General features: G+C 60.4%; 4 protein-coding genes across 8 annotated transcripts; 1 reads left to right on the top strand and 3 right to left on the bottom strand.

The window, feature by feature from the left end:
• The first annotated feature begins 21530 nt into the window (after positions 1-21530).
• On the top strand, positions 21531-60543 carry RARA (retinoic acid receptor alpha). Of its 2 annotated transcripts, none has more exons than XM_030540940.1 (8): positions 21531-21985; positions 52813-52961; positions 54737-54878; positions 57034-57194; positions 57747-57923; positions 58455-58659; positions 58978-59136; positions 59527-60543. In XM_030540940.1, exons 1-8 carry the CDS (start codon positions 21808-21810, stop codon positions 59736-59738), a joined length of 1383 nt encoding a protein of 460 aa, XP_030396800.1. In that variant the 5' UTR covers positions 21531-21807; the 3' UTR covers positions 59739-60543. The 2 variants fall into 2 exon arrangements, with proteins under 2 accessions (XP_030396800.1, XP_030396799.1); XM_030540939.1 differs by lacking the exon at positions 21531-21985 and adding an exon at positions 38281-38741.
• A 3870-nt stretch (positions 60544-64413) lies between these two features.
• On the bottom strand, positions 64414-68497 carry GJD3 (gap junction protein delta 3). 2 transcript variants are annotated; one of them, XM_030540943.1, is made up of 2 exons: positions 68468-68497; positions 64414-65703 (listed from the first exon to the last, which is right to left on the bottom strand). In XM_030540943.1, exon 2 carries the CDS (start codon positions 65676-65678, stop codon positions 64809-64811), a length of 870 nt encoding a protein of 289 aa, XP_030396803.1. In that variant the 5' UTR covers positions 65679-65703; positions 68468-68497; the 3' UTR covers positions 64414-64808. The 2 variants fall into 2 exon arrangements, with proteins under 2 accessions (XP_030396803.1, XP_030396801.1); XM_030540941.1 differs by lacking the exon at positions 68468-68497 and adding an exon at positions 66919-66961.
• An 8874-nt stretch (positions 68498-77371) lies between these two features.
• On the bottom strand, positions 77372-101862 carry TOP2A (DNA topoisomerase II alpha). The gene is made up of 35 exons (XM_030540935.1): positions 101762-101862; positions 101497-101652; positions 100990-101080; positions 100251-100314; positions 98993-99138; positions 97064-97161; positions 96455-96667; positions 96085-96258; positions 95757-95858; positions 94942-95079; positions 94631-94769; positions 94133-94290; positions 93529-93654; positions 92837-92947; positions 92635-92740; positions 91817-91926; positions 91110-91202; positions 90510-90624; positions 90049-90170; positions 89160-89308; positions 88306-88537; positions 88062-88196; positions 87734-87934; positions 86176-86371; positions 84995-85086; positions 84537-84683; positions 84359-84442; positions 83505-83702; positions 82497-82602; positions 82064-82204; positions 81427-81571; positions 81223-81287; positions 80085-80222; positions 79383-79606; positions 77372-78988 (listed from the first exon to the last, which is right to left on the bottom strand). Exons 1-35 carry the CDS (start codon positions 101792-101794, stop codon positions 78842-78844), a joined length of 4695 nt encoding a protein of 1564 aa, XP_030396795.1. The 5' UTR covers positions 101795-101862; the 3' UTR covers positions 77372-78841.
• Positions 101863-107077: 5215 nt separating this feature from the next.
• On the bottom strand, positions 107078-123260 carry LOC115638889 (collagen alpha-1(XVIII) chain-like). Of its 3 annotated transcripts, XM_030540936.1 has the most exons (21): positions 122990-123260; positions 121776-121918; positions 119274-119336; positions 118823-118891; positions 118071-118250; positions 117325-117681; positions 116867-116986; positions 116509-116562; positions 115726-115752; positions 115268-115372; positions 114875-114919; positions 114425-114505; positions 114295-114336; positions 113765-113792; positions 112722-112771; positions 112004-112138; positions 111442-111504; positions 110245-110313; positions 109524-109718; positions 108938-109059; positions 107080-108252 (listed from the first exon to the last, which is right to left on the bottom strand). In XM_030540936.1, the coding sequence occupies exons 1-21, from the start codon at positions 123168-123170 to the stop codon at positions 108060-108062; spliced, it is 2322 nt and encodes a 773-aa protein (XP_030396796.1). In that variant the 5' UTR covers positions 123171-123260; the 3' UTR covers positions 107080-108059. The 3 variants fall into 3 exon arrangements, with proteins under 3 accessions (XP_030396797.1, XP_030396796.1, XP_030396798.1); XM_030540937.1 differs by lacking the exon at positions 108938-109059 and having other exon boundaries at positions 107078-108252; XM_030540938.1 differs by lacking the exon at positions 117325-117681 and having other exon boundaries at positions 107081-108252.
• Positions 123261-136416: the final 13156 nt, after the last annotated feature.

Here is a 136416-nt window from a genome sequence, read left to right as displayed (position 1 = left end):
TGCCCCTCACTCCCGACCCGCAGCCCCCTGCTGTTCCAGCCCTGGGCTCTCCACACACGCGAGGAAATGCCCCAGCGGTTGGGCAGGGACTGGGAGAGCTGTGCCTGGTTGAGAGGGGGTAACAGCTCTTTTTCCAGTGCTGCCCAGTCCTGGAGTGTTGCCAGAAGCTGGGAATGGGCGGCAGGGGATGGATCACTTGCCAATTCCCTGTTCTGTTCATTCCCTCTGTGGCACCTGGCACTGGCCACAGTCAGAAGACAGGACCCTGGGCTGGATGGACCTTTGGTCTGACCCCATCTGACCTTTCTTGTGTCCTAAGGATTTGAGCTGCTCTCATCACCCCCATTTTACTGGTGGGGAAACTGAGGAATACAAGAGCAAATTGGGCCTTGACATTACAGGGTGAGTTGGTGGCAGAGCTGAGGGGACTGAACCCAGGTGTCCTGGCTCTCCGGCCTTTGCCCCCCATGTCTCTCCTGTCCCTGCTTTACCAGTGAGGCCCCCCGTGTGCTGGCTGGATGCAGGAGTTAAGCAGATAATGCGCCAGGGCTATTTATAGCTGTGCATTCCCTGGCATGTGTGGACGTGCAGAGCGCCGGGGGGGGAGACACGGGGTGGCTCTGGGGCGGGTTCAACCGAGGCTGCTGGTCTCTGTCTGCAACAGCCGGGCCTGGCTGCGAGGGGCTGAGCTGGGGGGCCGATGGGTGGCCCCAGGCTGTGCCCCTCCCCTACCCAGGGGACCCTTTGGGCTCAGCCCCCCAGATCCTGCCCACAGAGGCTGGGATGGGGCTTGGGAGCCCACAGGGCTGCTGGCGTCCTTTTGGGGGCCCTGGGAGCTCCCCCCCCCCCGCACCAGGGCATACCCAGGTGCTGTGCACAGCCGAGCCCGGGCTAAGCTATCCCCAGGGTGACAGGAGCCGGGGTGCCCTGCACCCCCCCCACCCCAGGGTCCCTGCCGTGACTCATCCCAGCATCGTCCTGGCTCTGGTGCAGAACGCTCGTCCTGTGACGCCAGCAGGAAGGAAAAGGCCGTCAGGTTTCTGCCAACCGCATTGACGCAGTGTGACGGGGGAGGGGGAGCCGGCCTGGGTCCTGCCCCCCACCCCCGCTCCCAGGAAAGGAAAACCCCTCAAAGCCAGAGCGGGGAGCTGCTCAGACTGGGGGATCCCCCCATCTGCACAGGGCCCCCTGTCCCACTCCCACCCTTTGCAGGGGTGACCGGGACATGCCCTGCAGGCTCCAATCTCTGCACCCTGCCCGGGCTGGAGGGTTTGTTTATTGTAGGGTTGCTGGCAGTGGGGGGGCCGTTGCCCAGACTCCTGGGTTCACGCTGCGCTGGCAGGTGCTACAGGAGGTGTTTGGGAGGCTGCCCCCCCCCCCCGTTCCCTCACAATCTGGAGGAGGCCCTGGCACTGTCCTGTCAGCCAGGGGCAGCAGTGCGCTCCCCTCCCGCCCCCCTGGTGCTGCCCCCCATGGCGCTGCTGTGCCCAGCAGGAGCCCCCCAGGCATTGTGGGTAAAGGCTGGCGGTGCTAAAAATAGACTTGGGAAACCTGTTGTGCCTGTTCCTCCCGGGTTAATTTCCGGGGGGGGGGGAGCTGGGACAAGCCCCCGCCCCCGGCTCTGCGAGACTGGCTGGGAATGGGGTCCTGCTGCCTGGCTCTGCGGGATGTCGGGGGAAGGGGGTTGGCTCAGGTGTCCGGTGCCCCCCGGGAAAACACTGCGTGGGCACTGGTGGGCAGTCAGGGGCCTCAGCAGCGTCTCCCCCAATGCAGCTCCCCCCAGAGTCCCCATCCTCCACCAGCTGTTCCCAGGTGCCCGCTCCGCGGCCTGCCCTTTGCCTGAGCCTGATTGGGGCCGACATGGGCAGGGGGCTCCCTGCTGCCTGCCCTCCCCAGCCGCCCGGTAAAGGTCACAGGTGGGGGGGGGCGCGAGCTCTACTGCGTTCAGATGAGCCAGCCCCCGCCCTCCACCACACCGTGATGCCCACCTCAAATGGCACCCAGCTCCTAAGGGGTGAGACAGGCAGTTGGAGCCCAGCCTAGGAGGGCGGGGTGAATGTGGGGGGGACAGAGAGACTGCGGGGTCCAGGGTTTGGTGGGAGGGAGCCCGGACGCCTGGGTTCTATCCCTGACTCTGGGAGGGGAGTGGGGTTTGGTGGTTAGAGCGGGGAGGCTGGGAGCCTGGACGCCTGGGTTCTGTCCCTGACTCTGGGAGGGGAGTGGGGTCTGGTGGTTAGAGCGGGAGGCTGGGAGCCTGGACGCCTGGGTTCTGTCCCTGACTCTGGGAGGGGAGTGGGGTCTGGTGGTTAGAGCGGGAGGCTGGGAGCCCGGATACCTGGGTTCTGTCCCTGACTCTGGGAGGGGAGTGGGGTCTGGTGGTTAGAGCAGAGAGGCTGGGAGCCCGGATACCTGGGTTCTGTCCCTGACTCTGGGAGGGGAGTGGGGTCTGGTGGTTAGAGCAGAGAGGCTGGGAGCCCGGATACCTGGGTTCTGTCCCTGACTCTGGGAGGGGAGTGGGGTCTGGTGGTTAGAGCGGGGAGGCTGGGAGCCCGGATCCCTGGAGGTCTGCACCACGGGGACTTGTGCTGTCACCTTGTGGATGATGGGCTCTGATCTGCTCCCCAGGCTCAGCTCAAACAGGGGCCTCTGTCCCAGCACTGACATGCAGCCACCTCTGGGGGAGCCCAGCAGCTGGCCCCAAGGGGTCCCTGTGCCCAGCGTCAGCACAGGGCTGCCAGCTCAGGGGAAGGAGCCTCCTTGCCCAACACGCGCTGTGGGCTCCCTGCAGCACTGGGCAGCCCAGGGGGCATCTGCCTGCCGAACGGGGCACTGGGAGCCCACGTTTACCCAGCTTTGGTATCGAGGGGAGGTTGGAAATGGGAGAACCCCCCCCATGTCCTTCCCCATCTCGTCTCGCAGGGGCCGTGGTGCTGGCAGCCTGGGACCCTGCCATGGGCGCAGGGGGCGCAGAACCTCGATGAGAACCCCCTGCTACCGGCAGGGCTAGGGCCGATCCCTCAGGGTGGCATGGGGTTGCCACGGTATAGACAGGACAGCAGTGGCATGGCTGGGTGTGGCTGGTGTGCGTGTGGCCAATGGAGCCTGTGAGACTCCTCGGAGAGGGTTGGGGGGGGCTGTGGCTCACCCTGAGGGTCCCCCAGAGCCGAGTGTCAGGGTCCCAGGTCAATCCCTCGCTCTCCAGGCCCCGAGGGCCTTGTCCCAGATGTACGGGGGGAGCCTGGTGCACGAGGGAGGAGGCTGGCATAGCGGGGGGCTGACAGCAGGGTGTGTGGGCACCGGGGGGGGGAGGGCGTGCTGGGCCGTGGGAGGCGGATTTGTTATCTCCATGGCCCTTCAGACCCCACTTTCTGCCGCAGTGGATGAAAAATCGATGGCGCAAATTGATTCACTCCTGGCGGCGCCGGAGCCTCCTGCCGGAGCCGTTTATCACCAGCTGCGGGAGGGCCGGGCTGCCCGCGCTGACAGATCCCATGGGGGTGACTGAACACAGCAGGAGGCCCTGTTTCCCTGGCCCCAGGGGGCTGCCCCCTGTGCTGGAGAGAGGGGAACCCCCAGCCCAGCCCCCGCAGGAATCCCAGCACAGTCATGGCAGAACAGACAGAGCCCGTGGGGGGCTGGGCTAGCAGGGGCTGCAGGTCGGGAGTGGGGGGCATCCAGCCCAGAGCAGGGCATTTCCTGCCAAGGGAACGTGGTGGCAGTTTGGCTCCAGCCAGGAGTCGGGGAAGCTTTGGGGCAGGACAGGCCGTGTCTGGCCCCCCTGCACTGGAGGGAATGATGTAGGAGCAGGATGGGGGGGTGCAGAGCAAGATGTGTGTGCAACTGGACATGTGTGTTAGCGTGACTGAACACGTGTGCATGGACAGGTGCTGGTGTGTGTTCACTAGTGTGTATGTTGCTGCATGTGGGGTGTGCATGGCTCCGTGTGGCCACTACCACACGCGTGTGCACATGCCAGCAGCTGCTCCCACATGCCTGTGCGCATGCATGCAGCTGGGCATTGCGGGACCTTCCCTCCCTTGTGAGTTTCTCCAGGCTGCTGCCCAGGTTGCAGGGAGCAAGGTCCAGGGACCTCCTTTCCCCACAGGTCCCTGCAGCTCCTTCCCCGTCTGTGGCTGCGCTGGGGGCTCCAGCACCCCATCCCCCGCCCCGGCACAGCCTGTCCTCCCTTGCACTCTCCTTACATAAGCCCACACGTGGCCAGCCACGGCCGCCTCCCCGCGCGGGGCCATCACCGGCTGCACCCAGATTCCATCTGACAGGGAGCGTTTTCCACACGGCTGGGCTTCTGCTGGGCACCGGAGCCAAGGGGGGGGACCCCGCCTGACCCTGTCGAGTGTGGCCCTGGCCAGCCCTGCTCCGAGGGGGGAGGTTGCGTGTGATGTGTGTGTGTGATGGCAGTGCTCAGGTGGGGGGTGACATGGGTCGGGGGAGGAGGAAGAGATGGGATGGAGCAGTGGGGGGCACCAGCAGAGCTGGAGTGGGGAGCCCAGAGCTGCAGGTCGGGAGTGAGGGGCACTGGTGAGGGCCCTGCTTTGACAAGCCGCAGGGCCCCACCAGCTGGGTCTGAAATGGGCCAGTCTGGCCTGGCCCCCTGAGCTCCAAGTGCCCGCAGGACCGTAAGCTGCACGGAGCAGGGCCTGTCACCTGCTGGGTGTGCAGCGCCCGGCACAAGGGGGATCTGGGTCGGGGCCTTGGCAGCGCCTGGCACAAGGAGGATCCGGGTTGGGGCCGTGGCAGTGCCCGGCACAAGGGGGATCCGGGTCGGGGCCTTGGCAGTGCCCGGCACTGTGGAGGTTCCTCCCCTGACCCCAGCTTTGCCAGTTCCCCTCACTCCTGACCCACAGCCCTCTCCTCTCCCAGCCTGGGCTCCCCCAGCTTTGCCGGTTCCCCTCACTCCTGACCCGCAGCCCCCTGCTAGCCCAGCCCTGGGCTCCCCCCCCAGCTCTGGGGGTGCCCCTCACTCCCAACCCGCAGCCCTCCTGTGACTGCACTGGGGGAGCTTGTGGTGCAGTGGGGTGGCTGTGTGCGTGGGGCCCTGGGGTGTGTCCCCCCCCAGCGTGGCCGGCTCCCTGGCCTGCGTGTTCACACCTGGTTGCGCTGCAGCTGGTGTCTGCGGCCTGAGCTGCTGGGGGGAGTGGGGGGCTCTTGCCCAGGACTCGTTCAGGAACTGCCCCACGGCCGTGCCCGGGGTCCGCGTGGCACGTGCTGGGATCGCTGAGGCCAGGTGGGCTCGGTAGGGTGGGCGGGTGGCCGGGGGAGGGGGCGGCTGGCGCGGGAGCTGCCTCACATCTGGGAGTGATCTGGGACATTCCTGCAGGCTGAGCGCATGCAGCCGGGCAGCTCCCAGCACAGTGCAGGGGGGTCACCTAGACAATAGGGACCCCCCCACTGTGTGTCCCCACCCTCCATCATGGAGCCAGCACCTTCCAGGTCTCTCTGAGGGCGGGGGCGCTGGCAGCGGGGGGGGGCATGCGACCTTGTGCCTTGGCTCCTGGGGGCTGCGCTGCAGCTCTGCAGTTCCCCACCCTGAACGGACTCAGGCCATGTCTACATCTAAAATTTTGCAGCGCTGGTTGTTACAGCTGTATTAGTACAGCTGTATAGGGCCAGCGCTGCAGAGTGGCCACACTTACAGCAACCAGCGCTGCAAGTGGTGTTAGATGTGGCCACGCTGCAGCGCTGTTGGGCGGCTTCAAGGGGGGTTCCGGGAACGCGAGAGCAAACCGGGAAAGGAGACCAGCTTCGCCGCGGTTTGCTCTCGCGTTCCCCGAACCACCCTGCAAACCGCAGGGAAGGAGACCTGCTTGCTCGGGGTTCCGGGAACGAGAGAGCAAACCGGGAAAGGAGACCCGCTTCGCCGTGGTTTGCTCTCGCGTTCCTGGAGCCACCCTGCAAACCGCAGGGAAGGAGACCTGCTTGCTCGGGGAACGGGAGAGCAAACCGCGGCGAAGCTGGTCTCCTTTCCCGGTTTGCTCTCGCGTTCCCGGAGCCACCCAGCAAACCGCAGGGAAGGAGACCTGCTTGCTCGGGGCTCCGGGAACTAGAGAGCAAACCGGGAAAGGAGACCCGCTTCGCCGCGGTTTGCTCTCGCGTTCCCGGAGCCACCCTGCAAACCGCAGGGAAGGAGACCTGCTTGCTCGGGGTTCCGGGAACGAGAGAGCAAACCGGGAAAGGAGACCAGCTTCGCCGCGGTTTGCTCTCGCGTTCCCGGAGCCACCCTGCAAACCGCAGGGAAGGAGACCTGCTTGCTCGGGGAACGGGAGAGCAAACCGTGGCGAAGCTGGTCTCCTTTCCCGGTTTGCTCTCGCGTTCCCGAACCCCCCTGCAAACCGCAGGGAAGGAGACCTGCTTGCTCGGGGTTCCGGGAACGCGAGAGCAAGCTGGGGAAGGAGACCAGCTTGATTACCAGAGGCTTCCTCCTTCCACGGAGGTCAAGAAAAGCGCTGGTAAGTGTTTACATTGGATTACCAGCGCTGGATCACCAGCGCTGGATCCTCTACACCCGAGACAAAACGGGAGTACGGCCAGCGCTGCAAACAGGGAGTTGCAGCGCTGGTGATGCCCTGCAGATGTGTACACCTTCAAAGTTGCAGCGCTGTAACTCCCTCACCAGCGCTGCAACTTTCTGATGTAGACAAGCCCTCAGGCTCCATCGCCCTCCCCCCATGGGGAAACTGAGGCACAGAGAGCCTGGTCTGGGGAGCCCAGCAACACACAGCAGGGGCCCTAATGCACACGCATGTGCACAGGCATAAGCATGTGTTTGCATGCAGACGTGTGAGCAGGTTCATGCAAACACATCATATGTGCACACACACAAACATGCACATGTGCACACACACATGCACACGCACAAACACATGCAGTTTTGTTACAGGGTCTGCTGGTGCCTTTTTCATCTCAGTTGAATGAAGTCATCTGCCCCAGATCCCGCTGCCCCAGGCAGTGCTCGGCAGGGCCATGGGGTCGAGCAGTTAGAGCAGGGGAGTGCTGGACAGGCCCCCAGGTTTCGTTCCAGCCCCGTTCTCAACTTGGCACATGACTGCCCTGCTCCATGCCTCAGTTTCCCCACTCTGTGAAAAGGCTCCTGTGACTGTGGGATGTGGGGCATTGCTGGTGTCTCTGAGGCATGCTGGGGTTTGGGGGTCCCTGGGGGGCAGTGTGGGATGTGGGGCGTTGCTGGTGTCTCCGAGGCGTGCTGGGGTTTGGGGGTCCCTGGGGGGCAGTGTGGGATGTGGGGTTGTTGCTGGTTGCATGCAATGAAGCTGTCTCGTGACAGAATAGTCGGGTTCGAGTTCCGATTGCAAACAATCCCTGTGGGGTGACTTAGATGTGAGCAGGAAGCCTGGGGGGACTGGGTGAATTGCTGGGGGGGTGGAGAGAGGCTGGGGGAGCCCAACTCCAGGCTCCTGGATGCCCGGGCCCCTCGTCGGACAGGTTAAAAGGCTCCAGGAGGTTTCATTTGTAGGAATTGATAAATGTCACCTGGGAGTGAGGGCGGCAGGCTCAGGCCCTGGGATCGTGACTCCAAGCACCCCCCGGCCTCTTTGGTGGGGTGGGTCCGGTGCAGTGGGTAGGAGCTGGGTCCCAGCCTTGGTGAGAGTGCTGGCGTCTGCCCTGCCCCGCAAGTGGCACCATAATGCCCAGAACTGCCACGTCCCCGCCCTCCCCTGGCTGTGGGGGCCTGGTAGGAAGGTTGTGCCACACACATTCGGGCATGTCCCGACGATGCAGAGCCCGCCTGCAGCCTAAACAAGGGTCTTTTCATGTCGTCTGTGTGTCGCGACGGGGGGGGTCACTCACCAACCAGTGAAATGCAGCCAGCTCTGGGGTGGAACGTGGCTGCTGCGTAACAGCTGTGCGGTGCTGGCTTAGGGCCGAGCGGGAGAGGCAGCAGAACCGGCTGGGGGAGTCCAGGGAGAGGGGAGGCTTAGCTGAACCAGGGCCAACGCCCTGACTCGTGCGAACACGCCATGGTGTCGCGGCTGGGACCTCGCTCTCATCCGACCTCTCACGCTCCAGGGCAGCCTGATTCCCCTCCCTCAGCATGCAGCCGGCCAGGGTCCGAACTGCAGGGGCTGCAGACCCCAGGGATGCCCAGACTTGGGCCAGGGCTCCTTTGCCTCTGTCCCCCAAGTGGGATGAGCTAGAGGTGGGCAGCCATGAGCCAGAAGCTGAGCCTCTCCCCCATGGTAGCTGGGCACGGTTACAATTGTCCCGGCCCCCTGGCCTGCGGGGAGCGCCCAGCAGAGAGCCAGCCCATAAATCAGGGCCTGCTCCTCGCAGGCCTCCCCCTCCCCCCTCTCGGATGTGTTTCCGATCCCTGGCCAGCCATTAATATCCGAGAACAACAGTGCGCCTTGCGCTCCGCCCCGGGCAGCACAGCCGGCCCCAGGACAGGGTGGGGGGCGGCCGGCTCTGGGGCCAGGTTGGGCCCACCCCTCTGGGGTCCCTGTGCAGTGGGGCTGGGCCTGGCTGCCTGGCAGGGAGGGAACCCATTGCATTCTTTTCTTCTTTCTCCTTTCCTAGTGAAACAAAATTCTCAGGCTGTCCGGTGCTGGATTAAGTCATGAATTCAGCCCCGGCCAGGCCCGGAGCTGTGCAGGGTCCGACGGGTGGCAGGAGCGTGCTGCAGGCCGAGAGAGACCGCTCCGTGGTTTGCGTCTCGCTCGGCTCCACGCTCGCTGTGGGCCTTTGCTCGCTGCGGTGAGCAAGGCCCAGTGACTTCCTTAGGCCGATTGGGGCCAGGGTCGGTAACCAGACTCCGCGCTTTGCAATCGCTCGCCTGACTCCTCCGCCAGCTCGATGCCGGGCGCTCGGGCCCCCAGCTCGGAAAATCCCAGAGCCACGCGTTGTGCAAAGCTACCCTTTGGCTGTGCAGTAGCTGCCTGTCCATCTCTCTGCCTGTCCGTCCGTCTATCTGCCTGTCTGTCTATCCATTTCCGCACACCCCACTCTCTCTGTGACTCCAGCGATGGGATTTTCACCGGGATTTCCTGCTGTCTTGGCTACCCAGGCTAGTGCCCACCAGCTCCTCCCCCACACCCCACCCGCTGGCATGGCTGGAGAGGGGAAACTGAGGCAAGGGCAGGGACTTGCCCGCGGGCGCCCTGCGAGGTCAGGGGCGGAGCTGTGGGTAGAACCCAGGAGTTCTGGCTTTCTGCCCCGCCCCCTGCTGCCCCTCCCCACCCCACTCCCCCATCAAGGCGGGCCCCTGTCCCTTTAAGAGTCCCCCCCCCCCGCGTCCGCGGACACTTCAAAGGGCTGCTGCCCCGCCCCCCGCGCGCCATTGGCCGGCTGGCTCAGGGGGCGTGGCCAGGCCTTCCCCTCCCCCCGCCCCGTGTAAAGTTTCCCCGAGCACATGACCGGCCATGGCCGCCGCCGCCGAGCGCTGAGCGCGCCGGGCCCCGCGCAACCCCCGCGGCCGGGCCAGGTACCGCGCGCAGCTGCGCTGGGGGCAGGTGTGTGCCTGGGGGTGGGGGTGTTGGGGGACGGGGGGCAGGTGTATGTGTGGGGGTATTGGGGGCGCTGGGGGTGTTGCGGGGTTGGGGGCAGGTATGTGAGTGGGGGTGTTGGGGGGTTATGGGACAGGGGGCTGGGGGGCAGGTGTGTGTTTGGGGGTGGGGGTGTTGGGGGACGGGGGGCAGGTGTGTGTGTGAGGTATTGGGGGGCGCTGGGGGTGTTGCGGGCAGGTATGTGTTGGGGGGTTGTGGGACAGGGGGCTGGAGGGCAGGTGTGTGTTTGGGGGTGTTGGAGGGCGCTGGGGGTGTTGCGGGGTTGGGGGCAGGTATGTGTTTGGGGGTGTTGGGGGTTATGGGACAGGAGGCTGGGGGGCAGGTGTGTGTTTGGGGGTATTGGGGGTGCTGGGGGTGTTGCGGGGTTGGGGGCAGGTATGTGTTTGGGGGTGTTGGGGGGTTGTGGGACAGGGGGCTTGGGGGCAGGTGTGTATGGGGGGTGTTGGAGGGCGCTGGGGGTGTTGTGGGGTTGGGGGTGTTGCGGGGTTGGGGGCAGGTATGTGTTTGGGGGTGTTGGGAGGTTGTGGGACAGGGGGCTGGGGGGCAGGTGTGTGTTTGGGGGTGTTGTGGGGTGGTGGGGGTGTTGCAGGGTTGGGGTTGTTGTGGGGCTGCGGGGTAGGTGTGTTTGAAGGTGTGGGGGCGCTGGGGGTGCTTGTGGAGAGGCGTACGGGGGGACTCTTTCCCCCAGCCATTGTAAGCTCTTGTCTCTCGCTGATTTCCCCCCGCCCCTGGTAAGCGTGTGTCATCGGGGGTCCCCCCTTTGCCCGGTCACTCAGTGTTTTCGGGGGCTGTGGGCACTTTGATTTGATGCCTCTGGGCTGGAACAGCTGTGGGGGGCAGGGGGAGCAGAGCCTTTTCTTGTCCCCCCCCCCCTTGGAAATGTCTGAATCCAACTGTTGCCAAAGTTGCTCCAGGCCGGAGCATTCCCAGCTGTCACCGGATCCGCCCCCAGCTCCCGCCCGGCCAAGGGGTAACGGCCCGGGGCAGCTTCCAGGCCAGGCTGGGGGAGCCTCCCTTGCCCAGGGACCCCCTGGTTTCCTTCCTCACCTGCTCCCTGTCAGGCTGCATCACCAGTTGGGCCTTTTGTGGGGAATCCCCGTTGCTCCGGGACACTGCGGGGGCGCCGGGCGAGGGTGGGTGTGCGCCTGGCCAGCTGGCTCGCCCCACTGCGCTGAGCGCTTTGACACACTTTTCACTCCTGCAGATTTGTTTGCCAGGGCCCATCCGAAGAGCACTGGGCCGCTTCCCCTCTAGTGGCTATTATCTACCTCGAAGTGGTGGGTAGTTCCTGTGCTCTGGCCTTTCCCGGCGCCCGGGCCGGTGCCGTGCCAAGGGGCCGCCTGCTTTGGAAACCTTTGAAAAGTCGCTTTTGTTTGTGTCACTTTCCCCGGCCCAGTGCGATCTTTAAAGGGCTCGACGCGGCTTGCGAAAGGCGTCTGCGGGGTGATGAATGTGGGGCTCTGGCCCACTGCCTTCCCCGCGTGCTGCACTCGCTGGACAGGTGTCCCGGGGCCTGGACTCGGGATCAGGCGTGGGTGGGTGTGAGAGAACTGGGGCGGCGAATCCAGCCTGGAGTCGCCTGGCGCTGAGGCAGCGGTGGGTGGAAAGTGAGTGTAGGGGGCTCAGGCTGTGGTTTTGCAGCGTCTGGGGGTGCAGGTCTGAACTCGGAGCTGCATGTGTTGAGGGGATTGGGGCCGTGCGGAGGTCTTGGCTGGGGGGCCGGTGTCGGGCACGCCCTGCTGGGGGGCCGCGTTTGGCTTGGCCGTTACCGTAAGCCCGTTGCGCTCCATCACTGGGGTTTGCGGTGTGCACAATGTGCTTGGAGATGCGTGTGTTGCAGGGAATGGTGCATGGATCTGGGCTGGGGCTGCGGGGCCGCGTTTGGCTTGGCCGTTACCGTAAGCCCGTTGCGCTCCATTGCTGGGGTTTGCGGTGTGCACAATGCACTGGGAGCTGCGTGTGTTGCGAGAACTGGGGCCATGTGGAGGTCTCGGCTGGGGGGCCAGTGTCGGGTACTCCCTGCTGGGGGGCCACATTTGGCTTGGCCATTACCGTAAGCCCGTCATTGGGCTCTGCAGCGTCGGGTGCAGGCGACGTGCTCGGAGCTGCACAGTTAGGTTGGTTCCTGCCCCAGGAGCATGATGTCCGAATGCCCCTGGTGGTGGCAGGGGCTGGGCCGGGCGCTCCCCGCTGTTACCCACCATGTCTCCGCTTTCCAGCGCGGCCCCGGGGGGCTGATGGCGGCTATCTTCTCACCACTGGGGGGTTGCACTGCGCTGCGCCAGCTGTCGCTGTCCTGCTGCAGTCCAGGGCCTGTGGCCGGGGCGGTGGCTTGGGGCTGACCCAGCCTGTGCTGGAGGAGGTGATCCTCCAAGGAGGAAGTCCTCTCTTTGCCGGCAGACACCCCACTGGCACAGCTTCAGCCCCGGCACCCTCCCTTAGTTCCCTCCCACGGGGCAGGGTGGGGGGGTGTTTGCGTCACTCATGTGCCGCTGCAGCAGGTCAGTTCCTGTGTGGCAGAAGCAGGGAACCCAGCTATGCCGGGGCTACGGGGGAGCCCGTGCGTGTTACCTGGGCCCTGGCCTCCGCCTGGCGCGCTGCTGAGAACAGCAGATTTGCCGCGGGGGGGGTGCATTCGAGGTGTGAGCGCTGCGCTCTCCCTCCGGTGAGCAGTTCCCGGGCAATGCCAGTGCAGTGGGTGTCCTCTGCCTGCCTTGCGGAGCCCACACACCCCTGTACGGACAGTGCTGGGACTCCGGTTAGCTGTGAACTGACCCGCTGCATTTCCATGGCCCCGACAACTCTTTGCAGAAAACCCAGGCTGTTGTGGCCTTATCCTGCCCGGTAGGTGCTGACTCCCTGGGCCGCAGGGAGGGTGCATCTGAGTGGGCATCCCCCACGGTGAGACCCCTGTGCCCCTTCCTCGGGCGAGGGTCTCCACATGCTTTCCAACAAGTCCCAGTACGATCTCCACTGAACTTATGGGGAAACGGTGGCATGGGGGGAGAGAATTCTCTGAAGTGCTGTAGTGCTGGGAACAGAACCCAGGTGTCCTGGGTATTAGACCGTGGACCTTTTCACAGATTTCTGCATTTGCGGGGGTGTTCCCCTCACCCCCCCCTTGGGAGCATGGAAGGTGTTTACTGAGCTCTCGATGTGAGGCAACAGAGGGCCCCTCTGCTTTCTCTTCATTTACTTTCCGTGACCCACGAATGCCCAGGTGCTAGTGAGCTGCAGATCTTGCCTCGTGGCACAACAGGGTCGGTGATCTCTGCAGCCCAGACAATAAATCACTGTCGGTGTCTTTGTGTGGATGCTCCTGACCAAAGAGGAAGGGGGCAGAACACACTGGGGTTGGCTGAATATGTCTTGCCAAAGTGATCAGCAGTGATGTAGTTAATATAAACATCACGGTCATCATTAGGTTTCAGAGTTAACCACCAGTTGGGACGAAGAGGGGCAATTGGCTCAGGCTGTCTGCAGACTCAAGTGCAGCATTAGTCCCCCTGGCACTGGCTAGTCCATGTTGTGTTCGTCATCTGTCCCTGGCTCCCACCGAGCTGCTGCCTGACGGGACCCTCCCCTGCAGGGCGAGCCCAGTTCCTGACTCTGGGCTCTCATGGGGGTTCCTCCTGCCAGGAAGAGGTCTGTCACTCCTAGCAACTGCCCTTCCTGGCCCGGTACTAGCCCTCCCGGGAGGGGCAGCTGGACTGGACCAATGGCTGTCTGGCCTGCTTCCTCTGGACACGGGGTATGTCCGTGTGCTGCTGGCTCTGTTCTCTGCCCCAGAAGTGGCTGCATTCTGGGTGGGGGTGGGTAGAGACGTGCCCCCGGTAGGATATAAATGCAGTTTGTTTTGAGTGGGATGGGGGCTGGAGAAAAGACCCTGCTTTTCCCAGCCGCCCCCCAGGCTTTCTGCCAGCCTTGCCCCAGACTCAGTTGCCTGGGGCAGCCCCGTGGGCTGGGGCAGTGGTGGCTAGGGTGGACATGGTACCTGCCTCAGGGGGAAGGTGCTGACCTGCCAGGGGAACCGGCTGGGACCCTCCCCACCTTGTCCCTCCCCTGACACACACCCACCCCAGCACTCCACAGGCAGCTGTGGGAGTGAGGGGCATCAGCAGAGCTGTGGGGGGAGCCCTGAGCTGGATCAGCAGGGGGCTGCAGGTTGGGAGTGAGGGGCACCGGTGGGGCTGGGAGGGGGATCCCAGTGCTGCCTTGGCCTCCTCTCTAGCCTATCTGTGGGCAGGTGGGGGCCCCAGCCCCAGGTGGCCAGGACAGAGTCCAACCCCCTCTTGCCGAGCTGAGGATGCAATGAGGGGACCCCCACGTGCCCCTCTGGCAGGCAGGTAGCACTGGCCAGGGGTTGGGGTCGGTGCCTCTGAAGATTGCTATGGGGTGGGGGTCTAGGCAGGCAATTTCCTCCCCATTCCCTCTTCCTGGGGCAGGGGGCATTGGGGACTCTGTTCTGGCAGGACACTGAGGAGAGGGGCTTTTGAGGGCCCCCCTCCCAACTCTGTGGCCGGGTATCCCAGCAAACCTGCTGTGGGACGAGCACCTGGGGGAGGGGTCGCGCCTCCCCCCGCAGCGTCGGGACCCTCCAAGGCCTTCACTCGGGGCACCATCCCCATCCAAGGGCCCTGGTCTGGCACTGACGGGAGTGGGGGGCTGGTTGTGTCTGTCCCAGCCCAGCTCATGTTCCTCTTCAGATGGGAACGAAATCCAGCAGCAATTGCGGCTTGTGCCCTGTGGCCGCCGGCACAAACCTTCGCTGTCTCTTTTGGGTGCGGTCGGCCCCGGCTCCGCTCCACCCCAGAGCTGGCTGCATCAGCCCTCGTGGTGGGAAGTGCTGGGCAGGTCGTCGGGATGGGGTGACGCTGCCCGTGGGGCGCTCGGGGCACGGCCCCCACAGCTGGGGCTGCACAGCATGAATGGGGCACAGCTGGCAGGGCTGTGGGGCTGGGCCGGGCTGGGCCTGTGTGTCTGCGGGGCTGTGGGGGCCCGTGTGTGTGTCTGGCTGTCTGCGTGGCGTGTGCGATCCACCATCGAGTGGTGCGTAGCCAGAGGCTTGAGGGCCACAGGTGTCGTCCCCTCCATCCCCCCCCGGTGATTGGACCCCCTTATGCCAGGGGTCGCCCCCAAGGCAACAGGGTTTTGGCCTCGTTGTCAGAACACGCTGGCCTTGGCCCGGGTGGCGCCAGCGGGCGCAGGGCTGGGTCGGGAAGGGGGCGGGGGGGCTCTGTCTCTGCTGGCTGAGCTGGGGAAGGGGTGGGGGGGCCTCTCTTTCAGGGTGCCTGGCCCCCACCCGGCACTGGCCACAGCTTGGTTCAAACCCGTTAATCCCTCATCTGCTCTGAGAGGATTTCCAAGATAAGGCTGTTAAGCCGCCCCCCCCCACCCCCTGCCTCTCTTTCTCCCCGCCCCAGGAGACTGGCTTGGAGCCTGGGGTTTGCGCCCCGTTGGGGCAAGTGCCTGGCCCTTGAGCCCTGCCCCGTGCCACGGAGCGGGGTCTGCGGGGCAGCAGGGAGCCCCAGCACCTCGGTGGCGGAGGTGAGACTGGCTGTTGCCACCAGAGGCCCCTCTAGCCCGGTGTCCTGTCCGTGGCAGCCGCTGGCTTCACAGGGATGGGGTGCCCTGCCTGCAGGACGTGCCGCCCCCCGTCCTGCCCGCCTAGGCCTGACCCCAGCGCTCATGGGGCAGGGTTGGTTCCTGGGACCTGCTGCCACCTTCTGCAGGCCAGGCCTCTCCAATCCCGTTGGGCTCCTGTAGCAGGGAGTTCCACGGGGTAACGGAGGGTCGTGCTGCTGAGTGTCCTGTTGCTCTAGGGCCCAGCAGCAGCACGTGTCTCTCCCCCGAGGGTCTGGACCCTCTGTCTGCTCCTCCACGGCCTCTCCCTGCCCCGCTCTCTGGTTGGGCTGGGGGTGCTTTCCGTGGGCGTAGCGCCCTAGCTCAGTGCCCCGTCGCACCGGCCAGGGCTGGGCTTAGCCCTGCCCGGAGTCGTCAGCTGGCGGGGGGGCCGGCGTCCGGATCGGGACTGGCCAGGAGCCCCTGCACTGGAAGGGGCCTGGCTGGAGCTGTGTGGCACTGCCTTCCCCGGGCTGCAGCACTGGCGTCTCCACGCTGCGGCTCGGTTGCTATGTCACTATTCTCGTCCGTCCCCCCCACACACCTCGCCCTGGCCTCCAACCCCTCCCCAGCCTGACAGCCAGCCCTGGGCAAGGGCAGGTGGGGAGCCAGGACTCCTGGGTTCTCTCCTGGCTCAGGGGTGTGGGGGTGGGGACTAGTGGGTAGAGCAGGGTCTTTCCAAGTCCCTGCCCCATCACGTGCCTCAGTTTCTCTCTACAATGGCGCTGGCAGTGGCCCTGCGCTGTGGGGTTTCCTGAGGGGATTGGGTGGAGGTGCTGGGCTTTTTGACGCCAGGCTGTACCCAGGGACGCTCCCTGCCCGCATGGCGCAGGGGCGGCCACGTCCCCAGGGCTGTCTGTGATCCCCTCTGCAGCAGAGCCCAGGCCAAGTTTGCCAAAGGGCTCTGCCCAGGCCTGTCCCTCCGTCTGGGCTGGGGCCTGGCTAGCAGCAGCCCTGGGCGCGGTGCCCCCCCCCTCGGAGCAGGCGAGTGGGGCTGGGGCCTGGCTAGCAGCAGCCCTGGGCATGGTGCCCTCCCATGGAGCAGGTGGGGGCCTGATTAGCAGGAGCTCCGGGCATGGTGCCCCCAACGGAGCAGGTAGGGGCCTGGCTAGCAGCAGCCCTGGGCATGGTGCCCTCCCACGGAGCAGGTGGGGGCTTGGCTAGCAGCAGCTCCAGGCATGGTGCCCCCCACGGAGCAGGCGGCCTGGCTAGCAGCAACCCTGGGCATGGTGCCCCCCACAGAGCAGGCGGGCAGGGCTGGGGGCTGGCTAGCAGCAGCTCCAGGCATGGTGCCCCCCACGGAGCAGGTGGGGGCCTGGCTAGCAGCAGCTCCGGGCATGGTGCCCCCACACACAGCAGGTGGGGGCCTGGCTAGCAGCAGCTCCGGGCATGGTGCCCCCCCCACAGAGCAGGTGGGGGCCTGGCTAGCAGCAGCTCTGGGCATGGTTCCCCCCCACGGAGCAGGTGGGGGCCTGGCTAGCAGGAGCTCCGGGCATGGTGCCCCCCACCGAGCAGGTGGGGGCCTGGCTAGTAGCAGCTCCGGGCATGGTGCCCCCCACAGAGCAGGCGGACGGGGCTGGGGCCTGGCTAGCAGCAGCCCTGGGCATGGTGACCCCATGGAGCAGGCGGGCATGGCTGGCTGGCATTGCCCTGGCAGTAGGCTTGGCCATCCCAGGAGAGGGGTGAAGCAATGACACTGCGCCTGACGAAGGTGCTGATGAAAGAAAATGGGTTAATCTCTCCCGGGGCAGGAGGCTTAGTGTGGGGGAGGGGGATAAATAAATGCGGTTTAACCCCTTGCTTGGAGCTGGGCTGGGCTGGGGCAGCCCCAGGCTCTGCTGTAGGCTTGATGGGTCCCTTGGACGAGTCACTGAATCGCTCCGTGCCTCAGTTTCCCCCCCATTTCCAATGGGGCTCATGGCCCTTCCTGGCTGGTGGGCTCGTGCACCCTGTGATGAGCCCCACGTTGAGCGCTCCCGGGCCCCTGCGGGCAGTGCCCGGTCAGGCTCCGCCAGCCCCAGGAGCCGTAGGCGGCTGGGTTTGTTTGCTCTGTTTCTCCTTTTCCGCCCCAGGTTGTCAATGTGCAGCCGCGGCCCCTGGCCGGAGCCTCCCAGACAGCTGGCTTGTGTTAGCCGCTGCTGTGGGGCTGGGGAGCACATCCAGATCGCTGGCTCCGCGAATCCTTCTGCTGCTTGGCTGGAGACCTCAGGGCTCTGCCCTGCAGAGACCCTCGCCTCCCCCTCCCCGGAGCATTGGGGCACCCGTGCCATAGGCTCAGGGCCACCCCCACCCCCGCCTAGCTCGCTGACTGAGCAGGGCTGGCATGGGACTGGGCAGCGTGTCTGGTGTGGAGATTGGCTTGCTGCCCCCCATGCTGCGGCTGATGGCTGGGCGCTAGCTTGCAGGGCTGTTGCCCCCTGCCAGCCTGGGGTCTCTGCCCACATGTGGGTACCAGGGAAGAATTTCAGGGGGCTCTCTGAGCTGGAAGTTGGGCACGGGGAGAGCCGGGGCACGCGAGGGGAAGGCTGGGCAGGGACTCGGGAGATGGGGGCTCAGTTCCTGGCTCTGCCTCGCCCTCCCCATGTGACCACCTGCGGGTGGGGGGCATCTGGCTGTAAGGGGCTGCGGCAATGCTCGGCCACAGGGGGAAATGGCTGGAGAGCTGGGAAGGGAACCCAGGAGTCGCTGATAAGGGCCTGGTGTGCCGGGAGGCCGCAGGCTGGGGGACGGGGCAAAGCAGGGTCTGCATTGTGCCTGGGGCACAGAGCTGCTGTTCGCTCCTCGCTAGAGCAGGGTGCAAATGTTGAGTCCCCTCCCCCTTTGTGCCAGGCTGCAGAGAACCCAGCAGTGCCCCTCGCCGAGGAGCTGGGACGTGGGGCAGGGGCCAGCCCCCAGCGCTGCACGAGCCTTTGGTGTTCATCGTATTGCGGCATGGCCTGGAGGGCCCTGGCCCCAGGCGTTGGGATCCTGCGTCCCCCAGGGCCCAGCCATGCAGGGAATGGTCCCCACGCCCCAGCCCCAAATCCAGCAAACCTGGCCGGGGCGACTCTGCACCGGGAAAGGGCCTCGGCTGGGGCTTACTGAGAGGATCGGGGGTGTCAGTAACTCCCCGAATGGGAGCCCTACCAGTGATTCCAAGGGCCAGGTGAGAAGGAGCAGCTGCAGGGCTGCCCCCCCCCACTGGGCCCCCCAGCTCTGCCAGTGCCCCTCACTCCCAACCCGCATCCCCCTGCTAGCCCAGCCTTGCCCCCCTTAGCTCTTCCAGTGCCCCTCACTCCCGACCCGCAGCCCCCTGCTAGCCCAGCCCTGGGGCCCCCCCCAGCTCTCTGGTGCCCCTCACTCCCGACCCGCAGCCCCTGCTAGCCCAGCCCTGGGCCCCCCCAGCTCTCTGGTGCCCCTCACTCCCGACCCGCAGCCCCCTGCTAGCCCAGCCCTGGGCCAGGAGCTCTGGCTGGGCCCCAGGCGGTTCCTCTTCCCGGAGCAGAGGCGGGGGCAGCACCTGTTGCTGGAGAAGAATGGGGCGCTGGGTGGGGGAGGGCGCGTTCCTGGTGGTAACTGGAGCCGGGGACAGGTGGAATTTCATTTTGCGGGGGCAGGGTCTGTGCTGGGGGGTGGGGCGCTGGGGCCGGGGAGCCGTGGCACCTTGCCAGTCTGGCTCTGGGCCGTCTGGGGAGCAGCCCCCACGTCCCCGTCGCTGCTGGCATGTCCCCCCCTGCCCCTCCAGCAGGCGATGCCCCGAGGTGCCAGCGGCTGGGGTCCGGCCTGAGGCAGGATTTTCACCCTCTCGTTGGACGGGGGTTGGCGGGTGTCTCTGTGCCAGCTGCCGGTTGATTGCTGGGCTGGGGGCCTCAGCTGGCCCCCCAGCCACGTTTCCTGAGGGCAGGAGCCTGGGTGGGTTTAAGGGGTGCGGGCGGGGGCAGTGCCGTGGGGTGAGTCTCCTGGGAGCCGGGCTTTGCTGAAGCTTTAGCTGCCTGTCCTGCCGGGCGCTGGGGGCCGTTGGGGTGATTCATCCCTGTCGGATGTGACAAATGTGCGGGTGACTCAGAGTCTGGAGGCTGCTCGGGGTGCTGCCCCCCCCCCCACTGCCCCAGCCCAGCGTGAGGCTCTGGGTGCAGCAGCCCCCGAGACTGGAGGGGTCTCAGCTGCTGTGGTTTGCCCAAGTCAGCTGGTGCCCCTCAGTCCCGACCCGCAGCCCCCTGCTCTGCCCGCCCTGGGCTCTCCTTTCCTGCCGATGCCCCTGGCTGGGCGGCACCTCCCCGTGCGTGTGAGGCTGGCACAGCCGAGAGCAGGGAGGAAGCCGCAGGCTGTGACCGCACCTCAGATTGTCGGGGCGCTTCCTGCCTTGCTGCCACCCCATCCCGGGGGGGGGGCTGCCATGGCAACAGAGCCATAAACAGCTGGTTGTGTGGGGGGGTCTCAGACTCAGTGCCTCCTTTCCCAGAGTGCACCAGGGCGTCCAGCCCCACTGCCCGGCCCCTGCCGCGGGCCGCCCTGGCTCTGCCCCACCGGGAATCGAGAGCGGCAAAGGAGAAGCTGCGGTCGCAGGCGTGACGGGAAGTGTGTGGTCAGAAGAGCCTCCAGGATTCACAGCTGCCGTCCCAGGCGCCCCCCCGGCTCAGCCCCTTGCCAGGCCCGCCCCGTCACATGGGGCTGCCTTCCTGTCGTGTGGGGCGTGCCCGCAGGGTGTGTGTCACAGCCGGGGCTGACGGTCCCATCTGCCAGCCTGCGTCTGCGCTGGGGCGCCCTGGGAAGGTGGGCAAAGCAGCGACGGGCGTGGCAGGGCGCTGCCCCATTGGGCTGGTGCGGCCCTGGCCCCCAGGTGCCAGCAGATGTCCTGGGGCTAACAGGTCTCGGACTCGCTGGGGAGGGCCTGGGGCTGGGAGCCAGGAGTCCTGGGTTCTGCTCCTGGCTCTGCGCTGTTTCCCCCCCTCCCCAGGCCTTGAACTTGGGGCAGTGCCATGGGGTCCCCTGTCAGCAGCTCCTGTGCCAGGCAGGTTGCGGTGGGGCTGTCCTGAATCCCCACTGGGTCCTGCCCTCCGCCCCATAGAACATCCCCCTGCTGGCTGGGCCAGTGGCGCATGGGCTGGGCGTGTCCCGTCATGCCAAGGTTCCCCTGGATTGGCATGTTCTGTGCCCCTCCAAGGGGGCAGAGGAAGGGGCTGCAGGGGGCAGGCTGGGGGTGTATTTCTGACCCATTGTGTCTCGGGACATGAGGGGGCGTCGGGTGCTTGCTATGCTCATCCAGACACGTGGGGGTGTCATTGGGATGGGTGGGGTGGGCACGGGGCGCTGCTCTGGTGGGGTCCCTGGATTCTGCCCCCTCCAGTCTCCGGGCCCTGCCCCAGACAACGTGTGGTGTCCCTGACCTGGGCCCATCGGAGGAACCAGGCTGCCTCAGCCCCATGCCCAGTACCGGCTGCTGCAGAGGAAGGTGGGAGACCTGGGCAGAGCAGGGGTGGGGTGATCTGCCCTGGGCAGCCTGCAGCGAAGGGTTAAAATGCATGGCCCCACTTGGTTCCTGTGGGCACAGATGTCTCTGGCTGCCCCAGGGCCCTCGCCTCCCAGGACCAGAGTGGCAGGAGGCTGGGGGCAGGGCTCAAGGGGGCACAGGGGTGCCCTCCTGCCATCCCCTGCGTCTGGCTCCCCAGCGCCTCGGGTGCAGAGCCGGCGGACCCTGGGCTGGGGAGATCCGGGACCGGCTGGGGGGTTTCTCAGGCTGGGACTTGGCCGTGGCTCCTGGCACCCGGCTCTGGATTCCAGGAAGTGGCGGGTCCCAGCCAGGCCCTGCCATGGGATTGGAGGAAAAGTCTCTGGCTCCAGCTGCGGACTCCCCTCCCCCAGCCCATGACTCTGCCCCTCGCCTGGCTCTTGAGGGAGCATGGCCCAGTGGTCACAGCGGTGAGCCAGGGCTGGCCCAGGAATCGGCTCTTGCTGGGGGGAAATGGGGGCAGCCTGGGAGCCAGGACTCCTGGGTTCTGTCACTGGTGTGCTGGACGACTCACTCTGGTACCCCGCGGGGGGGGGCTGCTGGGGGGCAGAGGAGGAATCCTTGGTGGAGGTGTGGGCGGGGAATGGCAGGCCCTGTGCAGGGGGCCCGGTGCCCCCGTTCTGTTGCCCCAGATCCCTTCCCCAGGTATCCCTGGTCCATCGCCTGATCTCCGTCCTGGGATACTGATAGTTTTCATTCACATGGTGCTTTGTGTCCGTATCTGCAGCGGGGAAACCGAGGCAACGGGGGGGCTGGTTGCCTGGGAGCCGGGGCTGGAACCCAGGTGTCCTGCGGCCGTGTGTCAGGGTCCTGCAACACCTCCGCCTTGTGCGTCAGGTGCCCCCTAGCTAACCAGCTTGCCTTTGTCTCTGTTTCCCTTGCAGCTACAGCGCTGACGCGGGCCAGGAGCTGCCGAGTGGACGCCGCTCGCCTGCCGTGGACCCCGCCCGCTGGTGCCAGGACCTGCCTGCAGCCGGAGGTCCCGTGGAAGGGGTGGGGAGGCTGCCCTGGCACCTGGGCCCCGGTGGGCACTGGCCTAACCCCGCAGGGCGCCGCGTCCCGGGGAGGCAGCAAGGCCCTGTTCCCCGGGGTGGCCCCATGGAGCTACCCGTGGTGCTGTGAGCTGCCCACATGTGATTCTCCCAGGACTGTGTCCTCGCCATGGCCAGCAACAGCAGCTCCTGCCCCACGCCGGGGGGCGGGCACCTCAATGGGTACCCGGTGCCCCACTACGCCTTCTTCTTCCCGCACATGATTGGGGGCCTCTCGCCGCCGGGCGCGCTGGCGGGCATGCAGCACCAGCTGCCCGTGAGTGGATACAGCACCCCCTCGCCAGCCAGTGAGTACCGCGCCCGGGTCATCCCCTCTGTCCCGCCGGCCCCTCTGTCGCCCCGGTGATGTGCTCGGAGCTGCCGGCGTGTGGATGCTGGTTTGCAAAACCCAGCAGTGCCCCTGCCATCTCCATAGCCCCCCCCCGGGCACCTTCGGGCAGGGATGGCAGTGCTGTGTGGCACTGGCTGGCCGGTGGGCAGAGCGACGGCCTCTGACTGTGAGCAGAGGGGCTGGGAGCCAGGACTCCTGGGTCCGACTGGTTCTGCTGGCCACGGGCCATGTGTTTAGGGCGCGTTCCTGCCCCTCTCCGTGCCTCAGTTTCCCCTTTTACTGATGAGTGGGGGCTGGTTTGTGAGGGCTGTGATCCGCGGGAGGCTGGGCTGAAGGCTGGGGGAATCGGGGGGGTCTCTGGGTCGCTCTGCCCCTTGTCCTGGATCTTAAGGGAGGGGAAATCGTTGTGTTCAGCACCAGGAAGCGCTGCCTGGCCTGGCTCCAGGCCCAGGCTCCAGCTGCGAGCTGGGGACCCCCCCACTTCCCGGCCGGGCAGGTGCCCCCTGCGCACGGCTGGGAGACCCCTCCCATGCCCTTCCAGTGCTCAAAGGGTTAAAGGGACCCGTTCAGCTGCCCCGGCTGTGATGTCAGGTCCCTGCTGGCCTATGGGGGCTCAGAGCAGCCAGGCCAGGGCTTGGGGCCCAGCTGCTGATTGGCTGGGTGGTGCTTGGCACCGGTGCTCAGGCGCGGGTGCCGGGGCAGTGCCAGCGGGGGATGGACTCTTGGATCAGGCTGTCGGGGGTCCGGTTAACCCCAGGCCCCTGTGGGGTTTCATGCACCTTCCTTCGAGCAACTGATCCTGGCCTGTGTTACAGACAAGGCGGTGGGGGCCCTGGGTCAGCTCCAGGGGGTGAGGGGCACCATCCGGTCTGGGGTCCTGGGTCGGCTCCATGGGGCACTGGGCAAGGAGGAGGGCTGGGGCGGCTCTGTGGGGTGGGGACACTGCTGGGGGGAGGGGCTTGGGTTGGCTTCATGGGGCGGGGATGCTGGGGGGGTGGCTGTGAGTCGGCTCTGTGGGGCGTGGGCACTGCGGGGGTGGGGGGGAAGGGGCTGGGTCAGCTCTGTGGAGTGAGGGTGCCAAGGAGGAGATCCTGGGTCGGCTCCATGGGGCGTGGGAACTGTGGGGGGAGGCAGGGTCGGCTCCATGGGGTGTGGGAACTGTGGGGCAGCTCTGGATAGGCTCCGTCGGCGGGGGCCAGGGTTGGCTCCGTGGGCGGGGGCACTGCGGGGGGAGGGGACCCTGGGTCGGCTCCCGTGGGGTGGGGGCACTGGGTGGTCTCTGTCGGTCCCCTCCCGGGCGCTGGTGCGATGCCAGGCGTTGGCAGCCTGGGGGCAGGAGGTGGTGGCACTGGGGCCCCCTGGCACGTCGGTGCGTTGTGATCCAGCTCTGGGCAGCGCCCACCGGCAGCTGGGTTATAAATAGACTCGCAGCAGAGACCGACGGGTAAACAGAGCTCGGCCTGCGAGCGGTGCCCCCACGATGCCCCTGCGCTGGGCACTCCGAGCTCCCCCTCCGCACCATGGTCTGTCCATGGTGGCGGGAGCTGGGGGGCTGCCTTGGGGGGACCTGCCCTCACCCCTGCTATTGACCCCCTCTCTTGGCCAAAGTATTTTCCCTGCCAGACCTCCAGGCCCCCTCCCCTGGGCTGTGGGATGCCCCCTGGGCTGTCTGGAGGGGGTTGGGCACTGCCAGCCCCTGGCCAGCCTGGGGGTGTCCCTGCCTGCGGCCGTGGGCGGGGGGGTTAATTGGAGCCACTGGCGGAGAGTCGATAACTGTCCCCAGCAGCTGCCCAGCTGGGAATTAGCATCTCCCCCCAGTAAGCCTGTCACTCCCGGGGAGGAGCTGTGTCTGACAGGTCCCCTTCCTGCCTGCAGCACCCACCCCCCGCCAGGTCCCCCTTCCTGGGTCCTAGTCCCCACTCTGCCATGGAATGGGAGACCCCTGCCTCAGTTTCCCCATCCATCGTGTGAGCACTTACAAAGGAGTCGCGCTAGTCTCTGTCCCCCATGCCCCTCTTCTCTGGGGGGCCAGACCCTGGGGGCTCAGGCACCAGCTCCCTGGCTTAGTCACTGCAGAGCCTCCTGGGGAAATGGGGTCCGAGGAGGCCTGCTGGGACCCGCTCTCTGGGGGGGCTGCCTGTGTGGCCGCAGTTTAATTTCCTGATCAGTGTGTGGCACTGCGATGGGGGCGTCGCAGGGTCCCCACTCCTCTCTTTGTAGTTCCATCCTCAGGCTGCAAACTGTCCCCCACTCCCAAGGGGGGTGTTGGGAACAGGCCAGGCAGCGCCCCCAGGATGGACCCTGCTCCGGTGGGATTCAGACGTCAGCTGACCTATTTGCCCCCTCCCCCGCTCTGCCGGTGCCCCTCACTCCCAACCTGCAGCCCCTGCTACACCAGCACTGGCTGTCCCGTTCCCCCCCCAGCTCTGCCGGTGCCCCTCACTCCCGACCTGCAGCCCCTGCTACGCCAGCACTGGCTGTCCCGTTCCCCCCCCAGCTCTGCCGGTGCCCCTCACTCCCGACCTGCAGCCCCTGCTACGCCAGCACTGGCTATCCCGTCCCCCCCCAGCTCTGCCGGTGCCCCTCACTTCCGACCTGCTACGCCAGCACTGGGCTCCCCACCCCCCAGCTCTGCCGTGCCCCTCCCCCGTGCTGGGTCCCCTCACCCCCATTCTGCTCTTGGGCCTGGCTTTGACCCCAGCTCTCTCCACTGCCCCTGGTGAGATTTCCCGAGTGATGCCCCTCCCCCATTGTCGGGCGGGGGGGTTCGACCGAGCAGCTCGCCGGGGCGAGGGATGGGGTGAAATTCCGGCGCCCTGGGCCTGGCCGGGTTATTAAAAGGCCCTTTGTCCGGCCCCAGCCCCCGAGCTGCGGCTCAGGGAAAGTAACAAGTGGAATCCGCCTCTCGTCTGCGGCTGCGATTGACCCTGACAGGCTCGTTCATCACCCGGCCCAGAGAATCAAAGCCCCACGGGTGTGGGGGGGTGTCCGAATTGGAGTGCGGCTGCCTCTCCGCGCTCCCGGCCAGCGCCAAGCCTGCTCGTGGGTCGGGGTGGGGGGGGGCAGGACTCCTGGATCCTAGTGCCAGCTCTGCTGCCCTCTTCTGTGCCTCAGTTTCCCCTGCTGTGCAGCAGGGATCGTGCCAGTGCCCCCACCCCCTAACGTGCTCTTGGGGGGGGCAGTGAGCAGAGGTGCAGGTAGGAGCCACACGCTGTCCCCCCCCCCAAGACCGGGGCAGGAGCTTTGTGGGCTCTGAATGTGGAGCCTTGGGGTGCAGGCGTAGGGCTTGTCGTGTTCCTGTTGTGGGGTCTGGCTGGCAGAGTCCAGCGCCTGGCCACTGCGTGCGCCCAGACCCCCTCGTGCTGGGGGCTGGGGCTTTCCCCCATGAGCCTGGGGGTTCATTTGTGGGCACAGGAGCCGTTGGAGGGTGCTGGTGCTGGGGGGAGGGGGCTGCTTGCTCCAGCCAGATGGGGGGCTCTGGGCGGCTCTCCTGGCAGGCCCGCCTGGCAGCACGGGCACCCATGGGGTGGGGGGGAGGAAGCTCTCTGAACGTACCACCCCGCTCCCCAGCAGGCCCTGCATTATTAATGTGCCGCTGAAAGGGAGGGCTGAATATTTCATGCAGTTGCTTTAACCAGGCCACCTGGGGCCGCGGGCGGTGCCGCTGTGTGTCCCTCGCAGGCTCGGCGCCGAGCCAGGGCACCGGGGGGCAGGCGCCTCTATCGCCGATGTCACTGCCTCTGCATCACCCCAGGTTCGGCCGGGCGGGCGGTTGCGGGGCGCAGAGGTGAAGCCCGTTTCCTGTGAGTGTCTCTTGGCATGGCTGCTCCTGGGTCCTTGGCATCTGGTGCCTGGTGCTGCTGCCCACGGCCAGCATCGGGCTCCCCGGCACCTGAGGGCTGGGCACCGCTGGGCTTTGTTTAGCTGAAGGCTGCGAGTGGCCTGTAACCTTGGGGCTCCTGGAGCTTGGGGGAGGCTCCAGGGGCCGGGCAGGAGCTCCAACCCCACTGAAAGAAGGGCCCTAGCCTGTGCGGGGCAGGCCGGACACCGTAGGCTCCTGTGGTTTTGTCGGGGGGCTGGGAGTCAGGACTCGTGGGTTCTGTCCCTGGCTCAGCCACTACCTGCCCTGTGACCTTGGCCAAGTCTCTTTCACACTCTGTGCCTCAGTTTCCCCCCCCCCCCAATCCTTTGTATATTTACACTGTGGCTGACTCACAATGTCCTGGTTGGGTCTGGGCAGCGCCCAATGCCACAGGCCCTGTCTCTGGGTGACAAAACACTTCGTTGCCAAGGAAGCTTGGTGGGGAGGGAGGATCCATGTTTAGGTAGGACCTACACTATTTTGTAGGCGGAGCACATGTTACCCCCCTGTGGCACTTTCCAGCGGGGCAGGAACCCAGGACTCCTGCCTCCCATTCCTAGGCCTTAACCCCCTCCCTTGCGCCCAGGTCTGGGGCATTGTGCCAGCCTTGTGTGGCCCAGCCGCGCTCTCCCCCCGGAGCAGGGAGGTGGTGGTGGGGGAGGGGGGGGTTAAGCAGCTGTCCCTTTGTGGTGTCCGTTCCCCCCGCCCCTGATATAAGCCCCAACATGACCTGGCACATCCTGTGTTCCTGCTCTGGGCGGGTGCGTGGTCATTCCCCCACGGCCCAGCTGTGCCAGATGTGCTGCAGCTGCCGCTGGCTTGGCAGCCTCTGGGTTTGTTCTATCCTTGGGTGGGTGACAAAGCTGCCCACCCCCTGCCCATAGATTCCCTGAGCCAGGCACCCCGAGCCCGTCCCACCCCAGGGGCACAGCTCAGAGCAAAGCCCCCAGCTCCAACCGCTCTGCCCTAGCTGAGATGGGGGCCTGTTGTGCTGGGTGCCGCGGCCCCCCCATCATGTCAGGTGCCACGTGGACACAGTGAGGGGCCCCCCCGCTAAGCTCTTTGCCCGGCTCAGCCACTGGCATCTCGATATCAATGTGTCGGCGGGAGGTGTGTGGCGGGGGTTGTCTCCATGACCCTTTCAGGGCCGGGGGGAGATGCCGGCACCAGATCCAGCCTGGGGGGGTCTCAGGGCTCTTTGTCCCCACTCTGAGTGACGGGGCAGGAAATCGGATTCCAGCCGTATCACTTCCCGCTGCCTCTTGCAAGTGCCCCGGGCGGGGCGGAGGGGGGGGGGAGTGCAGCGCGACGCTGGCTGCATGCCAGCCTGGCCCGGAGGAGGGGAGGCTGAATGGCTCATAACCCCCCATGGCCAGCCACTTCCTGACCCACCTGCCTCCAGGGATCCTGGGCTGACCCCTGCCACAGAGCGAGCAGCTCTGTCTCTGGCTGGATGGGAGAGGCACCGAAATCCAGCCCAGTTTTTGTCCTGGGGGGGAAACTGAGGCACAGGGGGCAGAGCCTTGCCCAAGGTCACACAGGCAGTGGGTGGCAGACCTGGAAGTAGAACCCAGGAGTCCTGGCCCCTGGTCCCGGTGGCTGTGAGCAGCCCCCCTGGCAGAGGAGGTAGTCGAGCCGAGCCCCTGCCTGCGTGAGACCTTTGTGCTGGTTGCCCCAGGTCTCTGAGGATATGGGCAGGACAGTACGGGGGGCTGTGGTAAGTGGGGCGGGGGGGCCATGCTGTGAAGGGCTCGGGGTGCCGTGCCACAGGGGCTGGGTGGAGGCCCCCAGCATCTCCTGCCCGGGCCCTGCCCCTCTGGGAACCTCCTGCCCGGGCTGCTCTCAGACAGAGGCGTTGGCAGGTTCCTGTGACCTGGTTTCTACAATTTCGTAAGTGGCCCCCAGAAAAGGGGAACTGAGCTTGGGTTGCACAGAGCTGGGGGGGGGGGGACCCCCACCCTGGCAGTGCCCAGCCAAGATCTGCCTTCTCTGAGACCTGGGCCTGGGGCTCTGTGCTGCCATCCCTGGAGGGCTTCTTCCCCCACCCCACCCCCGTCCGGTTGCGGCGTTGTGGGTTTCTCGGGAAGGCAAGGGGTGTGGCGGGCCGTCTGCCCGGGCGCTGCGCGAGGGCGAAGCTGGCCTGCAGCCTCCCGGATGTGCCGGGAGGGGGCGTGAGCACTGCTGGGGGGGTTGGGGGTTGAGACATTTACAGCTCCCTGGCCGGGAAACTGAGGACACAGGAAGGGAGGTGACATGTCTGAGGCCCCATGGAGGGTGGCAGAGCTGGGACCTGACCTCCCTGGTGGGGGGGCTCTCCTCTCCGTAATGCGATCCGACAGCCAGATGGAAATGATCCCTGACCTTTGTCTGGGCTGGTGCTGCGGGCCAGTGCCAGGGCTGGGGTGCCCCCCTGCTCCCACCTTGGGGGGAGCTGCAGCTCTTTAACTGCTCGGTCGTCCCAGCCAGCCCCAGTGCCAGCCCCCATCACCCCCACTGGCTCCACCTGCCCTACCCGTGAGTGATCTGATGGCATGTCTGCCGCGTTCAGCAGCATTAGAATAAAAGCCCCTGCCCTGGCAGCGGGGGAGGGTGGGGGGTCCTGCCTCTCCTGCGGGTGGGGGGCACTCACTTCCATAGCCCCATCCCCTCCCACCCCAGGGCAAGATTCCCTGCGTCTGGGGTGGCCTGGGCCCTTGGGAGGAGCTTTTGTGGTGCCCTGGTCCTGCACATCCGGCCGGCTTCATGATGCAACCCGCTGGGGGCAGCCATGGGGTGTGGGGGAGCAGGTTTAAATGTCCATTGCGGGGGCTCCAGGCAGCAGGGGTTATCCCCCAGCCCCTCTGTCTATGGGGCAGCCCTCCATTCCCCATGCCCCAGCATGGTCCCCAGGTGCTGTGGGCTCTGTGCCCAGCGCTGCTGCCCCGTGTGGGGCCCCAGGCATGGGGTGCCCTGCCTGCTCCAGGGCGGGGGTGCATGCTGGGCACCTTATGGCACCACGTCCACCAGTGCTCCCAGCAATGCCATATCTGGGGCTGGCTGCAGAGACTACAGCTCCCAGCATGCACTGGGCCAGGATGTGGGGGAGCGCTGCATGCTGGGATATGTAGTCCATCCCCAAATCTCCCCCCCATTAGATGACTCTTAGCAAAATCCTCTCTGTTTAAAAGGCAGGTTCAGGTCGTTTGCCCTCCATCCCTCCCTGTTGGGGGGCTGCCTCAGGATGGCTCAGGCCTTGGCTGAGGCCATCTGCTCATCCCAGGGAGCGTCAGCCCCCCGTAATGCTGGGCACCCTGTCGGGGGGCTGGGCTGGTCCCTGGGCAGGGCATGGCCGGGGAGCCAGGACACCTGCGTTCTATTCCTGGCTCTGCCACTGACCTGTTGGGTGACCACGGGCCAATTATTTCCCTGCTCTGTGCCTCAGTTTCCCTTCCCATGTGCACGTGGCTGTGATTATGGGGGGACCCCCGCTAAATGCAGTGATTTTAGGAAGATGTGGGGGAGGGGTGCTGGTGTCTTTCAGGGGAGTGTTGGGAGCCCCATAAATTAGGGCTGAGGGAGCCTTGTGTGTTTGTTTAGCAATTTATTTAAATTACCCCAGGCCAGCCTCACATGGTGTGTGTGGGGGGGAAGGTACCATGCAGCCGCTGTGTTTGAAATGTCCCCCCGGCCCATCGTAGCCAGTGTGGGGCGGGGTGGGAGACCCCACAGACCCCAGCCCGGAGGAATATCTGAGTGTGACAATGGGGGGAAAGGGGGTACTGGTGGGTAACAGCTGTCCAGAGGATCGGTTCCCCTCCGTACCGTGCTCCCAGCCGCGGCAGGACCCAACATGGGCAGGCTGGATGGGGCTGTGGCCCCATCGGGTCCCTTTCCCAAGGGAACAGCCCAGGCCCATGTCACCATGGGGGCGGCCCAAGTGCCGAACTGCCAGGCCAGTGCCTCTGCACAGGTTGGTCTGGAGCTGATCTCCGAGCCCGGCCTTGCACGGATCTCCGAACTGACCACAGGCCAGAACTCGCGGAGCTCAGCCTGCAGCTGGCTGCTCGCCCGGGCATTCAGGGTTTGTCCAGCAGCAGAGCTGGGCACGTCCGGCTCGCCCGAGGAACGCCAGCAGGGAGCCTGGCACGGCCTGGGCTGGCGAGACCGCTGAGCCCCCCAGGGCTGCACGGCCTCGCGCTGCGCTGTCCTCGTGCTGGTTACCTGCACCAGCCTGTGCCCAGCCGGTGAGCTCTGCAGCAGGACCTGAGCCCCCTGGTGCTACCATAACTACTAATAATCGTTGTGGGGGTGGGGAGAGCCGGGCCGGGCCGCGCCTGCCAGGACTCCCTTGCGCTGCCCTTTCTCTCCGCACCCCCCCTTTGCCGGGGCAGGGAGATTAACGAGCGCCCGGCTGCACCGCCGGCGGATGGGAAAGCCCATTAACTAGGCTGCTGCTCCATCATCCTGTCACTGGTGGGTTTGGGGAGAGCCTGGAATGTGCCTCTCGAAAAGGCCCTGCCCAGCTGGATAAATGATCCCCTTCAGGGGTGGGGGGAGCCGCAGGGGGAAACAAAAGCCAAGCAAGGGAAGGGAGGGAGGTGAATAGCGCAGGACAATGGCCCTGCCTGCAGCGAGGGGAAGGGGACAGGACGTTCTGCTGCCCGGTTCCCCGGGGTTAGATCCTATGGGAGGGGGGTAGGGGGCTCTTGCAGGCGAAGTTGCAGAGTCTCCTGGGGAATTCAGGGGGCGTTTGAGGGTGGTCGGAGGTGGGGACAAGCTGGATGTTACACTCCGGTGACCTGCCCTGGTTAGGAATACCTGCCTTTCCTGGGGCTGGGTTGGGGTGTCCCCTTCTCTCTGGGGATCTCCTCTGGGTGCTCAGGGCGGGCTCTGGGCACAGCCCCGCTGGGCTGTCACTCGCGGGAGCCAGCTCTCCAAAGGTGGCAGGAGCAGGCTGGGGGCGCTTGTTCAGACCAGCGGGTGCTACTGGGGTGGGGGGTCTTGTCTGCCAGTGCTTGTTACGGGGGTGGGGGACAGCAGCTGAGCTGGAGGCAAGCGAGAACCTCAGCCCGTGCTAGCGGTCACCACTCCCACACCTGGCCCGGCCCAGCGTGTAGGAGAAACCGTCTGTCTGTCCATCTGCTGGGGCCGGTCACCAGGGATCTGCCCACTTGAAATAGTGGCTTGCTGGGCAGTGCGCGTTAGCGCTGTGCTGCTGCGAAGGTACCGGCCCAGGGCTCTGATCCCACCACGTTACGAGTAAAAAGCCAACGGGCTCTGCTCAGTCATTGCCACGTGCTGCCTCGCTGGGCCCACACTGATCCGAAAGTCTCCGCTCCTGTTCTGTGAGCGGCTGGATTCCCCAAAGCCCTCAGCCCGGCGGGTGCTGGTCTCTCTTGGGAGCTGACCCCTCAGGGGTGGGTGCTCCGTGCTTTGGAGACTATGTCCCTGGGTAGCAGCTGCCCCTGGTACTGGGCACAGCAGCAGACAACGGCTTCAGAGAGTGAAAGCCTGAAACCGGCTGCCCTGGCCGCCTCCGGCCCACGTGAGCTCACACGTAGGAACAGTTTTCCTGGCCTGCCAACGTTTTCAATTTACCCAGTGATTTTTCTGTCCCAGATCAGGGGGATCAGTGAAAATCTCAAAAATCTTTGCTGTGGGTCACCGACTGCCCCGTGGCGCTGGTTGTGGTTGTGATGGTTCGGAGCGCGGTTAATTCTTCGGCTGTAAGGAGCTGAATGTTCGAGCCGAAAGGTGATTGCAAATGGCAAAGCAGGAACTTTCCCATCACAAAACTGCCAGTTTTTCTTCCAAGAATTTTCGACTAGAAAAAGTCCTTGAAGCCAACCTCGTGTATAATGCAAATGAGGCTGAGTCCCCCACCTTTGCCATCCGGTCAGGGAATGGAAACACCCCCACCTGACTTGAGGCAGCCAGTCGCAGGCATTGTGATGAGAGACTGGACAACTGGTACCGTTTTCGAATGCCAGGTGGGGATGGGCAGCTTGTGCCCTGGGTTTGGACAGGAGCCGTGTTTTGCCCCCTGTGCCCAGGGCTGGAGCCGCCCAGCACCGGGCCAGACGGGACCTGTTCAGGTGCCGTCAGCAGAGCCCCTCTTTGGAGACGTTGGCTTGGCACCGTGTTGCGGGTGCGAGAGCAGGAGCGATACCGGGGTGGGTCTGAATGCACCGGGGGGGGCGTGCCCTGGGCCAGTGCTGAATCCAGGGCTCTGCACCGGGCGGTCGCTTTGCACGGGACCTTAAGTTTTATTGCCTGCAGGATCCCAGCTTTCCTGCCTGCCCCAGAGCACAGAGTCCGGAGCCGGGGGCTGGGGATTATTCCACTCTTCTCTGCTCTCCTTCCCCAGCCAACCCCTCTTCTGCTCAGCCTGCCTTTGCACCAGGCACTGCATGACTAACAGCTGGGCAAGAGCGGGAGAAATGTTTTCTCACCATGTTTCACACGTCCAGGGTCAGGTTCCAGATTAAACACTGTGGGGCGGGGGAGCTGAGGGGTTTTATTTTGGGAAGAGACATTTGTGTGTGTGCGTGTGGCCAGCCAGGGGAGTGCGTTCCCCTGCTCTATGGTAAGTGCTGTATGGAAAATGCCCTCCACTCCGCAGGGATTCCCGGGATCTGACCAGGCGGCTCTCCAGGCCGAGCAGCGAGCAGCTGGGACGTGGCCCTCTGCGTTAGAGGCATGGCACGTGCGAGCAGGTTTTGCACCATCGCACTGGTGTGTGATTAGCAAATTGCAGGTTTGGGGTGGCTCTGGTTAGAGCCTGTGGGTTTGCGTCGTTCCCAGCAGTTAGCGGATTTCCCTGGGTGGTGAGGAGAGCCCAGCAAATTCCAGGGCCCTTTGCTTGGGAGCAGGGATGACGGTGCAGAGTGATGAAGTCAGCCCTGCCCTGCCCTGCTGTGGCCTGCCTGGCTCAGTGTGGTTATGGTGAGAAGGGGCGGGCCTGCGGGCTGGTGTCTGAGCCGTGACTGCACAAGGCAGGTTTCTAGCAGCCCTTCCGGGTCCGGCTCCGCGAGTTGGGGCTCTGGGATTATGTGGCCAGGGGGGTTGCGTAACCCAGACTGATGCTCATCTCTGAGGCAGAAACCTTGATGCCGGATTCTGCCCCGTGCTCAGGCTGAGCAGCCCCTTCCTCCTCACCGGGCCGGCTTGGCAGCTGTAACTGGAGCATTGGCACAAGCAGCAGGCCGGGGTCCGCGAGGGTGGCATCGTCTGACCCTGCTTGGCAGGCTGCCGGGACTCGGGGAGTGGGGGGAGCTGGTGACAGCATAAACAAGGGGCCCACGATTTTCCCGAGCGATGAGCAGTCATGGGTGCCAGCTCTAGGCGCCTGGCAAAGGGCTGAGCACCTGCCCCATGAATATCAAGCTCCTGCTTGGTTGGACCCCTAAAAATCACCAATTACTTCAGAAAAAAAACAAACCCAAACGTGCCAACGCCCCTGCAGCCGGGGTGTCTGAGAGCTGCCACCTGGAGTGCAGTGGGGCTTCTGGGGGACGGGTCGTGTGTGCTCTAGGGACACCCCCCCCCGGCCTTCATGAGCTCTGGGTGCAAGGGGCCATGCCCAGGGCTTTGCTGTGGGCTGGTCAGCCCTGGCCCTGTACCAGCTCGCCGGGGGGGGGGCAAGCACTGGGCTTGCTCCTCGTGTGCCGGCACTTGGGCCAGGCTGGCCAGTTGCCCAGTTCAGTTTGGCTTTCGCGGTGAAATCCTGAACACGATTTGAACTCATTTTTCCTCTTGTCGGGGAATGGGGGAAGGACTCCAGAACCCAGGGCCCGAAATGGGCAGCGGCTGCGCACAGGCGTGCGAGGGGGAGAGATTGGGGGGCGGTGTGTGTAGGGGGCGGGGGGCTGTGGGTCTCCCCCCAAGGGTGTGTGTGTGTGTCAGGATGGGGCGGGGGGCTGTGGGTCTCCCCCCAAGGGTGTGTGTGTGTGTGTGTCAGGGCGGGGCGGGGGGCTGTGGGTCTCCCCCCAAGGGTGTGTGTGTGTGTGTGTGTGTCAGGGTGGGGCGGGGGGCTGTGGGTCTCCTCCCAAGGGTGGGTGGGTGTGTGTGTGTGTGTGTGTGTGTGTATGTGTCAGGGTGGGGTGGGGGGCTGGGGGTCTCTCCCCAAGGGTGTGTGTGTATGTCAGGATGGGGCGGGGGGCTGTGGGTCTCCCCCCAAGGGGGTGTGTGAGTGTGTCAGAGCGGGGTGGGGGGCTGTGGGTCTCCCCCCAAGGGGGTGTGTGTGTGAGGATGGGGCGGGGGGCTGGGGGTCTCCCCCCAAGGGTGTGTGTGTGTGTGTGTGTCAGGGCGGGGCGGGGGGCTGGGGGTCTCCCCCCAAGGGTGTGTGTGTGTGTGTGTGTCAGGGCGGGGCGGGGGGCTGTGGGTCTCCCCCCAAGGGTGTGTGTGTGTGTGTGTGTCAGGGTGGGGCGGGGGGCTGTGGGTCTCCCCCCAAGGGTGTGTGTGTCAGGATGGGGCGGGGGGCTGTGGGTCTCCCCCCAAGGGGGTGTGTGTGTGTGTGTGTGTCAGGGTGGGGTGGGGGGCTGTGGGTCTCCCCCCAAGGGGGAGCAGTCCTAGCGCAGGCTGTTGGCTTTGGGCGGGCGTTTGAAGCCAGCTTTGGTTCCAGCCCCAGTGAGTGACTGGAAGGGACATTTGTCATGTTCGCTGCAGGACGTTGGAAGAGCGCTGGGCTTTTGTTCAGAAACCTGCTGGCTAAGCAAAGCCTTTGACTTTCCATTATTATTTAAACAGGCGCTGCTGATGCCTCCCTCCCTCCCTCCCTCTCACTGGCACACATGCCGCCAGGTTTTTCGGGGGCACCCTGCTCAACCCAACTGTTCACTTGTTAGGCCAGCGGGGGAAGGGTGGGGGGGGTGTGGGAGGCCCAGCTCTGTCCCGTGCAGATAAGGCGAAGGGGACCTGGTTTCTTTCACTCAGCTGAGCCGAGCCTGCGGGAGGCCAATGGGCCCTGCCCGGGTGCTAAAAACTCCAGGCAGGTTGCTCGGTGAGCTGGAAACTCACCAGGAGGCATCGGGGGGGCAGTGATGGGGGGGCTGGCACTGAAGTCAGGTCGTGCCTCTCTGACCTTTGGCGGGGCTTTGCAGCCATCCCACCCCCTGTCTCTGGGGTGGGGGTGCGTTGTTCTGTTAAGGAGAGTAGGGTGTAAAGAAGGAAAGTGGGAGTGTGTCGTCCCCCCCCCCCCCCGTGCCCCATATAGGCCCTTGTCAGGTTGTGTATCTCAGCTGAATTCCCGCAGGCCCCTGCTCGTGGGAAGGAGGTGGGGGTGGGTTTTCATGGCATCCCATGGCAATGCGATCGCAGCTTTTAGGGCTGCGGGGGGTGGGAAGGTTATAAAACGCATTCACACAGCTCACACGTCCAGCGAAGCACCCAGAGCTGGTGACAAAGCCCTAGGGTCTCCAAACAGATGTGTGAGATGCTGGCACCACGGTGGGCACCCCACCCGCGGAGCGAAGGAGGGAGAATTGAGGGGGGGATGTGGCTGGGCTGCCAGGCCTCAGGCAACTGACAGGCCTGATCCTGCAGCCCTCGCATCAGGCCCGGCTGCTTAGGTGGGGGGAATCCCGAGGAAACTGCCCAGTGGGTTGTGCCATCCTGTGGGCCCCTCCGCAGCTTTGTGGGCCTGGCATCCTGCTGGTTTCCTCCGGGAGGGCTGGGAATTGGGGGGATTGGGTATCGCCCTGCTCTGCTGCCTGGGACATGCTGGAATCTGGCCCTGGACCAGTTCTGGAGGCCCAGCTGGTGGCGGGGGGGGAGGGGCTGCATGGGGCGCTGTGGGGAAGGGGGCGAGATCCCGCAGCTAGTGTCATGGTCTGTCTTGCTTCCCCACTGACCCCCAGCTCCAGTTCTGGTGCAGGGTGAGCAGCTGGTCTCCTGGAGAGACCTTTCCTACGCTATGATCCTCAAAGTCCGGGGGAAGAGGCAGCAGGGGTGAGCACTGCGTCAGGTGCTAGCCAGGGACCCCAGAGTTCTGGGCTCTGCTGCTGGCACTACCCAAGTCCCTTCCCCTCTTTGTGACTCGGTTTCCCCTCCTGCCCTTTGTGTCTTTCGATGGAAGCTCTTTGAGGCTGGGGCTGTGTCTGTCCAACCTAGTGGGGCCCTGATCTCGGGGGGGGGGGCACCCCATGCTGGTAAAAATGGTGATGTCTCCATAGTGTTCCAAGACTTGCTCGGTGGCACTCGCTGTGCTGCTGTGTGGGGCAGCCGAGCGGAGCCTGGCAAGATTTGAACTTGTGGTTTAATGAGCCTGCATCTTCCCTGGGGCTCGGAGCAAGGTTCTCCATCCCCTCCCAGTGGTTACTCGCTGTGAACTGCTCTGCGAGGGGAGGGCTGCCGGCTCGGGGGAGGGGTTCAGCCTAGGCTGGGCCAGGACCGGAGATGCCAAGATGGGCTAGTGGTGCCCCCGCCAGGTGGCTGCTTTCTGCAGAATGTAGTGAGACCCCGGCACCCGCCGCCCGGCCTGGCTTGGAAATGAGGGAGAGGGCAGGTTGTAGCTTTCAAAGGGTTTTGTGTTCTGCATTGCTGCAGTCGATGCGTGCGGGATGGTGGGGTGCAATGGGGCAGGGGACACAGCCAGGACTCCTGGGTTCTCGTCTCTGCCCCGGACTGATTGCTTGGCGTGGGGATCGAGTCTCTTCCCTGGGCAGCTCTGGACGGGTGCAGCTTCTCTGCTCTAGGGCTCAGCAAAGACACTGCCAAGGGGAGAGCGTCTCCTGGCAGCGAGTTAATCCACCTGCCCGACACTGGGGGGTTGGTCGGGGTAATGGTGGCGCTCAGGTGTGGACGGGCTGAGCAACAGGGTTATAGGTGGGGCTCCGTTTCCTCTTCTGCAAAGATGGGGCTGGTGCCACAGAGCCCCTCCCTGAAGGGGGCAGGTGTGGGGGGGTGCCAGGCACTAGAGATCTGCAGGGAGTACCCCTCCCTGACGGGGACCAGCCAGTGTCAGGGGCTGCACAAATGGGGGGAAATAATATAAGGCGGGGAGGGATGTATTTCTATCCCCGGAAGGAATTTGCTCTCTACCTTGTATTGCTGGAGGCAGGGCAGGGCTGGACTGTCCACCCCCTCCATCACCACCGCTCGCACAAACTGGCCCGGGACCCAGCGCCAGGCGCTTACCACGTCAAGTTCCCCTTCCCTTGCCTGTAAGCTCCTGGGGCAGGGACTGTCTGGCGGGTGCTTGCAGAACCCAGCACCTGGGGGTCCTGGCAGGACAGGGACACCGGCTGCTACCTTAATACAAACCAGCCAGAAAAGCTGAGTCTGGTGGTGTCCTGCCCCCTGTGAATAGCGGCTGCCCCGATGCAGTGCTGGGTGCTGGCGTCTGCTCTCGGCTACTGCGTGTGGGGCTGGGGGCTCAGATACACCTGGCAGTTACCCCCAGTTGTAGCTGCAGCTACAGAGTGTGGTCACACCTATTAATGGGAGAGTGAGACCAGGTGAATCCAGGTGGCGGGCAGGCAGGATGTGGTTCAGCCACAAGCCTGGGATGGGGATGGTCTGGGCCTAATTCCCACCTTTTCCATAGACTCCCAGTGTGGCTTAGCCTCTGTGTGCCTCAGTTTCCCCTCTGTCCAGTGAGGCCAATAGCCCTGGGCCCACTGCTCATGGGGGCTGAGGAGAAACCCAGTGAGGAGGGAAAGTGCTGGGGAGAAGCTAGGTTGTGTTATGTTTTGTGATGTAGGGCGGGGGCGGTAATTATGAGCTTGCAAGCTTTGGGGCGGTAGGTGTGAGCGCCTGGCAGTGGGGGCTGTAAAAGTTTGGGTGTGTGCGCGGGATCGGGGCCTGCGGGGGGGGCGGGATCAAGGCCCTGGGGGGGGCAGGGGGCGGGATCAAGGCCGGGAAGAGGGGGGATCAGGGCCTGGCCCCTGTGGACCAGCTGTGAGGGCAGATCCGCGGGGCGCGCACGGCGCTGTACGCTGGTGGGCCGGGGCCGGGTGGGTCCCAGGCCCGGGGGACGAGCTGGGGGCGGCGGGGCCCGCGGGGGTCACGGGAAGGTGAGGCGCTCGCCGCGGGTTCAGCCGGAGTTCAGCCGCATCCTATTAGGCAAATGAGCCGGGCGCTGCCGCGCCGGAAAAGGCCCTTCCGGCGAGGGGCGCCCCGGGGCCGGGCCGGGCGCGCTCCGCTGCCGCCCCGCGCAGGCAGCCAAGGGGTTAAGGCCACTGGGAGGCGCCGCGTGGCAGGAGGGATTTTCAGCCGCGGCTCCGCGCAGAGCAGACGCGCGCTGGCCGCAGCCCGGCTCTCCGGGGGCGGCCGAGCAGCGGAGCCGAGCCCGGGAGGGGCCCCTGGACACCGGCCGCTGCCCGTTCCGCCCGGGAGGCCGCGCCGTCCCGGGAACGACCCTGCTGCCCCGCGCGGTTCTCAGCCCGCAGCCGGTCGGGGGCGGAAGGCGGCGGGCTGGAGGCTGCCGCTCCCCCGGGAGCGCACGGAGCGATGGGCTCCTAGCCGGAGAAGCAGCTGCTGCGCCCACGTCTGAGGAGCCCCAGCTTGGGGGGGTGTTCCCAGCGCCCCTCGCCGTGGATTTGGGGCCGGTCCCGGGCTGGGGGAGTCCCCGTCGGACGCTGCGGGGCCCGGGCCCCAGGAGTGGTTCTCGGAGTGCAGCGAGCGGTGCCCGGGGTCCCCCATGGCCCCTGCGTGGGAGCTGAGTGCCTGGGCTGGTGCATGACCCGCCGGCGCCCCGGGAAGATGTACGAGAGTGTGGACGTAGCCGGGCTAAACCCCAGCCCCAGTCCCTTCCTCATGGTGGATTTTTACAGCCAGACCCGCGCCTGCCTGCTCCAGGACAAAGGGATCGGCCCCCCCGCCCCGTACGGGCCGCCGCTCCGGAGCCAGCCCTGGAGCAGCTCCAGCCACTGTAGGTACCAGCGCTGGGTTCGGTGCTGAGCTCTGCCAGGCCTGCTGGCCCCAGGGGCCGCCCCGCCCTGCCTTGCCTGGAGCCAGCTGGGCGCCGGGGGGGCGTTGTGCAGCCTTTGGGGTCGGGGCGGAATTCGATTCGGCCCCTGGCTGGGAGCAGCCCCTGAAATCCGGCTGGAGGCCAAGGGCTGGGCCAGGAACGGGCTTCCCCCGCCGGGGCTCTGCGGCTCCCACCAGCAACCCCTGGCCTAGTTCACGTCCGCTGCCTCCCTCGCCTGGGCAGGCAGCGGGCGGGCACGGGGGTGCTGGGGGTGCCCGGCTGTACTGTGCTTTCTGGGGAGGGCCCGCGGTGTGGAGGGGGATGAGCAGCGGTGGGGGGGCTATTTACTGCCCCGATTCTCTCTCTGACCAAATCCGATTAACTAAATAGTTCACAGTGGCTTTATCCACGCTGGGGGCGGGGGCGTGTGTGGAGGCAGGAGGGAGCTGGGGGGGGCCACTTTCCTGGAAAGCCCCCCAAATACCCGCTCGCATCCCAGGCCTCGCAGGAAGAGGCTGGGTGCCCCGTTTCCCGAAGGGCAGCCCGGGAGCTGAGCGCATTTCTCCCGCCGCCCCTCCGATGTGTGGGTGGGCCCCGGCGGCTCGCACCAGCCCGGGGAGCCAGGAGGCCAGAGCACATCAGGTCTCCTCCCCTCCTGGGTCTGGGGGAGCAGAGACCAAAACTTCCGTGTGCCCGGAGCCCCCCGCCCCTGCAGGCGATCTGCAGTGTGGGGCCATTGCTCGCGCCCTGCCCCCATGCAGCCCCCCAGGATCTGTCCCGGGCCCCTTTGGAGCACGTGGGGTCAAGGCACAGTTGAGAAACGGGGAGTTTTAGGGCTGTTGTTTTCCCAGCACCAGGCAGGAGGAGGCGGAGGCTTGGAAGGGGGCGTGTGTGTGTTTTTTAGCGGGGAAGCGGGGGGGGGGGGGTTGAAATGCAATCTGGGCAGAGTGGAAAGGCAGTGGGTTAGCAATGGGCTCAGCCCCCCAAGAGGCAGCTAGCCGCCTGCTCCGAACAGGCCAGCTGGGATCCCAGCGAAACAGGAGAGACACCGATACAGGCCCAGAGAGATGCGCACACCCCATCTCGGGCGAGGGAGGGGTTTCTTGGGGGCAGATCAGGGGCTTGCTGGGGTCTGGGCCTGGTGCGTCTGCATCTGGTCCAGCAGCACCGCCGCTCGGAGCTGGGCTCAGACCCTTCGGCCTGTTAGCGAGGGAGAGACCCGGCCTTGGGGGGGATCCAGCAGCAGTTTGAACAATTCCCCCGCCCCCCTTCATGAAACACCGGGCTGGATGCAGGGCGAAGGCGCTGCCCTGCCCTGCCTCTCAGCTGTTTGTAGGTTTTTTCCTCTGGGAGGGGCTCTGGGGCCCTCCCTGCAGAATGAGCTGCCCTGCCCTGCTCCCCAGGGGATGCTGGGTCTGGATGAAAACAACAGCCGGCGCCATGCTGGGGGAAAGTCCTTGCCTGGCGCGCCGGCTTTCCAGGACTTCCAACAGAGTGATACCCCCTTGGATGCCGGCTTCTGGGGCGGGCGGCCTCTTCCGGGCCAGTCGCCTCCCCCCTTCCCCAGGCAGAGCAGTCTCGGGGGGGTCCGCGAGGGTCAGGGACGGGGGGGGACCAAAGTGTCATCTGAGCCCCTGCCTGGCATCAGAGCTGTTGGCTGCCACCCGAACCAGCCTGGTCAATGAAAGCTCCCAAGGCCCTCGTGCCCTTCCTGCCCTCCTGGTCTGGAGCCCGCCTCCTCCGTGCCCAGCCCGCCTCCCTCGTGCCCTGCCTGCCCTCCTGGTCTGGAGCCCGCCTCCGCCATGCCCAGCCCGCCTCCCTCGTGCCCTGCCTGCCCTCCTGGTCCGGAGCCCGCCTCCGCCATGCCCAGCCCGCCTCCCTCGTGCCCTGCCTGCCCTCCTGGTCTGGAGCCCGCCTCCGCCATGCCCAGCCCGCCTCCCTCGTGCCCTGCCTGCCCTCCTGGTCTGGAGCCTGCCTCCGCCATGCCCAGCCTGCCCTCCTGGTCTAGTGCCCGCCTCCTCCGTGCCCAGCCCGCCTCCCTCGTGCCCTGTCTGCCCTCCTGGTCTGGAGCCCGCCTCCTCCGTGCCCAGCCTGCCTCCCTTGTGCCCTGTCTGCCCTCCTGGTCTGGAGCCCGCCTCCTCCGTGCCCAGCCCGCCTCCCTCGTGCCCTGCCTGCCCTCCTGGTCTAGCGCCCGCCTCCTCCGTGCCCAGCCCATCTCTCTTGGGCCCTGGCTGCCCTCCTGGTCTAGCGCCCTCCTCTCCTGGCCCCAGCCCGCCTCCCCCGGGCCCTGCCTGCCCTCCTGGTCTGGCACCCGCCTCCCCGGGGCCCTGCCTGGTCTCCCAACACCCACCTCCCGCTCGCCCTGCCCCCGCCCTGGCCCAATCTCCAGAGAACAAAGTCCCTTTTTGCCATTGTCTGTGGGGCCCTTTGACCTTTTGCTCTTATCAGGGAGTTAACAGGACCCTCCTCCGGGGCCTTTGTCAAGGGGGTGGGGGAAGCTGCTTGGGCTGCTTGTTGGTTTTTTGACTTAAAGCTTCGTGTGCAGAGGGTGGAGGGGGGCTGCCCTTTTGCCCCCCCAGGTGTTGCGAAAGGGCCCGGGCTGGGCCCTGGGGGGGGCCTCGGCTGGGCCCCGGAACCTGGGGCCGACTGGGTTTAATTTCAGGCGCCTGCGGGTGCAGGGAATAGGATGCAGGTTTGGAAGGGTGAGTTGGCACAGGTCACCCATGGCTCGCGGTCAGTCACCTCCCTGGCACCCTGATCTTGGCTGGCCTGGGCCGGGTGCGTGGGGGCTCCCTGGGGTGTGTGTGGGATGGGCTCCGCTGGTCCTGCTCCGGGAAGCCTAGGCCGGGATGGGGAGGCTGGAGGCTACTGCCTGTGGTGGCAGCTGGGGGCGGGTGCCGGGTGAAGCGAATTAGCCCCATCTAATAATTGCGGGGGGTGGGGGAGGCACGGATTCAGAGCCTGCTGGGGAATAGGCTCCGTCTGTCCCGGTGCCCTGTGCCGGACAGGTGTGGAGTAGCCTGGCGCTCAGCCCTGGGGCCGCTCCGAGCTCTGGGCACTGGACCCACGCTCCTCCGAGGTGGCGGCAGAATCCTGGCTGCCCGGCGAGGAGCCTGGGGTGCCCAGCTGAGTGGGGATGGCAGCTCCTGGGTTCTCCCTTTGGCACTGAGGGTGCCCTGCCCTGGCAGCGATTAACATGCCAAATCTGGAGCCACTCTTAACTTGTTGGTCCAGGCATGGGGGGGCTTCCCCGATCCCCCTTGCACTGTTGCCTGGGGGCTGTGAGGGGGAGGGGCTATGCCTCTCAGCCTCTTGCATCCAGGAGCTGGCTGATTTCTAGTCTGGGACGGGTCAGACTGGGGCATGGCCCTGGGGCCTGTCCAGGGGGCGGGGGGGAGAGGCCATGGGGGCAGGCGAGACTCCTGCGGGAGCCCCGCTCAGATTCCTGTGGCTGGTTGAGACTCTTCCGCTGGACGTTTGTCGCTGGGCAGCACCAGTTCATGGAAACCAAGCTCTTGGCTACGGGCCGGTTCCCACGAGTTCTTCCTGGGTTTAATGCTAAAAACTTGCAGGGAGAGAAAAAGGGTTTGAAATTGTGAAAAGAGCCATTTCGACTGCTTTTTAAATGAAAAATTCTGGTTTTCTGCTTAGCACTGGGAGCCAATTGTAGTTTCTGAAACACCGCTTGACAACGGCCAAAATCAAAATAAAACGTGTTAATTGACCCAAGCCGAGTAACTTTTCAGGTCATGAAAATGTTCTGAACCGTCAACCTTTTTCCCCAATTTGGGAGGGGAAAATGTGTCCAACCTGTAACTCTCTGGCCCCAGTGCTGCTAGAGACGCTTTGAACCACTGTTACATTCCCCATCCCCACAGGGGAGTGTCTTCTCCAGGCAGGCTGGGGACCCCCCCGCCCATCCTCAGGCTGGTGCCTGTCCCCCTCCTCGAGGGGTCTGCACCTTGTGCCCATGCTCGCCTGGCTTTTTTCTGGGCATTGATGGCTGGTTCAGGGGAGCCGCAGCTCCCAGCACCCCAGATTGGATCAGGCGTCTTTCTCTATTGATTTGGGGGTGCTGCTATCCCTGACCCCATCCCTAGAGGGTGCAGGGTGACCCACGTGGGATGGATCCGGCGCAGTGGGGGGGTGTGGATCCGGTGCTGCGTGTGATCTGGCGGCGCTCCTGCTGTGGTGGGCAAAGGGGTGTGGAGTTCATATGGGCGCTGGAGGGTGCTGGGGGGGCGGATGGAAGGGCGCGTGGTGAGTTGCCAGCAGGGGAGGGGTGCCCTGACCTTGCTCTTCCTGGGTCTGTGCTGGGCCACGCCCTCCGAGTGGCAGCACCGCAGGGGTCCCAGCGTGTAACACCTGGGCCGATACGCCCCCCGCAGGCTGGGTCTGAATGCTGGGGCGGAGGGCGTAACATAGCTGTCAGGGCTGTTGTGCCAGCACCGGGAGGTGCCTTGTGCCCGTAGTGCTGGGCGCTGCCCTGGCATGCAAGCCCCACCAAGCTCCCGTGACTCTCAGCTGAGCCAGAGCTTTTCTCCCCCTTCCGTATCTCAGGCCAGTCCTGGGGATGGTTATTTGCCACAGGCAGCGTGGGATAGTGGTTAGAGCAGTGGGGTGGGCCAGCTAGGCTCTATCCCTGGCTGTGCCACTGACCCGCTGTGTGACTGAGGGCAAGTCACTGCCTCTTTCTGTGCCTCAGTTTCACTCTCCGGAGGGGTGATTCTGGTTCTCTCTAGCCAGGGAGCTGGGGACCCTCCCTTTTGGGGGTGGTGAGGCTGGAGAGGGTGACCTGGGAGCTCTGCCCCCAGGGAATCCCTGTGGTGCCGACTGTGGCACAGAGAGGTCACGTGACATATCTGCTGCTGCTGCTCCCCAGTATCCAAGCCAAGAATGGAACCCAGGAGTCCTGACTCCCAGCCCCCCCGCCCCACTCCTCAGAGCCTGCGTTCCCCTTGCCAAGGGCCCTGCCCCCTGCTCTCCAGCTGAGCTGCGTCCGTCTCTGCCCAGCTGAGCTTTAGCCTAGCGAGGGGGGCAGGAACACCCCCCCTGTGGTCTCCTATGGGGTGCCAGGAGCCAGGGGAGGCTGCATGTGTTGGGGGGGAGGGGGACAGCTCACAGCTGCTGGCGCGGGGCGGGGGCGACGCTTTCCTGGGCAGCGTGGCGGGCGGGCGCGGGGCCGGCCCGCAGTCTCCTCACATTAGCCGTGCTCCGTCGCCCCCACCCCGGCTGGCTCTGCCGCAGCCAGCCCCCAGCGCTGCGGCACTCGGGCGGCGCCGGGCAGGCAGGCGGGACACGGGCAGATGGGGTCGGGGGCACCTGGTGAGTTCAGACCTTTCTCCCTTTGCGGGCGGGGGAACCGGAGGACACCCGGCTCGGGCAGTGCCCCCTTAGCAGGGCGCTGCTGTACGCTGCCCCCCACGGCTCGGCTGGGCAGGGAGTGCCAGGGTTCGCCGCCTAGCGAGGCCTGTGGGGGGCAGCACGGCGGGAGGATGCTGATCTCTCTGCCCTGGTTCAGGCTCCCAGGGTCTCTTGGGGAGTCACCCTGCCCAGTGGGCCAGCCTGGGTCTGCGCTGGGCGTGGGCTGTGGGGCTGTGGCTCTGTTTGCCCAGGGGCCGCCCTCCTCCAGCCACTCAGCGATTCAGGGCTGGAGAGGGCTGGTAGAGCTCGCAGGCCAGGCAGGGTCTGTCCATGGCAAAGGCTGGGGGGGGGGGGAGGCATGCGAAAGAGGGGGCTGATGGGGTTTGAGGAGGCTGCCCTAGATCATGTGCCCCGCCCCCCCCCGAACAGATGGCTCAGATGCACCCTCCTTGGTGTGGGGGGCACTCGCATGGGCCTGCCGGGGGTTGTGGTGGGAGCAGAGCTGCAGGGTGGGTCGGGTGGCGGAGCATCTGGGGGTTAGCACAGGATGACTTTGGCAGGGAGCATTTGTCTCTTGCTGTGAGTGGGAAGGCTGGGAGCCAGGACTCCTGGGTTCTCTCCATGGCTCTGGGAGGGGGGTCTGGTGGGTTAGAGTGGCGGGGGGCTGGGAGCCAGGACTGGGTTCTCTCCCCAGCTTGGGGAGGGGAGTGGGGGCTGGGAGCCAGGACTCCTGGGTTCTCTCCCCAGCTCTTTGAGGGGGGTCTGGTGGCTTAGAGGGGGGAGGTGTCTGGGAGCCAGGACTCCTGGGTTCTCTCCCCAGCTCTGGGAGTGGGGTCTGGTGAGTTAGAGCAGGGGGGCTGGGAGCCAGGACTCCTGGGTTCTCTCCCCGTTCCCTCTGGCCCCGCTGCCTGGGAGCCTGGTTTCCCACCCGCCGGGGCTCCCTGGCTGGGCGGAGCCGGCAGACCGGGTATTCTCTCTGCAGGGCCTGGTGCTGCCTGGGGGCTCGGCCTCCGGGCGCTGGCTGGGGCATGTCTTGCTGGATTTCCTGTGCAGCGACTCAGGAAAAGCAAACCCATGTGGAGTGAAAATAGAGCCAGGGCCGTGGGAGGAAGGGGGGACAAGGGAGCTTTTAAATCCTGTTTGCCCAGGGAAGCTCTGAGCTGCAGCATCTGGCTTGCAGCTGGGTCCTGCTGCTTCCCCGCTTACTCCTGGGGGGAGGAGGGGGCTGCGAGTCAGGAGTCCTGGGTTCTAGATGCTGCTGCCCCCCTCCTGGCACCTTTGTACCATCCCCTCTCATGGGGCCCCTCCTATACGCCCACCCAATTCCCGCTCCCTCTGCCCCCTGAGGCTACTTCACGCGCCAGCCCCTCCCTCCCAGAGCAGCTGCCTCTGTGCCCCAGGGCACCTTGGGGAGGGCGGTGCTGCACTCTGATGCCAGCCCCGGCCCCAAGTGCGCAGAGCTCTTGTGGGGAGGGGGCCGGGCTGCCCGGCTTTCCACTCTCCTGGGATCAGACAGGGGCCTCCGGAAAGGAAGGGACATGTCCGCTTTGCCTTGCAAGGTCTCTGTGCCAGGCAGGTGCCAGTGTTGCTTGGTGAGAGGGCATGAGCCTGGCACAGCCGTGGTATGTGCCCTCATGCATCATATCTGGCAGCAGCTGGCATCTGGTGCCAGCTGAGGGCCCCTTGGTGCCCCATGCGTGACCAAGCTAGAGCAGTGGGGGCCCCCGCCAGGCACGTTGGAGCTTGGTGTGGGTGGCAGGGGCTGAAGCTGGCTTGGGGAACACGGTGCACGGGAGGTGGGGGGGCTGACCAGGTCCCCCCCACCCCGACTGGTCAAATGCCCTGGGTCTGTGTCTGTGTCGCCAAAGCCTCCTCCCCTAATGGCACGTTGGGGAACCTGGAACCAGGCTGTGCCTGGCCTAAGGTCTGGGCTGTGAGCAGCGCCCACCCTGCCCTCCTTTCCCTTCCCTGCCCAGGGACCAGGCTGGGGTGGGCAACTTTCCTCTGGCAGCGTCATGGGTAGCGGCCTGCACCCCCCATCTCTTAACATCGCCTCCCGGCAGATACGCCCCGGGGGTCCAGTCTGGGCGGGGAGGCTGGGGGGCTGCTGCCATCATGTTGGCATGAGCAGGACGTGGGGGGAGGAGTTGTCGGGGGGGGCAGGAGGCCAGTGCTGGCGCCATGTCCACCCACCCAGTGCTGGGGGTGGAGGTCAGATCTCTCTGCGCCAGCCTCGTGCCAGCCACCCTCGGTGCTCACGGCTGCCAGGGTCCCGTCAGTGTGTATGTGCGCTCGTTTGCCGGAGGCGCGGGTACGTGTGTGTGCGTGAGTGTGCAGGGTCTCTGTCTCTCTCCCAGCGGCGTGTGGCACAGGCTCTCAGACCCACGCGGAGGTTGGTAGACACTGGCCTGCTGGTGCCTGTCTGGCTCCACTCCCTGGAGTGGCAGCACCCGGTGATTCATCCCCGTGCCTGCCGGGGATTGGTGCACGGCACATTCTGTGCGGCGTTTGTCACCTGCCCCCCGCCCTGCCTCTTGGCCCCGCAGCCTGGACCCGTCCCGGGAAGCCCTGGGCACTGTCCCCCGGGGGCTGTCGCGCTGGGCTGGAATGCAGGCAAGGTTGGGCAGCACCTACGGGCATTGCCAGGGTGGATAGGAGTGGGGTGAGGGCAGGGCTGAGTTTGAATTGGGGCTGGGGAGCAGTTGTCATCGGCTGCAGTGAAAGCTGGGGGGCAGGTGACTGTGTGTCCTGCAGAGCAGTGTGGGTCATGTCCCCGTCCCCCCCGATGGAGCTGGATGTGGGGGGGGGCAGGGGGTTGCATTGTGTGTGGCTGGACGTTGAGCGTCCCGGGCCCAGGTGGTGTCTGCGCCTCTTCTTGTGTCCGGTTGTGTGGATTTAACCCCCTGCTTGGAGGGCAGCTGCTGGGTGGGGCGGGGAGGGTTGGGAATCGGTGACCGTCGGCCCCACTGAGGCCCCCAGCCTTCTTACAGCACTGTCCCCTTGTGGGGTGTGGACGGAACCTCGCCCGTATCTCCAGCCAGGTGCCCGAGCCTGAGTACGGTGCAGGACCCGTCCCACTGGACCAAGTCTGTCAGCACCTGGTGCCCAGCGTGGTGCCCGCTGCTCTGGCTTCCTGCCCCCACCCCGGAGCGCTCCTCAGCCCAGCCCCCGGGAGGACGCGGCCGGCCCGTCTCACTGCTGACACTCGAGGGGCTCGGGGATGGGCTGGGGCTCGCAGGGCGCGGTGGGCAGCGGGGGTGCTGGGCATTGGGCCAGCCCCATCAGTGCTCCCTTCCCCAACGTAACCCGCGGGTGGTAGCGGAGTCACTCCAGATGGACACCAGTGGGGCCCCGGGGCTGTTCTCAGACAGCAGGGGTGGGGCAGGACTCCTGGGTTCTGTCCTGGCTCAGGGCAGGGGCCTGTCAGGTGGGGGGCTGGGCAGCTCCACGCTGCCCCATGGCAGGAGCAGGAGTGGGTACGCTGCCTGGGCAGCTGTCTGCTGGGGCCGCCTGGGCGCCTTGGGCCTGATCCGATTGGGCCAAGCTCCTGTTTCCCGGGCCAGGCCGGGCTGCCTGGGAGGGGCTGGGCAGGGAAACAGAGCGAGTCTGCCCAGAGCCCGTAGTGCCAGCCGTGGTCTGCCCTGCCCTGCTCCTCCTCCGTGGGTGCCAGGCCCACGGGCTGCTGCCTTGCTCGTCAGCGCCCCCCCCCGGTCCTCCCCACATGCCTGTCAACATCACTCCCATAGGCCTCTTCCCCCCCCCTTGCGTGCATCCTGGACCCCGTGTGTATGAACCCCCCGTGGCTGCTGGTACGCGAGCCCCCCAGGCCAGCCATGCGAGGAATGGCTGGGGCAGCCGACGGGGAAGGATCCCCCCTTGCCCCCCCACTCCCGACTGGGCTGTCTAGTGTCAAGAATGTGGGTCTTGGCAGAAGCTAAGCCAACAATGGCCCCTTTGTGCCGCTGCCGCCGACGCCTTGGTCATGTGCCCTTTGGAGTCTCCCCCGCAGCCCCCTGCCCCCCCTCCTCATCGCCTGCAGCCCCCCCCACTCCCCGCATCGCCCGCAGGCCCTCTGCTTCCTCCTGCTCCCCCCCTGCCCCCCTCCTCATTGCCCGCAGGCCCCCTGCTTCCTCCTGCTCTGCCTGCAGCCCCCTGCCCCTCCTCCCCATCGCCTGCAGGCCCCCTGCTTCCTCCTGCTCCCCCCTCCGCCCACAGCACCCTGCCTCCTATTGCCTGCAGCTCCCCCCTCCGCCCGCAGCTCCCTGCTCCCCCCCCATTACCCACAGCTCCCCTGCTTCCTCCTGTTCCCCCCCTCTGGCTGCAGCCCCCCTGCTCCCCCCTCCACCCGCAGCCCCCTGTCCCTCCCATCGCCCACAGCCCCCCCTGCTCCACCTGTAGCCCCCTGCTCCCCCGCCTGTCCCCGGCTGTCGTCAAGATCTTTCTGGTTTGTCCGGCTTGTGAGCTCATCCAGGTCAGACACCTGCCCGTGCCAGCCAGGAACCGCAGCCTGGCTTTGCAACCCGTGGTGTCGAGGGGGAGGCGGAGGACCCCTGGGCCCAGAGGGTGGCTTGCTTAGGGCAGGGGGCTCGCAGGGCCTGGCTGGGCCCCCTGCCAGTTATCTGGACGCTTTTACACTGTGCTGGGGCTCTGTGATCCGCACTCTCTTTGCTTTGTAGAGAGGGAAACTGAAGCCCAAATACTGTGCTTCTCCCAAGGTATTGCACAGTCTGGCAGGGCTGGGCCTGGACTCCCAGCCCTTGCTCCACCCACTAGGCCACGCTTTCTCCCAGCTACAAAAATAGAAGCCAGGAATCCTGGCCCCCGTCCCGCCTCTAACCATCCCACTCCCTCCCAGGGGCCAGAATGGAGCGCACGAGCCCTGGCTCCTTGGCGCCTGACCAAGGGGTCCCGGCTCGCAGTGGGGGAAGCCCCCAGACCGAGATGTCTTCCTGCCCTGCAAGAGGGCATCTGGCCACTGCCTGCTGCCAGCTGTGTTCTCCCTGCCCTGGACCCAGACTGAAGCCTCTTCCCCAGCCCCACACACCAGCTGGGCTGCTGACCTTGGCTCTGGCTGGCGCAGGGAGGGAGCCCATCTCTTTCCTGCTGTGTTCGTCCCAGACGGGCCTTGGCTGTGCGACCCGTGCTCACCCACCTGGCACCTGCGCCCAGGCGCTCCGGCAGCCCCCCTGCCCCCTTGGGGAGCCCCTGTCCCTGCAGGCGTGAGGGCTGGGGACCCAGACGTTCCTGAGCGGCCGCTGCACCCTGGGGGACACTGGGAGCTGGTGAGGGGCTGCTTGTTTTGCTGCTCTCTGGCCCCTGCCCCCCCCCAGAAAGACAGTGTCAGCAGCTCTTCAGCCAGCCTAGTGCTCACAGCCCCTTGCCCCTGGGCAACCCTAGGGGTCCTGGCTGCCAGCCCGGCTGCTCTGACCACTGGTTACATTGGTGGCCCACTGTGCCACGGGGCACCTGGCCCAGCCTCCTGGGGCTGTGGCCTGGGGGTGGGTGGTCCTCAGGCCAGGGATCCTGCCTCTGCCAGAGGGGCCCTGGCACTGCCCATGTGCAGCCAATGAGGATGTGCCCTTGCAGCTGTTGGTATGAGCCCCAGCCCCTTTTGGGGGGGGCTCTGGGGTCCCCACCTTGCCAGGGTAGCTAGGGGAGCCGCTGGCCCACAGGGAATCTTCCCCTCACCTCTGCCTGGCAGCGCTCGCCTGTAGCACGGGCCCTGTGTTTGCCCGCTGTGCCTGCCCCGAGCTCCTGGGCCCCCTCGCCGAGGGGCACGCTGCAAAGTTAGCGCAGCTTCCTCCATTATCAGCAGGAGAAGCGGCTGCCTGGGCCAGGCCAGCCTTTGACAAGAACAGATCCCATGTTACCTGGGGCTTCCCTGGGGCTCGGAGCTGGTGGGGGCTGGGACGTGCCCGTCCATGGCCAGCCCCTGTCCCTGGGGCGTTCCCTAGACAGCTGGGGGCTCTGCTTTGGGGGGTCTCTCCGCAGCACCCTGCAGGGAGCAGGTGCCCTGTAACCCTCCCGGCTGCTCCCCCTCCCTTTCCCTTCTGGCCGAATGACCCCCAGGAGGTGCTCCACCCCTTGGTCCTGTCCCCTTAGCCCTTGTGTGCCTGGTGCCCACTTGCAGCGGCAGCCCAGCCGGCCCTGTGTTGGCACCACTGCCTAGGCAGGGTTGTGCTCTGTGCCCACAGGGGAGGGCCAGGCATCCACAGGCAGCAGAGTCCGTGCGAAGACACGTGAGAGATGCCCCGTGCCCTTGGGAGGGGAATGGGAGTCCTGCCCCTGGCCTGTCTCACAGCAAGGACAGAACCCAGGAGTCCGGGCTCCCAGCCCCCTCTCTCTCCCCTGCTCTGCCGTGGCTGGGGCCCATCTAGAAGGGGCTGGCAGTGCCCGGGTGTCCTGTTGCTCTTCACTATCTGATCCCCGCATGTGCGGCAGGCAGGGCCTCCTTGTTCCCTGGCACCCAGCAGACCTGAGGGGCGGGAAGGGGGGGGGCGCTGGTGTGTTAACCCCCTGGGCCAGGCCCTTCATATCCTGTTTGACTGGTTCACTTGGCTCCACATCCTGAGCAGCTACCACCTCCGCTGCCTTAACCCCTTCCTGGCCCGGTACCTGCGGGGAGAGGGTGGGGTTAGGGTATTGCTGGGCCTTGCCCTCCCCTCTCCCCCTCCCAAGCACTAGCACCCCCAGGGAGGGGGCATTGCAGAATGCTGGGTGGGAGGGATTGCGCGCCACTGCCCTCTACGGGCTGGAATGGGACTTGCCCCACCGTGTGTCATAGGCACCGTATTGCCACTCGCTGGCAGGGTAAGCTCAGGGCCTGGCATGGAGAGACAGCTGTGCCGCTCTGACTCCAGGGAGCCCAACAATGTCCCCCGTTCACCCACCAGTGCTGAGTGAGGCCTCTCCAGCCCCTGCCTTCGGGGAGCGGGGGCCTGGTCTGCGTTCCTCGGCTAAGCCCCGTTGGGTAGGCGGGGGTGTCTGGGGTGCCGTTTCCGTGGCTTTGTGGCAGGTTGGGGGACACTGGTTCCATGACCGAGCCGCTAGGGATGGGCCCAGTGCAGGCCTGTCGATGGGTAAGAGCTGGGCCCGGAGGCGCTGTGTGCGCCAGGGGGAGCAACTAGCTGTGGACTGTTGGCTTCTGGTCTCATCCTCATGCTGGCCTCTAGGCGAGTCACTGTACCCCCCGTGCCTCAATTTCCCCATCTGACCTCTGTGTGTGCAGCGTGTCCATGTGTCTGTCCACGTGCCAGCATGTGCATGCAGCGTGCAGTGTGTCTTGCATGGTCCCAAGCATCGGTGGAGCCGTGTCAATCTGTATCCACAAAAACAGCGAGGAGTGTGGTGGCACCAACCGATTGATTTGGGCAGAAGCTTTCATGAAAGCTGATCAGCTCCTGGGCTGCACCGTGTCCGACTCCATCCCACGGCTCCCTCTGTGGCCTGGAAATGTCACCTTGCATCTGCCAGGCTGGGAACCCGCCTCCCACTCTCCCTGTGCTCAAGGGCTGGTGGCTCCAGAGCTTCCTGGGGGCTCATCTGCAGGAAGGGGCCAGAGGCCTCCCGGTCCGCCCCGGGACCGCCCCGTGGGGCGGGACCCTGCTGCCGGGATTGCAGCCCCGCGCGGCCAGGCGTGCAGGGGACGGAGCACGGGGAGCTTCCCGTAGGTCGCTGGCACTGGGGGAGGCTGCCCTGGGTGTTTCTGGGCAGAGCAGAGGGAGCCGCGTGTGCTTGTGGTGGCGCTCTGATACCGTGATGACAGGCCTGTGGGGCTGGGCACTGCTGGGGCAGGGCCGTGGGCTGGCGTTAGTCCGGCAGGGAGATAACGCTAGAAAAGCCCAGCCTGCCCACCGTCTCCCCTAGGGCAGTGCCAGCCCCACAGGCTGTAGCGTCTCCGTGGCCGACCCTGGCTGTACCGTGGGGCATCCCGCCGGGATCTGGGCTGGGGGAGGGGCCCCTGGAGGGTGCTCGGGCACCCAGCTCTGTGGGGGGCCCAGCCTGCCACTGCATGGGGTGATGCAGAGTCAGGGTGCAGGCCTGTGCTGGGGGCAGTGGTGTTGCTGTGCAAAAGTGGGCAGGGGGCTGGGGTGCTCCTGGGGCTCCCCCTGCTCTTGTGGATTGGTGGGGGGCTGCCAGAGCAGAGCTGGCGACGTCCCCATGGACATGCTGGTGCCAGCCTTTGAGGCACCCCACACAGAATGGGGGCGGGGGGACTGGCAGGCCCATGGCCAGGGCAGCACCATTGCCTCATCCCCCAGAGGAGCTGCACTGGGCCCCGGACTGGGGGTTCCTGGGGGCAGAAGTTTTGTCCTTTACTCTGTCTGCAAAGCCCCTGACACTGTGCCTCCTCCCACCCCAGCATGGGGGCACCCCCCACACCAAGGGCAGACCATGGCTGCTTCCGAGGCATCTCCCTTCTGCGCCCAGCTTGGCCAGTCGTGTGCCAGGGTCCCGTGAAGGGGGGAGGGAGCAGACTGACTCGCTCACCCCCTGCCCCCCAATGTCCTGCGGCAGCTTCCCCCTCCCCCCGCTGCATCCTCCCAATGCCCTGCTGCACACAGGCGCCCGTCATGGGGCAGAGCCCCTCTGGGTGCCCGTGGGCTGGGATGTGTCTCTCCAAACGCAGCGGCCGGACCCCTGAGCAGGTCTCTTCTTCTCCCCACAGCCATCGAGACGCAGAGCACCAGCTCCGAGGAGATCGTCCCCAGCCCCCCGTCGCCGCCCCCACTGCCCCGCATCTACAAGCCCTGCTTCGTGTGCCAGGACAAATCCTCGGGCTACCACTATGGGGTGAGCGCCTGCGAGGGCTGCAAGGTGAGTGGAGCTTGGGGGACAGGGCTGGGGGGCCGATGTGGTTACAGCCCCTGGGGGGTGACCCCAGGTCTGGTTCAGACAAGGGAACAAGGCGTCCTGGGGTCCATTTGCGCCCTCGCTCCTGCCCTGGGTCACTTCGCCTCGAAGCAGCTGCTGACAGGCCCCCACGTGCTCACTCTGCGTGTCCCGGGAACCCGCACGCTCTAACGTGGCCCTTGAAGTCTGTTTCCCTGCCTATAAAGCAGGGCCCCTGTTCCTAGCCCAGCCCCCCGGGGGCGCCAGGCGTCTCCCCGGCTTGGCCTGCTCTGTATTGACCCAGTCTGGGGTGCAGAGCCACAGCACCCCCTGCTGGACGGCCAGGGCAGGGAGTGCCCTCTCCCGTCCCAGCTGGGCAGCACCCTCCAGGCCTGGGGCTTTGCTGACTGTTCAGCCCTGAGGCTGGAGGGCAGCGTAAACCATTCCTTGGACAAGGGGGAAACTGAGGCACAGGCACACATGAAGCCCCATCCCAAGTGTGTCTGCACTAGGAATAGAACCCCGGAGTTCTGGCTCCCTGTTCCTTGTATTAACCACTAGATGCCCCCCCTTACAGCCCTGCAATGGGGCTGGGCTGGGCGGACCCAGGCCCCGCCTTGCAGGCATGCAATGATCTGCACTGGGGCCCTGCCCCACCCTCGCGGCTCAGCGAGCTGTGCGGAGCTTAGCCCGGCTCTGCCTGGGGATTAGCACTAAATAGTGCAACGGCTGCTGGCTCTGGCCGTGTTCAGCTGGCGTCACCGCCTCTGCGTAGGGGTCGGGGTGAAGGGCGCCGGATTGTGTGCGCATCAGTGTCGCGCACACGCAGCCCCCAGCTCTCGTGTGCCCTCAAGCACAGCCGGTTAACCCACCCCCCCCCCCAAGTCCCGGTGTGTCTCAACCCCCCTGGGCTGGGAGCTGCATGGCGGGCAGGGGGCGCGTGGGAGCCGGGAGCTAATCCCTCCCTCGGCGCGGATGTGCGGGCTCCGCGCTCAGCTGCTTTGCATCCTTCAGCACGTCTGATTTACATTCCAGCAGCGGGCCAGCCCGGGGGCGGGGGAGGAGGAGCGTCTGGCTGCAGCGTCTCACACGTCTCCTGGCTCCTGGGCCCACGGCCAGGCTCCCCTCCGCTGGGCCCTGGCTTCGGGGCCCATCCCACCGGCCTGGCTCTCCTCTTCACTCCTGGAGAGGAAGGGGGGCTTGTGGCTTAGGTGTATGTAGGGCTGGGCTGGGAGGGGCAATTACCAGCTCTGCCACAGATGCCATGTGCCTCAGTTTCCCCATCTGTGAAAAGCTGGTGACGCTCTTTCCATTTTCTGCCTGGGGTGCTTCTACTCCGCATAGCAAGCCCCGATCTCGGTCACGGGGTCTGGGGGCTGCACACCTGGTTCCAGTCTCTCCACCAGTCCCGGCTCCTTTGGCCCAGGAAGCTCTAACCCTGTCTGGCTTTATTCCCAAGCTGCTGAGTGAAGTGCAGCCGCGCAGTCAGCAGGGGGCGCTGCTGGGTCTGCATGGGGGCGGGGGAGGGAAATGCCTTTTTAATTGTAATTAAAGTTACACCCATGAGATGGGGAGGCCCCATGGCCACCCCCAGCGCTGCACGGGAACCCCCCCGAGTCCATCTATGCTGCTTCCTTCCAGAGCACCCCGGCTGGGCCCCGCCCCTGGGCACTCGTGTAACTCGAGTGTTACACGAGTGCCCTGCGGTGGGGGGGCTGCTGCCCCCCCTTGCTGACTGGGGCTGTGACCGGCTCTTCCAGGGCTTCTTCCGCCGGAGCATCCAGAAGAACATGGTCTACACCTGCCACCGCGACAAGAGCTGCATCATCAACAAGGTGACGCGGAACCGGTGCCAGTACTGCCGCCTGCAGAAGTGCTTCGACGTGGGCATGTCCAAGGAGTGTGAGTGGCGGGGGCCTGTGCCCAGGGGAGGGGTTATGGCCCGGGGCGGGGGCAGGTGGGGGGCTGTGCCCAGGGGAGGGGTTATGGCCCCGGGGGGGGCAGGCTGTGGGGCTGTGGCACCAGGGGAAAGGTTATGGCATGGGGGGGCAGTCTAGGGGGTTATGCCCTGAGGGAGGGGCTATGGCCCTGGGGGGGCAGGCTGGGGGGTTATGCCCTGAGGGAGGGGCTATGGCCCTGGGGGGGGGAGCAGGCTGGGGGGCTATGGCACCAGGGGAAGGGTTATGGCATGGGGGGGGCAGGCTGGGGGGCTATGCCCCAGGGGAGGGGCATGGCACGAGGGGGCAGGCTGGCACCCGGGGGGGAGGTGCAGACAAGCCCCCGGGCTCTGTGCTGAGCCCCTCCCCCAGCTCCTTTCCCGGGAGTCAGTTCCTTGGACGTGGGTCTGAAATCCCACCTGGGGGGCTCCTGGGGTGGGGGCAGGGAGCAGGGTGCGTGGGAGTTGCCGAGCCGGCTGGGGGAGGGGCACTGGTAACACCCCCGGAGCCGAGAGGAGGGGGGGTTCCAGTCTGGCCGAAGACCTGGGCCCCCCTCTTCATTCCGGATCCAGGCCGTTGCCCCGGCAACCCGTGATTGATGATGTCAGAGATAAATGACGCTGACGGGGGCCTCCTGGCGTCTGCATGCCAGTTGTCATGGCGCCCGCCTGTAAACCCGCCCGCTCTGCCGAGACCAAAGGGGGCGCAGCTGTCTGGCCCCGCCCCTGCCCCATGGGGCCCGCCAAGAGAATCCAGGCCCCCTGCCCCCCAGGCTCCTGCCCCATCTGCCGCCTGAGCGGGGATGGTGGGGGCCCCGCCCTTCCCAGCCGCCGGCTGCAGCGGGTGTCAGGGAGCCGGGGCCTCGGTGCGGCTGGCTCTGGGGCGGGTTCTGGGCGGATGATGAACGCCGGGTCACAGCTGCAATGTTCCCTTCCCGAATTATCCCCGCCTTCCGCTCCTCGCCTCCGCACTGGATTTGCAGAGCAGACATGAGTGATTCCTGCAGCCCCCCCTCGGCGCCCAGCCCCCCGCCCTTGGCGCCCGGCCTGAGCGACGGCCTGCCGATGGCCCCGGCGCTGGTTTAAAGAGCCGTGTGCGCGGCTTCTGACTTCGTTGCCATTTGTCAGCTGCGCCACGCCAACCTCCTGAGGCCGCGGCCTCCCCGGCCCCCCCCTTTGCCCCACCCCCCACCTCGTCCTAGCTCCCCCGCTCGCCCTGCCCCCCAGCTCCTCCCAGCTTCCTCCCCTCCCCCGCTAATTCCACCCTTCAGCTCACCACAGCACCCCCCCATTCGCCCCACCCCTGCTCACTCCGCCCCCCCACTCCTCCAGCTCCCTCTCTCCCCCACTCACCCCACCCCCCAGCTTCCCCGCTCACCTCACCCTACTCCCAGCTAGCTCCTGGCCCAACCAGACATGCTCGCCCCACCCCCAGGGGAGGAGATTGGGTCTGTTCCTTATAGGGCAGGGGCAAGCTGGCTTAGTGGTTAGGGCATCCGACTGGGGGAATCTGGTTCAATTCCTGCCTCTGCCACTTACTCTGTGGGGCTGGTCACTGGGCCTGCATCTGTGCAGCCTGGGGGCTCCTGGGGCACAGCCTGTGTCTTGCTGTGGGGCAGCACAGTGGGGCCCTGATCCTGGCCTGTGCAAAGCACCTGGCACAGCAGGGCCCTGATCCTGGCCAGGTCTGCAGAATTACGGCAGCGGCTGCTGTTGGTCCTCACCAGACACAGAGCAGCAGGGCTCCCCCCGCTTATCCAGGATCCGCGTTCCCCTCTGCTTGCCAGCGCCGGGATTCCCCCGGCCTGGGAAAGCGGGAGACAGGTGCTGAGCTGGGGTGCGTGGGGCTGGGCTTTGTCCATGTCATTTCCACCCCCACTCCCCTGCTCCGGAGCCTGGCGAGCCGGCTCCTCTTCCGGCCCCGCCCCCCACACTATGGGGACTGCTGATACCGACGCCCCGAGGGGCTGCGCCCGGTGCCTGCCGCAGTCTGTGATCGCTGAGCTCTCGGAGCTGAGGGGGGCCCAGGGAGCGACCCCACCCATCGTGGTAGTTAGAAGGGGGCGGTGCACTGAGGGGCATTGGGGCCGGCCCGCTCACCCACCTGCCCTCTCCCCCCAGCCGTGCGGAACGACAGGAACAAGAAGAAGAAGGAGGCGCCGAAGCAGGAGTGTTCAGAGAGCTACATCCTCACGCCCGAGGTGGAGGAGCTCATTGAGAAAGTGCGCAAAGCCCATCAGGAGACCTTCCCTGCCCTCTGCCAGCTCGGCAAATACACTACGGTGAGTGCTCGGCCTGGCGCCCCGATCTCCGGGAAACGCTGCCACCCCGTGGGATCAGGATTAGGGAGAGCGGAAGTGGGGCTGGAGCTGCATTTAGGAACCTTCATTCCCCCAGCTGGCCTATGTCCCCTGACGTCCCTGCTAGTGCCCCATTCGCTCCACGCTCTAGCCAGGGTGGGCTGTAGTGGTTAGAGCAGGGGCTGGGAGCCAGGACTCCTGGGTCTCTCCCTAGCTCTGGAGGGGAGTGGGGTGTAGTGGTTAGAGCACGGGGCTGGGAGCCAGGACCTCCTGGGTTCTGTCCCCATCTCTGTCCCTGATTCGCTTCATGCCCTTGGACAACTTGCTTCCCCACCCCCTGCCTCAGTTTCCCCAGCTGTACAGTGGGGCCCCCTGCATCTTTAGTTAAGTATCGATTGGGAGGGGCTGCGAGGGCGGAGAGCTGTTCATGCCGGGGGTGGGAGGGAGACATGTGGCCCCTGTGGGGTGAGGGGATGGTGGAACCGGCCCCTGGCCCTCCCCTTCCCTCTCACTGTGGCTGGTGCGTCCCTGCAGAACAACAGCTCGGAGCAGCGGGTCTCGCTGGACATCGACCTGTGGGACAAGTTCAGTGAACTCTCCACCAAGTGCATCATCAAGACGGTGGAGTTTGCCAAGCAGCTGCCGGGCTTCACCACGCTTACCATCGCTGACCAGATCACCCTGCTCAAGGCCGCCTGCCTGGACATCCTGGTGAGCCCCCCAGCTTCCCCCACGCCACTGAGCTGTTCCCTGCCTGCTCAGCTGGGGGCAGTGTCCCCTGGAGGGCTGGTTCTTGGCACTGGGGGTTGTGCTGGGGGGGCACAGATGGGGCAGACCAGGGAGCATGGGGTGGGGCTGGTGCCAGGGGGCAGTGGGGAGCAGGGCTGGGGGACAGTGCTGGGGGCAGAGGGACAAGGAACAGTGGTGTTGGTGCGAGGGAGCAGGGCTTGGGGACAGTGCTGCAGGATGGGGGGCAGGGCCGGGGGACAGTGGGGGCAGTGCTGGAGGGCAGGGGGCAGGGCCAGAGGAAGTGGTGTTGGTGCCAGGGGCAGAGGGGAGCAGGGCCAGGGGACAGTGGGGGGCAGTGCTGGAGGATGGGGGCAGGGCCGGGGACAGTGCTGGAGGGCAGGGCCAGAGGCAGTGGTGTTGGTGCTGGAGGGCAGAGGGGAGCAGGGACGGGGGACTGGGGGGGGGCAGTGCTGGAGGGCAGGGTGCAGGACTCACCCCGGCTCTGCCCCCCAGATCCTGCGGATCTGCACGCGCTACACGCCGGAGCAGGACACTATGACTTTCTCGGACGGGCTGACCCTGAACCGAACTCAGATGCACAACGCCGGGTTCGGGCCGCTCACCGACCTGGTCTTCGCCTTCGCCAACCAGCTGCTTCCGCTGGAGATGGACGATGCGGAGACCGGGCTGCTCAGCGCCATCTGCCTCATCTGTGGGGGTGAGAGCCGGGGGGCGCTGGGGCGAGGTGGGTGCTGGGGGGGGCGGGTGGAGGTGCCCAGGGCAGGGCTCTCCTACCCTCTGGTAGTTCTGTTGCCATCTCTCTACGTCGGGGTTGAGGCTGGAACTCTCCGGTGTCCCGACATGACCCTACAATAACAAACCAGAGGGGAGGGGGGAGATGGGCCCCCCCGCCCAACAAACAAGCTCCCCCTGCTAAGCAGGGGAGCCCTGAGCCCTGCTCGACAGCACCCCCTGGTGGGGAGCTGGGCACTAAACTCTGGCTTCATGGCTGGGCTCCCGGCCCCCACCCCCCCAGATCGCCAGGACCTGGAGCAGGCTGACAAGGTGGACAAGCTGCAGGAGCCGCTGCTGGAGGCGCTGAAGATCTACGTGAGGAAGAGGAGGCCTAACAAGCCCCACATGTTCCCCAAAATGCTGATGAAGATCACGGACCTGCGCAGCATCAGCGCCAAGGGTGAGAGCCCGGCTGGGCGTGGGGCAGAGGGCAGGGATGGGGGCAGGGAAGGAGCTGGGGCAGGGTGAGAGCCTAGGGTGATGAGGTGCTGGCACTGGGGCTTCTCCCTCCCCCCAGGCAGTGGGGCGCTTTGATTTGGGCTGGAGTTTGGCCGTGGGGCCAGGTTTCTCCCCCGAAGTGTGTGTGACCGAGGGAGGGGGGCGCAGGCTGAGTGCAGAGAGGTGACTCCAAGCAGTTCCACTCGGTGCACCCTGCGCCCCCCCGGAGCCTGGCCGGGTTCCTGGCAGAGCCTGAAAGGGGCCCAGCTCTGTGTCCCGCTGGCAGCCCGCAGTGCGCAGGTGGCTCCCAGGTCTGCCCTGCGCTGAGCCCTCTCCCCCCGTCTGCCCGCAGGCGCCGAGCGGGTGATCACGCTGAAGATGGAGATCCCCGGCTCCATGCCGCCCCTCATCCAGGAGATGCTGGAGAACTCGGAGGGCCTGGACACGCTGGGTGGGCAGCCGGCCGCCTCCCGCGTGAGCAGCCTGGTGCCGCCCCCCGGCAGCTGCAGCCCCAGCCTGTCACCCAGCTCCAACAGAAGCAGCCCGGCCACCCACTCACCGTGACGCCGCGGCCGGCGCCCGGACGCCATCCTTGCTCTTTGCTGCCAGGCCCGAGGGCTGCATGGCAAGCCAAGGAGGAGGGGGAGGAGGTGACGCTGCCGCGGGCCACCCCCCCCTCCGGGCCCCAGCCCGTTCCTGTCCGTACCAGCACACACTGTGGCCATGGCTTCCCTGCTGACTTGTGACGGACTCTGCTGGAGAATCAGAAGTGGATCCCGTGGGCAATGCCAGGGGGGCCGCTGGCTCTGCGGGGGCCACTGAGCCCTTATTGGGTTTACAGCCCCCCAGCGACTGATGTTCATACCCAGGTTGGAGCAAATCAGCGCCCTGCTCCCCCTCCCCACCCCCCAGCGCGCTGTCGCAGGGGTCCGGCCCACGGCTGGGGGGCGCTGCACCCATGTGAAGATGAAGTGTCTTTTGGTTGAGTTGCATTTCAAGTGTTTCCGGGGGGGTTGGGGGAGAGGGTCGGTTTGGGAAACGTTAGTTGTTTTTTTAAATTTTCATGAGCAAAATCGATCAGCTGATTGTGGCCGTCACGCGCACCCCCCACCACCACGTTCTCCCCCCCACACACACATGCCTGTCATCACCAGCAAAACCAACAACACCCCAATTCGCTTGTCAGGTAAAAGCAGAAACACCCGCCAGGAACCAGAGGCCGATTCATTGCAAAGCCAGACAAAGCCAGATTATATATCTATAAATAGCTATAAATATCTATAAATACCTTTTAAAAACTTTGTAAAAGTCGGGAGGGGTTTTTAGAAACGTGCTGCGGTTGGCAACGGGGGGGGGTCCCGGTTCTGGATGTGAAGTGGGGACAGGGAGGGGGCTGGGGGGGACAGGGGTCCACACAATTTATTATTATTAAATTTTTTTTGTTGTTGAGATTTTTGTGGCTTTGGAATCTCTGGGGAGACGTTGAAAGAGGAAGAAAAACTGGGCTGCTCCCCCAGGGGTATTTCCCCCCCCCCGCCTGCCACTGGGCTGCCGCCCCCCCTGGGGTATTCCTCCCCTCCCCATGTATGTAAACTGTTCTTGTTTCCTCCAAAATCCAGTAGGGGGCGCTGGACGCGGCCTGTCAGTCTCTGCCTCGGGGGGCAGGTGGGGCTGTCTGATTTGAAGCCTGTTTCTCTGGCCGGACCAGCGACCTCCACAGATAAAATCTGCTGGGGGCACATAGGCTGGCACGTGGCGCTATGGGGGGTGGGGGGCTTAGTACCCAGGGGCCTCTGCCTGGGGGCTGCTGCTCATTCACCTGCTTGGCCTGTTCCTATCATACACAGGGAGGGGGCACAGCTGCCCTGTTACCCTCTGCAGTGCCCTGGTTGCCCCCACTCTGGGCCTGCCCCACATGATCAGGGCTGGGCCCGGAGTGAAGATGGGGCTGGAGCCTGCAACGCTGGGGGACAGGCAGGAGGTGGCATTAGTCTGCAGCTCCCCCAGGCCCAGGCATGGGGCTTATAGCCTGTTAGCTGGGGGGGCAGCAGGGTGCCTGGCCCTGGTGAGCCTCCTCCCCCGCCACGCACAGCTCCCCTTGCGGTGTCAGCCGGGCATGGGGCCCTGCGGGCGAGGTGCAGACGGGCTGGGCTGGCAGAGGGCACTGGGCACAGCTGAGTCACCCGGGATGGGCAGGCCCTGCTCGGGGCGAGGGGATCCGCTAGGGCAGGCCAGGTGCGGGCAGGGGCCCAGAGGGGAGGGCCGGGTCCTGCCTGAGCCAGCTCCTGGTGCCCACCCTGGCATGTCATGGGCGGCGCTGCAGGCCAGGCTGGCTGGGGCGAGGGCAGGTCCTGCCCTGGGGGCGATGGGGGGGGCGCTGTTCATTTTCAGTGTTGTGGCTTATTAAATTAAAGCATCCTGGGCCCTATCGGCCTGCTGCTCTGGGCTCTGGGCACCAGGGGGCAGCAAGCTGCTCTGCAGGGACACCCCCCCCGCCCGTGCACTTTGCCTGGGCTCTGAGCAGCCCCCCCGGCAGATACATTAACACTAGGCCTGTCGATTAATCACAGTTAACTCATGTGCTTCTCTCAAAAAATTAACTGAGGCTCAAAAAATGACTCCTGATTAATGGCCCTGTTACTGGAATACCGCTTGAAATGTATTAACGATTTTTGGATGCTTTTCTACATTTTCAAATGTATCGATTTCTGTTACAACACTGAATACGAAGTGTTCAGAGCTCCCTTTCTAGTCATTTTTATTACAAATATTTGCACTGTAAAAATGATAAACCAAAGAAATAGTATTTTTAAATTCACCTCTATAAGTACTGTAGTGCAATCTCTTTGTCCTGTAAGTGCGACTTACAAATGTAGATGTTTTTTGTTACATAACTGCACTCAAAAACAAAACAATGTAAAACTTCAGAGCCTACAAGTCCACTCAGTCCTACTTCTTGTTCAGCCAATTGCTAAGACAAACGTTTGTTCACATTTACAGGAGATAATGCTGCCCTCTTCTTATTTACAATGTCACCAGAAAGCGAGAACAGGGGTTCCCATGGCACTTTGGTAACTGGCATTGCAAGGTATTTACGGGCCAGATATGCTAAATATTCATATGCCCCTTCATGCTTCAGCCACCATTCCAGAGGACATGCTTCCATGCTGATGATGCTCGTTAAAAAAAAATGCGTTAATTTCATTTGTGACTGAACTCCTTGAGGGAGACCTGTATGTCCCCTGCTCTGTTTTACCCACATTCTCCCCTATATTTCATGGTATAGGGGTCTCGGATGATGACCCTGCACATATCTGATTGACGAACACTGTCACTGCAGATTTGACAAAACACAAAGAAGTTACCAGTGTGAGATTTCTAAAAATAGCTACAGCACTTGACTCCAGGTTTAAGAATCTGAAGTGCCTTCCAAGATCTGAGAGGGACGAGGTGTGCAGTATACTGAGAGAAGTCTTAAAAGAGCAACACTCCGATGCGGAAACTACAGAACCCAAACCACCAAAAAAGAAAATCAACCTTCTGCTGGTGGCATCTGACTCAAATCATGAAAACGAACATGCATCGGTCCGCACTCCTTTGGATTGTTATCAAGCAGAACCCGTCGTCAGCATGGACGCATGTCCCCTGGAATGGTGGTTGAAGCATGAAGAGGCATATGAATCTTCAGCATATCTGACATGTAAATATCTTGAGACACGAGCTACAACAGCACCATGGGAACCCCTGTTCTCACTTTCTGGTGACATTGTAAATAAGAAGAGGGCAGCATTATCTCCTGCAAATGTAACCAAACTTGTTTGTCTGAGCCATTGGCTGAACAAGCAGTAGGACTGAGTGGACTTGTAGGCTCTGAAGTTTTACATTGTTCTGGTTTTGGAATGCAAGTTTTTTCTTTTTTTTGTGTGTGTGTACATAATTCAACATTTGTAAGTTCAACTTTCAGGATAAAGCGATTGCCCTACAGTCCTTGTATTAGGTGAACTGAAATACACAATTTTTTGTTTTTTACAGTGCAAATATTTGTAATAAAAAATAAATAGGAAGTGAGCACTGTGCACTTTATGTTCGGTGTTGTAATTGAAATCAGTATATTTGAAAATGTAGAAAACATTCACAAAATCTTGTTTAACGGTGCCATTAATTGGGATTAATTTTTTTAATCGCATGACAGCCCTAATTAATACAGCCTTGGCCAGGCACCTGCAGCATTATAGCTGGGGAAACTGAGGCACAGCAAGAGCCTCCCCTACGGTGCGTCATGGGCAGAGTAGGGAACAGAACCCAGGTGTCCTGGCTTGGGCAGTGGTGCTGCCATGGGGGGGGGGGGGGCCCTGACGCAGGATCTGGCAGGGGAGAGGGGGTGATAGTGTTTTTCTTTTCTACCTTTTTTTCCATTAACCTCTGGGTGTGGTGCCACCCTCCTGCAACAGGAAACAGGAGACAAGGGGAACCTGGCACCAATCCAGCCTCCCCCGCCCCCAGCAACCCAACAGCCACTCATGCCCTCCCAAAATGTAAGACCCTCACTGCAGTGCCCACGGCTGCCACAAGCCCCTGGCCATGCACCGATCGATTGATGGGAACCCTGGCACATACCCTGACCTGCAGCCCCCTGCGAGTCTGTCCCTGGGCTCCCCCACACACCCCCTCACACCATGTCCAGCCTGCACAGGGCAGGGCTGGTGTCTAACACCAGGCTCCCCCCACGCATGGCCATCCCAGACCCTGAACCGCTGCTAAGCCCATGCGTGTCTGGACCCACATGCCTGGCGTGGCCAGAGCAATCATTACCGCACGGCGCGCTGGGACGGCCTGGAACTCCAACACGGGGCGCTGCCAGCATCTCCCCACGGCCAGGAGTGCTGCAGGTCAGGCTAGAGCTCTGCTTACGGGCAGCAAGCCCTGCCCGGCCCTGCCATGGTGGGGCCTCCGAGTGCTCGGGCAGAGGGAATGTGTGTCTGATGGGACAGGTTGAATTCAGCTCCTGCTCCCAATCGAAGTGTGAAAACGAAGAGAGAAGATGGCCCAGCCCAGGGCGGCCTGTCCCCGCCCCAGGACTGCGCCACCGTTTGGCTCACGCCATGGCACCAACCCCCCTCGCAAATCACCGGTTGGGTTGGGGGGGGTTAATTACAAAGTTTTCTTCTGTTTATTCACACAAATGTATAAAAATTGGCGATGCCATTTCGCCTGGCCCCAGAGCCCCCCATCCCTGCCTGCCCCACCCAGCTTCCTGTCTTCAGGAACAGTCTCGTCCCCTGGCTGAGCAGCAGGCAGAGGGGCTGGGCCTGTTCATTGCCCCTTGTCTGGTCGCCTACACCAGCCGGAATGAGACCCCCAGCTCTCCCATGTGCCAGCCCAATGCTCAAACCCCTGGGCCATGCTGTCACCCCTTGTAGCCTGGCCGGCTCCTTTCGTGCCAGTTCAGCCCCCTGCCCGCTTGTGGCATGAGGGGCTTTGTGCCCAAGGCAGGAGGGCAGCTCTCTGCCAAGCTGCATGGGGCTGGTACGGACCGTGGGCCCCGCCACTCAGGTCACTGGTGTTGCCGTGATGGCCCTCTAAGCGGAGGGCCCAGTGACTGGCACAGATGGGAGCTGGGCAGTAGTGTGAGCCCTAGACGACCAAATCGGCCCTGCCTGCGGCCTGGGAGGCCTTGCTGCCCTTGGAAGGGGCTTGGGGCCGGAACAGGGCCGAGGGCTCGTAGTGGTTGGGGACGCTGCAGGCTGCCCCCTTGTCGCCCCCATCGCCCTGGGGCAGGAAGTGCTGGCACTGCTCGTGCGCCTGGTTGGACCAGTTTTCCTGCTGCTCATAGGAAGTGGCCAGGGGCCTGTTGGCCACCGTCCCCTGGCACCTGTCCTTGGCCAGCAGGTGGGCCAGCTCCACCAGGCTGAGCAGGGTGGAGACCACGCCCACCGCGAAGTAGAAGAGAATGAAGATGGTTTTCTCGGTGGGCCGGGACACGAAGCAGTCCACGTAGTGGGGGCAGGGCGAGCGCTGGCAGGTGAAGCGTGGCTCCACGTGGAAGCCGTACAGCAGCCACTGCCCCACCAGGAAGCTGCTCTCAGCCAGGATGCGCAGGGCCACGTTGACCAGGTAGAAGGTGCGGACATGGTGGGTGCGCTGGCTGGGCTGCAGCCGGGGTGGACCCGCGGGGCCGCCCTCCTCGCCCTGGCGCAGCTTGCCGCTCTGGTGCATGGCGTACATGACGAAGAGCAGGGCGGGCGCCGAGAGCACCACGATGTGGAAGACCCAGAAGCGGTAGTGGGAGATGGGGAAGGCCTTGTCGTAGCAGACCTGCTTGCAGCCCGGCTGCAGCGTGTTGCAGGCGAACTCCTCCTGCTCGTCCTCGAAGACGTCGCTGCCCACCGTGGCCAGGATGAGGATGCGGAAGATCAGCATCACCACCAGCCAGAACCGGCCCACCATGGGCGAGTGCTCCTGCACCGCGTCCAGCAGCGAGCTCAGGAAGCTCCACTCGCCCATGGCTGGGGCCAGGGCCAGGGCCGCTCTAGGGGAACAGCACCAGTTAGAGCTGCCACCTGCTCCCCGCTCTTGGCCCCCAAGGGCCATCCAGGGACAGCGTGGACTGGACACAGACCCCCTTAGCCGGGAGCCGCAAGCCAGCCACGGGGGTCTGTGCACCCAGGGACAGCGTGGACTGGACACAGACCCCCTTAGCCGGGAGCCGCAAGCCAGCCACGGGGGTTTGTGCACCCAAGGACAAGGCCATTCTCACCTGTGGGGCTGCAGCGACTGCCCCCCCGCCCGGCTCCTTGCTGTCTGGACGGACAGCTGCCCCCACGAGCTAACCCCCAGTGGCACCTGGGCCAAGATGTCCCCGGCCAGCCGCAGAGCCGGTGCACTGGCCACGCAGGAGCCAAGCTCTGTGCAGGGCGCAGGTGGGACGGGGAGGCAACGGGTTCAGGGTTTGGGAGCTGCTGACTCCTGGGGCGCGCTGGGCACAGACTCCTCTAGGGCAGCAGGGGGCCAGGAAGGGTCTTGGGGCCAGAAGCTGAAAGACTGAGGTCCCAGCCCACATGTGGGTCAGGCCTCTGCTCCCCACGTGATGCCACCCCGCGTGCAGCACCCACCTGCAGCCAAGCTCAACCAGCGGCTGCTGGCCACCAGCCTGGGACCCCGGCACTGCGCTGGCCATGGGGCACCAGGCTCCTCGGTCACACAGGGCCAGCCCCAGGAGGCTCAGGCAGAGGCTGGCCTGGGCTCCCCCTTTTAAAGCCAAGGGGCTGAAGGGGGGCTAGAGACCCCGGCCTGGGGCGTCCTGTTCCTGCCATCTGGCCAGCGGCAAAGGCCCTGTCCCCATGGGGCCTGGCTGAGAGGTTCTGATGGGGGGGGACCCTGCTAGTCTCCAGTGAGTTGGGGGCTGTTGGCCTGGGGACCCCCCACAGGTCAGGATTTGCTCGTGGCCTACTCACCCCAGGTGTTACTGATGCCCCGGCGTCGGGGGCTGGCCCCCCCGTGCCCAGCCGGTCCCTCCAACCCGGGGGGGGCAGCCTGCCCCAGGTCCGAGGGGGAGCAGAGCGGGGCGTACGAGGATGTGTCACGCGTGGGGCCAGCTTGGGCCAGACGTGGGACGCGACCCCCCCCCCGGACTCACCCTGTCCCGGCCCGTCCCAGGGGCTGGCTGCGGGCACGGAGTAGGGGCCATGGCCCATGGGGGGCGCAGTCACCCCTCCCCCCCGCCCCGTCCCAGCCCGGCCGGTACCTGCAGGCGGGGGCTGGTGCAGGGGCCCCGTCCCGGACTCGGCTCGGCGCAGGCTGCCCGGGGCTCGCGCATCGTCCGGCCCGGGACTTTCCCTGCAGCTCCGCCTGGAGCCTCTTAAAGAGACAGCGCAGCCCCCCGGGGCAGCCCGGCCAGCCCCCTGCCTGCAATCCCGCCCCCCAGCGCCCTCCCCCCCGGGGCAGCCCCCCTCCCCGCAATCCCGCCCCTCGGGGCAGCCCCCCAACCCCCTGCCTGCAATCCCGCCCCCCAGCGCCCTCCCCCCGGGGCAGCCCTCTGCCTGCAATCCCGCCCCCCAGCGCCCTCCCCCCCCGGGGCAGCCCCCTGCCTGCAATCCCGCCCCCCAGCGCCCTCCCCCCCGGGGCAGCCCCCTCCCCGCAATCCCGCCCCCCGGGGCAGCCCCCCAGCCCCCTGCCTGCAATCCCGCCCCCCAGCGCCCTCCCCCCCGGGGCAGCCCTCTGCCTGCAATCCCGCCCCCCAGCGCCCTCCCCCCCGGGGCAGCCCCCCTCCCCGCAATCCCGCCCCCCGGGGCAGCCCCCCAGCCCACTGCCTGCAATCCCGCCCCCCAGTGCCCTTCCCCCCCGGGGAAGCCCCCTCCCCGCAATCCCGCCCCACGGGGTAGCCCCACAGCCCCCTCCCTGCAATCCCATCCCCCGGGGCAGCCCCCTGCCTAATCCCGCCCCGCCAGTGTCCTGCCCCCGGGACAGCCCCCCAGCCCCGTGCCTAATCTCACCCCCCAGCGTTCTCCCCCCCGGGGTAGCCCCCTCCTCACAATCTCACCCGCCAGGGCAGACCCCTGCCTAATCCCGCCCCCCAGTGCCCTCCCCTTGGGACAGCCCGGACAGCCCCCTGCCTGCAATCCCGCCCCCCAGCGCCCTCCCCCCCCCGGGGCAGCCCCCTCCCTGCAATCCCGCCTCCCCGGGGCAGCCCAGCCAGCCCCCTGCCTGCAATCCCGCCCCACAGCCCCCTCCCCCCTGGGGCAGCCCCCCAGCCCCTTGCCTGCAATCCTGCCCCCCCAGTCCCCTCCCCCCTGGGGCAGCCCCACAGCCCCCTTCCCCCAGTCTCACTCCCCCAGGGCAGCCCCACAGCTGGTCAGTGGGCACCTGGCAACATCTCTCTGCAGCACTGCCCACTGCCCAAGAACTGGGGTGGGGAGGGCGTCAGGCAGCCCCGCTCCCAGGTCCCATGCCCCAGGCCTATGGGGGGGCAGAGGGATGGACAATCCCCCCCCCCCCCCCGCCCTCCAAGCAGGCAGCAGGGGATGGGGCCAGAGGGGGCAAGGGCTGAGCTAAGGATGAGTTGGTGGGGGTGGGTCTGCACAGCGAGGGGCATGTGGGGGGGCCTCAGGCCATACCCACAGCAGAGACAGCCCCCAGTGCCCAGGAGCCCCCAGGGCCTCATCAGCCCATTCGCCAGGCTCCCCTGGGCAGGTCGCTCACCCAGCCCCCAGTTCAGTCCCTGCCCCCAATTTCCCAGATTCCCTCACCTGCTCCATTCCCATCACCCAGAACCCCCGGGGCCAGTGCCCCCTTACCGGCTGGGTGCTGCTGCCGGGAGCCAGGCTGGCCCCACACATCCCCTCACTAACCGCCTCGCAGGCCCAGCTCCTGGAGGCTCTGGGCGGGGCACCAGGATGTGTCAGGGCTGGGCCAGGCATCCTGCTGGCTCACAAAAGCCCTTGACCGGCCCCTGCCCCGTGGGAAGGCTGCACCCAAGCCCCAGGACCTTGGCCTGTGCTGGGTTCGCGCCCAGCGCTGCAGCTGCGCGCCGGAGTTTCAGCTGCTTTCACTTTCCTCCCCGGTGAGAGCCTGCCTGGAAGAGCCTGGCAGGGCCCTGGGGGCAGGACGGCCAAGTGTCATGTCCAGCACGGCCAGCCTGGTGTCTGCAGACATGGGCAGTGGGGCACTGGCAACGGGGGCCTGGGTGAGCCACTGTACAGGGCTGAGCCTCCAGCCCACAGGCTGCTCCGTGCCCCTGCTTGGGCGTGGCCCTTGGGAGCGTCTGGGCCTCTCCAGCCAATCGCCAGCTGCCCCATGGAGCACCCATGGTGGCTGTGGCCCCAGTGATCCCTGGGGTTGCGGGCAGGCTGGCATCTGCAGGGGCATGGGTGGGGCAGCCCAGAGCACCCCGATTCCCCCAGCCAAACATCCACTGTCCAGGCAGGCTCGTTGGCACCTCCCAGCATGGCACCAGACAGGCCAGGCCAGGCCAGGGTGAAGCCGGGGGCATGCGGGGACAATTGTCAAATCCAGGCCCTGGTGGGTCCTGCCCCTGCCCTTCCCCCACCCCCAGGCATTGGCCTGGCTGCTGGCATTAGTCTCTGCTCACCATGCGACTGTGGCTGGGGTGGGAGTAACTCCAGAGTGCAGCCTAGACCGCCCCCGCCCCCCGCCCAGGCTGTGGTGCCCCAGGCCAGGGCTCTTTCAGGCTGTGGCGTGGTGCTGGCACCGCATATACAGGGACAGGCGCCTGCAGGCCTGAGCTGGGGACCTGAGCCCCAAAGGCCACACTGGTGGCAAGGCCCCGTGCCAGGGGCAACAGGGCCTTTGGGGCTGGGTCAGTCATTGCCTGGACACAAAGCGAAGAGGGGTGTCCCCCCGCCCCCACACCTCAGCCAGGCCCCCCTGTGCTCTCCCTTAGTGCCAGGGACGCAGCTCTCGACGCTGCCTGGCACAGGGCCCTGCTTTGTGCCTGACATGTGGGGGCTCACCCTGGCACCCAGCCCCATGCTGCTGCTCCGCCAGCTGACAGGTGCCACACCCTCGTCCTGCTGGCTGGAAGCATTTCTCCTCCCCGCGCCCCCCTCCTTCCCAGCCAGGTTCCTCCTTGTGCAGCCAAGCCCCCGCTGGAGTAGTTGGGGGGCTGGGGTGTGGGACAGCCCACCCTGGTGCTCGGCCCAGCTCTGGGCATAGCATGCGGAGCTAATGGGTCAAAGCAGCACTGGGGACTGGGCCAGGACTCCTGGGTGCTATTCCAGGCTCTCCCACTTGCTGGCCATGTCACCTGCTCTGTGCCTCAGTCTCCCCTTATCTAAAATGGGGCTATTGCTGATCTCCACGATCGGGGGGCGGGGAACACACATTGACTGACCAGTCCTGTTACTCCTGTACCTCACAGTAATTGTGGGGTCTGGCCATGTTGTGGGCTGTGTGGCTCCTATGCCAGGGGCACACGTGCCCTGTGTGTGTGTGTGAGGCCCCTCCCCTGCCCAGGGCATACAGGGCAGAGCCACCGCCCCCCCCCCGCCCCTCTGGCCATGTTTGTGCTAATTCAGACTCCCAGAAGAGGCTGCTGAAGAAGCAAGGCTGGGGCCTGGGATCTGGGAGCCAGCGGGTGACACAGGACCACGAGGTGCCTGTTCTCTCCGGGCAAGCGGGGCCTGCCGGGCGGGGGGGCTTCAGGAGTCTGGCCTCCAGCCAGCGAGCCCTGCGACATGGTGTGACGAACTGAGAATTTTCTTAATGTTTTCTGTGAATACTGTGCTGGTGCCTCAGTGTCCCCATGGCAGTTCTTAAGTATCTGGCAGAGCAAAGGGCCAGTGCACCTAAATGCCTGACCCTCTGTCTCCTAGCAACTGATGGCCTGGACCCCCCCCTCTGCAAAGGTGCCAGCTGAAGGTGTTGGAGACAAAGAGATCAGGTGACCCCTTGGCCCGGGAAAGGGGCTGAGCAGAGAGGAGGGGCGGGAGGGGGTTTTTAGTCTGGAGCTGGCTGAGGGCAGACGTGGGGGTCTGGCTCACTGCCCCCCAGAATGGACCCAGCCGAGGGGTCCGGTTCGCTGTATCTACAAGCTCTGTTTTAGACCCTGTTCCTGTCATCGAATAAACCTCTGTGTTACTGGCTGGCTGAGAGGCACGTCTGACTGCAAAGTGGGGGTGCAGGACCCGGTGGCTTCCCCAGGACCCCGCTGGGGTGGATTCGCTGTGGGAAGCACACGGAGGGGCAGAGGATGCTGAATGCTCCAAGGAGAGACCCAGGAGGTGAAGCTGTGTGAGCTTCTTGCCCTGAACAAGTCTGCTCCGAGGGAGAGGAGGCTCCCCAAAGTCCTGCCTGGCTTTGTGGGGAGCAGTTCCAGAGCATCGCCCGGGGGTCTCCATGACACATGGCCCTGTCCCAGCTGGCGTCCAAGCTTGCAACCGGGGCACGGGCACAGTGTCAGCCCAGGGAGGCCTAATGCCACGGTGCTGCCCTGCACACAGGGCCGGTGCTACCATTTAGGCAGCCTAGGCAGTCGCCTAGGGTGCCAAGATTATTGAGGGGGTGGCATTTTGCCGGGCGGGGGGGGGGCAGCAGGCGGCTCTGGTTGACCTGCTGCAGTGGTGTCTGTGGATGGTTGGCTGCTCCCACGGCTCCAGTGGACCTCCCGCAGGCACCACTGCGGCGGCTCCACCGGATCCACGGACCCACGGACACTCCGCAGGCACCACTGCGGCGGCTCCACCGGATCCACGGACCCACGGACACTCCGCAGGCACCACTGCGGCGGCTCCACCGGATCCACGGACCCACGGACACTCCGCAGGCACCACTGCGGCGGCTCCACCGGATCCACGGACCCACGGACACTCCGCAGGCACCACTGCGGCGGCTCCACCGGATCCACGGACCCACGGACACTCCGCAGGCACCACTGCGGTGGCTCCACCGGATCCACGGACCCACGGACACTCCGCAGGCACCACTGCGGCGGCTCCACCGGATCCACGGACCAATGGACACTCCGTGGGAATGCCTGCGGCAGCTCCACCGGATCCACGGACCAACGGACCCTCCGCAGGCACCACTGCGGCAGCTCCACCGGATCCACGGACCAACGGACACTCCGCAGGCACCACTGCGGCAGCTCCACCGGATCCACGGACCAATGGACACTCCGCGGGAATGCCTGCGGCAGCTCCACCGGATCCACGGACCAATGGACCCTCCGCAGGCACCACTGCGGCAGCTCCACCGGATCCACGGACCAACGGACACTCCGCAGGAATGCCTGCGGCAGCTCCACCGGAGCCGCGGGACCAGCACAGGGGGCGGCAAAATGGCCGTGTGCCTAGGGTGCGAGAAGCCTGCTTGCATGTGTTGGGTTCGGGGCTTGTCCTGCAGCTCGTGGGCAGGAAGGGGGCTAGAGGCAACTGACAGCTGGTGAGTCACTGCCTAGGCCCTGTGGCTAGCCTGTGGGTGGCAACACAGCAAGCCAGGGAGTCACAGGACAGCCCGTGGCCCCTGCTGCACACCCCTGGCCCGGGCGCCAGGAGCTGCAGGGACACACCATGTTGCTGAGTGCCTGGCTGGTGGAGGGAGTGGGGCAGAAGGTGCAGGACCGAGGGGCTGGGGCACTTCTCTCCCAGGTGCGCCTCACGCGCTCCACCCGCTTGGGTTGGCTGCAGGGCACTTGGCTGGTCAGTGCCATGTGGGGGCCCTAGCCCAGCCTGGGGCCCAGTGCCTGGGGCTACGTGCACATCCCAGTGCAGTGCTAGGAGCTGGGCTGATTTCCCGGAAGGTTTTTGCCTGCGGCCCCATTGTTTGTCCGGCGTTATATTTACTAAACAGGAAATGCTCCTAATGCCTGGTTATTCCGTTGCATACACAGATGCTTTCCCTTTCTCTTATGCATGGCCTTTCCCAGCCCCCCGGCCTGTCCCTGCTTCGCCCTGAGCCAGAGTCTCCGCTTGGGAATGCGCGTTCAGCACGCCCCTGCTTTAGTCACTCCCCTGCGGGCCACGACCCCAGAACAGCAGCCTCGCACACTGCGTTCCCTCCCGCAGCCACTCTTCCCAAGAGCCAGATTCCTGATGGGAAAAACTGCCTAACTCTCTCTCAGGGTGCTTAAGCACTGGGATAAATTGCCTGGGGAGGTTGTGGAATTTCCCTCATTGGGGATTTTTAAGAGCAGGTTGGCGAAATGCCTGTCAGGGATGGTCTAGCTAATACTTAGTCGTGCTGTGAGGGCAGGGGACTGGACTAGAGACCTCTCGAGGTCCCTTCCAGTGCTACGATTCTATGAATCAGGACTCCTGGGAATTCCCAGCTCAGCCACTGACTCACTTTGTAACCTTGGGTGAGCCACGTCCCTCTCTGCCTCAATTTCCCCACTTGCAACCAGTGTTATCTCCAGCAGAGCAAGCCTACTTGGCCATACCTGTCTGAGCACTCTGACCAGACATATTTCCAAAGCGACTCTGTCCTCTCCAGTCACGTCGCCCCTCGGTGACTCAGTTTCCCCATGAGGACTAGCCCGAACCCATCAACATGAGTGTGAGGCTTAAGTAGTAAGTGTTTGTAAAATGCTAAATACCATTCGAACACCCTCCAGCACCTGGAAAAGGCACAAATCCGGAGCTAAGGGAGGAAATCGTAGGCTAGAGCTGAAGCCTGGAGCTTTTCTAACGCTAAGCTCCTTAAATGGCCCCTCAGACGGGACGTGCTGGAGACGCTCTCCAGAGCCTGGCAGTGGAAAATCAGACACAGCTTTCCACACTTGACTGTCTTCCAATAAACACTTCAATTCCAATGATACGGCTCCCAGCGAGGCCATGCTGGCTCCTGGGCCCTGCGCATGCTCTGGCTCCGGCCTGGACTGGGTTAAAAGCCCAGGACTAACTGGGGGGACACACACAGGAAGCGGATGTGCCCCACACACTGAAGTGTATAATGTAGCCATGACGGTTCAGCCAAATGCAATGGGAGGTCTGGCCGATCAGCTGCTGTATAGTGTTCGTTGCCTCCCATGATGGATTCTGGGATTGGAACACAACAAATCCATGACATTTGTTACCCCATCGGCCGGATCTCATCCAGCAATCACACCGGCGCCAAAAGCCACCAGCTGTAACAGATGGCAGCACCCTATGGGTGGCAGGAAATCTATGGGTCTCGGGCACCACTTCCAAGGAAAAATCCACGTCCATTTGTAACCAAGCTCCTAGATGGGTTCGGAGGCCCTGATTCAGCCGTGTGTCAGTGCCACCTCTTTGCTGTGCAGCGCCTGGACACGGTGAGGGTCTGAGTGCCTCTCACTTTCCAGATAAAGCCACCCGAATGCCAGTCCCCGCTGGCAGGAAATACATGCCCCTGGGCCAACTCGTCCTGAGCAAGCGTGGGGAGGGAGTCGCACCTGTCACCCTGCAGCATTGCGTTGAGGGTTGAATGTGTGACTTGGGGACAGAGCGACCTCAGCCTGGGCTGCATCCAGCGGGTGCGATTCACTGCAATAAGGGGCTTTCAGCACCAGCTTGTCCCAATAGGACCCTGTGGCTGGTTCCTCGTGGCCTGGAAAAGCAGAGCTGGTGGCCAGGCTACCTGCTGCGGGCCTGGCCCAGCCTCCAAGCACAGCGACCGCAGAAACTGGCCCTTCCTTACCCACAAGCCCAGCACCCCGGGCACTTGGACACTAATGGCTGGGGCCAGGGGCTCTTCTTAGCCCTGCAGAACCAGCCCGGCACAGGCTGAACCCTGCTCCTCCCTGGGCATCAGCAGAACGATGCAATCCCCGAGTTACCAACCAGCAACACCCAGGAAAGCCCAGAGGCTTCAATGAAGTGCAACCAGGCCAGCAAACCCTTCCTTAGTTGTGCTGGTGCATGCGACGGAAAAAGGCCAGCAGCGGGCTCAGCCCCAGGGACTGGCAGCGTGGGGAGTTATGTAAGAACTGGGCCCCTTTGCGGTGGGCCTGTCGCATGCTGGGTGGAGCCAGCCCCTGCCTCAGGGAGCTCCCAAGCTAGAGACACTGCAGACACGGCTGGGAGGTGCCCAGGCAGAGCCCAAGGTCACTCCGCTGATCTGTGGCATCTGACACACTTGGATTTTGCAAGGAATGGCAGTAAAATCCAAGGCGATCCCTTGTAAAGCGCACCTGGGGCATGGCCACTGCCACGCCTGGCAGCACAGCTGAGCCCTTCGAGCTTTATGGCCAGTCCCACCCAGCACCGAGGACACGAGCTGGACCTTTCATCCCTCACCTGCTCTCCTCCCCCCAACCTGCCGATCAGCCATGGCCCAGGTCCCCCCAGGCTGTCCCTGCACCCCCAAGCACGCTGAGCTGCAGCAGGCACTAGGTGCGGTATTTCTGCGGGAGGCTGGCATTTCCCCTCGCAAGAGGCCTGTGATAACAACTCTTATCTCTCTGGCACATGTTCAGCTTTCTAGCTCTCCCCCCACCCCTCGCTCTGCTGTTCCCCGCCCTGGGCGGACTCAGATCACTGCTCACCACAAGCTGCCCACTGACTTCCGACATGACAGTCACAGGACCCCTGCTGGGATCTGGCCCTCCTCGTTACCTCTGCTGCTCGCTGCAGCCAGCCCCAGCCCCTCTCCCCTGCCTTTCGCAGCAGCCAAGCGGCCATCGCAGGGGGCTAGGAGAAAGCGGTGCACCAGGGCTTGTCTTCCAACACCAACTGTGCGTGAGCAGCAATTTTCAGCTCAGAGCACAAACCAAGGAGCCTCACCCCGCACTCCTGGGCAGCACGCATCATTCCATTGTAAACAGGGAGAAACTGAGGCACAGGGATTTTTTTTTTAAGGTCACACAGCTAGTCAGGCAGATGAATGGAACCCAAACAGTCCCACACTCACTGGTACCCGCTGTCAACAAATCCCTCCCCCTTTGCCCGAGAGCTCATTGAGCAGCTGAGCTCTGATCCCGTCCCCCAGCTGCTGACAGGCCCCTGCATCCACCTGGGCTCTAAGCCAGGAAACAGAGGCAGCAGGTTCAGTGGGGGGGCTGGAGGCATGTAGGAAAGTGGCTGATTAACGCCCCCACCCCCCGAGGCCCATTGGGGCAGTGGAACATGAAGCTGCTGCGATCGATCGGTGCTTGGGGGATGCCGGCTGCAGGCAGGTCTTTAGTGGCACCTCCTACCTGAGGCTCTCACTTTCGGGCCACGTCAGATGTGGCTGGGCTGGGATCCCCTTGCTGGCATTACTTGGCCAGGCACTGATGCACTTTCAGCTGCGTTTAAAGCCACGCTGGAGGGGCTCGGATTTGGGGAAGTGGTTGAACTGTTGTGTCAGAACCGCTAGTGTAGACCAGGCAAGGTCAAGTGAAACCCTCTGCTTCGGGCTGGCTCTCAAGCTTCAGGCCCTGAGAAAACCACCCATTTCTTTTTGAGAAATCACAGCAGCGTGGTGGGTGAAGTATCCACTTTGACAGAATCTGCCTGGCCGCCAAGTTCCCCCCGAACGGCTACGTTTTCCCAAGAGCGAGCAGTGAAGTGGGCAGCCACGTATGGCAGGCTCCTGCCCAGGGTGGCTCCTAGCACATGTTGTAAGTGGCAGCAGCCCTGGCTCCGGTGCCTCCCATAAAACCAGCTGCTGAGCCCCCCCGACTCTGCGCCACCCAACACGGTCAAGCTACACGCTGCACGGAGCATGGGGCCAGCACACACACGCCTGCTGCCTCCCACCGTCCCGGGCTCACTCCCAATTGCCATGCAGGGCCTGGCTCACGCTTCGCTCCGGCGCGGTGGGTGGGTGCAGACTGCATCGCTCTTGCACCCACATTGCAAGCCCTGGAAGAAGCTTCCAGCCCTGCCAAAGGATTTACTGTTAGGCTGCCTGAAGCTAGACCTGAGGAGAAACGGAGCAAGGGCGGAGCAGCTGGACTTGGTGCCCTGGGAAGACGCCCCTGGCTACAGCGCACAAGAACGATACTTGTCCAACAGGACAACTCTGAAATCCCTCTAACAAACGCCAGGCGCCAGCTTTGCTGGTGAGGGTTTGGGGAGGGAGGTGTGCGTGGGGGGGATCAAGGGGTCTTGGCCAGTTGTGCAAACCCCTGAAAGTATTGGAACAGCATTTACCTCTCCCCGCGCCAGGCGCTGTGATCTCTGCTCAACGGGAGAATTGTTCCCATTGGTCACTGAGGAAAAGCATCTCAAGGGCTCCGCGGTGACAAACTCTTTGGCTTTGCAGACCCAGTGTTATAAAGGAAGGTGCTTGTCACCCCCCCCCCCCAAATGGTCTCCCTGCCCTTTGCGGGTGCCCCCTGCATCCCACAAGGGATTACCCCCAATCTGCCCCTTTGATCCAACACGATTTGTTGGCTAATTTTACAGCACCAGAGGTACAGACACATTCCAGGCCAATCAGACCTGGGTCTCTGCCCCAGGGACTTGTCCAAACATGGATTCAGTGAAGTCACTGCCAGGGCTGCGCCATGCCAGCGTCAGGCTGGATAATTCACCGCAGGGAAGAAGCAACAAGGACGTCATTTGCATGTTGCTCTTCTATAAGGCACCAAATATTGGCAAGTGCCACTGACCCCATTCAGACCTGTTGCCTAGAGGCAGCGGATGGGGTTGAGGCCTCTTCGCCTGGGGTGATTCAGTGTGTCCAGGCAGTTAGTATAAACCAAGCCATTGAGGTGGACCTTGGTGAAAAGCAGCACAGCTGTCAGTGAGGACAATACCTTCTTGAAACAACAACTAGCAGTTACTGAGCAAAACTGCTGTAAAAATCCTTTATTACAGAAATACAAAAAAGGCAGTTAGAACGTCAGGATGTTACAAACACAGAAAATATTTACAGAGACAAACACTCGAGCAATCCCACTCAGTACCATGGAACTGGCTCTAGGAAAAACACATTGAACATCAGCCCTTCAGAGAAACAGTGGGCAAATCCTCCAGGGGATGCCTTTTCGGGGAAGAGGAACAAGACACTTCCCAGCTCCTTCTGCGTGGGAACCTGGATTACATAAAACCTGGCCATTAGATGTCTGTGGCAACTGGCTTCAAGCTGCTGTCCTGGTCAGCCCGATTCCAGGCACTCAGACCCGACAAGATAATGGGTGGCGTGAGCAGACCTGACAGAGAAACTGCACTCACGTTCCGCAGCTGAGCACTGGAGAAATTAGTGGGAAGCCCCCGTCACTAGGACTAAACTTGCTTCAGACGCGTGACGAGGCAGTCGGCTAATATCTCTACCTGGGACATCAGCAGCACAGGAACCTAATGGCCAGTCTGCCATGGGGGCACTGGAACGACCACGTTCCTTCTCAATGTTAAGGATTTTCTTTGGCCGTAGCCAGTACTGAAGGCGTCTCCACAGCCCTGCGCTGTGCTCCCTCATCACCAACGCCCCCGCTCCACCAAGGTCGCTTGCTCCCTCAGCACCGGGCTCAAGCACCCAACGGGCAGTTGATGTTGTGGTTTATTCCTGGGGACAAAGGGCTCTTACCTGAGAAGTGACTGCAGGGCTGAACACAATGGAGGCGGGAACACAGAGTGTGGAGTGGGCACAGCCTGAGCTGCACACACCTTCTTCTCAGGGCAAGTTGTTCAAATCGGACTTAAGTGGCACAGCTAAAAACTCTGAAGGTGGCAAAAAGTTGGCCACTAAAAGAGCAAAGTGGGGCTTGGAGTGAACCGACAGATTGTGAAGGCGCGAGAAGGGTAAAACCAAGAAAACCTCCCTCTGACCTTTGCAGCTTGTGTTTTAAATCTCTTGTGGTTGTTCAGCCTAGAGACTTGCAGTAAAACATTTCTACAGCTTCTTTAAGGCAATCAAAAGAGGAGGGAGCATACGTGAAGGGATAAGGTATTTGGTGGGCTTAAAAGTCTGCTTCTGCACTAAAATGACCACGAAAGGCCAGGGAAATTAGCTCCTCCAGCTAACTGGCTATAGGATTCTCACCCACTAACTGTACGTGCTACTGCTGCTTGATTCTTGCTGGAGAGGGTCTTGTTCCAACAAATGGAAATCGTCTAACCCGGGTGTGTGTGGGGGGGACTGAGATCAGCACTCACATGCAGCGGCACATTTCTGGGCAAGCATTAATTAGTCAATAAAACAATTTCCTGGACCTTAGACCTGCAATTATCTGGGGAGAATCAACAGCGCCTGCTGAGAGCTCTGCTCCAAGAACGAGTTTGTAAATCAAGGACAGCAGCGCTTTAAAATCTTCATATTAAAACTCAAAACATCTCCTCCTCCTCGGACTCTTCCAGGTACTGAATGGGCTTTCGGGCACGGCCAGGCCTCGTGCAGGGAGCAGGCGCCACTGGGCTCTCCAAGTCAGATTCTAGGTCAATATGAAAACTCTCGTCTTCCACCTTGGATTTCTGGGGAAGAAGACAAACAGGTATGTAGCATCTGACACCTCTCTAGTCACTGGGCCAGAGCCAGGGCCAAGGAGTCCCCAGAGCAAGTCGGCTATACAAGGATGCTGCTCTTTGCACTCCCCTGGTCCCAGGGCTGGCGCCCAGGCTCATGCCTGGGACCAAAACTGCATTTTGGGATTGGTGCGGCTTAGCAGCATCCAAATGCACCTGCTTTCCTCTGGCCACACGCTCCAAGGCCAGCAGCAGGCAGAGGTGTGACATGGGGCTCCTACAGCCCCTGTCCCACTAGAATGACTGAAGTTACACTCGATGCCCCAGAATGAGCCCTTGCCTTCTCCAAACGAGGCATGGCAGGGGGCACCTCTCTGTGCCTGGTGCGGGGCACAATACGAACCTTAACTGTAAATGACTTTGGAGGCTTTGACCCCAAATCAGAATCTGAATCTGAGGCTGGCTTCCTTTTGGCGGTGGGTTTCTTCCCCTTGGCGGGGGCCGGCTTCTTAGGGGCTGCTGTGTCAATGCTGGAGTCTGAACTTTCTGCCTTGGCTGTTGCTGTCTTGGAGGACTTGGGTGCTGCCTTTTTCTTGGCTCGAACGTCCACGATGGAAGGCTGCGTATCTGAAACAGCAACAGCTGCAGTTAAGCCTTTGGGTTAGTTACTGGCTTCCTGCGAGTTTCATTTCCAGCAGAAATGTGGTGATGTCACACGCCCCCGTTTCTCTGCTTGGCTCCCTCATGCACAGGACAGACATGCAGGGACCTCTATGAAGCCTTCTCTTTTCTTGCTTCCAATCCAGCTGCTCACCCTAAAAGCACGTGACTCAGGCTCTAGGCTCTCACACGGCGTGAAGCAGAGATGGAAAGAGCACACAGTAGTATGCCCAGAAATGGAATTTTTCCTTAAAAATGACAGTGACTAAAGAGGCCTTTTGCCATAAACTCCAGATCCTTTTCAAAATCATTAAAAGCTCAAGTCAACACCCTGTCCTCTAAATGGCAAATACCTGGGCTCACCATTGTTTCCAAATACATCAGTAACCAGTACCAAACAACTGTAATGATTTTCTGTAGCTCTGAAAGACTGAACTTCACCTACCCTTAGTGGCACTGGTGGTTTTCTTGCCCACAGCAGGTTTTCTGGGTGCAGCTTTTCCCGGCTTACCAAGAGGGGCAGAGACAGAAGGAGCTGCAGAAGTTTGACTCAGATTTTCATAATCAGTATCCTGGATTTGAACTTGAGTAAATAAAATCAACAGAAAATTCAAGGGCCAGGCTCTTACTATTTCAGTCTGACTCTAAATACAAGACTGGAATTGTGACGAAGTGGGGCTGTTCTTAATGTTTCCTCTGAATACTGTGTGGGGGCCTCAGTTTCTGGCCGACCCTCTGTCTCCTGGCAACTAATGGCCAGGCCCTTCCCCCCTGCAAGGGGATGCTAAAGGTGTGGGAGAACAAAGAGGTCAGGTGACCTCCTGGCCCAGGAAAGGAACTCAGCAAAGAAGGAGGGGCTGGAGGAGGGGGGGGGCTCAGTTTGGGGCTGGCTGGGGATGGGAAGTGAGGGCAGACGGGGTTTCTGGCTCGCTAGGCCCCAGAATGGACCCGGCTGAGGGGTCCTGTTCTCTGTACCTACAAGCTCTGGTTTAGACCGTGTTCCTGTCAGCTAATAAATCTGTTTTACTAGCTGCCTGAGAGTCACGTCTGACTGTGAAGTGGGGGTGCAGGACCCTGTGGCTTCCCCAGGACCCCGCTGGGGTGGACTCGCTGTGGGAAGTGCACGGAGGGGCAGAGGATGCTGAATGCTCCAAGGAGAGACCCAGGAGGTGAAGCTGTGTGAGCTTCTTGTCCTGGAGACAATCTGCTCCAAGGGAGAGGAGACTCCCCAAAGTCCTGCCCGGCTTTGTGGGGAGCAGTTCCAGAGCATCGCCTGGGGACTCCGTGACAGGAATGAGCTAATTTCTGATCCACTCGAACTGTAAAAACAAGATCCACTTTCAGGTCTGGCTTAATCATGACGTCGATTTGACCTGCAGAGCCAGACTAGAATAAAGCAGCTCACTGAGGCCAGCTCTCCTGACTTCCTAATAACATCTCACAATGAGGAGATTTTTCAGTTTGTTATAACCTTCTGCTTTGTCCGTGTCTAGCACGTATCAAACACCGCAGAGTGCCTGGACGCTTTCAACCAGTCTAGGGTATTAAGGCAACCAAAGATCTCATTCAGGGCATATACTTACTAGAGATAGCACTTTGCACCTGTTGTGGTTTCGATTCTTCTTTAGCTGCCTTTTCACTGGCTTTCCTAGAACACAGTCCCACAACATATTTTTGAACTCATGTATTAAACAATTCATCCACAAAGAAAAAAATGTAGCTTGTTATCCAATATAAACCACTGAGCAAATCCCAGCTCTAGCCACTGTATACAGAAAGATCCTCACTTGGGGGGCCCCCTGGCCTTGGGAGCAGACTTCCCCGGTGAGTTTGCTTCTGAGACAATATCCTCATCGCTGACCTCCTGAGACTGAGGATTCCCATCTGCGTCAGTGAGATCCGAATCCGAATCCAATGTGTAATTGGTTTTTGCTAACAAAATGAAAGAGAAGCAATTCATCTGTTAACTGTACAATTCATCAGATCTCTTTATGGGTTTTGTAGCACGTATCTCAATGATCTGCGTCATATTTTACCTACAGATGTTGAAGGTTGCGCCTATGAGAGAATCCAATGTAATGGGCACAGATCTGGGCTTGCTAACCAACAAAAGAGTTGATTTTATAAAATAGTTATGCAGCAGTTAAACTAAATAGCCACATTTCTCGGGTTACTCAGATTACTACCCCTTCATTTTTGCCCCAGTACACCAGAGGAGTGACCAATAGAGCTGCGACGTGTGACTGCATAATGGAATTAACTAGCTCGTGTGTATAACATGATAAATGATCAGCTTAAAAATGACGACTTGCTGGGATCATCTGACTATGGGGCCTCTATAATTGGTGTAGCCAAGCCTCACGGATTCAAGTCCCATTTCACCCTTCATTAAGTGCCCACTTTGGTCCATGTGGCATTGCTCACCTGCTGTCTGGCGAATCGGTCTCTCTCTGGGAGGGGCCACCTCACTATCACACTCTGAATCAGATTCTGAGTCAGACCAGGGATTTCGTTTCTTCTCTTTCTTTATTGGCTTGAATGGCAAAGTGGACTGTTTCTTAGTACCTGAAAGAGTTGGATGCGCACAGAGGTATCAGCTAATCTACGTGTGCACTGTGCACTCAAAGTCCAAGTTAAAGTCAGCGGTAAAGCACCTAACAAAGTGGGTTCTGGCTTTAACATAGGAGACACATTCTGGTCATGCCTCCAAACAATGATCATCTTCCACATCCCTCACCTAATTCTTTTGAGCATACTGGTCCCAGATTCCACCTCCCATTCCCGGACATGTTCATACAACCAAATTCAGAACAGCCCTCATTTTCCACTGAAGAGATTACATGTACAAAATATTTACCTTGCTCAGTTTTAAATTTCTTTACTAATCTTTGTTTAAGATTTGCAGGTTTCTTATCTTCTGACGAGTTTCCTTCTTGATCCTCCTCAAGTTCCATTTTTTCAGTCTAAAGATACAAAGAGATGTGAGAGCTCTGCCTGGTTCTTCCATATTTAAAATGGCTGAATACAGATAAAAGAGATTAGCATTTTTACTGGGATGCACTAGCAGTTTAAATACCACATCACAGTACATGAAGTAATAAACTGCTGGTTTGGTTCAGAGCAGCCAAAGCAAATCAGGTGTGATCGTTCTCAAAAGCAGATGAGTTTGCTAAACAGCAAGAGCCAACCATTAAATACAGAAAAACATTGCCCTGCCCATTTGCCAGAGCTTTGCTGCCTTTTTATGTCCCAGTGGCATCCCAGGAAGGGTGTGGGGGGATGCAGAGCTGAGCAGGGTGTGTTTAAAAACAGAGTGCAGGTTAGCTGGAACATCTGTTTGAGGGAACAGGCTGTGCGGGAAGGAGCTATGAGATTAGCTACAGGGCAAACAAAAGGTGAGGGGATAATTTGTTTTTGTAGGTGGTGATCGGCTGAATTGTATAACTACAAGTAGCTATAGGGAAAGGTCGAATCTGGTTTAAATGAACAATGTACAGCATAGGCAAAACTCTGCCCTGGACTTTAATACCCACAGCAATGATACATTGAGTGACCAGAAATAATATTACTGGAAACACAAATGCCAGTTTGAAGAGGTGAACTTGCCTGCAGCACGTGTCTCTAACAGGGTTCCTATTCAGTGGAATACACCAGTTCAAACACGTCTTCCAGTGATTCCAGGGACAGGTTCTATTCTCTGCTGGCCTGGAGAGCATCATCCAAGCTTACCCCTAAACTCTGCACAGAAGCGTAGCAGGTGTCTGCTGTGCAGGGCCATGTTCACCTACCCAAAATTGCAATTTCAAAGGGAAGGCTGAATGAAGAAGGATCCCAACTAAGAGTCCTTTCAAGTGTTTCGTTTTACCTTTATTTTCTTTTTAGTCTTCTTCTCCGCATCTGCCTTCATCTCAGCAGTTACTCGAGGGATAACTCTTCTGCCATGTGGCGAGGGCAAAACTTCAGCCAGTTGCAGCTTCTTCACCTTCAGTTTCCCCCCTTTCCCTTTGAGAGCTTTGCCAGCTCTCCCACCCAGCTCATCCTGTTTTTCTCTGGCTTCCACAACCTGCAGAGGTGATTGGAAAAACCAAACCAGTGAGCTGAAGGAAAATATGCCTGTTCTACCATGAAACACAACCCTTTGCAGATACTCGGTGAACGACTCTAGACTCTATGGTGCATTTCCTATCATCTGATGAGGTGAAGCTTCCACAGATCTGTCTATTTGCAAGGCGCTATTTAAGCCGCAGCTGCAGTTCCAGTTACTGCTCGGAGAATAGAAGGAATTGGTAAAAAGTACAGCAGAGCAACCAGAACTGAAATGGACAAAGGCCAGGTCAGCACAAAGCTGCACAAGTATTGACTACAATCTGGACACAGTCTGATCACTGTCTGCAGTATCCTCCTCCAACAAGATCTCTGCTCCAGGCCTTCCCTGACTACTTCATAGTTCTGGCATTCCCTCACCTGTCCCAAAGTCCCATCTCATCTCATTGCCTTCCAACAGCCACTGTTCCTGGCTGGACTCTCTGCTGGTTCCAGCTCTGCCCCAGGGCAGGGACACCCTGTCCCACCCAGCAAGATGGATAAGGCTGGGGCCTATACCTCTGCTAGGGAGAGATCAGGCTCATATGGCACATTCAAGTTATATTCTTTACGTTTCTGTGATGGAAACAAAGCAGATCAAGATCTTATAGCTGTCTGCACTGAACATCTACATACCTCAAGTTCTTCAATAAAGGCAGCCAGGTCTTCCTTCCACAGATCTGAGGGACTCTTACGTTTTAGATTTTCCAGCTCCGTTTCCTAGAATGAGCCAATCAGAAAACATTAGTTGCTCATTTGAATTTAAACACCACTTTGCTTTCTAGCTTTGGAAGAACACAACCAATCAACATACTTTGTTATCTCTCTGTTTGCAGAGCTCATCTTTCTTCTCTTTAGTCAGGTACCAGAGAGGCATGTTTAGCAGGTAGTTGAAGTCTGGGCCAGAGGCTGCAGCAGATTCGTTATCCTGGTCATTGTCACTCTCTTCCTCTTCTGCATCCTACAGAGAGATTTAGAACCTCAACTTCTATAAACAAGTTTCCATAGAAAGAGGAGGACCGTGCTCGGAGACAACTTTCTCAGCTGGACTTAGACTATGGAACACAGTGCCACAAGAAACAAGAATGAAAGAGGCCTCACCTTCAGAACTAACTACAAAGCTCGTATTGGGTTTAGCTTTCCCAAAAAGGACCCCATGCACTAACAAATGGGCTATTTAAACCTATGTGCTAGAAAGGAACAGCACATTTGTTAGTTATTTCTGTTTTTTAAATTCTTGGGAGGTCTTCAGACACTAGATAGAAAAGTTACCTTCTGCTGAGATTCTTTCCAGGCCTTCACAGGATCAGATTCATACCCTCTCTGGATAAGGACCTGAATTAACTCCTTCTTGGGCTTATTTTCTGTAAACAGAAATTTCAGTTACTGAAACCCTGAAGTTTGCGTTTCACTGGCTGAGAATGGGCATGACATTTACCATTTACTGCTGACCCAGGAAATCGTAAAACTGGGACAGATCCTGGGCCAGCACTGATGGCACAGATAAGAGTCACAGACTAGCTCAGCATGATTGTAACAGCTCAGCATCCCACAGGACCCTACGAAATAGTCTCTCCATCCCTACTGCAAACATTACCACAAAGGAAACACAGAGTAACAAGTGAAATGAGCCAGCAGCGGTACTAAAATGTAGAGCCCTGGCTGATCAAGAAGTGTTGTCAGGCTGCCAAATTGCTACAATGCTTATTAAGGCACCTGCCTGAAGACTTTGCATATTTGTATTTGGTACATTTCAGGGGAGGAGAAAATCATTTAACAAGATTGGTTCTAGATACAAACTCTGAAGCATTGCTCTTTAGGAAAATGCATCTATGTACATCTTCAGCGGATTTGGTTACGTGCACACACTAAAGTACATCCTTTTGGATAGAGATGGCAAAGGTGATCGAGGTTTGAGTTTTGGGAGACCTGGAAGAGCTGTTTTCTGTTCCTAGCTCATGATTCTCCCAAATGCTGTTACATTTGGAATCCTGGGGAGTTGCAAGTCCAGTGAGAACATAACATTGAACTTCAACATGGAAATACAGGAAAAAAAACTTGGGCTCAAGAATCATCTGCTCCAATTAGAAACAGAAAAGCAAATATTACCACTTCCACTCATGCTCAATTTTAACCCAACTAGGTCAGAAGTTGGTGGGCTGTTTTTGCAAAACAATTGCTGGAAAATCTTTCAACCTCTGAACAGAATAAACAATCCAAAGGTTATGTAATCTCCTATTTTGAGTACTGCATACTAGAATCCTCTGTTCGGTAAGACTAAGCAGACTGAAGCAGCTTCCTGTGGCATTTCATCAAAAAGGGAGGATAGCTCCGGCATGAGTTATTAAAGGCAAGTTGAATAGATAAGAGCCCTCAGGAGAGCACTGAGCCTGTCTACTGGCTTGAAAAAGGACATTTGACTAGAACCCAAAGCCATCACAGAGACTACATACCGATCACTATTATGCCCTCAATTTTCTCCAGGATGAAGCGAGCCTGGTTGTTGAGTTTTGCAGACTCTGCACCCAGCATTCCTGTAAGCCACTCTTTTCTCAAACTATAATACTGGAGTCGGAGGTCGAAGAATTCTCTGAGAATATCCAGAGGAGTCTCATACTTCTTGAGAAAGCCTACAGAGTCAAAGAGAACCTGGGGCAGAGGACAAAGTCTTAGTTATGACTGGCAGGTGACATTCAAAACTACTGACTTACGCAGAGGGGCACATTTGTCTTATAATTAACATGCAAATCAAAACAGCTGTCATTTTACACACTACGCCAACTTGCACGCAGGCCTATCAGGGATGACCTAGGTATATTTAATCCTGCCTCACCGTACGGGATAGACTAGATCAGTGGTTTTCAAACTGTGGGTCACAACCCAGTACTGGGTTGCAGAATGTAAGGCACTCGGTTGTAACGGCTCCGGTCAGCACCACCAACCGGGCCGTTAAAAGTCCTGTCGGCAGTGCTGCCCAGCTAAGACAGGCTAGTTCCCAACTATTCTGACACCGTGCTGCGCCCTGGAAATGGCCAGCAGCAGGTCTGGCTCCTAGGTGGGGAGGCCACAGTGCGCCATGCGCTGCCCTCACCTCAAGCACCAGCTTGGGCAATGGGAGCTGGGAGAGCCCTCACCCCAACCCTCTGCCCCAGATCTGAGCCCCTCTCATACCCCAAGCCCCTCACCCCCAGCTTCATCGGGTTGTGGGCATCAACAATTTTCTTCAACTGGGTCAACCAGAAAAGAAAGTTTGAAAACTACTAGACTAGATGACCTTTGAGGTCCCTCTCAGCCCAACTCTTCTACGTTTCTGTGTAAGTCACCAACCAGGAGAGGCAGTTTTAGGATTTCAAAGCTCCTAGAAAAATGCTACAGGCCCATGGGGCTGTTTGAAGGTTAAAACTTTGCCCTTTGGGATCTGTTGCATCATGACATTACATTGTCACCCCCATCATGTAATGCTAATGTCAGTGCTGGCATTGTTACAGCGTGGGAGCCTCCAGTGGATTATACAATATGTTAGGATCACCTCTAGTATGACGACCAAATCCATACCTCCTTACGCTGCCCCAGATATCCCAGGGTACACCCTGACTTTCCAAAGATACACTTCTACCCAGATATAACGCTGCCCTTGGGAGCCAAAAAATCTTACTGTGTTGTAGGTGAATCCGCATTATATTGAACTTGCTTTGATCTGCCGAAGTGCAAGGCCCCACCCACCCAGAGTGCTGCTTTACCGCGTTGTATCCAAATTTGTGTTATATCGTTTTGCGTTACATCGGGGTAGAAGTGTATTTATGGAATGGCACTTTAAGATAGCAACATAAGAGCAAGGTAGAAAAGTGAAGTGAATGGGTTTCATCTGGAAGGATATTTTTGCTGTCAGTCTCTTTCGTGTCTTCATTCAAAAATGCTACAAGCATCTGTGATTAAATTAGATTTTTCAGTTAAACTCCTTTAAATCAGAGACTCCTAGTGATAATCTGATTACAGAGAGCTGGCACGTACCATGGAGTTACATGTGAGATTTGTTTGGAGTTTGAAGACCTTATGCAGCCCAGCTGCCTCTGCCTCAGCCAGTTTTTGTTCACTCATCTTCACTATAAACTTGACCGTAGTGTCTGTGTGATATTCTCGATAGTCCGTTATTAGTGGAGGAGTCTTCTCAGTGCCATTCAACATGGGCTCCAGCACCTGCTCTTTGTAGGTCTGAGGAAAGAATTAAAACAAGTCAACTCTACATTCTCCCAGGCAGCAAAGCTGTGAACACTAACCATCCCTTTTTTGTTTTATGGGACAAAAGATACTTTCCTGGGGACAATTTAGCATTTCCTACCTGTGTCCATGTTCTGATTGGAAGCTCTGAGATCTCAATGGTTGTCGAATCCAGGATAGACACTTCCCCATTTATCAGGTATTGATTTGGTCCCAGTTCATCTATTGTACCCTTGAAGTTCTTGTAACTAGGAAGCTAAATAGTAAAGAACACTGGGTTCAACTTATACTTTGATAAATGCGCCAATATTTGGTGGAGACTCTTAAGACTGAGCTGTAACTGATTTCCTAATGGATCTACTTACCATTGGCAAGGGCTCTTCTCCATCCATCAGGAGGCGAATATTATTCACAACTTCTCGGATATCAAAGTTGGGGATCCTAGAGGACCAGCCAGTGCCAATACCTTCTGCTCCGTTTATCAGTACCAGAGGAATGATAGGCATGTACCACTCTGGCTCTACGCGCTGGTTGTCATCATACAGGAACCTCAGAATACTGTCATCCGTTGCAGGGAAGACCAACCGTGCCAATGAACTAGAAAGGACGACAAGAGAATTTGGGCCTAAGTTCTTGTGTTTAGAAAATAGAAACGACCAAATGAGTAATTCCAGAACCTCAGGCCAAATGTAGAAGATCTGTACAAAATTCAGAAGTCCTGGGAAGATTTCATCTTCCATGGGGCACCTTGCATCAAAGCAAGAATCATGTATGAACTCAAGGAACACATTTACAACAGCGTAACAGAAGGCGTTACAGGGTCAGAGAGACAACTGCACCTCCACAAGGACACTATGCTTAACACTACAAGCACAGCCTCATTTCTTCACTGCTCCTCAGTTCTTGTTCCTCTCTCCTGCCCTCATCCTTGTTTCATCTCACTCCTCTCTACTGTGTGTGAAAGCAATAGCAAAGTGTAACCGATCTGAATCCAAATAAGTGTGATTCCAAGTAGTCTCACTTGGATGCTGACACATAACAAAAGGGATAGTAGTAAAAGCAGGAAGTGTTAGGGAAGCAAGAACAGGCTCTGATGTCAGAGCTAAAAAAGGAATGTCTTCTGATCACTGCTCAGCAAGCACCTAGAATGAGAGACAATCTTCAGATGCAGCCCTCTAAGTCAAGCCAAATGCTAATCTGACAAGCCATTACTACTGACCTGAGCATTGTGAAGATGTATCGAGGGCTGGCAGAGTCTTTTCCACCATGCAGCCTGGTACCGAACTGACCAATGGGCTGTAGCAGGTTGAGGTTATTGCTTCCCACAAAGTTCTGAGCCAAATTAATAATGGTCATCATCAGTGATGCCTGCAATGAAAACAGAAATTGAAACCGTAGGGTGCAAAATTGAAAAGGACAGAGTTGCATGATCAAGTCATCCAAAGCACAGGGAAAGGCAGGACTAGGATGGAAGGTGAGTGTGGCAGAGTTAAGTCAATAAGAATGGAAACTGATTAAACAAGATATCTGATTCCCACTATCAAAACTTAAATCTCAGATCCTTAGGAACAGACATTCCTTTATTCTGTCCCAAGTTGAGGAGGCAGAAGAAACTTCCTGGACTGCCCTGCAACATCTATCAAACCCCTTCACTCATTCTAGGAATGGCGGTTTAATCCCCACGTTGCCCAACAGAAAAGTAGGATGGACATCTTCCTCTGTGGCTAGCACCAGTACATCTCGCCATTGATCAGCTGCAAGACACTAAGGCTGAAATTCTCAAAGCCATCTAGGGGATTTCAGTGCCCAATTCTCATTCACTTTAATGACAATTAGGCATGTTTGAAAAAAAATCTCAGCCTACATGTATCACTTGATTGTCACTAGCCCAGTTTATGGAGGCAGCACTTGACAGAATACCCAAGCGGGGTAGACTGATCCAACAACCTAGGGTTAAATACAGAGTGTAACACACAAAAACCAAGCAAACTAACTTGTATCCATTCTGTTTGGGAGTTTTACCTTCACTATTTCCCCCCGGTGCTAGGAGCTTCTTGAATATGGAGTCAATAGTTTTCCCCTCAACATTGTTCAGGGTAAGTTCTTACCTCACCATGATGGTAGGAGGACATCTCAGCCACAGAACCAGCCAACTGAGCAACCTTCACTTCTCGCTTGTCATTTCTTTTGAAACATGTGAACAGAACCTTCCTTTGACCTGGTTTCAAACCTTTATTGGGAAAATGATATTTGCCTTAGTGATCATTACAATACTGGGCACGTACAGTGCCTTTCAGCTAAGCCCCCCAAAGTTATTTATGCACTTAAACCCCCTAAGAGGGGGGTATTAGTCACCATTTTATAGCGGCAAAGACAGACAGATTGGCCCACGGATATTAAAAAAAAAAAATCAGCTGCTGATCTGAGAACAGAACCCAGAACTCCCGACTCTCAGCCTTGAACTCACGCCAACAGACTATATATTGCTTCCCTTATAGGCATGCAGGCATTCAAATACTAAGTTCTTGGCAGAACATACTAAAAATCCTACCATCTAGGAGTAACTTACCATCAACAAGGGAAGGAATGGATCTCTCATTATCGGAGTTTGAGAACAGGACCAGCTCTTTGTGAATGAAGTCATTGTATGTCAGATAACTAGTGGATTTCCCATATACAAAATCCTAAAGACAAAAAAAGATTTAACGTTGCCTTAAAGAGCTCGTACCCACATCTTCTGTCATAGCAAGATGGCCTTGCTACAATGAAAGTCTGTTTTATATAGCTAGTTGAATCCAGCTGTAGTGCTGCCGTTTTCAAAAGCTTCCCGCCATCACTATAAAAATGAAATTCCACTTCCCACAATCCAGTTTCATTTACCACTTCTCTACTTATAAAGCTATTCCCAGGTTAAGTGTTCTATATCAAATCAACTTAATCACTGGTCAGTTGACATTGAGTCTACACAAACCAGCTGAGAGAAGTGGGCAGGAAGACGCTGATCTGTAGCACCCTGCAAACAGCACAGTAATTGTCCTATCTCCTACTGGCCGGCTCCCTGAATCTATATTATACACTGTTCTAATATACCAGAATGAAACTGCACTCGGCCCCGGGGAAAGGGAAAGACAGGAAAACTGCGTTCCTCAAAGTATTTAAAACCATTCACCTCTGGCAGACCATGTAGCTTCCGTTGTCTTCTGCCTTCCATGAAATTAGTCAGCCATTCCTTCCGTTCATCAATCTTCTTCTTGCTAAAGGCCTGTAAATTCACAAAATGAAGAGTCAAGTTTAAGACCATCTCTACTGGGCCTCCCTGCAGGGGACTACTCTTGTCAATGAAAGCAGTATGCAGGAGGGCGTGAACCAGAAGAACAAAGACCAACAAGTGCTAAACAGGCTGGCTTGACAGCATAGTAAATGCAATAATTTATTCTTAATCCTAACTGAAACCTTGACGGCATAAATAAGAACACAGAAAATATCATATTGCCTCTATATAAATCCATGGTACGCCCACATCTTGAATACCATGTGCAGATCTGGTCGCCCCATCTCAAAAAAAATCTATTGGAATTGGAAAAGGTACAGAAAAGAGCAACAAAAATGATTAGGGATATGGAACAGCTTCCATGTGAGAAGAGATTAATAATGAGGAACTTTTCAGCTTGGAAAAAAAGACTAAGGGGGGATATGATAGAGGTCTATAAAATCATGACTGGCGTAGAGCAAGTTAACAAGGAAGTGTTAACAAAGATACTTTGTCTCATGTGCAAAGGCCTCAGACCATGTTAACAGAAAATACCACAGCACACTAAGTAACAGAATACTAAAAGTAGTAACAAGTCCGTAATTCATTCAGGTATTCCTAGTTACCAGGGTGATCGCAGCATCATCTTCCGGACCAGAATACTTGAAGCCAATTCGATGTCTTGCCATATCTGCAAAGTACTCTTTAGCCTCTTTTGACGTGCTGGTACCCAAACCTGCAGAGACAATACCAGTGAGTCCAAATAACATCCTGCACAAATTAAGCTACAGCTTAAAGAAATATTTCAAGAAGTCTTTAACCTCCGAGGTATATTCTGTAAACTTTTGATGACATGCTGCAATGCCTTTATGAAAACAAACTACCTTTGAAATGCAAGGTACTTGTGCACAAATGTAAGGTATCATGAAATCCACGAGTTAAACAGAAGGTCACACACAGAAAAGTTCTACAGTCTATCAATGACTTCCACAAATGCCAAAAGCTATTATTGCAGGCTGAAGCTAATTTCTGATCAGGCAGCTTTGTTCTGCATCAGGCAACTGGCATTAAAAGATTCTGGAATCAGAATTCAGCATGCACCGCCATCAGTAGAGCCGAAGGAAACGGATCACTTCCAAATCTCTACTGGCTCTGCACTGTGGACAGCCAGAATAAATCCAGTGAACTAAGCAGACAGGACTGACACTTGGAGAATGGATACCTGTAGGATCATGGCTGCATTTGGAGAGGTGTTTTTCTCAACAAACAGACTAAGTGACACCCCATTTAACATAGGTTTTTAGGTGCTCCCCTTTGCACATCTCCAGAGTGGTTTATTATGCTATATTAGAGCACTTACATTTCACTCCTGTATATATTTATCTGTTAATGAGAGTGCTCTTACTTGGCCTCCGAGCACTACCACACAGGGTTTATGACAAACCTTTGTAGTATTTGGTTTTCCAGGATTTGTGATTTGGAGTATTGTTTTTCCACTCTTCAAACTCAGGAATGCTGTAGAATGAAAACTCCTCCTTGTTTTTTGAAACCTAGAGGGAATGAAAATTATGATTGTGAAACCACATGTAGCTCCAGACTAACACTTTCCTCTACTTGTTTAGATTACTATCTAGGAAGCCTTTTACCTTTATGATGGGAGTAATAAATTCCTCCAGAAAACGGTGCCTTAGAAGAGATGGCCAGTTGTGATGGATGAAGTTAATCAACAAGCCTTTGATATGGGAACCATCTTGATCCTGAAACAGTTTTTTCAGAAGGCCGATTTTAACCAGAGGCATGCTGGAAAGCGAGTGCTCCTTAACTTAGAAGTATACCATCCAATCCTTGGGAGATGCTTAGCACCCTCAACTCCCATTGACTCTCAGCATTTCCCAGGATCCGGCTCATGGAAACCAACCTGTGTGACTATTTGGACAGCAGACTATGATTTCCAGATTTTAGCATGGAACTTAACCAAGAAATGGGGAAAATGCTGAAGGACCATTCTTGGCCACAGAGGGCATCCGGGGGCTAGTCTCTTTCCAGACTTCCCAATCTGCCTGGCACAGAGCTCAGCACTACAGAGCAGCAGCAGAGGGTGGAGATATTTCCCACTGCTTTATTTTGTTTCATGTTATGAGAAGGAAGTATGGTAGCCCCAGTACAAAGTGAAAAACTGTTAAGAGAGTGTGATAAGAACACATAGATAACCAGTCAGGTAAAACAGTGCTCAGAGGAGCAATGCAGATCCACCCTGCTTTATCTGCTAGCCACATTTTCTCTTGTAATTTAGTAATTTTTCTGATTTTAGAAATATTGATCTTTAAGTGAACCTAACCTGATCTGTCATAATCATAATTTTTCCATAGCGAAGGGTCTTCAGAGATTCTTGATCGTCATAGTTCTTCTTATACTGCAAACCCACAATCTTGATGATATTGTTGATTTCAGCATTTTCCATTATCTGAAAAAAGATTGCACCAAACAAGGACTTATTTTCCAGGACACACGTAGTAGTTCATGTAATTCAGAAAAACAAAGGAAAAGGCTCTGGGTCAGGCAGGCCCTGCTGACTGTGCTTTGTTTTCTCATGGAGTCTCTTTCCTGTTTTGAAATGTACTATTGTTCAAACTGATGTCTAGCGCTTGAATTACTCTAAGAGGTTTCAAACAGATTTCACACTCCAGATCACAGCTACTATCCTTTAGGCAAAGCACTAGATAGGACTCACTTTCTAAATCTGTCAATGCTGCTCCTTAATCTGCAAGACAGGCTGATGGTGAGAATAGCCTCAAATATTTATTTAAGATGCCATTACTATAGTTACATTACACTAGGTTTCCAACTAGAGTGTAATAGTCTCAGCTCAGAGCATATTTCACTACACTTAAAGCATGCCATGTCTCTAGGAAGTAGTTGTTTCCAAAGGCATTTCCACAAACCTGTTTATGAGAGGCTTCTCGTACGTTGAGCATTTTTCCACGAAGGGGGAATACTCCATATCTGTCTCTCCCAACCACTCCCAGACCAGAAACAGCCAGTGTTTTGGCTGAGTCTCCTTCTGTCAGGATAAGTGTACAGTCTGTGGAATTCTTACTACCTAGAAAAGCAATTCATTCCTCATCAACATTTTGATTCAAAAAGTCAACTCAGCATTTATATACTTTTAGGAAACGTGCTATCTGTGGAATGAGTAATTTTAACATGCACATTGATTTAGTTGGACAGCAGTTGGCACTTGTTGCCAAAGTCAATGATTTCAAGAAGAGAAAATTTAATATAAACTACATTTCACACAATTTTTCTGTTCTCAGTTTAAATAATTTCCTGTAGATGACATGACTGGACAGGAAACAGTTTTTCTTTTTTGTTTGTGATAAGGACTTTGCTACTGTGCTTGAATGAGATGACTGTGCTTAGAAATGGTCTAAAACATTTACCAGCATCATTGGCATCATCCAGTTTAGGAATTCCCTTAATCCTGGTGTGTTTCACAGCTGAGCACTTCTTGTTCAGCTGGTTCTGAGCTTTAAACTTTACCCAGTTTAGGATACTTTCCACAATACCACAGCTGACTGCCTGCAATACAGAAGAGCCAATTGTGGAAGTTGTCTTAACTATGGCATGTTATATCCTTTTCATTGTTTAAACTGAAATTAGTTCATATGTACAATATTCACCACATTCAATTTAAGAGGCAATTTCACAGATGCCTCTAGCTGGCATGTAATTGCTGCACCTCAATACTTACACCTTTGATAAATTTTTCACTCAGTTTGCAAGTTGAGCCAAAGTTCTTTGCCTGCAGAGTCATATTTTCCTTAGTCTGAGAGTCAAAGGTTGGGTTCTCAATCAAGGAGTTCACAAAAACCCACATGTGGTTCTTCACCTGTAATTAAATTTAACCATCATGACAAACTCATACAAACGCATCTCATTCTACTAGTGTCACTCCTAGCTGCTTCCTGAAATGATCTGCCAGCATTACACACTGAAATGTAGAATCTGCCCAAGTACCAACTGGTAAAGAATTAAAAAAAAAAAAATATTACTAGATGTCTAGGATTGAACAGAATTAAAGGGCATTTTCACAGCAGTACCAGTTAAGATGAGAGTAGGTGAGACAGCCAGTGAACACTCATGCTTGATTTTAGATTTGTTAGGATTGTCAAGAAAATCACTGGCTGTTTTGCTACACAGATATTCTCTCAGCAAGTCATTTTCCTAGTGCAGTTCAGTTCTAACTGGGCCCACTAAAACTGAAATGACATTGTATACACTGTGCACCCTACACTGCCCTAAACACATTATTGTGTTCTGACTCCAGAGGGTGTCAGCCAAAGCTATTTTTCCCAGGTGCTGAATAAAGGGCAGACAGCTGACTAAAACTGGAAACTCTGACTTCTATATTTAATGCACTTTACCTGCAGTATTTCCTAACGTAGTTAAAAAAAAGCCAGGTATATCAGTGATCAAATGAATGTAATAAAAACAGTATCCTAGATTGTTTCAGTTCACAGTAGTATTACGGTTTGGTTTTCCACCATGCAAATCGTGAGATTGTACCTGAAATGGCTTCACTCCAACTCCACCTTTGTTCTTCTTCTTCACAACTTCAATGAGTTTATTTACAATCTGGTCAGCTACATAGTCAACATGCCTGCCACCCTAGAGAGAAAGGACCAAATATGAGCTCAAGCTTCAGGAAAAAGGGTGAAACTATTTTGCATGTTTTAGTCACCAGCCATAAGCATTACAACTACATATAGCCTTTGCATATTAGGCAAACTAATGATTTTTCACTGATTATATACATGAAAAATGCCAAGATAGACGACAAAATTAGTAATAAAGCCCACCATTAGCTAATCTAAATGTGGTAAAGGAAAGTTACCTTTGTGGTGGCGATGCTGTTGACAAAGCTAACTTGCTGGAAGCCTTTTTCACTTAAAGTTAAACACACCTCCCAGCGATTATTTGCCTCCTCATGGATAACTTTAAGTGCATTACCAGTTTCATCTACCTTGTCCTTCACGTAGAGGTCCACATAACTACGGAATCCTTTCACCTGCAGAGATAAATGCAGGCAGCTTGTTGACAACAGGTTCAAATGCTCCCGCTCAGAGCACATGCAAGAGTCACCCGTGAACTCCATTCCCACATTGCATAATATTTTTAAGTTTTTGCATTATCTAGACAAAAATCTCACAGCTTAAGTGGAAGGGAAACATATAGGAATTAATGTTTTTGGAACAGTCACTCACGGGCAGCCTCTTTCCATTTAGGAAGACTTTGACATCTTTTGTGCACCCAGCAATATCATACGCTCTTCGCGACATCAGTGCCACAATGTCCTTGTCCAGACTTGTCATTTTAAACTTAGACAGATCAGGTTGGAAAGTGATACATGTATAATCTTCTCCATCAAAGTATTTCAGTTTCATTTCACCAGCCTTTCCCATATTGTCAGTCCAGGTCTGGGAAAGAAAACTTTGATAAGATGCAAATTTCAAATACCTGAGTAGATAGTTGAATTATTTAAAATGTAGATAAACTTAGTAATAAACTCTAACAATTGAGGGAAAAGCTCCCTTATATGCTGAACATTAATTTTTTGTTTTTTTTTTCTGGTCCATTTATTCTTACTCTAATAGCTGATTTGGGATTTTCAGACAATACTTAATTAAATGTACAGATCAGTACAGTGACTGACTGTTGGCCAAATTTACCCTAGTTGTGACACTTGGATCTAAATAATATAAATTGCAGCCACATATTATGGGAGCAAATTGAAGACAAGTGTTCAAAAATCTACCCCTCTAGAATTACATCCTCCTGAAATAAGCAACTGAAGCCATGCAGATCATCCATACCTGCTTAAATAGTTTCTTGTACTCACGACATGCAGTTTCCACTGTAAATTTGGTACTGAATATGTTGCATAATTTGGCCCCATAACCATTTCGACCACCTGGAATTATAAAGCAATCATCTTCATGTTGTTACTTTTATGATAAACCCTTTAAAAAGTGTAGAGTGTTTTAACAGGAATTCAGGCACTTTGGTATGACCAAAATGTGGGATAGAAAACAAAGCTGTCCTGTGTACCTGGTAAGTAACCTTAAGGCTGTTTCATTGGAATATTGATCCTTCATAGGGATTTGGCCTTTTCCGCATCACAGTACATTATCTGCTGGAAAGCGGGGCACTGGGATACCCTTCCTTTAATGTGGCTCTGGAGCTCAATTTTTAGTACTGATCATAGGCAGCGGGTCTCTGATAAATTTGGAGCCCCCCATTTCTACATTAGCAAGAATGTGGAGCACTCTACTCTAGCAATTTTCAACATTTTTTCCATTTGTGGATTTCAAATGGAGGTGTGGACTCCTTTGGAAATCTTAAGACAGTCCGCAGACCCACAGAGGTTCATGCACCACACGCTGAGAACCACTGCTCTATTCCAGTGGTTCCCAACCTTTTTCGTCTGGCGAGTGCCAGACAAAGGACTGGGGCGGCGGTCAAGCATCTGCCAAAATGCCGCTGAATTTCGGCAGATGCTTGATCATCGGCCAGGACACGGGCGCATTTAGATGCGCCTGTGGGTACTGCGTTGGGGACTCCTGCTCTATTCAAATTCTTTTTGAATGTTGTCTGAAAGGAGTTTCCCACTCTTCTTCCTCCAATTATTATTATTATGTTTTTTGATCCTCCTTTCTACCCTATCTCTATTGACGAGAAAGAAATCCACAGCTTTCTGGGTAGCAGCAGTGACAACGACAACGGTGCTGTGTTTTAGAGCCCTTGTGTGATGCAGTGGGACTGTTCTTAATTTTTCCTCTGAATACTGTAGAGGTGCCTCAGTTTCCCCTGTGCATTTCTCAAGTCTCTAGGTGGTGGGATAAGAGGGTGTAATTGTTGCAGAGCAAAGGGCCAGCGTACATAAATGGCCGACACTCTGTCTCCTGGCAACTGATGGCCTGGGCCCTTCCCCCCTGCAAGGTGATAGCTAAAGGCGTTGGAGAAGAAAGGAATCGGGTGACCTGCTGGCCCTGGAAAGGGACAAAGCCCAGAGGAAGAGGGGCTGGAGAGTGAGTCAGTTTGGAGCTGGCTGGGGACATGGAGTGAAGTGCAGATGTAGGTGTCTGGCTCACTGCCCCCTAGAATGGACCCGGCTGAGGGGTCCTGTTCTCTGTACCTACAAGCTCTGTTTTAGACCATGTTCCTGTCATCTAATAAACCTCTGTTTTACTGACTGGCTAAGAGTCACGTCTGACTGCGAAGTGGGGTGCAGGACCCTGTGGCTTCCCCAGGACCCCACGTGGGCGGACTCACTGTGGGAAGCGCACAGAGGGGCAGAGGATGCTGAATGCTCCAAGGTCAGACCCAGGAAAGTTGAAGCCATATGAACTTCTTGCCCTGAAGACAGTCTGCTCACAGAGAGACTTCACCATAGTCCTGACTGGCTTTGTAGGGAGCAGTTTCAGAGCATTGCCTAGGGACTCTGTGACACCTTGCTACAGAAGAATGGTGGCTCTGCTCATTGGAAGAGTGCCTACCATAACTGAACATTCAGAACCCTCTGAAAAGCACTCCCAGCAGAAACTGAGTTTGTGGTTCAGTGACACTTGAGAAGGACGTGTGAGTTTCACTGCTGCTCAGAACAAGCCTCCAATAACTAAATCTGGATGGCTTTTGATCTTCTGCTGCCAACTCTTGTTCACACACACTTGGGTAGTTCAGTGATCAGGCTGCACAAAAAATATTTCCCCACCTAATATATGGAATTTCTGACAATCTCCTACCTGTGACTTTCTTTTCATCATCATCATAATTGCTGGAGGTTAATAGTTGCCCAAAGATAAGAGCAGGTACGTAGACCTTTTCCACTTTATGTTCTACAACAGGAATACCTTTCCCATTGTTCCATACACTGATTGTATTATTCTCCCTGGAAGGAAAAGAATTTTCCTGTAAAAGTGAAATTGACTGAACTGTGTTACTTGTGGAATGAAAAATGTCATATGAAGTCTTTCAAATCCCTTTGGTAGCTCATTTGTTCATAAAGGGCTCTAAAACAAAGAGCTTTTTATTTGCCATTGTTCTGTACCACTCCCCGTTCTTAGATGTTTGAAATAAACTCATTTTTTCAATGACAGGGAAACACCAAGCTTTGGATTCTAGTAGTGTAGATTGGTCAGTCATTTTTAAAAGTCTGTTTTAAAATGCTCTTTGAAGGCAATACTAACATAGGTCAGATTTCTGGGCCCAAATCAGTTGACAATATACATTTAAATTCTCTTGATTTATAGCTACTACTTTTACTTTACTAATAAGTCTTACCAAATTGCCAAATGCCTTAAGGCCCAAATTTGACCTACCCTAAACTTTTATCTAGTGTGAAATATTCTTTGGATTCAAAGTATCTAATCAATATTTTCAATTACATATCCTGCTAAGGGAAAAAAGCCACCATTTTGGCAGAAGCAAAGTTTCTGTTCAGCAACTGCAGAAACAGTCGGCAGAGGGAGCACAAGTAAACTAAAACCGCGTAGTCTCAGATGTGCAGACACAGTTGATGACATTAAACATGCCAAATATTTGTGCTCTGTGAGAAAAAGGTGTGTGTGCGAAATATATTGAAAAGGGCAAAATAGGTAGAGAATAAAGGATAAAAGCAGGAGAATTTACCTGAAATCACCACTTTGTGGGAGAACCAGATTAGGGAAAACACAAGCTTTCACAGTTGGTTGGTATTTGATGAGCCGGAGAGTTACATTTGGTCTAAGTTGGGTGAGCTACAACAGTGTTTCTCAATCTTTTTTATACCAGGGACTGGATTGCTGCCTTCCTAACCAGTGTCAGGGAGATCTCGGGGACCAGCATCGGTCAGGCCAGTCATTGAGAAACAATGGGCTACAACATATGGTTCTCTTTACTTATGCCACTCTAACAGAACAGCATTGGAAGGAGAAAATCCTTGAGTCCCTGAATGCTGAGCTACTTTCCCCATATTGGCACCTGAGGAGATGGGAAACCATTGAAAAATTAAATAAGACTTACGGATCAATTGTAATTTTAATGCAGGACATGTTTTTATCCCTCTGCTTGTTGTCTGCAGCATTGACTAAAATGGAGAAAGGATTTTAAATTTACCAAATTACATTCGCAGATGAGACACTTAAATTTGAGCTGCTTATAACAAAATTAAACTCAAGAGTATTCAAGAGAACAAAATACACCTCTTCCTCGAAATAACGTGACCCGATATAACATGAATGTGGATATAATGCAGTAAAGTAGTGCTCTGGGAGGGCAGAACTGTGCACTCCGGCGACTCAAAGCAAGTTCGATATAACGCGCTTTCACCTATAACGTGGTAAGATTTTTTGGCTCCCGAGGACAGCCTTATATCTGAGCAGAGGTGTACACAAATTGAGGAAGAGAAGCTACTGAAAATCAGGTTGGGCGTCACAGATTTTCCATGCCAAAGAGGCAGTTTTCAGTTGAGTCACACTAAGAGTACAAAGAGGCATTCTTCCAAAGGACACCTTTCAAGACCTCCAAATTTAGAAACACTATTTTAAATTACTATCATACATTACACTCATTTTTACCCAACACAATTATATTGTTTATCAAACTATTCAATGGATATTATTTGATCAACCTCAGAGCCGGTCAAATGATGGACAAGTTATGAAAATTTTGGTTATGGATTCTTATTTAACACATACAGCATGCACAGTTTGTTTTCAGTGGAATAAATTGCTAGCAACTGAACTGTCATCTCTCAACTTACCTAGGATTTCATCAAAGATTTTATACAACCCAGGGACAAAAGTCACATCTCTGCAGCTGATGCCCTCATCTTCATCATAAACCCACATTTGCTGAAAACAAAGTTAAGAAACAGGGTCTTCACCGATCTCCTGATCTGCAGGTATGTACCAAACCCTGGTTGCTCTCCAGCTGTGCTTACAATGCTAATGAGCAGCGGGGCAGCCTGGATCTGTGAAAGCAGCAGAGCCTGTGGCATCTAGACTAACAGATGCCTTGCGGCCGAGGAAGTGGGGATTCACCCACCAAAGCTCAGGCTCCAAAACGTCTGTTAGGTGCCACGGGCCCTTTGCTGCTTGTGAAATGTTCCTGATTTCCCACTTCTGCCCAGGCACCGGGCAGCACCGAACAGGCGCTGTGCGCTACCGCGTGTCCGGCGGGCTCGGCGCTGCACAACAGCGGGCGCTGGCCCGCCCCGGCCGGCCTTGGGCCACGAGCTGAGGGGACGCTGCGGGCCCGGGCCCGGTACCTGCGTGACGAACTCCACGGAGCCGATGTAGGTGTCGGGCCGGAGCAGGATGTGCTCCAGCTGCGTCTTCTTCTGGTAGATTCTCTCCACCGACAAGCGCTTCCCGGCCGCCGCCGCCGGCCGCGCCTGGCCGAGCTTGGGGTTCTCGTGCACGGGCTGCGGGGGGACAGAGAGAAGCGCCGCCGCGGCCGTTAGCCGGAGCCGGGCAGAGCCGGCCGGGGGGGAGGGGGAGGGGCGCGGGGCTCCCCCCCCGCCATCCACCCACCCTCAGCGGCGACAGGGACGCGTCCAGCTCCATGGCGGGTCACTCCCGGTAGCCCGGCTCGATCGCTGCCGCGCGCTCTGACAGAAAGTCCGTTAACGGCTGAGCCCGAGGAGCCCTTCAAACCTCCGTCCAGCCCGCCCAAAGCCCTCGGCCAATCAGCTCGCAGAGCTCCGTCCCTCCCCACCAATCGCCGCTCGGACTGCGTGCAGCAGGGTGGAGAGCGAGCACCCTCCACCAATCACAAGAAGCCAGCCGGGCTCAAATCAGCCATTCACACGCCGAGGAAGGCGGAGAGAGGCGCGGAAGGTTTTCAAACTCCACCAATCAGCTGGGACATTCAAATGACTGGCAGGCGGTTGAACCAATAACAATGAGGCAGGCTAAGTCTCAGGCCTCATAGGCATGGGGTCAAAGGTTGAGCCTGACCTTTGACCCCTCCCAGCTCCCCATGAGCAGCTGTTGTGAGGGGCTCCCACGTGGCACGAGGGGGGCACATGGTGTTAGCTCAGCCTGGCCATCTCCAGCCTGGCATGGCCTGTGTGCCCAGCTGGGGCCGTGGCTGGTCTGGGCAGGGCCCAGAACTCTGCCCCCGAGTGGGGCTCAGCCTTGGGGCTTGGGTGACTCATCCCTGAGCCCAGGTGCTGCTTCCCATCGCCAAAGCCGTCCCCATGCTCGCCCCCGCCACCCTGTCACTGCGAGCGTGGGGGCTCCAGGGTGCGTCGCAGAGGAGCCGGTTTGTAGGGAAAGGGGCAGCCCCTGATCATGCTGACTGGCCAGGCCCACCAGCGGGCATTTCAAGGGAAGTGGTGGAAGCCCCGGTTTGAGGTGAGATTTGAAAATGAACAAGCTCTGGATGGGAATCGGCTGCAGGGAACAAGATTTTTCTAGCCACTAGGATGGGCCCTATGTCTTTATGTTTTTTTTCCAACGGACCTCCAGCAAAACAAGCTCTTTTGCTGGATCTTTCTGCTAATGTGATCAGCAGTGACATAGTTAAGGGTTGCGGCTTCTAGATCATCATCCTTAGGCTTCTTTGTTAAGATGTGGTGTTTCAGGCACATGGATTGCCGACCCAGGAAGACAGCAGAACTCAGTCCAGTTTGGAAGATTTTCTTTTCATATGTAAGGGCTGGAAGCCTTATTTTTTTGAGACAGATCTTAAATTCTGCAGTAATTCCTTCCTTTGCCTCTTTATTAATAGGACACCTTCTATTGTTAAAGAGAATTTAAAAAAAAATCCCAAATCTGTTTCTCCTTTAAGTTACTTGTTTACTTTTTGCACTTCACTCTGTTTAGATGGTGAAACCAAAGTCGCCAGGATCACGTTTGTTTCTAGGCACTTTCACCTAGTACAACTTTGTAATCTTTGGCTTGTTTAAATAAATAAGATATAATGGTAATATCCAAAATCCTGTGTCAGTCCTGGCTGCCCACAGGCTTTGCATGGACCAAGGAGAGCTTTCCTCAAGTACAGACTGAAGGTTTGGGACATTTACCCACATTTCTGTCAAAATGCCACATTTACCCTTAATTTATTATCAGGGGAATTCATTCCTGCACCAGGTCTAGGGCATACAAGAGGTAGGCTGCATTTTTCCCTGTTCAGAAGGTATTGAAGGGTCAGTTTAGTCCCTGGCACAGACAATGTAGCTCCTCTGGTCTCGTGGCAGCCAGGAATCAGTGGGATACAGGGCTGCCCCAGCAACCTCTTCTCCTACACCTGATCTGCCTTTTCCCTCCTCCAAGGCATCCCCAGCCTGCGCCCTGCACTGGGAAGGGGTGGGAGAGGGGGTCTTCTGCAGGTGTGGCACACAGTCTGGTGCCTTGGGGAGAGGATCCCTGCTCGGGTGGTAGGCACAGAGGGACCTCACGTACACCTGTTCTCTGGCTCCTTTGTGGCAGCATGGCCAGCACAAAGGTACAGCAGTGGCAGATCTGACAGCATGTTTCTGTGGCAGCTTTTACCCTGAGGATCGGCAAGCACTAATGAGGCTTCACACGTGCAGGGAAGCCCATTGCCTTGGTCATTAACACTGAATCGCAAACCTGCCCTTGCCTGGGAACCTCTCCAGAGAGCTGCTGCAGTTCTCCTCATGCAGTCTCCCCGTCCGCTCATCTTGCTGCCCTCATCTGCTCTCCTTCGGGCTGTTGGAGGTCACAGGGAGATGACTTTCCTTCTGTGCTGCCTACAGTTAACAGCCCTGGGGGATGTAAACAATGAGACAGTCTTTCTGTGCAGTCCAGAATCCCACGAGGTCATAGACACAAGTGCAGTGACGTCATGAGACTGGATTACACCATCTCCCCAGGATTACTGGCCGTGCTGTGAGCCCCGGCAGGGGCTCCTTGGCAGTGGTTCAGACCCCAGTTACTGGTTCAAACCCAGCTGTTCACAAGGGGTTTCTTCACTCTCTGAGTGCCCATAGGAGGCACTGGGGGCCGGGCTTGCAGAGATGCTGAACACCCACAGCTCCAGCCGGGATGAGGAGGGTGCAGGGGCCTCAGCTCTTTGCAGATGAGGGCCTGGGTGTCGGGATGGCCACACCCAAACTGGAGAACGTGCTTGAAGGTGGGCATTTCACCCACTTCAAAACCTTTTTCAGAACGGCCAGGGGAGGCCGTGTGAGTGTTTTTAAGTCAGTGACACTTTTGGATTTAAATGAGACTATTCACACCTCTGAAAACAAGAGGCTGCAAAACAGGAGCCTGGGCAGGCTTTGCAATTTGATTCCCCTTGTGAAGGGGTCACTGCTACATGGGCAGTGTTTCCCCCCCTCCCCCTTTAAAAATAAAGGCTGTGCTCAGAAACACCCGTACGGGACCAAATCAGTCTGAGCTGCCCCCCGCTCCCAAACAACCCTGCAGTGCCAAAGCAACGTGTGCACAGGGAAGAGAAAAGATCAGCCAGACAAATTAATTGCAGATTGACATTTGATTGATTATAGCAGCGGTGCTCAACCTCAGGCCACAGGTGGCCTAATTAGCACACAGCTGCAGCCCGGCTCAGCTGTATTCTAAAGGCTGCCCCGTGTGGTTAGGTTCGGGTTCCTGGCTGCCCAGCATGATGGGATCTGGGTTGCCCCGCCGCCCAGCCTGCTGGGGTTGGGATTGGGGGTCCGGGGCTACTGGCTGGCCCCGCAAGCCCCAGGGTTGCCAACTTATCCAGCAAGATCTGGGGCTGCCACCCGGCGCTGCAAGCTTCGGGGCAGCCACCTGGCTGGCCCCACATGGCGGGGGTCCGGGGCAGGTGGGTGGACGGGAGCTACCACTGTCCTGCCACCCGGCCCCTGTGGCCCAGGTAACACAATAAATTGAGAACTACCAGATTATAGGATATTATATAAAATGAGTAGGAAGAAGCCATTATTGTAAAGCATTACGACACTCCCTCCCCCAGCACGGTGTCCCTTTAACCTTCCCAAGTCTGTGACTTTCATAGTCATTTCTGCCTCTGCCGACAGCCTGTCTATTTTCCTGGCTTCACGCCTTCCTGGAGTGTTGCTGGTTGGGATCAGCAGAGGACTGTACTGGCCCCTGCTCTGCCTGGCAGGCTGCTTAAGGCAATGCCACAGCAAGGGCAGGGTTGGTTACTGCTTACAAGGAGCCAGCGGCTGCCCTCTGGGGCTGTGCAGGGCCAGTCCTTTGCTTCACGCAGCCTAGGAGGTTTGCAGCACTTCTGCAAAGCCTGTTTTCATTCCAGAGAGTCTAAACTGCATTATGCTGCTGGTCGAAGGAGCAGCATCATGTCCTCCAGTTGTCCCCAGAAGGGACATATCCTGGGCAGCAGCTGTGCAAACTCCACTCACTGCCCGCTGCCAGAGCACCTCAGCCTGGGCCCGCAGGGACTCCGCAGGGGCTGGAGAGGTCGCTCGCTCTTCATGCTCCTGCATCCCTTGTCTGAGCCCGCCAGCCACGCAGCCATGAGGTGAGGGTATTTCTGAAGAGCCCACGGCCCGACCCAGGTCAGTGCACAGACCACACAGCCTTGCTTCAGCTTATTGGGGTCACAACACGAAAGCCTGGCTGGGGCCAGAGACCAACCCCCAGCCTGAGTGAAGGGACAAATGAGCCTGTGGGTGGCGAATCTCTCGCAGAAGAGAAGCCCTGGCTTGAAAAACCAGCCTGAGCCAGGGGCTGTCACGGAGTCCCCGGGCGATGCTCTGGAACTGCTCCCCACCAAGCCAGGCAGGACTTTGGGGAGCCTCCTCTCCCTCGGAGCAGACTGTCTGCAGGGCAGGAAGCTCACACGTCTTCACCTCCTGGGTCTCTCCTTGGAGCATTCAGCATCCTCTGCCCCTCCGTGTGCTTCCCACAGCGAGTCCACCCAGGCGGGGTCCTGGGGGAGCCACAGGGTCCTGCACCCCCACTTTGCAGTCAGACGTGACTCTCAGCCAGCCAGTAACACAGAGGTTTATTAGCTGACAGGAACAGGGTCTAAACCAGAGCTTGTAGGTACAGAGAACAGGACCCCTCAGCCGAGTCCATTCTGGGGCCCAGCAAGCCAGACAACCCCGTCTGCCCTCACTTCCCGTCCTCAGCCAGCCCCAAACTGAGCCCCCCCCCAGCCCCTCCTTCTCTGCTCAGTTCCTTTCCTGGGCCAGGAGGTCACCTGACCTCTTTGTTCTCCCACACCTTTAGCATCCCCTTGCCGGGGGAAGGGCCTGGCCATTAGTTGCCAGGAGACAGAGGGTCAGCCAGAAACTGAGGCCCCCCCACAGTATTCAGAGGAAACATTAAGAACAGCCCCACTTTGTCACAGGGGCCTGCCACTGTGAGGAAATCATTGCAAAGCTAGAGGTGTGGAAGGCTCCTGCGTCTGTTAGCTCAGCCTCCCGGCTGACTGTTGGAGCCACCTGAGCTCTCTCCTCATGGACCAGATTTGCAAGAGCTCAGCACTCAGAAGCAGGCTCTGGCCTTCCCCAGGGTTGCAATTGGCCCACGTGTCGAGCAGTCCTGGAACTGTGGGCACAGGCGGTGCAGCAGCAGGTGGCTGGATGCGGAGCACGTCTGAAAACCCATCTCCTAGGCGCTGCCGGGTACATGCACACGCGGCTGGGCCCACGTCTCCCAGGGCATGCAGACTGGCTTGTGCTGGGGGGACTAAGCTACAAAGAGCAGCGTGGCTGTTCTGGTGCAGTCTGAGGCTTGGGCTCTCGCGTCCACCCCACTCCCTGGGCTTCGGAGCCTACGCTCCAGGCCGAGCCGGGCGTCCATGTTGCTATTTTTAACGTGAGCTCGAGCAAATCTGTCTAGCCAGGCTGGCTCCCAGCTGCAGCATAGACGTGCCCGGCAAGAGAGCTGAGAAAACCTGGCTCCAATGGTTGCCCCTGCCCCCTATATACCTGCCCTTTGGGGCAGCAGCCAGCCCTTGGTTCTGTCTGCATGCTGCCTGGGAGCGCTAGGCGCTAGTAGAACCCAAATGCTCAGAGCTTAAATACCAGCCCAAACCCAAAACGTGGAACATGTTTATTGCCAGCTAAAGCACACAGCTGTTTTCAAAGCTCACAGGCCCGAGAGGCTCGAACGACACCGCTCTCTCTGGAGCTGGTAGTGCCCGACCATCGCCATGACACTAGTCGGCCGAAAGATAGATATTACCAGGCTGCATCTAATACCCCCAGAAAACCCCAGCACTGTCCGCACCTCGGGCCTGGAGGGTGGGGGGCATTTGCCTGTTGGGAACCCAAGCCCAAGATGGCAGAGGCAGGAGTGGGGAGCAGCTGGGAGTTGACAGAGGCAGAACGAGGGGGCATGGAGGCACAGCTACCACTTCTGGCAGGTTTCCCCATCTACTTGGTGACCGGAGAAGAGCTTTTAGCTTCTGGAGAGTCCCTGGCAGAGCTGCACAACAGCATCAGTGCAGAGAACACTGGCCCCGAAACCTAGGTCTCATCTGCACCCCAGTGCTCGCTGCGGTGCATGCCTGGGACCTCAATGGGGCACTGGTTTGGGGGAATGGCTCCCCTCTCCTGGGGAGGCCCCATGGTTAGCGCTAACTAACTAGATCCAACGCCCTGGGGACATGGCTCGGCGGTGGCATGGCTCTGAGTTTGGGAGGCATCCCAGTAGCCTTTCCATTGGTCTCTGTTCTGCACATATGGATCCCCGTCCTGGTCAAGGATAGACCCCTCTGGCTATGGGTACAAAGCTGGCTCCACTACGGGGGATAATGGTGAAATAACCCCAGAGCCGAGAGCAGCCCCAGGGCCGGCAGGTGACCGTCGGCTCTCCTGGTGGGATCACCAGCCCACAGCCCCCGCTAGCTGCCCCACGGTGGCTCGCATCACCACATGTGCAGCTACGGGAAGCTGATCTCCACGCACAGGACGACCAGGGAGTTGGAGCAGTCATGGCGCTGCTCAGCCAGGAGCTTCCCTTCGGTCAGGGGAGAGGCAAAGCCCTCGGCTAGGCTGGCCCGCCACCCTTGGCAGTCCTCCTTCGGGGCTCGGTGCCCACGCAGGCTGGAGCCATGCCAGATCGCCTTGTGAGCCCTGAGGAGACAGTGCCAGGCTGGGATCAGTGGGGGTCAGCAGAAAGCCACGCAGGGCCTGATTTTCAGAGGTGCTGGGTGCCCACCCTCCGGGGAAGTCAAGGGGAGTTTGGCACACCCGGCCCCAGGTGCGTGGCTCCAGCCAGGGCCCCCAAATCAGTAGCTGCTTTTGAAAAGTTCAGCCTTGGGGTTAACCCTCAAGCTGCTTAGACTGCGGGCAGCCTCCCTCCCAGCCGAGAAGCCAGACCCAGCTTTCCCGCCACCAGAGGTTATTGGGGAAGGGGCAGGCGACTGCAACAACATCTTCTCTTCTGACTGGTTCCCAGGCACTTCAGGCCCCAGGAACAGAGTCTCGGCCCATGCAACAGTGTCATAGATAACCAACCAACATACCTGTGCAGAGCTCCTGGAAGTGCCACTTACTGGGGGGGTGTTGGTGTTGGTTTAAACCCTTTCACCCCCAGGTCCTTTGCTACAGGGCTCTCTCCAGGGGCGGAGCCTGCAGCTGGGGAGGGCGAAGTGGGGGCTCGTCAGGCAATTAAGGTCCCTTAGGAAGGACCTCTTTGCATCGTCCCCTCCCCACCAAGGTGTCCCCGCAGCGACTGCCCCAGCAACTGCCCTGCTGAGCTCTGGGCAGGCGGAGAGTTCACTCGCACGCTGCTACGCTCTCCCGTCCTCACGCTCACCAGCTGGGATCCGTCAGCACGTTCCGGCCGTCGAAGGTGTAGATGGGAAAACGCAGCGCGTTGAAGCGGGCGGCACCATCACCTCCGAACAGGGAGTTCCAGGTCTTCGCCAGCCGCTGGCCCTGCCATTGGAATCAGGCTGACTGAGGGCGAGCGATCACAGGCCAGCCAGGCAGCAAGCCAGGCTCGAGGGCCAGGGGCCGGCCGGATCAGAACCAGGCCAGGTTCAGGTGGATTCACGGGGACTCCCACGCACAGGTCTCTATTGCAAACAAGCCGGAAGGCCCAGGGTGCTCTGAGTGGCCAGGGGTCCAATGAGGCTGAGGGCCAGGCTCAGTGAGATGCTCTGGCTGTGGAGGGCTCTCGGTGGACACCAGAACTGAACGGTGCCCGGGAGAATAGGCCATAGGGCACGGTCCTGCTGAGGGGGAAAGGCCCAGTGGGTTTTAGCTTTTGGGAGTCTCTGAGAATGTTTTTAACCATTTTCCTGGAGGCTCCAAGGCACCGGCGCTTGGCGTGGGCAATGGACCCAGCAGCTGCAGCCAGCCCACCCTAATGACGCTGCTGCGATCAGACTGTTACTCACCTTCAGGTTGACGATGGGCAGAGCTCTGTCTGTCCTCCTCACGATGGAGACCAGGTTCTGCGTGGGGGACGACAGGAAGGCCCGGAAGGTGCTGGAGAGCTGGGCCTCCTGCGACTGCCTGTGGCACTGCAGATCCGCGCCGCTGAGCCCGTTCATATCGCCGGCCAGTGGGAAGTTCAGAGCGACCAGGCGGAGCTGAGAAAGCAGAGGGGTGAACAGGGACAGGTGGGGTGGGGGAAGCGCTAGCGGGTCTGTCTTTCAACAGGGTACCAGCACCCAAGGGTGTCGCACACTCTGGGGCCTGTAAACCACATGGGATGCCCATGGCATGAAACCTTGTGCTAATGGGGCTGTCTCGGAGCAGGCCTGCTGGCGCGGAGAGATCACACAGCCGAAGCCCGAAGCTCTGGGACAGACTGAGTGCCGCTGCACGTCGTTCCCCGAGCCAGAGATGGGAACTGCACGTGGGCCAGAGAGCTGCTGGCCACTGGCTGGACAGGCGCTGGGCTCTGCCCTGGCGCCTCCTGCCCTGCACATCCCATATCACAGCCCCTGGCTGGGCTGGGGGAGGATCCTTCACAGCTTGGATCAGCCTGGGCGTGACAGCCCGCCCCCCACAAGCTGCCTCCCCGTTGCTGGTGGGACCTAGGCATCAGGACAGGGAGCCCTCGTTAGCACCCAGAGGGTCCCAGGGGAAGGGGAAGGCCAGCCCACGGCTTACCGAAGGCACTCTCGGGATGATGCTAGTTGGCAGGATCCCAGTGGCTGCTTGATTCCCTTCCTTTGGGACCTAGGAAACACACAGCACATCAGCCTCTAGGGACGTTACCTACTAGGAGCAGACTCGGGCGTGCCCAGCACGTCACGGGCCTGGTGGAGCCAAGTGCCTGGCTCCACGGATCTCACACTGGGTCTGACTAACGGGCTTTACACAGACCTCGCTGAGCACAGCCCTGGTCCAGGCTACCATGGCAGCGTGAATTCCATGGAGGGAGAGAGGTTCGGGCAGGGCAGGCCAGAGAGTCAGAGTTGTCCTTTGCGACCTTGAAATCGATGAAGTCCCAGGGGCCCATCCCGCCCTGAGCTCGGTGTCCCATTGCTCCCCTGCCCCCGAATGGCCTCTCCTGCGCTACATGTCCACCCCCATCGCTGCAGTGTCTGAGCTTCTGCATCCCCAGAGCAAGAGCGCTTAGCCCCAGCACCAGGCAGGGCGGACGCCTTCCCATTTCTTGCTTCCTTCCGGTCCCACAGCTCCCTTCTCGGGAGCGGGAGGGGTGCAGAGGCCACGTGCGCTGCCCTTCCTCAGCCTGGCGCTTTCCTTCCCCGTGCTGACCCCCTCCAGTGAGTGGCCACCCCACGGCTGTTGCGCTTCTCGTCTGGTGAGAATTCCGGACCAGCCACGCTCGCGGTGCGGAGTCATTTCCCCAGCCACGGGTCACATCCACACCCTTCTCGTGCTCAGTGCCCTGCAGGGACCTGGACAGGCTCCGCTGGGAAGCAAAGCAGCTGGCCAGGCCAGGCTGGCTGGCGGCAGAGTCCCAGTTCTGCATTGTCAGCTCTCAGGCCTTGGGTCGGAGTCAGAGGAACTCAGGACACAGCTGGATGCGGACATCACACCACGGAGTCAATGGAGCTGGAGCTGCCTACGTTGGGGCAGAATCGACTCCGTGGTGTGCAAGACCTGTTCAACACAGGGACAGCGACCCTGGTGCAAAGCCTAGTGTAGAGCCATTGCACTAGTGTGAGCCTTCTGCATGTGCACTCCGTCCACGCCCAGAGTTCACATCCACGTGACATGCTGGTGGCTAAACTCCCCGGTGAAGACAAGGGCGGCTGGCCAGGATCTCCAAGCATGGCCTCTCCAGTGACACAGGTCAGCGGTGGGGGTCAGATGCACCAGTCACGAGAGAGTTCTCACCTGACGATGTTCTGTGGACACAGAGGGGTCATCGCCAGCCAACATGGAATCCGAATCTTCCAGCTGAGCAAAATCACACGAGCGAGAGAGAGACAGAGAGAGAAGGGTGTGTTAGGTCTCGATCTAGTCCTGTGGTGTTATTCACATATGATTCCCTTAAGGGAAACCTGTCCCCATTTTCCACTGGATTCTTATTGGAAATGAACATTTCCTTTGGGAGCCTAGCGCCTGGCAGGAGAGAAGCCTGCGGGGAATTTCCCCCGGAACCTGGACAAGTTCGGCAGAAGTTGGTGATCTTTCTCCTTTCCCCCTTGGCTTGACTTGTTTCCCCCCTGTAAGCAGGTGTATTAAAGGAAACACATTTAACAGCTCACTAAGCTGCCATTGCTGCTACTGTAGCATTTCAGACCCGATCTCAGGGACCGTATGTCAGGAATTCTATTCTCCAGCACTGATAGGCTGCATGAGAAAGGCGCCATGGGGACCCCAAGCATTGGCTATTGCTAGCGACCCAGAAAACCCAGCCTTGGCGCTCTGGGGTCTGAGATTGCTGCTCCCATACCAGGAGCTTGCTAAAGCCTCTTGGGGTTCGGATGAAGGCGCTGTTCCCATCTCTGACGTAGACCAGGCTCCCTTCGGGGACAGATGAGCTGGATTTGAACATCAGCTCCTTCGACTTGAAAACCCAGGTGTGATGCTGAGGGAAGGAGAAGCAGGAGTCACGGGTTAGCGGCCAGATCGCAGAAACACCCTTAGCCATGGTCCTGCCATTCCACCCGCGGCCTGGCTGCTGCAGCCCACGCTGGGCCGTTCCCAATCTGGCACCACCCCAAGCTGGCAACAGCTGGGCGGGTCCTAGATCCGTCCAGCACAGCAGCCCCCAGCACAAGCAATGGCTGTGGCAGCAGGTTGGGGACCTGGGATGGGTCTTGTTCTCGGCCAGTGCTGTCTCCAGTGATTTCTCCCTCATGCAGATAACCCAAAAGCCCGGCTCCCACCAATGGTGCTGGACGCTGGGGAGTGGATGCATTCGAAGTCCCATGATGCCCGGGTGTGAGTGGCCAACGTGCTTGCCACGTGGTTGGAGGGGTGTGTTGAGGCAGTTTGCTGCAGCTGACGTCCCTGGGACGTGGTGGCGGTGCCCTTACAGACGAGTCTCTTCATTGCGCGGGCTAGTCCTAGCTTTCTGCTGCCCCTGCCCCCGGCTGCTCAGGGCATGGAAAGCTGCTGCCAGGAAGGAAGACAAGGGATGCTACAAGATGCCAAAGTCCAATACACACCCTGGTGTCAGCCGGGGGATCAGGCACGTCCTTCTGAGACGAGTCAGCATCTAGAGAGCAGCAGAGACATGTAGGGTTGCCGCTGCACGGGTGGGTTTGGCAGAGCTCCAGCCGGCCGAGGAGAGCAGACCCTGTGACCCGCTACCCACCCCGTGGCTCCTCCTGGCAGGATCTAGGCTGGTGTGCATGGAGAGGGAGCCTTTCCGTCTGAGAGCTGCTCTAGCCCCATTCCAGAGGGCCGCCGGGGCTAAGGAGTAAAGGACCCCTTGTCTCCACTGGGCAGAGAAGTCGAGCTGGAGTCCTGCTGCCCCGAGCAGTAACACCAGGGTATGGCCAGCAAGGTTCTCGCAGGGGAGTGGCCTGCTAAGAACTCAAGGAAGGTTCCGCTTCCCGGCTCGTCCTTGGCAGGGGTGGGGCAGGGCACTTGTTGGGTCTCCCTGTTTCCCAGATATTTTTCAATCCAAAGCAAACCCCAAGGCTGCCCTGAAGCAGACGATAGGCACGCAGCGCGAGGAAGCCATTGGCCCCCAGGCCCACCCAGCTGCAGGCACTCAGCCAGAGGGGAGGTCCTCACGCAGTGCCCGTCACAAGGACGGGGAGACCTCTCGAGATCAGGGGGAGAGGACAGAGAACGCTCATTAACATCTACTCCTAGCTGGCCACAGGGTCCCAGCCGGGCAAGGGGAGGTGCCTCCCCTGGGCTCCGTGAGACCAGTACAAGGCCTGGCTTGTGAGCCCAGCTGTCTTGTGGGGCCGTGGGGGCAGCACCATCGCCGAGGCAGAGCTCACGGGAGCCAGCGGAAAGACACCCACTGACTCCAGGAGGGCTTTGGGCAGCCCAGGGGCAGCTCAGAGAGCTACAGACCTTCCACTGGAAATATTCTGCAGCGGGCTCCTGGAAGGTGCCGCCCATGTGCCCTGGGAGTCAGCGGCCAGGGGAGCGTGGGACAGGTGTGGGGAGGCCAAGGAGGGCCCATTTCTCTCCTAACGGGGCCTGAAATCTGGGCCACGTCCCCCTGAAATGCCGAGAGCAATGTCCCTACCTGAGAGCCCGGCCGCACTGTGGGTCACCTGGAAAAAACAAACGCACATGGATCGATCAGCGCAAGACCATCACAGACGAGACGGGCCTGTCTCCGGTGGCACAGGGCAGCTGGGATAGCGAGCGGGAGAGGGGCTGGGGCAGAAGCCATTCCTCCTATCTAGCCATAGCAACCCGAGCTCATCCCCCCGGAGGGAAGTGCGAGGGCTGTCCTGGGGGGCTATTTCCGGCCCAAAGAGCGATGGAGGGTGATTTGCACGCTTGGCTGAATGGGCCCTGGGCTTACCGGGGGTGAGCGGCAGATCCAAACAATGCCTGAGCCGTGAGCCGCAAGACAGCACAGGCCAGGGGGGTCGGGGAAGGGTCTGCCCCAGGAACCTGCCCTGCCCTCTGCTCTGGGCTCCCTAGGCAGGAGCTCAGCAGCCTCAAAGATTTGAGGGTACCTAGTCCCTCCATGATCCCAAGGCTGCCCTGAGTCTGGCTGTGGGCAGCAGGGGAGGCGGCAGGGGGCCCAGGAGGCCCATGTCTTACCGGCTGTTTGCAGAACGGCCTGGGGTGGACAGGATAAACTCTCTGAAATCAAAGACAGGCTGGTTTGCATTGAGTCTGGTAACCGAGCACTGGCACAAACGCACGCCCGACCATCGGCCGGGATCCTTACATTGAGGTAGAGGATGCCTGGTGCTCCGGGGGGCCCCGGGGGACCAGGGGGGCCTGGTGCTCCGGGGTGGCCAGGGAGACCCTGAAATAAAGATCAGCACAGAATTGGCAGTGGATCTGTTAATGGGCTGGTGCTGCGTGTCCCGGGGAGGAGGGTGCTGCCGGACCAGAGCCTGCCTATCATCTCTCTGCCCTCCCGCCCCTAGGCTTTTCCCCAGAGCCTCCCCTGCCCTGCTCACTGCGCACCCTCCTACGGCCCTCCTTCAGCCCTGCCTCATTCTCCTCCCCAGCCAGCTGGATTCCTCCACTCAGTGCCCCGCTTTCTGCCCGGTCTAGGACCTCCGAGCCCCCAGGAACTCCTCCCCGGGCCCTGGAGTGCAGGAAAGGTCTGGGTCTGTCCCGGCCCATGAGCCCCTCGGGCTGTGCAGACAAGACTCAGGCTACAACTCACGTGAGGGACGATTGCACCATAAATCTCCGTCTCTACTTTGCCATTCTGGAAAGGGAGAGAGAGAACAGGGGGAGTCTCCTGTGGACGGGTTGGGGGCAGGTCAGGGGAGGGGGCCCAGATCTACAGTGGCGCTCATCTGCATTCGCACCCCAGCTCGGCCGTCTGTCTCCCCTGGCCTCGGGCTTGCAGGAAGGGTGGTGCTCGCTGGGCGTGCCCAGGCCATGCCCCTTGCCTTGTGGGGGCGATGGGCCAAGCAGGGGCGCTGGGTTGGCTCCTGCTGGTGTGCGGCAAAGGCGGGTGAGAGGCTCCTTCCTGGCCTACAGACAGTCCCCATGCCCCTGGCTCGTGGCACTGACAGCCCCCCCCAGAACATGCAAACGACTTTGGACAAACCTCTTGGTATGTCAGTGGCACCCAGGATCCGTACGGGCCCCTGGAGCTGGGGAAGGAAGGGTGGCCTGGCAGGAACCCAGCCTCCCCGGGACAGCTGCGGCATCCCTGGTGAGCCAACACAGAAAAAGAGAGAGGGTCTGTGATCTCCGCTGGGGCCAGGCGTGTGGGGGGCTGGCTAGGGCACTGGAAATCGGGCGTAGCTCACAAGGGAAATGAGTTGGCCGGTCTCTGTCAGGCCCCCATCCAACCCCACAGTGGATTTGGCCCGGCCGCGGCAGTCTGTGCCCTGTCCTGCAGCGGGTCCGGACTGAGGGGCGCTGGCAGAGGGATGGAACGGCATCGGGTGGAGGCACCCTGGGCAACCTTTCCCAATGGCTGCCTGCACTACGCCAGCCCGGTGCTGCCAGGGCCATGCCGTGGCACAACTGGCTTCCCGCCGTGTTTCCATGGTTACTCACCTGCTCTCCAGGGTCTCCCTTTTCACCCTGTACAAAATGGAGATGGTCCCATCAGAGCCCCGGCTCTCCCAGGGATTCACAGTCCCCACTCGCCCAGCCCCAGTGCCCTGGGAACTGGGAGCCATCCTCTCATACATACAGGGAAACTGAGGCACAGAGCTCTGCAGTGGCTTGCCTGGGGTCACACAGCAGCGTTGGCGGTGGAGCCGGAGCCAGGAGCCCTGACCCCAGCACCCAGACCAGAGGGGAGTATTTGACAGCCCACGTGTCTCTCGGGCACAGCAGACGGGAGCTCCAGTGAAGGGCTAAAAGCGGAGGAAGGAAAGCCGCCCTGGGGGTTGTACCACTGGGCCAGGAACAGAACAGGGGGCAGTGGGGCAGGGTGATCTCTGCCCAACTTTGCACACCGGACTGTCCCGGACTCATCCAAACATGCGTCTTATGCCTTGGAAATATCCTGCCCAGGGTGGAGCTGTGGGGCGAGGGAGAGGCCTCCCTGTGGCAGGGGAGGGGAGCGTGTGGGGGGGTGGGGCGCTGGTGGGGGTTGGGGAGCCAAGTGCTGCAGTGCTGTAGGTGGACTTTCGGACTTTCCTCTGTGTTCCAGAGCCCACGTGGGGCGGCTCAGCACAGCCAGCTGGGAGGGTGGGGGGGTTACCTGCACGGCTTGCCAAGGCTGCAGGAAGGGGGATTAGTGGCCCAGTGCAAAGCTTGGGGCCGCTGTGCTGCAGGGAGCGGGACAGGGGGCTCAGTAGGGAGGGCTTTCCCTTGTCGGCCAATACTCACCTTGGGGCCCGGCGGGCCAGGCCATCTGGGGTGCCCTGAAGAGTGTGGGTCACACTGCAGTGAGAAGAACACAGCTGTGAGGGGCTGTCTGGGCACTCGCCCAGCGTGACGGCACAGGAGTGCCGGACCCACCCCACACACCTGGGTTCGCCTTTTAGACCAGCACAAAGGCCCCGTGAAACATTCCTGCCCCGGATCCCCCCACAGCTGCCAGCATGTGACCCCTCGACTGCAACCCCTGTGCCCCCTGAAGGCCAAGGACCCCCTAAAGCAAGGCACAATAGCAATGCTCCCACGAGTGTCTGGGAGCTCCGGGCCTGGCAGGCAGGCGAGATGCAACCGAGTTCGCGCCACTCACCCTGTTCTCCCCAGGTGGTCCTGGTGGCCCCATGGGCCCGGGCGGGCCCAGGGAGCCCTTCTCTCCCATCAAGCCGGGGCTGCCTGGAGGGCCGGGCTGGCCAAGATCACCCGTCTCGCCCTGCAGGGACACAGCACAGGGAGTGAAGGAGCCAAGAACACATGACCCCGGCCCATCTGGGGGACCCAACGCTCTGCAAACAGTGCCTGGGGTGGGGCGTGGCATTAAACCCACCCCACAGCTGGGGAAACTGAGGCACGGAGTGGGGCAATGACTACTTGCAGTGATGGAGCTGGGAGCAGAACCCTGGAGTCCTGACCACACCCCCCTCTCCAGGGACAAGCCGCTGTCACGTTGGTGTGAGCAGCATCCGCTTGGCACCTGCTCCCTTGGGCCAGGCCCTCTCAAGCCGCCTTGGGGATGGTCCTGTGCCCCCCTCGGCCCGATCGGCTCGTTACCTTGGGCCCAGGGTATCCTGGCTCCCCGGCAGGCCCTGGGTTTCCTGGTGGTGACACAGGCCCTGCGGGGCCGGGGGGCCCATCACGCCCTGGAGCTCCTGGAGGCCCTGAGAGTCCTGGAAGCCCGAGGGGGCCGTCAGGCCCTGGGGGGCCTTGGAAGCCCGGTGGCCCTGGGGCCCCAAGTGGCCCTGGAGGGCCGGGAGGTCCTTGCTGCCCTTCACGGCCTGGTGGTCCAGGGGGGCCTTGGATGCCTTCATGCCCGGGGTAGCCTTGGGGGCCTGGAGGCCCTTGGTAGCCGGGCAAACCCTGGGGTCCAGGCGGCCCTGCCACACCAAGCATGAGCGGCTGTTTTGTCAGCTGGCAGGAGAGAGAAGAGATACAGCAGAGCCGCTTCTGTGGTGCCAGCCTCCCCATCCATCACCCATTGCACCCGCTCTGCCCCCATTGCAGCCCCCTCCTCTTCCACACTGGCCCCATGGCTCTGCCCCACGGCCCTGGCCCTGTAGCCTCTGCCCTGCTCCACCCCCACTGCCCCTGTCCTGCCCCTGCTCTGCTCCCGCTGTCCCATCCCCCACATGGCCTCCCTCCGTCCCACTGCAGCCCCTGCCAAGATTTTGTAGGCAGATTAAGGACAACTTGGCCCTGATCCAGCCGGCTGCCCCCCAGCTCTCCCATCCCACGTGGTCTCTGCTCTCCCTCTCGCTCCCTAAGCAGGCTGAAACCCCAGCACCCCATCCTGCCCTCACCTCGTTCTCAGATTCATCCAGCTCTTCAGCGCCAGTTGCCAGCCCCGGCACGCCCGGAGGCCCAGGGGGACCAGGCGGCCCCTGGGGGCCAGGCTGCCCTGGGCTCCCCGCCTGGCCTCGCTCTCCAGAGAATCCCGGCAGGCCAATTTCCCCCGGGGGCCCCCACTCTCCTTTTTCTCCCTGTTGGGGTGAAGATATGCTATGAATGGGCTGAGCCCCTTGGGGGACTGGTCAGTGAGCTGCCCTCCTAGTCCCCCAGCCCTCACCCCCTGCCCCAGTGGGAACTGGCTCTGTCCATGTTTGAACCCACTCGGGAACCGCCAGCGCTCGAGGGGGTCCCGGTCCTTTGCTGGTCCCAGAGAGTGGGGCAGGAGCGGGTGCAGCCTGGCGTGGGTCTGTCCCCGCTAGCGGCCAAGCGGTGGCTGCCTTGGCGGGAGCTGCTCACGCCCCCAGTGGTGCTGGGTTCAGGCCTGGCTGACGGCTTGTGCGGGCAGGGTGTCGTACCGCCCCCCGCCGTGGTGCTCGCTGCACTCCGGCTAACGATGGAACTGGGTGCTCTGTAAGCGAACGCCCCCATGAAAAGCCATAGCCTGAATCGGGGGTGGGGGAAGAGTGTGTGCAGCCCCAGAGAGCCTCCGAAAACCCAGCATCCTTCAAAACCAAGCTCTCGAGGGGCCGGGCACCCCAAACGCACGGGGGTCCCATCCCTGAGCCCCAGGACAGAGCCCCCCCACAGCTCCCTTCCTTCCTACCTTTGGGCCAGGGGGCCCAGGGGGCCCAGGGACGGCTGGGCAGATGCACTGCGAGAGGTTACCAGTCACCTAGGAGACAGAAACAGCCTTGAGTCCCGCGGGCGCTGACTGGGCGCGGTGCCAGCCCCATCCCCGCTGGGCTTCAGGGGGTCACAGGGCAGAGCGAGGGAGATCTGGGGTGGCGAGGTGGGGGAGGGCTGGATTGGAAACTCCTTTGTTCTGCTGGCACAGCCGCAGCGGCTCCCCTCTCTGCAGGAGGCCTGGTACCCGTGCACCAGCAGGGTCCGCCCGGGCAGGGCTCTGGCTGCTGCTGGCATGGGTGGCTTGGGAGCAGTCGCAGGACAGTTAAGGGGAGGGTTGGCACGGACGCTCCTCCGCCTGCATGAGCGGCTGGTGCTCACTGCTCAGCCCAGGGCAGGCTGTGCCAGGAACGGCCCCTTCCACCACTCACCTGCGGAAGGGTGGCAGCTGCCCGGGGGGTGGGCACTGCTGGCGTCGGACCCTTTGTAGTTGCCTGTGAGAAATCAGAGAAAGATGGAGCATTGGCCCCATTGCTGCGGCCCCCCCTTGAACCTAGATGCCAGGGGGCACTGCTGGCAGAAGTGCCCGCCCAATGAAGCGGGCTGAGAATCTCAGCCGGGCTGGCACCCTCCCTTTGCTCCCGTCCAGCCAGAGCAGCCACCCCAGCGGGGCAGTGGCACAGGTCAGCTGGAGTCACCTCACCGAAACGTCTCCATCTGCTGCCTGCCTCTGTGGGGGGATCCCACCCCGCTTGTGGAGGCCCCCCGGGCTCTCTCATGTTGGCAGTGGCCCTGGCAGGCTCAGAGCCGTGGCTGCCCAGAAGCGTGAAGGAAGAGGACCCGGGGCCGGAGGCGGCACTGCCTGGCTGGAAAGGGCCCGTTCCTCGGGCGGGACAGGCTGGAGGGGTGCAGGGCAGTGCGGGGCGGGCGGGGCAGAGGATGGAGAGGGAGCGACCGTGTGTCCATCCAGCACAGGTCAGCCCCACACCATCAGCAGCTAGAGAGAGCAGGGCAGTAGATCCCCCCCGCCCCCCTTACCTTGATCTGCAGGAACTCCTCTTCCTCCTCCGCGCTCCCCTCCAAGAGCCCAGGGGAGGGGCGGGGGCGGGCGGCAGGGGCGGGAGGCGTCTAGGAGAGACGGGGCCACGGGTGGCGAAATCAGTCCTGGCCCCATTGCTGTGTCAGCTCCTCAGCCTCCGGAGAGCCCAGTGCTGACTCCTCTTGCCCCGGGGCAGCCATCTGGGCCCTTATCATTGCCACCAGCCCAGGCAGGGAGGGGCTTGGCTGCCTGATTTGCATGCGCTTACCCATCCTGCTTTGCTCTCCCCTCCCTCCTGCTGGCACCCTCACCCAAAGTGCTCTCTGCTCCCACTGAGGCTGGCTGGGCCCTTGGGCCACCCATGGGCCCCTTGCTATCTGGGCAGAGGTACAGCTGCCCTGTCCACTCCCTCTGGAGTCCTAGTACCCAACCTGGGGGCCTAAGGAGCCTCAGTTAGTGTAAAGCTGTGGCCCGGCTAGGTGCTAAAAAAACCCTTCTGGGTTCTGGCCACTTGGCCCCATGCAGGGCGGGCTCTGGGTTCTGGCCCCCCAGCCCTGCATGTGGTGGGCTCCGGGTTCTGGCCCCCCAGCCTTGCGTGCGGTGGGCTCCGGGTTCTGGCCCCACAGCCCTGCGTGCGGCGGGCTCCGGGTTCTGGCCCCCCAGCCCTGTGCACGGCAGGCTCTGGATTCTGGCCGCCCTGCCCTGCGTGCGGTGGGCTCTGGGTTCTGGCCCCCCAGCCCTGCATGCGGTGGGCTCCGGGTTCTGGCCCCCCAGCCCTGCGTGCGGCGGGCTCCGGGTTCTGGCCCCCCAGCCCTGTGCACGGCAGGCTCTGGATTCTGGCCGTCCTGCCCTGCGTGCGGCGGGATCCGTGGTCCAGGTCCTGGTACATGTGGCCACACTGATAAATAGCCTGAGAACCAGGTGGCTCTAGGGGGGCCAATGAGGCACCTGCCCCCAGGCTCTCTGCCATCTCCATGCCCTGTTTGCCTGCCCCTGAGGGTGCTGCAGCGGCAGCTTTCTGAGGCCCCTTCAGCCACCCATCCCTGAGGCATCAGGGCTGGATTGGGGGGGTAGCTGCACGTGGGGGCTCTCTGGGCAGGGGGAGCGAAGTGCAGAATCCACAGAGCCCCTGAGCCCACCCACCCCCCGCTCTTGGGGCTGGGCTGGGGGCCTCCCTTCTAAGCGGGGGAGGGACCCATGCAGAGGCTGGCCGGGGGGTGGGGGTGGGGGTGGGGGGTGTCTCAGCAGATCCAGTCCAAAAGCCAGAAAAACAGCAGCAAAATACCATTTCACTGGGCAAGGGCTGAGCGGCGGCTGTTGTGTCTGGCCCACAGGGCCCTGAGATAAGGGGGAAGGACACAAGCAGAGGAAACTGATTAACTGGAAGACTGGCCCCAGTCTGTGGGGTTACGGGGGGGGCTAGGTATCAGGGTGCGGCTGAGTGTCAGGGTGTTTATGGGTATCGGGGGCGTGGCCGGGTATCGGGGGGCGGCTGGGCAGCTGAGTATCAGGGTATTGGGGTGCGGCTAGGGCTGCACCTCCACCCATCCTCTCCATCCCCCCACGGACCCCCCCATCCACTCCATCCCCCCATGCACCCCCATCCATCCCTGCCATGCACACCCCCACCCATCCTTTCCATCCCCCCATGGACCCCCCACGCATCCACTCCCTCCCCCCATGCACCCCCATCCATCCCGGCCATGCACATCCTCACCCCATCCTCTCCATCCCCCCACGGACTCCCCATCCCATCCTCTCCATCCCCCAATTCACCCCTACCCATCCACGCCCCGCTCAGCCCCCGACACACACTCATCAGTGTGATGTTGGCTGCACACACAGTCTCTCTCCCTCCATGGCCACCCCCCACTCGCTACCTCCCCGAACGCACCTGGTCTCGTGTTTCCAGGGGGGCCTGTGACCCACCCCCTGCAGCATCCTTGAGCACCAGCGCCTGGCTCTGGGGGGCCGGCCCCAGGGGGGGTTTGCTCAGCAGGATTTTCTGCGTCGGCTCTGTGTCGCCAGCGTCCCCCTCTGAAAGAGCCAAGGCAGGCGGGCTGGGAGCTGTGCCTGTGCCAGGCCCCTGGGCAGCAGGGCATCGGCAGGGAGCCCGGGGAGACGCTGCGTGTTGGCTTAGTCCCCCCGGACACAGGACGTGGGGCTGGGGGGCAGCAAACAGGCGAGCGGTTTGTCCTGGCTCGGGCAGAGCTTGGGGGTCAGGCCGGGCTCCATGGGACCAGCCCCAGCACCGGGGAGCAGCCTGGGCAACTCCCTGAGCCCTGGGGCCAGTGGCTGTGAGAGGCCGAAAGTCCCTGCTGGGGCTGGATCCCTCCCCACGCGCAGCCGCGCTCTGAGCCCCTCTGCCCGTGCCTGGGCACCCTGTGTGCCAGCCAGATGAGCGGTGCCGGGGACCCAGGCGATGGGCACAGGCAGAGCTGTGTGCCACAGGCGGCCCCGCTGCCGCCCAGCCAGTGCTCCCTGCGGAGGGAAGCAAAGCTCAGGCTCTTTGTGGCACCCTGCCCAGCTGCCCACTCACCTTTGCCCGCTCACACAGCCTGTGGCGGAGCAGTGACTCATGCCTTGCCCCCATTGTGGATGGAACGGAGCAGGCTGGCGGGGGCGGGGGGAGCCCACAGCCACACTCTGCACCCCGGCATGCTCTCATGCAGGGCGCCCGGGGTTTGGGGGCACCTGGCTGAGTCAAGAGCTGAGGTCAGCAGGAGCTGTGGGGTGCTCAGCCCCTTGGGAATCAGGCCCCAGGGTGTCTCCAGCTGGCCCCCCAGAGAAGTGAACCCTGCCCACCCAAAGGAGTGAGCCTCACAATGTCATCACAGGGAAACTAAGGCATGGAGCAGGGAAGGGACTTGTCCAGTGAGTCAGTGGCAGAGCTGACAACAGAACCCAAGAGTCCTGGCTCCCAGCCCTCCCCTGCTCTAACTAGACCCCCACTCCGCTCCCATCTCACCCCCCTCCCACGCCAGCTGGCGAAGGTGGCTGGGCTCCTAGCTGGTCTGTAGCACCCCCCCATGTGCTGTAAGGCGCATGGATGGTGGGGGGAGGGTGACACTTCCCTTCCACCCCTGAGGGGTCACCACAGGCACCTACCTTCCCCCTCCTCTGGGGGGCGCTGTGCAGATGTCGGGCTGGCGGTGGTCGTGGGTGGGGGTGTTGTGGTCAGCCGGGAGCCCAGCGAGAACCACTGGGCCATGCTGGGGGGAGCCCAGATGCCCAGCAGCAGCAGGACACACAGGCAGCGGAGGAGGGGGCTGCCCTGGGGGGTCCCCATGGCGCTATGCTGGGCACAGGCTGCCCTGGGCACCTGCCTGGCACCGTGGCCCCTGCCTGGTGCGCTCCGTCTGCCCTCCACGTAGGAATGTACCTCTCTGCAGAGCCACCGCGCTCAGGGCTAACCTTTGGCACCTGGCCCTGGCTGTTATCACCCTGTGTCCTCCCGCCCTCGGCTCCAACACGCCCCTGGCCTGGCATCAGCTCCTCCCTGGGAGCTCGGTGCTGGGTGGGATCGGGGCCTGGCTGCGAGCTCCGGCTGCCCCCTCCTGCCAGCTCTCTGCCAGGTGTAGGGGGCTGGGCTGGCCCCTCACTGAGGGTCAGGTCACCCCGACCGCAACCTGCGTGTTGCAAAAAGGCTGTCTGGGGGTATGGGGGGGGCGTGGAGCAGGGGCACAAGTGAGTGTGGGGAAGGAGCTGGTCCCCACCCAGCCATGCAGGGGCAGTGCGGTGAGGGGACTGGGCAGTAATCCCCCAGGGCAGGGGGATAAAAAGCTGGGGAAATGAATGATTCTTCTTCCCAGGGGGTATGGGCAGAGCTCGGGGGTGGGGGAGGCAGAGCTGGGATAGTGGTGGGGGGACATGGTGGGCAGAGCTCGGGGGTGGGAAGCCAGGGCTGGGATAGCAGGGCCTGCGGGTCGGGAGTGAGGGGCACTGGCAGAGCTTGGGGGTGCAGGCCTGGGCTAGCAGGGGGATGCGGGTTGGGAGTGAGGGGCACTGGCAGAGCTGGGGGGGCAGGCCTGGGCTAGCAGGGGGATGCGGGTCGGGAGTGAGGGGCACTGGCAGAGCTGGGGGGGCAGGACTGGGTTAGCAGGGGGATGCGGGTCGGGAGTGAGGGGCACTGGCAGAGCTGGGGGGGCAGGACTGGGCTAGCAGGGGGATGCGGGTCGGGAGTGAGGGGCGCTGAAGTTATCTCAGGCTGGGCACAAAGTGTGCAGGGGAGAGACCCCCCCAGTGCAGCACCCCAGCTCTCCGGAGCCAGGTGGAGATGGGGTGCAAGCAGGGGCTGGGCCCTTCCCGTGAGTTTGGGGAACGGGGGCCTCTGGGGATCAGCCTCCAGGCCAGATAGGGGGCTGGAGGGGGGCAGGCCCCCTCCCGCACACTGTTCCCTTGGCAGCCACGCAGACACAACAGCCCCCGGCCCCCTGCCAAGGGCCGATAAGGAGCCGCGGAGGGGGTGCTTGTTTGGGTTTGGGCAACTCCTCAAGGCTGGCACCTCCCCGGCCTCGCCCGTCTCATGGCCACCGTGTGGTCCGGCTGGGGGCTCCTGCTGTGCCGTCCCTCTGCAGCCAGGCAGGGGGGCACTGAGCAATGCGTCAGGCTGCCTCCCCCCGGGCCTGAGGCCCCCGCATGCCCTGGGAGCCACGGCCAGGTGCATGGCAGGGTCTGGGCCCGTCCAGCCCAAGGAGTGCTCAGAGTTTGGCAGCCTACGGCTACAGCCTGGCATTGCTGCACCCGGCCCTCAAATGCAGCCACCTCTGGGGTGGGATACAGCGACACAACGCCACACAACACGCAGCACAGGGAGGGAGGCGGGACCTGGCAGCCAGTCTGGGGCAGGCTCAGCCCAGCTCTGGGTTTCTTCACAGTCAGGAGAGTCAGAAATTATCAGCATTTTCAACAGCCCTGTGATTGTGCCAGTGCTGACGGAGATCACAGAGCACAGCCGCCCCCTTTGTGCCCCCCAGCCCTCTGCAGCCCCACGTCCTATTCCAATTGCTGGGGGAAGCTTAGAGCAACAGAACAGGACTACATGAGGGGTGGGGGCTGCCCAGGAACGAGGGGTGAGGCACCCATGGGAGACACAGATGGCGAGGGAGCCCCTACCTTCCCCACCCGCTGAGAACCCCCACCCCGAGCACCCTGCAGTCTGGTCACCCCTCACCATGGCGTCTGGCCCATCTTCCACGCCCCAGTTCCCAGGCCTCCCCCCGACAAGCAGGGGGAGCGCTAGGAGCAGCAAAGCGAGCTGCCCCCAGGGGCCCGATGGCAGATAGACCCCATCTCTGGGCTCACAGAGGCCTGTCCGTGTCCAGCAGCCGGGCCTGGGCCCCGCTCCCTGCCCAGCCCAGCATGGTGCCAACGACCCTGGTGTGGCCTGCTGAGTAGCCCAGGGAGCTGCCCCCGTCCATCGTGCCCCAGGGCACCTGCACCTGCCAGGCAGAGGATTCCCTGCATTCCTGGGCGCCCAGCAGGGCGGAGGTGGAGACCAAGCTGAGCCCGGCCTAGGGCACACCAGGGGCCTGGCTCTGTGTCCCTCCCCCAGATCAGTGCAGGCTGCAGGGGCTTCTGACGAAGTGGGGGATTTTCTTATCTTTTTGTGGTTTTCCAGGGGGTTGCACGCAGAGGGGTGGGACTCAGTGTCCCTGGGTGTTACTGGTTTAATGAGGGGAGGGGAGAGGGAGTTCGATGGGACACAGGACTAGAGAGGGAACTTGGGACCCCGGCGATGGCCTGGGGGATGGAGACCCCAGTGACCTGAGCCGGTTCTGGCCTGTGGAAGGACAATGGGCTGCGATGAGAGGACCCCGGTGATGGGACCAGCCGGTTCCAGCCCAAGGGGGGCGGAGAGGAGAGCAGGCCCAGATGACCCTGTTTCTCTGGAAAGAAGACAATGGACAGAGGCAGGGCCTGGGGCTGGGGGTATCAGCTGCCCAGCTGGGAAGCAAGGGGGCAAGGCCAACAAGGATGCAGAGAGACTGGGTTGTGCTGGGCAGAGGGAGGCCAGGCCTGAAGCTGGAGAGTTTCCTGTGCTGTGTTCCGCTCTCAATAAACCTCCTGTATTACGCTGGCTGAGAGTCACTCCAAGCTAGAGAACAGGGGGCATCTACCCCTTCGGGGTGGAGGTCCCGGGGGCCCAGAGCAAGGGGACTCCCTGAGGGGGCCCAAGGCAAGAGACAGACATGTTAGGGTTCAGAGGGGTGCGGCTCCAGGAGGTGGAGGGGCCTGACACCCAAGAGAGAGTGGCCCCTCGAGAAGGGTTGTCTCACTGAAAGGGGCACCCCACATTGACCGCATAGGGCCAGGAGTGGGCACGATCTGTGAGTCCGTGACAGGGCTTTGAGCTGCTTGCTGGGGGAAGCTGGCGGCCAGACTGAGATCGCAGGGACCCCCCTTCCCCCGCAGCCGTTTGGGACAGGAAGTGAAGGAGAATCCCATCCAGTACTGACTGTGCAGGGGCAGAGAGATGTCCACACTGGGGTTTGACCAGGTCACATGAGCTAACAGCCTCCCTCTGCCAACCCACCCAGCACTCTACAGCTCTGCCAACCAATGCCCAGCTAGCAGCAGAGCGTCCCCAGTGCCCACCGGCTTGGGACAGCATCTGCTAGCACAGACCCTCCCTCCTCCATGTGGGAGAAGTGCCTGGCCTAGGGAAATCCTGATGCGGAGCCTGGGGGGTCAGCACTGACTTGGGGAACAGTGCCCCCAGGAACCTCCACCCCAGGGCCTGCAGTGCTGGGGAATGTCTCCCATCTCAGCACTGGAGGAATGGGCCACTGGGCAGTGTCTCTCTCCCAGGCGCCATCACTCCCAGCCTGGGCCTGGGCAATGGAAGAAATGAACACTCAGCTGGTGCCTGGAGGCCAAGGGCCAGGGTCAGCCCAGGTGCGAATCCCAGGCTTGTGCTCCCCTCCCTGCTGGGAGCTGCAGCACCGGCTCTGTGCCCCCTGGCTCTGCGCTCCAGGCCACATCTCCGCTATGGCCCCAAGGCCTTTGGAGCTATGTGCAGGGTGAGGGAGAAGCAGGAGGCAGGATGATAAGTTGAAAGCTGCTGGCACCTAGTGGCTAGTTAAGAAGCTCGAGCGGAAACTGGTCGGATTTGGAGGTGGAGACCCAGGTCCCTCTTAGCTCAGGGTCGTTTATTCCAGCATCTCTACGGCTTTGTGCCTCACTGCCCCATTCAGACAGTCTGTGCGCAGGGACCCAGCCCCCTTTGTAAGCACTACGTGATCCCCACCAGGTCGGTACAGACTGTCGCTTCCGGCTGGGGAAACTGAGGCACAGAGCGAGGGCACAATAACCCCTGCTGGCACTGACTCCCCAAGTGCGCTGAGAAAAGGAACCAAGAGCAGGGGGCTTCCAAGGAAGGACCCCCAGCCCCAGAATAGCTCCTGGCGACACCCCGGGCCACATCCCCCGGGGGAATCCGCTACCCTGAGCCCAGGGGAGTGACACCACCAGAGGTTTTGGCCCCCAATGCTTCCCTTGCACCTTCCGGGGGGGGCGGGGGGAAGATGAGCTACTTGGGGTCCCCCCCGGCTTTGATCCCACCGGCCTCGCCTCCCATTGGCTGCGGCTCCGGGGGGCGTGGCCGGGGAAGCCCCAGGGGCCCCTCTGGCTGCGATGCTGCTGGCGGCGAGGCTCTGACGCTGCCGGGCCAGGGAGCTCCGCAGCCAATCAGAGCGGGGCCCCGGGGGAATCCCCTGCGCACGTCAAACGGATCCTCCCGGGGCGCTCCCCCACTGGCCCCGCCGACCTCCGGCTGGGGCTGCAGCGGTGCTGCCCACGGGGGGCAATGCCTCGGGGCCAGGGCCGTGGGGCTGCTCCTGGGAGCGCTGCGCCGCTTCTCCGGGCTGGGCTGGATCCCGCTGCTGGGGCTGGACAGCGCCGGGAAACCACCGGCACCTGCTCAGCGCCACCCAGCCTGGGCTCCGACGTGGAGACGGTGGCGCCCATGGGCGACGAGATGTTCCCGCTGTGGGACGTGGGGGTCAGGGCCGGCTCCGGCCCCGTGGAGACGCTGCCGGCCTGGGGTTCGTGGTGGAGGGGGCCAGCCCGAGCGGCTTAGGGAGGCCGGGTGGAGCTGGGAGCCCCGCTGGAGCCTGAGTCCGTGCAGGGTGGGGAACTGCAGAGCTGCAGCGCAGCCCCCAGGAGCCAAGGCACAAGGTCCCATGCCCCCCCCCGCTGCCAGCGCCCCCGCCCTCAGAGAGACCTGGAAGGTGCTGGCTCCATGATGGAGGGTGGGGACACACAGTGGGGGGGTCCCTATTGTCTAGGTGACCCCCCTGCACTGTGCTGGGAGCTGCCCGGCTGCATGCGCTCAGCCTGCAGGAATGTCCCAGATCACTCCCAGATGTGAGGCAGCTCCCGCGCCAGCCGCCCCCTCCCCCGGCCACCCGCCCACCCTACCGAGCCCACCTGGCCTCAGCGATCCCAGCACGTGCCACGCGGACCCCGGGCACGGCCGCGGGGCAGTTCCTGAACGAGTCCTGGGCAAGAGCCCCCCCCTCCCCCCAGCAGCTCAGGCCGCAGACACCAGCTGCAGCGCAACCAGGTGAGAACACGCAGGCCAGGGAGCCGGCCATGCTGGGGGGGGACACACCCCAGGGCCCCACGCACGCAGCCACCCCACTGCACCACAAGCTTCCCCAGTGCAATCACAGGAGGGCTGCGGACTGGGAGTGAGGGGCACCCCCAGAGCTGGGGGGGGTGCCCAGGGCTGGGCTAGCAGGGGGCTGCGGGTCAGGAGTGAGGGGCACCAGCAGAGCTGGGGGAGCCCAGGCTGGGAAGCAGGGGGCTGCGGGTCAGGAGTGAGGGGCACCAGCAGAGCTGGGGGAGCCCAGGCAGGGAAGCAGGGGGCTGCGGGTCAGGAGTGAGGGGCACCAGCAGAGCTGGGGGAGCCCAGGCTGGGAAGCAGGGGGCTGCGGGTCAGGAGTAAGGGGCACCAGCAGAGCTGGGGGAGCCCAGGCTGGGAAGCAGGGGGCTGCGGGTCAGGAGTGAGGGGCTGTTGAATTCAGCTGTTGTCCTGGTGGGTGACTGAGCAAGTCTCTGCCCCACTTCCCACATGCGCCCTCTGCACAGGGACCCACAAACACTGAACCATTCCTGCAGGCCAGGCATCAGCCCCAGGGGATCGGAAAACTGAGGCACGGGGGAGGAACTGATCTGCAGCCAGCGTGTCTGAGCAGGAGTCCTGGCTCCCAGCCCCGTGCTCTGGCTCCTCTCCCCCTCGCAGGGGACACTGGCTAGTTCACGCCAGTGCTGGGAACAGGGAATCAATCGCAGTGATGAGGGGGGTGAGGGAGGCCCCCCCCGCCCTGGGGAGCTTCCCACCTTTGGGCCGGTGCCCAAGGCCCGGCCGGTCGCTGGCCAATGCCCTGGCCGGGCGCCAGGCGCGGGAGGATGGAGCTGGGAGCAGGCGCCCGGAGGCCTCCGCCCCCCCCCCCACTCACAGCCAACTTGGCGAAAGGTCGCAGCGAAGGAGCCGGCCAGGAGCAGCCCCCGCCCCCCCCAGACAGCGGGAGCCAGGCTCCACCCAGGCCAGTAGGAGGCGCTGGCGGGGGGGGGGCAGCAGGCAGGGCCTGTCCCAGCTCACAGGGCTCCTGGATGAAGGTGCCAGGGGTCCATGGGGGGGAGGGGGGACTGGCTCAGAGCCCTGGAGCCCCCCAGCAGCTCCCCCCCAAAAACATGGGGCCTCCCAGCAGCATCAGCGACACCTTGAGCCAGTGGGATTAATTACAAGGTTATTCGTCAACATGCCGGTGCCCCTCACTCCCGACCTGCAGCCCCGTCAGCTCAGACCTCGGGTCCCTCCCCCCACCAGCCCCACCGGTGCCCCTCACTCCTGACCTGCAGCCCCCTGTCAGCTCAGACCTCGGGTCCCTCCCCCCACCAGCCCCACCGGTGCCCCTCACTCCCGACCTGCAGCCCCGTCAGCTCAGCCCTCAGGTCCCTCCCCCCACCAGCGCCACCGGTGCCCCTCACTCCCGACCTGCAGCCCCGTCAGCTCAGACCTCAGGTCCCTCCCCCCACCAGCCCCACCGGTGCCCCTCACTCCCGACCCGCAGCCCCTGGCCGGCCGAGCAGGCAGGTGAAACGCATGGCGAGACGGGGCAGCGGCCCAGGGCTTGCTCCCGGGTCCAGTTCAGGAACTGACAGCAGGCGGCTCTGGTCAGCAGTGACCCAGTGGCACCGAGCCCAGAGGGGAGGGGACTGGGCCTGGCTCGGGGGGTGCACAGGGCACCAGCTACAGCAGCTGTGGGGCTGATGCCAGGGCCCAGATAACAGGGAAGAGCAGGGCAGGTGGCGGCTGGGAGCCCGGACTCCTGGGTTCTATTCCCTGCCCCAGGCTCAGTTAATGCAGCTCTTGCTCAGGGAGGCCCCAGGGAAGTGAAACTGGGTGCTGGGCAGAGCAGCTATTGCCCCCTGGCACCCATCCCCCTCACCCCCAGTTCCCCTGGATTGTCCCCCCCCAGGCCTGTCCTCCTATTGGGCCGCAGAGCTGCCAGCCAAGTGCAGGGCCCCCAAGGGGATGAGGCTGGCTGGAACCTGCGGAACTACCTGCTGCTGGACAGCAGGAATGGCAGAGGCCTTGCTGTGCTCAGCACGGGCAGGGACGCGCCCCGTTAACCTCCCCCCCAAGCCCCTGCTCCCTGACTCTCAGCCTAAAAGCCACTGGAGTATTTCTCAGCTGTCAGATTCGATTAGCTCCCTTGGGCGTCCGATGGGCTGTGGAGCCAGAAAACACAAAATGAGAACGGGGGTGGGGGGATGCGCTCAGGGGGGCAGGGAGGGGGAATGGGACCAGGAGACTCACTCTGGCGTTGGGGGGCACGCCCCCACACGAGATGGGAGACAGTTCTGTAGGGGGAGAAGCTGGTCCCAGCCTTGGGAGGGGTGATAGGCAGGGAGGTAATTTCAACTGTCTGTGCTATGGGGACATTGCCAGTGGGGGGAACCACAGCAAAGGCCCCCCTCATGACAGCGGGGGGAAACTGAGGCACACAGAGGTGATTCACCCAGGGTCACACAGTGAGTCTGAAGCAGAGCTGGGAAAAGAACCCAGGAGTCCTGACTCTTAGCCCCCCCCCGGCCCTCCCACTCAGCCACACAAATCTGATCAAGTCCCCTTGACCCACCCTGACTTCAGCACTGGGGGCTGCGGCCATTACAGAGCGCTGGGAGGGAGAAGGGGAAGCAGGGACAGCAGGGGTCTGCATCGTGACCAGCTGAGCTGGGGGGGCATTTTCAGGAACCTCCCTGGCCCCGCCCGGCTGCTCGAAGGTTTGTGCTTCTGAGGCCAAGCTGAGGGCAGCCCAGGGCCCATCCTCTCCAGTTTCCATCCCTCCATCTGCCCAGGGGAGGGTACAGCCCGTCCACACCCACCATGGCAGACGGGGCCCTTTCCCTGCCAGACAGAGGCCGCTTACCCTAGTGCAATCCTGCCAACGATCTCAAAGCCTCGCTCCTCCCAATTGTCCCCCATTACACAGCTGGGAAACTGAGGCACAAAGAGGGACAGAGAGTGAACCCCCAGCTCACACAGTAAGTCACTGGCAGAGCCAGGGATTGAATCCAGGAGTCCTGGCTCTCAGCCCTTCCCCGGTCTAAGCCCTAGACCCCCCTCCCAGCCCCAAAACTGGCAGGAGTCCTGATTCCGGGCTCCAGTCAAATGAAAGCGACAGCAGAGGCGGCTCCTCCCCGGCCCATTACTCAGCCAGGAGGGGGGGCGGTTGAGCTCTGGACACCACCCAGGTCCTATCACTCGGGACTGGGAGGTGAATCCACTGCTCCCAGCGGCCCATGGAGGGGCTGGATGGGGTCCCCACGCAGAGCGCTAACCCCTAGGCTCCCGGGCCAGCCAGCGCTGCAGCAGGAGGGAGAGAGATGGGGCCAGAGCCTTGGGGGGGGGGGGGCGAGAAGGGCTGGCTGGTGCCACTGAACAAGCCGCCCTCCCTGTCCCCCTGCATGCTCTAATTGATGGAAATCCAGGACTCACCCATCTGCATGACCTACATTCGCTCGGCAGCCCGCGGAGCCACGAGATAATTACACGGGGAGCGGGGGGAGGAGAACCCGCAATGTACAGCCAGGGAGCTGCGAGGCCGCACGTCAGGCAGAGCCCCCCCCCCCCAACTGGGGACACCCAGGTGCTCCCCAACAGCACCTAGTGCTACACCCCTCCCCCAGGCCTGGGGACAGATGGGGATCACAGGGCAGAGATGGCAGCAGGGACCCAGGGCCCACCACCCCGGCCTCAGACAGCTGCCCAGCCCAGCCCTGGCACAGAGACCCAACCCCTGGGCGCGCGCACAGCAGCTGGCAATGCCTGGCAGGGTGCCCACACACAGACCCGCTCAGAGCAGGTGCTGGCGGATCTCCAGCGCTGTCGGGAGGAGGCAGATATTGGTCAGGGCAAGACAATGGTGGCTCATTTACAGGACGCAACTGGAGTCAGGACTCCTGGGTTCTGTTCCCAGCCCTGCCACTGACTGGCTGCACGACCTGAGGCAAGTCCATGCCGCTTTGTGCCTCAGTTTCCCCATCCACAGCACAAAGCCCAGCAGGGGCAGACTCACCTGCCCTCTCCCAAGGGTTTGGGACACAAGCACAATGGCAGAGGGCTCCCTGACCCGGCACCTGCTGCACACCAGGGCCCTGGCGCAGGAGAGCCATGGAACCTGGGGGCACTGCCTGGCATGGGTCTGGCCTTGCAGCTGGTTGTGCCACCTGGCCCGGCTCGGCTCCTCCCCTTTGTCAGGCCCATAGAAAGGCTGCGGTGCAGCGGGGATGCCTGCCCCATTTCCCTGCCCTAACAGCCACACAACCAGAAAACAGCCAGTTAGCCTCCATCCACCGGCCAGAGCCCAGGGGCCTGACTCCCCACCGCTGGGAACCCTAAAAGTGGCAAAAAAAAATGTAAGGTATAACTAGGTAAGTGACATTTATTGATGCTATTGCACAATCCATGTCGGTTTTACTGACAAAACCGTGAAGTCATTATGATACATCATAGTGCTATTGGCTACATCAGTTGTCTGTCGGTCAGGTTCGAATTTTAGTTGGACCCATTCAAAGAATGTGTATTTGCGTTCATAATGGCGGTTGGCGGATAAATGTTATTAATTAAGTTGTTTAGTTTTTTATCGTTTCCAACGCAGAAGCGTGCTTTGTGATGTCTAAGAGAATGTATAAGAGCGGAGCTAGTAAACGAAAGGCAGCAAAAGATGCCGATAAGGAACTTGAGAAAATTCCAAAGTTGTCAACGCTGCAATCCAACGTACAGGTACAGGCACATGAATCGGACAGCGCTAGCGGCGACGAATCGTATCCAGAAGTATCCAGAAGTGCTTCAAGTGAGGTCGAAGGTGAAGCCAGTTGTTCTACCAAACAAACTGTGACAGATATTCCAGCTGCTGCCGGGAAAGAAGTCTCTGAATCTGAACCACTGACTGATGATCCAGGAGATTGGCCGTCTATAATATCGGACAGGGAAGTGTGTGACATTGTTGCACGTGGCCCACCACAACAGAATGAAAGTTACGAATTTCCATTTAACGAGGAGAGACGGAGGTTCACAAGTACTCATTTCTATCGAACCATGGCAAATGGCGAGAAAATAAGACGTTCGTGGTTAATGTACTCAGTTCAGAAAGATGCCATTTTTTGTTTTTGTTGTAAATTATTTGACACTGGCGACATACCGCTACGTCGTGGAACATCTGCTTGGAAAGCACTGTCAGAAAGACTTCATTAGCATGAAACAGGCAAAGGTCATCAAGACTGTATGGTGAAACGGTTTGACCTTCGGTCAGGCATAGTAAATCGTACATCTATTGACCAACTCGAATTGCAGGCTTTTCTGCAAGAAAGAGATTTCTGGAGAAATGTTGTCAAACGCACGGTTGATGTCGTTATTTTCTTGTCCGACAGAAACTTGGCATTTCGAGGAAGTAATGAAAAGCTTGGCGATCCTTCGAATGGCAACTTTTTGGGACTGTTTGAGTTGCTTGCAAAGTATGATACTGTCCTCAGCGAACTTTTACAGAGGATTAAGAAGGCAGAGACACATGTTCAGTACCTCAGTCCACAGATCCCAAACGAGCTGATTCAACTTGTTGCCAGTAACATTCAAGAGGCCAACATAGCGCAGCTTAAAAAAGCAAAATATTATTCAGTTATTTTGGACTGTACTCCCGACGTGTCACATGAAGAACAGATGTCTGTGGTGTTACACTTTGTTGAATGCAACGGTGAAGATGGTGTCAATATTCGTGAAGCGTTTGTTGGTTTTCTTAATGTTCATGATACAACTGGCGAGGGCTTATTGGAAGCCTTTCTTGAAAAGGCAAACAACTTAGGAATAGACATTGCTGACATGAGAGGCCAAGCTTATGATAACGGCGCAAATATGAGAGGAAAGAATAAAGGAGTTCAAGCCCGCATGCTAGAAATAAATGACCGTGCCGTGTATGTACCATGTGGAGCTCACACTTGGAATCTTGTGATCTCAGACGCGGCAAAGTCATTGAAATATGCCGTTGACTTTTTCGGTCTGATTAACAGAATATACGTTATCATTTCTTCTTCACCTTCACGTTGGGATATACTTCAAGAACGTATGCCAATATTTGTTAAAGGGTTATCGGACACTCGTTGGGAGTCGAGAATTAATGCTGTGAAGCCATTACGTTATCACCTTGAAGAATTGTGCAACGCTTTGTCATCTTTGCGAGAATATGCGCTCGAAAAGAAAGATGGCAATACGGCAACAGAAGCTGGTGCGCTTTTAGACCATGTTGCTACGTGGCCTTTTGTTCTGACTGTGTACACGTGGTACAATATACTATTTCACGTCAATAAAACCAGCAAGTTAATTCAGTCACCAGATGTGTCAATTGACGTACTGCAGGCAGAAGTCAGTGCTACAATGAAGTTTTTGGAAGACTATCGAAATACAGGCTATAACTCTGTGGTCACAAATGCACATGAAATAGCAGAGCATATGGGTATTGAGCAGGTGTTTCCAGAAACCAGGGTGTGACGTAAGAAGAGAATGTTTGATTACGAATGTGCTGATGATTCGAGTCGTCTTTCTGCCGAAGAAAAATTCAAATCGCAGTTCTTTCTTGTTCTCACTGATCAGGCCATATCTTCTGTTTCGTCGCGATTTGACCAACTCGTGGAGAGGTATAAGTTGTTTGGATTTCTGTACAACGCTAACAGCCTGAAGCAGTGTCACAGAGAAAATGAACTGGAGAATCACAGCAAAATTTTTGAAAGAAAAATGGGAGACATTGATGCCAATGAACTCATAATGGAATTGAATCGTTTTATTTATGTCATCGAGAAAGAGAGAGAGGACTTGTCACGGCAAACAATTTTTTAACGTACATATACAAGAACAGCCTTCAGGAGATAGATCCAGATCTTTGCATTTGCATCAGAATTCTTCTGACCACACCAGTTACTGTCGCTGGTGCTGAAAGGAGCTTCAGCAGAACGAAACTGATCAAGAATATCCTGCGCTCAACCATGACAGATGACAGGCTTTCGGCCAGATCTCTGGACTATGACGCATTGATTAACCAATTTGCGGAGAACAAGGCTCGAAAGAAGCGCTTTGCGTAAATACGGAATACATGTACACTGTAGGCCTATGGATACATAATATGAACCCTGTATATTGTATAAAATAAATACCGCATTCCAGTTTCTGCATTGTAAGGGGCCCCGGACATATGTTCGGAGGGGGCTACATTCTTTGTTGCTACGGCCCTGGATGCTGGAATAAATGACCCTGAGCTAAGAGGGGCCTGGGTCTCCACCTACAAATCCGGCCAGTTTCTGCTCAAGTTTTTTAACTAGCCACTAGGTGCCAGCAGCTTTCAACTTATCATCCTGCCTCCTGCTTCTCCATCACCCTGCACATAGCACCGAGGGGTGGTGGGCACGGGGCCATAGTGGAGATATGGCCTGGAGTGCAGAGCCGGGGGCACAGAGCCAGTGCTGCAGCTCCCAGCATGAAGGGGAGCACAAGCCCTGTCCAGCCGAGCTACCCGGGATTCGCACCTGGGCTGACCCTGGCGCCAGCTGAGTGTTCATTTCTTCCATTGCCCAGGCCCAGGCTAGGAGCGATGGCACCTGGGAGAGAGACACTGTCCAGTGGCCTGTTCCTACAGTGCTGAGATGGGAGACGTTCCCTGGCGCTGCAGGCCCTGGGGTGGAGGTTCCCGGGGGCACTGTTCCCCAAGTCAGTGCTGACCCCCAGCCTCTGCATCAGGATTTCCCTGGGCCAGGCACTTCCCCCGCACGGAGAAGGGAGGGTCTGTGCTGGCAGACACTGTCCCAGGCCGGCGGGCACCGGGGACGCTCTGCTGCTAGCTGGGCATTGGTTGGCAGAGCTGTAGAGCACTGGGTGGGTTGGCAGAGGGAGGTTGTTAGCTCACGTGACCTGACCAAACCCCAGTGCGGGCATCTCCCTGCCCCCGGCACAGTCAGTACTGGGTGAGATTCTCCTTCAC

Source organism: Gopherus evgoodei, chromosome 23, assembly GCF_007399415.2.
Source record: "Gopherus evgoodei ecotype Sinaloan lineage chromosome 23, rGopEvg1_v1.p, whole genome shotgun sequence".
Taxonomy (NCBI): Eukaryota; Metazoa; Chordata; order Testudines; family Testudinidae; genus Gopherus; species Gopherus evgoodei.
Note: the sequence above shows the minus strand (reverse complement) of the source record. Positions and strands in the feature narration are given on the sequence as shown.

Coding starts and splice junctions, on each gene's coding strand:
- LOC115638889 (XM_030540936.1), bottom strand. CDS start 123,170: ATGGGGACCCCCCAGGGCAGCCCCCTCCTCCGCTGCCTGTGTGTCCTG. Junction 118,251..118,822: donor CTGGGCCCCCTGGCCCAAAG/GTAGGAAGGAAG, acceptor TCACCCCAACAG/GGAGAAAAAGGAGAGTGGGG. Junction 114,920..115,267: donor TGCCACTGACATACCAAGAG/GTTTGTCCAAAG, acceptor CTCCCTTTCCAG/AATGGCAAAGTAGAGACGGA.
- RARA (XM_030540939.1), top strand. CDS start 38,549: ATGACCCGCCGGCGCCCCGGGAAGATGTACGAGAGTGTGGACGTAGCC. Junction 57,924..58,454: donor CCGCCTGCCTGGACATCCTG/GTGAGCCCCCCA, acceptor TCTGCCCCCCAG/ATCCTGCGGATCTGCACGCG. Junction 58,660..58,977: donor CATCTGCCTCATCTGTGGGG/GTGAGAGCCGGG, acceptor CCACCCCCCCAG/ATCGCCAGGACCTGGAGCAG.
- GJD3 (XM_030540943.1), bottom strand. CDS start 65,678: ATGGGCGAGTGGAGCTTCCTGAGCTCGCTGCTGGACGCGGTGCAGGAG.
- TOP2A (XM_030540935.1), bottom strand. CDS start 101,794: ATGGAGCTGGACGCGTCCCTGTCGCCGCTGAGG. Junction 95,080..95,756: donor TTGGAGTGAAGCCATTTCAG/GTACAATCTCAC, acceptor ATTTAATTACAG/GTGAAGAACCACATGTGGGT. Junction 91,203..91,816: donor ATGATGCTGCGATCACCCTG/GTAACTAGGAAT, acceptor GTGAATTTACAG/GCCTTTAGCAAGAAGAAGAT.